The sequence below is a fragment of the Pinus tabuliformis genome, chromosome 3_2 (assembly GCF_031772625.1).
Source record: "Pinus tabuliformis cultivar Carrire ecotype Pingquan chromosome 3_2, CPIR1, whole genome shotgun sequence".
Taxonomy (NCBI): domain Eukaryota; kingdom Viridiplantae; phylum Streptophyta; class Pinopsida; order Pinales; family Pinaceae; genus Pinus; species Pinus tabuliformis.
In genome coordinates, this window is record NC_142302.1 from 924,394,978 (window position 1) to 924,539,156 (window position 144,179).

A 144,179-nucleotide genomic window follows, 5' to 3' on the forward strand; every position below is an offset into this window, starting at 1 on the left:
CCAATTGAGGCAGAGGAACAGGATGATGTTCCATTAACAGGGGGACCACAACAACCTTTCATTCGTGTTAAGAAAGAAAAGGAGAGTAAGGAGATCCAAACAGAGGCACCACCCTCAGGGGTAATTCGGGTTCTGAACTCCAAACAGTATAACAAAAAGGTTCAGGTAAAACTCCCGGCCTCTACGGCTCTATGGAAAAAGGATCCGAAAACAAGAACCTTGCACAAGATGATGAAGCAAGCTCAGCAAGAAGCTGAACAGCTGAGAGAACAAACAATCCCCCAGGAGAAATACGAAGAGTTACAACAACAACTTCGGGATATTAGTCAGTCCGAGAGCCAGGCCTTCGAAGGATGGCAAAAGGAACAAGAAAAGGTTGCCAAGGTAACTCATCGATTAGATATTGTTATTAGGCAGATGGACACTGTGTGTTCTTTTTATAATGATGTTCTGACCTGTAGGGCCCCTGATAAAAACTATGCTTTATTTTTTCTTGAACGATATTTACGATTAAAGATAAAAGCTGTTAGGGCGGGTGCCCCTATACAAATCAATATTGTTAATGATTTCATAGATTGTTGCAAGCATTATGGAATTAAGGTTCAAAGATTATTGTGTGAATTTTACTTGCACAACCTCGTGCTAGACCAGAAAACTGACTTAAATCCTGGCCCTTTTATTGGGGATATACAATTGCAAGCCTTCGTTTCATTCGGGGTTAATCAGCTGAAATGGCTCAGAGCTTATAACACTTTTCAGAGACAGGAAAATAGCCTAGACTTGTGGGTGAGAGCCGAGCCTAGAGACCCAGTGCTGTTATGGAGAGCACATAGGAACCTTATGAGAACCCCGGGTGTCATGGAGACATTAGGACCCATGCACGAGGACCTAATCCGACACAGTCTGGAATATTTTCTGACTATTAAAGACCTCGCCATCGATGCTGCAAAATTCTGATACCAGATTTCTAACCCAAACATCCAGCTCAGGGAACCATTCAAATACAAAAATTTTGAGCTGGCTGCTAGCCGATTGAACCTTTATGGCGAGCGTATTTTGCAAGCATGGCCATCCTGGTTAGGGTATCGATTTCGTAGTCCAATCATTTGGTACCGTGCACCTGGATATCAGGCCTTGTATGAGATGCCTGAAGGTCAAACAAATCAGTTCTTTGATGATCTTGTTTCTCATCACGGTTGTAGGCCTCCACATGAGGTTCCCTCTCCGGCCTATTCTCTTACCGCCTTGCATGTCAACTATAATGTTTTCATGAGGGCATGAAACAGGGTAAGCTGGGGGGTGTGTGGAGCACTTGAAAGGCATGTTTTTGACAAATAATTTAGTGACTTTTCAGTAACATATGTAACCTTTTATGCATCATGAACTCAAAGAAATAAAGAATTCTAATAGAACGAGTGAGAACTAACATGGAAAGCTTAATCGCTAATAATTGTCATTTTTCTATGCAGGGAAAGGTGGAAACGAAGAGCTACCATTCAAAAGGGAAAGACAAAGGAGGAATAACTGTTGTCCCTCTAGAAGGGAACCGAATGCAAACGAGATCGAGTAGATCGAAGCAGAACGACCCAGGAAAGTAAGAAGGGATACCAATTTGGCGGAAAAGGGAAAGAAAAGTAAAGGATTAATAGCTTGGCGAATCCCTCAGGATCTTTGATCCCGAGGGATCGCTGTTTTACTTATTTTGTTACCTAGATATCTCTGTCGTTACTTTTATAAAAAGGAACAACATCGTTAAGCAAAGGGACTTTTTGGATGTAATTTTTAGTTTCAGACTAAACTTTGATCATCGACTCTCACTGAGACTTGGTTTACTGTACATTTGTTGATGCATTAATATAAAAGACTTGGTGTTTATTTCATCTTTGCGTCTGGAGTAATCTAAGGCAGTGTACCATTGGAAGCTAAGGGCCCGGCTCCGAAGAACACTTGCTTTTGTATCATTATAACTTGATTTCTGCGTGGTTTGCTTATCTTTATTGCTCGGTAATATGATATTCTTTTCATGTGCTATTCCATGCTCTGCTACGATTAATTCATTAACAGTTCTTTCAGGAAATCCATGTAGAGACTCTGCATTGCATGATTGAATCTTTTCAGAGTTAATTGCATGTTATTAGTCTAAATCAACTATTTCTGTTACAGAGCGTTTGTACTGAATATTACTGTTATTGGATTCATTTGAAATCCCAATTATTGGAATCCGAAAGTAATGTTGTTCTATTTTGGAAACAGAGTCATATTCTCCTTAATCGTCAGATTACTATATTAGCGTGTTGCGTGTATGTATGATTTATTCCTGTTGTTCCATAATTCATCAATGAGTGTTGTTCCATTAAGTACATTCCATCCAATTTGCTTTAAGAGAGAAGATTGTTATTTTATCGCAGAGTTTGAGTTTGGTTCAATAGAGCAAGTTTGGTTCTGACTCCCGAGACTTAGTTCATTTGATTGCTGTTCCATTTACTGTTGTTCCATTTTACTTTATACCGTTCCATTTTCTTGCACTTGCTGCTTTGGTGTGATTGAAGGTCTAAGGCTGTAGTGAGCCTCAGCAGTCGCTGCCTAGCTCCCAGACCTATGGTCCATGCTCTAATTTCCTTTCCATCAGTTTCTAGAGGGATGGGTTATCGTTTCCGCACCCTTGACTGATAAGCTGTCTTGTGTGATTTTATCCTTTTGAAGTAATTTATTCATCGTTTAGCATCCGTTTACTCTTGTATTTTCTGAACGCTGTACTACTAAGCATTACTCTGACGAATAGCCTCGGATTGAGCTACTCTTTGCAATAACAAAATGTTCCCGGATTGACTTGTTAATGTGGGATAATTAGAGGTGAAAGAGACCCTTGTTACAACTCTACAGTCGAGCCTACAACTACCCTGGCTGTCGGCTAAGTTCGCGATCCACTCATACAGTTCAGAAGGAAAGGATGCAAAGAAATCTCGTGGATCTCCGCATACACGTAGTGCTTCAACCACTTCCTTAAATACTTGTATAGTTCTGTTTTCCTGTGTCACGAACTCGTGAATCTTCTTGTCTAACCACTGTTCATTTTCCTTCTTTGTTGGACATCAGACATCCCTTATGCAGATCTCGGTCCCCACAACATAACCATTTATTGGCTACGTGGGGCATGACCCAGGTTCAGAAGTGATTTAGCCAAGAAAATCCCGGTACTATTGGCCCTTTCGACAACAGTCTGTGGAGGGCAGACTGAGGTCTCACCTAAAGAAGTATGGGAGGGTGCTAGAACCAAGTTTCCACACCCTACGGATGTTTACTAGGCTACGTGTACCAGCTGGCACCCCATGCTTTGCAATACGGTCTTCACACAGCTCTAGCCATAGTGCGACCCATGTTAATTACTGAAGTATTCCTTTATTAGGCTCTATTAACCGATTACTTAGAATATTTTCATATATAAGCATTCATACAAGTATTTATCAATGGTGCACAGTAAATAGCATAGTAAAAGTAAAACATAACATCGAAATACATATCTAAGAATAGATGCATAGAGTAAACTTCTCTTTATTAACTTTCAAATACAATTACAGACCCGACTTCACCCTGCACATTCAGCTGCAGGGGTCCACATAATCAGTTGCAGACTCTACTAGGCCTCTGTGCACTCAGCTGCAGAGCCTCTTCCTACTACTATGGCCCAATACACTTCAGATCCAACTCTATCCTCTAACCATGCCTTCGCATCTCTATCTATTCTTTCTTACTTTACACTTAGAGCCTCACTCTATTTATACAATCCCATGGTTCGTTGACCATTGGTAGGTCGACACAACTTTACGTTATTTTACAATTCTTAGGGTAGACAACTCTATGACTCATCCTAGACTTTCACACTTCGCGCCTACACTTTTTGGAGTCTTACAATACAATTGACAAAAACTCGGGCTTTAAGCCTCAAAACTCGCTGCGGGGGATCCCATGCCCAACAACAATGCAAACTCCCATGGGGCAATAATATAGACCTTATCAAAATATTCCTCAGGTGCCTTTTCAAGGACAACAAATTCATGGTTACTGTGGAGTTGGTCAACAAGGTCATTTGTATTATGGTTATTAGAATCCTCCTTATTGTGGTACCAAGGTTCCTTATTACCATAACCCTCCTTATCCAAGAATGAAAAAGCCTATTTCTAAGGCTATTCCTTCATAACTAGGTCATCTCCCGCCATAATTTAATTGACATTTTCCTTTTGTGGTGTTGACGATGCTGGACTTGCCAACATGTCAGGGCATCTCCCTGGTAAGAAGTCTCAACTTGACCTTAGGCTGTTTGGAGTAGGAGTCCCAATAGTGGGTAGTACGGTATTGCCTTGACTGTGATTACGTGCAGAGGTAACCAAAATGTCCTTGTTGAAAGTAAGGGTGTGACCTTGCAACAAGTCAGGGAAGATGGATGGAAAGTCTCTAACACACGAAAGGGGAGAGGAGTGGGTTGATCAGTGGTTGTCATTGATGTCAACCCAAGTAGCACCAGGGACTACCCCAATCCTGCATGGAATTTTGAATTCATAACTTACTCTATTTTGAGTCAAGGATCTTCTATATGGATTCTACTTGTCTAGATGTTTCTGTTGATATATGGCACGCCAAGTTATTATTCACGGTTTGAGGGATATTCATGTTTGAAGTTAGTAACCCCAGTTAGTGAGCTAAAACCATATGGGGTTGTGGCATGGCACTCATAATTGGTTGTGGTCATTGAATAGTCAATAATTAATAAAAAAATCTCCTAAAATCCCTCCAACGCTCACTTATTGAGGACCCTCTCTATTGAGCTATGGAAAGGGTATGTATTTGCTATTTATTTCATCATCATCTTCTTTAGTTATATCCCCTTTATATTCTAAAATGTTAATATATCAAAGGATTATGGTAAAAATGAGGAAATTATCTATTATCACAATTTAGATGATTGATGTCCTTCTTCGTACAGGGAAAAAGATGAAATGGGACAACTACCATTAACTGAGAAAAGGAAAAAGACAAAATGGAATAACTGCTATTCCCTAACCAGGAAACAGCGTACAAGCAGCAAGACAAGGATGGAGTGCGCAGTTATGGAAAAGAACAAAGGAAATCACAGCATTAGCGCAAGGAAGGAAAGTTAACTGAAGATGGAAGATTGTGCGAATACCTCAGGATCTCTTGATCCTGATGGATTGCAGTTACTATTTTATCCTTCTTACCGCTTGGCCATTGTAAAAGGCAGCGATTGTAAAGAGAAAGGGGAGGAGAGATTATTCAAGAATTACCATTGTATTTATACTTTGATCATTGACACTCATTGTTGAAATAGAGTATGAACTAGCTATAACTATTCTAAAAATGATTAATATATAAAATAGTTGTTGTTCCTTCTCATATATTGAAGTAGTCTGGCGGTGTTCACTGGCGGCTGCGTGCCTAACCCTAATGGATTCAATTGCTGTTCCTGTACCATTATTTTATGATTTCTGCCATGTGATGATTTGGTTTGATTTCCACTTACTATAATCGCATAATGTTGTTGTTTCATATTTTCAGTTTTAACATAATTGTTCTGTTTTACATTTTGCAGTAATATTGATTCTGTTATTGGTAGTTCAGATTTATTCATTTAGCTTAGCATTTTATTATTTATAATACAGTTATTTAATTCCGCATGCTTGAGATTCTCTGCTGTAATGAGCATTGATTACTTCTATCTATTCTCTTAGATTGAGATACCTATTATTTAGATTAGAAATTACATTTGGAACATAAATCATTTTAAAGAGAAATGAGTTATTGCTACTGTATTCTTGACTGATACTTGAATGAATGTCTGATTTAGTTTCATTAGCAAGATAAGCTTTCCTTTAATTGTAATTCGAGTTCACTAGCTACATCCATTTATTCTTGTATCTGAAAGCACTGTATTGCAATTTAGAAACATTACTCTTGAGTAAATAGCCACCACATACTGTGTACACTCTTGAAATAGAAAGTCTTGCCTGAATTGATAACGAATGTGAAGATAATTAGGAGTTAAAAAGACACCTTTTATACCTCAACATTTTGGCACCTTTGTCGGGGAGAGTGTAGCCATTTCCGAGTAGTGTACATCTAATGATTGCATGTTAGGAGAGAATTGGGTATTAAAAATGAAAGGTAAGAACCTACATACGAAGCATGTAAAATACCTGCTCCCCCGCCTACTTTTGAGAAAAATTGTTAAGAACTTAGGGTAGAAGTAAATATTTAAGTTGTGTGTATGACTAATAAGAAAAAAACCTGAAAATAATCCAAATCCACTACCCAAACCTGACAAAGCTAACGGACCAGTGACCCTTGGTCGATCAACCTTCATAGACGACATCATTAAGAAAGTCAAATCTCAGCCGTCAGTAGGCCCTAGGAAAGTTGCTTCCAGACAACCTACTAGCTCCCTTCGGGCCACAAACTCACCATCTGTAGCCTTTGCTGAGGTGCACAACAAAACATAAGAGACTGAGCAAAATTTTCAAGAAATTGAAAATTCTCACCCAATTTCTTTACAAGAAGGGAATTCTAGTAATCTCCGTGAAGGAGGAGGAGAAACAGGGGAAACAGAGGAGCCAAGATCCCCTCATGAAATAATTCAAACACTCAGCAGCCCAGATAAGGGGAGTGTTGTTAAGTTTATCCAAGAAGAAGTAGGAGAAACTGAGGAGCCAAGATCCCCCCAGGTAGTAGTTCAGCAAGGAACACTCATTGTCCCAGACCAAGGGAGTGCTGTTAAGCTCATTCCCATCCCTTCTAGTCATCCTAGGAACAACTCTCTAGAAATCCCAGAAGGGTATTGGCATATATTTGATCAAATGGCCCAGAACCAACAAACACCTCAGACCTCCACACTGCAGTATCCCATTGTTGACACAACAGTCAACGCACCTATGAATGCCATTCCTCTCCAGAATATTCCTACCTTTCATGGGATGACATTAGAGGATCCAGATGCATTTATGTTTGAGTTTGATGTATTGTGTTGGGGGTATGTCTATACCACCAATCCCCAAAAACTAAAGTTATTTCCCTCCACATTGAAAGGAGTAGCTTTATGGGATTAGGTAGGGGCACTATAAATGACTGGGATCAGATGAAAACTGTCTTCCTAAAGAAATATCAGGACTATTACAGATCTAGGGAATTAAAGGATGAGATATTTCAAATGACACAAGACCTAGTGAAACACTGGAGGAATATGTAGAACGCTTTCAATACAATCTCCAAAGATCTCCCTATGCATCTTTTCTCTTGCCTGATAATGTGTTGAAAACTACACTAATTAAAGGGATGAAAGAACAATGGATTGAAACATTAAACATTATGGGTAAAGGTGATATATATGAGGAAAATTTTGCTGACATCATTAATTTGTGTATCAGGTGTTCAAGAGGCAGCACAAGATTGAAGCCAGCAGAACGCGACATGATCACAAGGGATAACAAAATCTCTGGTGGAGGTATAACTCGCGTAGAAATTGGCAATCTGCTAGAGGATTTCAAAACGGATATTCTAGGGACTCTGACAATGCAATTGGACATTATGTAAGCCAAACAAAAGCAAGCTGAAGCAGAACAAAACTTGGTGATATTCTGTCCTAGATGCAAAAAGAAGCATAGCCACAAAGAGTTCCTGTTGGATATGGTCCAAATCTGCACCATTTGTACCAAAGATCACGCCACAGAAAGCTGCCCATCACTCCCAGGGCTAAAAGCAGTCTACAAAGAAGCAGAAGAAGAAGAAACATAATCAGTCTACCTACTAAATTAGTGCCACCAATGGCAATCGCGACAAATAGGTATTCCCATTGATCCATCCTCTTCTTTTTAGCCTTCTCAGTATAATGCTCAGCAATATAGTGAAACATGGTAGAATCAACCACCTTTACCCAGTTGGTCATAACAACCATTCCCTATGCCACCATGGCCAAATCAAACCAATTGGCTGAACTTTCCTTATTGTCCACCATTTTGGCAAAATATCGCATATTCATCACAATGGTCACCCTCCGCCTTGCAGAGTCAAAACTGGCAGTCGAACTGGCAAAGACCCATAAATTATTCAGCAGGAATAATTATCCTACCTCAACCCACATTGCCAAAACCTTACACATTGCAACAAAACCCCCAGACCAACTTAAGATCGCAGCTCCCAACCCAACCCAACCCGAACCCCAACAACAGACCGGTTCAATCCATGAAAATTATTGAAGGACTTGGTTAGATAGAAAACTCATGAACAAGCAACCACCTCTTCTCCACCATTTCCAGAACGACTAATCATACCTTGCCCAATTGAACACCTTGATTTTGATCTTTTGGGAGAATTGAAAAATTTGTGTATAAAAATACCACTCCTCCAGGCTATTCACGATATCCCAACTTATGCAAAAACATTCAAGGAATTATGTATGAAAAATCCAAAGAGGAAAATAACAACAAATCCAATTGTCCATGTAGTCGGTACCTTATCTGATTTACTATTAGGAAGAGAGACACGTGTAAAATATGAGGACCCAGGAAACCCTATAGTCACGGTGAAAATAAATGGATGCTCCTTCCCCAATGCCTTAGTTGATTTAGGAGTAGCAATCAATATTCTTACAGCCACAACTTATCAAAAGCTTGGCATTACATCATTGGACCCAACCACAACCTTGTTGGAATTGGTTGACTCATCGGTAGTCAGACCAGAAGGCACATTACATGATGTAATGGTGTCTGTAGACTCTTGGGAATACCCTACAAACTTTTTGATTATCAATACTAGAGACTGACTTGATGGACATCCCTTAATTCTAGGTGGACCTTGGCTAGCAACTGTGGATGCTTATATTAGCTGTCGAACAGGCAACATGATGATAGCAAGAAGAAGCAATGTAAAGAATTTATCCTTATATCCTCCAGATCAGCCAAGTTTAACAATAATCAAGACTAGAAAACAACCTGTATCATACCTAACTGAAAACATTAGATCACCGGTAACCATAGAAGATGTTGTCGAATTTAAAGATCAAACAGAAGATGACATCATTAACACCTACATTTAACCAACCAGAAGCCGGATCCCATCTAAAATGTCACATAATCAAAGCAGCATTTGATAGTGAAGTAGAAGAATATCCCCTAAGAGATACTAACGATCAATCAATACTGACCACCTCTGTTTAAAACAACAAAACCATAGAAATTGAGCCAGGAAAAACTTTGAACATTAACAAAAACTTGACTACTGACTAAGAGCAAAAGCTGGTCCAACTCTTGAGAAAATATAAAGAGGCCTTTGCATGGGATTACCTGGACATGAAAGGAATTGTTCCCCAGTTGTGTATGCACCACATCTATACAAAAAAGGATGCTATACCCATTTGCCAACCCCAACAGAGATTAAATCCTCTTCTTAAGGATGTTGTGAAAGATGAATTGAAAAAACTTTTAGATGTAAACTTTATCTACCCAATATCTGACAGCAAGTGGGTCCCTCCATTAGTAGTGGTGCCGAAAAAGAATGGAAAGTGGCAGATATGTGTTGATTATAGAGAGCTTAATAAAGCAACCCAGAAAGACCACTTCCCCCTTCCATTCATTGACTAGGTCTTGGACACATTGGCAGGAAAGAAATTCTTTTCTTTCCTAGATGGCTTCAGTAGATACAATCAGATTCAAATTTCCCCTGAAGATCAGGATAAAACTACCTTTATTTGCCCTTGGGGAAAATTTTCTTATAGGGGCTTACCCTTTGGGCTGTTCAATGCACCTGCCACATTTCAGAGGGTTGTACTCAACATTGTTTTCAGATTTGATAAATGAAGGGATCGAAGCGTATATGGATGACTTCACACCTTATGGGGATGACTTCAAGCCAACATTACAAACATTAGAAAAAGTGTTGCAAAGATGCATTGCTACCAAGCTCCGTTTAAGCCATGAAAAGTTTCATATGATGATGACCGAGGGACTCATCTTAGGTCATTATATCTCAACAGCTGGAATACAGGTAGATTTGGCTAAAATTCAGATAATTATTTTAATACCCACCCCTTCCACACAAATAGAGGTACGCAGTTTTTTGGGATTTTCTGGTTATTATAGAAGATTTATAGAGAATTTTTCTCAGATTGTTGCACTATTATATGCACTAACAGGAAATATTGATTTCATTTGGAAATTTCATTTGGAAATTTCATTTGGACAGATAAATGTGACAGTGCTTTCGAGGATTTAAAAAGGCTTGTAGCAATAGCCCCAATGCTAAGGGGCCCAAACTGGGATTTGCCATTCCAGATTTCATCTGATGCTTAAGACACAGCAATTGGAGCAGTTCTTGGACAGGAAGAAGATAAAAAGCCATATGAAATATATTATATCAACAAAAATCTATCTCCTGTTGAATTAAACTATACTGTGACTGAAAAAGAATTTTTAGCTGTAATATATGCTGTAAATAAATTTAGACATTATATAACTGGATATCCTGTAGTTTTATATACAGATCACTCTACCATTAAATATCTAGCGATTAAACCTGTTACAAATGGAAGAGTGACAAGATCATTGATCCTCTTGTAGGAATTTGACATCATAATTAAGGATCGACCTGGAAAAGAAAACCATGTAGCTGATTTTCTCTCACAAATTCCAAAGCCAGCTGACGCAGTAGCAATTGAGGATCAATTTCCCGACGAAAATTATTTGTTGTTACTGTCAAAATGCCATGGTATGCGAACGTTGAAAATTATTTGGCAATAGGCAAATTACCCAAGCACCTGATGCCTAATGAAAGAAAACAAATAGTGTAGCGTAGTACCCGATTCTCTTGGATTGGAGGCTATTTATTCCATACAATAGCAGATATGCACATTAGAAGATGCGTCCGGGAATATGAAGTGTTTGACATTCTAAAAGCATGCCATGAGGGGCCATGCGGTGACATTTTGCAGACTACAGAACTGGTCACAAAGTCTTACAAACAGGTTATTACTGGCCCACTATCTTTAAAGATGCTAAAAATTTTGTTCAAGCCTGTGATAGCTGCCAGAGGATGGGACGCCCTAGACAATCTGATGAGATACCTCTGACAATTAGTAATCGAACCCTTTGAGCGGTGGGTGCTAGATTTTATTGGTCCTATCAACCCATCATCTAATGAAAAAACATACATACTAGTTGCAATAGAATATGTGACTAAATGGTTCGAAGCAGAGGCATTACCAAGGGCTACTGACGATTCAGCGATAAAGTTTCTTTTCCAATTATTTGTGTGATATGGCCTACCAAGAGACATAATTACAGATGGAGGACCACAATTCTTAGGCAACAAGATTGCTGCAACATTGAGAAATTACCATATTCTCCAAAAAATTACGACTCCATACCACCCATAGGAAAATGGCCAAGTAGAAAGTACTAATAAGGTAATTGAGGCAATACTTACAAAGACAGTTGCATCACACAGACGTGACTGGGCTTCCAAATTGCCAGAAGCCTTGTGGGCATACTGCACAACATGGAGAAATACCACGGGATATTCACCATATCAATTATTATTTGGTAAAGAACCCATCTTCCCAATCAAATTCGAGATTCAAACATTAAGAATAGCTTAGGAGGTGGATTTGAATTTAAATGAAGTTCAAACCAATAGATTATCGAAAATCAATGAGTTAGATGAAATCAAGCTATCAACTCTTCATCACACTACATTAATCCAAAAACAGAGAGCGAAATGGCATGATGCCCTTATTAAAAAGAAGATCTTCCATGAAGGAGATTGCACACTCCTATATGATTCTAGGTTCCAGGATTTCTCCGGAAAACTCCAAACTAGATGGTTAGGACCTTATGAGATACAAAAGGTGCATGACAATGGCACCATTACATTGGCAACCATTGATGGATTTGGCTATTCTTTTAAAGCGAATGGTCATCAAGTGCGATTTTATCGCAAAATGCTTACCATGGAGTCCTTTTTCCAACAGTTACGGGAAGATTCCACCGTGCAAATTCTCGTCGAGGAGGGTAACCCATCTTCAGTATCAATCCACTGAAAAATTCATTTGTTTTTGAATTTTGAATATAAACTTTTCTTTCTAAATTTGCTTGTATAAACTGTAAATTAACTCTTTTTTTTCTTTGGCTGTTCCATTTAAAGAAAAACTGTTGTTCCCTCCTAACGAACAGCTGTCGTTCCTCTAAAGGAACAACAATTTTGTATACAATTTTTTTTTGCTATTCCATTTAAGGAACAACTGCTATTCCCATTAAGGAATAGCAACCGTTCCATTTAAGGAACAATATTTTTCTCTTTATTTGATTTTCGTGCTGTTCCATTTAAGGAACAACTGTTGTTCCTTCTAAGGAACAAATGCTATTCCATTTACGGAACAACAGTCCCCTATATATATGATTTTTTTACTATTCCATTTAAGGAAAAACTACTGTTCCTCTTAAGGAACAACAACTGTTCCATTTAAGGAACAACAATTTTGCATGTGTTTTCTTTTTTTGATGTTCCATTTAAGGAACAACAACCATTCCATTTAAGGAACAACAGTTTTGTGTGTTTTCTTTTTGCTGTTCCATTTAAGGAACAACTGTTGTTCCTCTTAAGGAACATAAGTCGTTCCATTTAAGGAACAACAATTTCACGTGTTTCTTTCCGCTCTTCCATTTAAGGAACAATTGTTGTTCCCTTTAAGGAACATCAACCATTCCATTTAAGGAACAACATTTTCGTGTGTTTTCTTTTTGTTGTTCCATTGAAGGAACAACTGCTGTTCCTTAAGAGGAAAAACAACCATTCCATTTAAGGAACAATAGTTTCGCGTGTTTCTTTCCACTATTCCATTTAAGGAACAGACACTGTTCCCTTTAAGGAACAACAACCGTTCCATTTAAGGAACAACAGTTTCGTGTGTTTTCTTTTTGTTGTTCCATTGAAGGAACAATTGTTGTTCCTCTTAAGGAACAGCAACCGTTCCATTTAAGGAACAACAGTTTTGTGTGTTTCTTTCCACTGTTCCATTTAAGGAACAACTACTGTTCCCTTTAAGGAACAACAACCATTCCATTTAAGGAACAATAGTCTCGTGTGTTTTCTTTTTGCTGTTCCATTGAAGGAACAATTCCTGTTCCTCTTAAGGAACAACAACCGTTCCATTTAAGGAACAACAATTTCACATGTTTCTTTCTGCTATTCCATTTAAGGAACAACTGTTGTTCCCTCTAAGGAAAAACAGCCGTTCCATTTAAGGAATAGCATTTTCGTGCGTTTCTTTTTGCTGTTCCATTTAAGGAACAATTGTTGTTCCCTCTAAGGAACAATAGTTGTTCCGTCTAAGGAACAACAGTTCTGTTTACATTTGTTTTCACTGTTCCGTTTAAAGGAGAAACAACTGTTCCATTTAAGGAACAATTGTTGTTCCCTCTAAGGAACAATAGTTGTTCCGTCTAAGGAACAACAGTTCTGTTTACATTTGTTTTCACTGTTCCGTTTAAAGGAGAAACAACTGTTCCTATGAATCCCATAATAGCAAGTTTTTAACAGTATTGATGTTAAAAAAAGTATTATCTGATATTAATAGTTTGTTGTTCCATCGTTGGCTCTGTGTATTGCTGTGTTACCCGTGTTAAGCTAATAGTGTGCAAAATTCAAACAAAATGGGAGGATTTTTAGTACGCAGTGAGCTAGAGACACTAGTTGTTTCTGATGCCACTCGAGAAATTCTAGTACGAGCTGGATGGGTCGCATATTTTACACGACTGCAGTGACCCAATGAAACCGTGGCTATCGAATTTTTACAGAATTCGCAAGATCATCATTCTATAATAAGAGGAAGGTGAATGATAGTAATGGATGCAGTAACAACTGAGGTGTCCGGATTACCAGTAGTCGAACCCATATGGACGCATAAAAAATTGAGGCTGCAAGACGCCATTGTCACCTTTCGGGATGAGGGACAGAACCTAATTGTCAAAGGCAAAGGAGTTCAACATTCATTTCTGGGAGAACCATGGATAGAACTGGCTAGAGTTGTTCAGAGATATATCACATGTGACAAAAGAAAAGATGTGGTAAGACCACGCCACCTTAAATTATTAGCAGTTCTAAAACAAAAATGTTCTGTAAACTTTCCTGCTTATTTGAATTTCTTCTTGCATGACGCTGCTCAAAGCATAAAGAAATCCCGACATATAGAGACTGTTGTAAGTCATCATTGTCTAATTCGGCTGATAGTAAGCTACAACCTTGCTCAGTAGCAAAGCAGTTGGGAAGAATTAGTGTTTACTATAGAGGGGGGGTTAGCCTTACCTGCCCCAAAAAGGAAAAGGACTACCAGCACAACAAATAGACCACAAAAATGTAGACACTCTTCTAGATTAAAGACAAGCCTGGGAACATTTGAAAACATCCAGGGTAGCAGCAGCCAACCTTAGAATTATCTAGCCCTGAAAATGAGCAACCCTTACAGCTGGAAGGAAGAGACAACCAAGATTCAGAACTTGAGGAGGAAACAGAGCATACTAGTGAAGAGGAGAGGGATGAAACAAAACTTCCCTTAACTCGCAGCACAAGTCCACCACAAGATTTACTTCATGATGTTGAATTGGCCTAGATTTTGGCCAATATGAGTGAATATATACAACCCAAAAGTCCGTTCAACCTCAATGTTGAAGTAGCACAATCAGAAGAAAACTCTGCCCATAGTAGGAGTATATCAGAAGAAATAATTGAAGTAGAAACAGGGGCAGAAGTCACTCAGGAAAAGGTAGACCATACTAGGGATACCCCTCCAGAAGAACCTAGTCAGGTCAATTTAAACACAGAATATGTGGGCCAAATGAAAGAAATACAAACCAGTCAGGGTAAAGACACAACCCTTGAAGAGTAAAACCTAAATGAGCAATAGAGCTCGCTAAGAGTAGAAAAGGTTAGTGAATTAGTTGTTCCTCCCAAAAACAAGAAAAGAGAAATTTAGAGGCTGAGAAAGGAACAACAGATGCTGCAGAAGTTAGTGAAAATACTCAGGCAAAAGATAAGGACATTAAAAAGGGGAAAAGTTTCAAGCAGAACCCTGGAAACGGTGAATGCAGCCATTCAAACAGAATTTCATAATACAAGGGTTACTGGGACTCAGAATGAGTCCATTCTCATTCAAATGGATAAGGAACAACATGCTATTGTTGCAGAGGGGGCTGCCCAAATGGAGAGTGCACACTTTCACAACCAAGCTGTTCAAACGGAGGTAATAACCTCCAACAGCGTGGCCACCTAGACAAAAGGTCTGACTGTCCATAATAAAAAATGCATACTTTAAGCATTCCATCCCATGATAAGGGTATGCAGACTATAGGTACTCAATCTTATAATAAAAACACCCAGACAGATATCCAAGCCAAAGGTATTTTGATATGCAACGATCCTGGTATAATAGATCTTCAAGAGAATCTGGCACAGGGTCGGCTGACCATAAAAAGGCTTGAGGAAGAAATTGTTCCCCAACACAGGTACCAGGAATTACAGAGGCAATTGCGGGATATCAATGCATCGGAGAGCGAGGCCTTCGATATATCGGAGGGCGGAAGAAAGATCGGAGAAAACAAAGATTAGACTGGAGACAATAATGCATCAAATGGATACTCTCTGTTCACTATACACGGATGTTTTAGCATGCGGGTCCCGTGCCAATAACTACGCTTTATTTTTGTTAGAAAGGTATTTATAGTTAAAAATTAAGACTATCAGGGTAGGGAAACCCAAAGAATTGAAAACTTTTGAAGATTTCATAAACTGCTATAAATACCATGGAATGAAAGTTCAATGATTACTCTGTGAGTTTTATTTTCATAATTTTGTATTGGAAGAAGAAATGGAGCATATTCCCAACCCTTTTGTGGGGGATGTACAATTTCAAGCTTTCATTTCATTTGTTGTTAACCAGTTGAAATGGTTCAAAGCTCATAATACTTTCCAGAGGTAGGAAAATGGATTGGAACTTTGGGTCAGGGGTGAACTGAAAGACCCATTACAAATTTTGGCCAAACACAAAAGTTTGATGCAAAAGGAATGAGTAATCCAGATCTTGGGGCCCATCCACAAAGAAATTTTCCAGTGGGGGGTAGAGTATTTTCTCTCTATCAAAGACAAATCCTTGGCAATAGAGAAATTCAGAAGGAAAGTTTTCAATCATAATGCACAAGATAGAGAACCATTTAAATATAAAACTTTAAATTGGGTGCAGATTGCTTGGTTACTTATAGTAACCTCATCTTGAGGGAAGACCCATATTGGCTAGGCTGTCAATTTCGAAGCCCTATTGTTTGGTATCCTGCAGAAGGGTATACAACTATATATGAATTACCTAAAGGGAAGACAAGGCACATCTTTGAAATTTTGGCTAAAGATCATGGTTTTAGACCACTTCATGACATTCCTTCTCTAGCCTACTCCTTGACTGCTTTGCACACAAACTACATGGTTTTCATGAGGGCATGAAAAAAGGTAAGCAGGGGAGTGTGTTGAGCTATGGAAAAGGTATGTATTTGCTATTTATTTCATCACCCTTTTCTTTAGTTATATCCCCTTTATATTCTAAAATTTTAATATATCAAAGGATTATGTTAAAAACGAGGAAATGATCTATTATCACAATTTAGCTGATTAATGTCCTTCTTCATGCAGGGAAAAAGATGAAATGGGACAACTGTCGTTCCCTAACTGAGAAAAGGAAAAAGACAAAATGGAATAACTGTTGTTCCTTAACCAGGAAACAGTGTATAGGAAACAAGCCAAGGATGGAGCGTGCAGTTATGGATAAGAACAAAGGAAATCACAGCATCAGCGCAAGGAAGGAAAGCTAACTAAATATGGAATATTGGATCAATCCCTCAGGATCTCTTGATCTTGAGGGATTGCTGTTACTATTTTATGCTTCTTACCGCTTGGAAGGCAACGATTGTAAAGTGAAAGGGGAGGAGATATTATTCAAGAATTACCATTGTTTTTATACTTTGATCATCGACTCTTGTTGTTGAAATAGAGTACGAACTGGCTGTAACTATTATGCAAATGATTAATATGTAAAATAGTTGTTGTTCCTTCTCATATACTGAAGTAGTCCGGCAGTGTTCACTGGCGGCTAAGGGCCTGGCCCTAGTGGATTCACTTGCTGTTCCTGTACCATTCTTTTATTATTTCTGCCGTGTGATGACTTGGTTTTATTTCCACTTACTATAATCGCATAACGTTGCTGTTTCATATTTTCAGTTTTAATGGAACTGTTCTGTTTTACATTTTGCAGTAATATTGATTCTGTTATTGGTAGTTAAGATTTATTCATCTAACTCAACATTTTATTATTTCTAATACAGTTATTTAATTTTGCATGCTTGAGATTCTCTACTGTAATGAGCATTGATTACTTCTATCTACGCCCTCAGATTGAGATTCCTATTATTTAGATTAGAAATTACATTTGGAATATAAATCAGTTAAAAGAGAATTGAGTTATTGCTACTGTATTCTTGACTGATACTTGAATGAATGTCTGATTTGGTTTCATTAGCAAGATAAGCTTTCCTTTAATTGTAATTCGAGTTCACTACTTGCATCCATTTACTCTTGTATTTGAAAGCACTGTACTACAATTTAAAAACATTACTCTTGAGTAAATAGTCGCCACATACTATGTACACTCTTGAAATAGAAAGTCTTGCCCGGATTGATAACTAATGTGAAGATAATTAGGAGTTAAAAAGACACCTTTTATACCTCAACACTCTCAACTCAAGACATTCATATAAATAATGAACCTCATATCCTCCTCTAGTAGGGATTTTGTGGCTTCAAATAGGTCATCGTGGCATTTTCGCTATAACGTTTTTCTTGCTAAGCTTCAGAAGCTAAAATTAAAACCCATGTGATTAGAAATCTTGATGCACTTCTTGACTGAATTTAAGATGTTGGTTCTCTATAGTTTCGGAGATATGATCTAAGGAATTTAGGGTTTTTGGAGGCTCCCAAATTCCATGTCAAGCAGGTGATGTTGGGAAAATCGTCATAAATTTCTCTCTGAGAATTGAATTCAAATTTTGTAAATAGTCATAGGAAGAGGACGAAATTTAGTTTTTTGAGTAGTGTTTTCAGGGCTGACGGTTGCAACAGTGACACGTAGCTCTTCGTATACTGAACCAGCCTATAATCAGGTCATCGTGGGAGATTGGACATAACTCTTTCCTGTAGAATCCCATATTGATCATACCTATGGGGTTGGAAGGAGGACTCAAAGGGATACCATAGGATGAAATTTCAGATCCTTGAGATCTGAAATTACATAGATACAACAGATTCAATATCAAGATCCTATAAGGCAAGAAAAAGCATGCATTCAAGGATCACTGTAGTAAGGACCACACATCAACAGTCAAGGGTAAGTATCCTATAGCAAGGTATGTATGATTAGTGTTTAAATTTGAATTTTTAGTATCATCTCTGGCATATTTTTTTGTAGGAAAACGTAAGTATATACATTGCCTCAGTTATATCTCTATGTCTCTGTATGTCAGAATTAATTTTTCAGATGTCCTATTCTTGATACTACACATTTTATGATACACTAAGTTTGCTAAATCTATATGATGTTGTAAGTTCATGTTACTTGTCTTGTCATAGTTGATAGAATTGTCTTTGTTGTTGTACTTAGAACTTGGTCCATCACAATTCTAGGGTTTCTCATTAGTTTTTATTGTATATATATTTAGGTCAGTTTTGGATATAGTCTTGCATAGAGTCCAGGCCTATATCAAGAGTGGGAGTATTTGTCTACTGCTGCAACAAGTCAACAACAAAAGTGACAAGCACACTTTAGGTACACATTGTAACTTTAATTTTGTATTTATTCATTACTATGCACTTACATGTGTTTTGCAGGAAGAGGTAAGTTGAAGGGTATTTTGTTTTGTTTTGGGATTGGTTTCACTGGGAAGATTTTGCATGTAGGTAGAAGAAGATCCAAGTACAACTTCAAGCAATAATTCAAGAGCAGATGTATCATATCAAAGGAAGCATTGCAGTAGGACATCCTTTGAAGACATGACAACCATCCATATATCGTGAAGTATTGTTAAGGCCAAGAGTCATTATTGTAAAGTTGTAAAAGAGTCATTTATAAAAGAGTCATCATTGTAAAAGAGTCATTTTTAAAATATTCATCATTGTAAAATTGTAAAAGAGTCATCATTGTAAAGATTGTAAAAGAGTCATTTGTGAAAGAGTCATTCTGCCTAGAGTCGAAGAGGCAGTGTTGGGAGGTATAGGAGTCACTGTTGGGATGATGTCATGGTTGGGTTGCAAGTCATAGAGTGATTGGGTATTTGGTCAAGTACAGAAAAATAATTGTACATCTTATTATATCATGGATTATTGTCCCTAGTTTGGGAATCCATAGTCTTGTCTTATTTCAATTATTATAGGGTGGTAGGGAGGTGCTAGGTAGGGTATGAAGTTGCCTATAGGTTGGGGCCTATGAAAACTTCAAGGTGAGAGGGTGGTGCTAGGGTGAGTTGTGTCTCACTAGGGTGTTGGGGCATCCATTCAGTTGATTACTAAAGAAACCAGGGCATTGTGGCATCCTTCCAGTGGGAGCTGGAGAAGAATTCTTTTCTAGAATTCTAGGAAGTTGTTGCTTTCATTTCAGTTGGGGCTGAAGATTAAAGAACTTATTAGAAAAGTGTTCAGTGGTTTTTGACCTGGAGGGGGCTTTCCACCTAGAATGGTTGTGCCTACTGTGTTCTTTTATTTATTTCTATTACTGCATAAACATTAATAATAATTGAAGATTAACTAATGCTCTTAAAAGATTGAAAAGTGCTAATTGCTAAGGAATACTGATACACCCCTCCTCTCAGTATTTCCAATAGAGTGTGCCCCTTAGAATCCTATAATAGTACACAACTTGAAAGGGAACACACGATCTGAAAGACACCACAAGATGGAAAGTAGAATAGTTGACAATCCAAAGTAATGAGTTAAACCAACAACACACATCAATATGATTCATACAAACATATACGAAATAGTCCATACATACATATGTAAGTTTCAATTACATACATCGTTAAAGTAACCAGAATAGTTGAACTACAATAAAAATACATGCATGAAATGTTTTGGTTATGTTATATTAAAAGAGTGAAAGATCCAATCATACATATAATCATGACAGCCACTAGCCCCAATAGTGGAATGTTGCAGTCACTGGCACCTGCTCTTCCAAAGAGATGTACTTGCTCTGCACTATGGAGAAGCCAAGGTTCGTTACAATACACTCCAAGCTTTTTCTAAGTTATCCCTATTAGAAGATTAGCTCCCAAAATCCTGTACAATGATTTATGAGGTTCTATATATAGCAAAGGTTAGGGTGACCCTTGACATTCCCCTTTGTGACCCTTGAGCTACCCTCATGAATCTTCAACTTACACAAGAATTTTTACCTTGTACTATTGACACTAGGTCTTTCACTTTACAACATGTCACAATACATCCTACACATGTACCAATGTGAGACAAGAATGGGCTTGAGTAAGCTATACAAGACATCACTGAGACTCGGACAGCTATGGGAAGACTAATTTGTTGACATCCTCTTGGTGATTGTTTGTGGTGAACTGATGCCAAGCTTGGTAGTTTGTTATGGTTTCCACATACTCTGTGGTGAAATCCTTCTGAAATTGAACTCTTGCTTTTGTTGCATCTGGGTACACTCATTTGGCGCCTTTGTCATCATGGTGTTGAGCGTAGCCAGACCAGTGGCATACTAGTGCATAGTCTCTATTGTTAGATGAAAATCTGTTCTAGTGGCTATGCACATCAACTGCTCGAAGTACATGTCCAGCTCCAGTCGGACTTGGTTCTTTGCTTTCACCTCAGTGAATGTGCCAATGGATGGGATCACATGCGTGTGCACAATGACACCCATGCTCCTGAACACTCATGCATGTGGAGCCTATAAGATGGTGATGAGATGTGAGAGTTCCTCATAGTTCCATATCTAACTCTAGATGTGTGGCTTCAACTCCACTTCCTTTGGCGTCATCATATTTGGCAAGTACAATGGGGCTCCCTTGTACCTTAATGTCCATATCTGCATATGATCGACAATAGTATGTATGTCTATCAAGATGCATGCTCTCCTAGCACAGCACTGCTGCCAACCATTAAGATGGACCAATGACTTATCCATGATGAAGAAACTAAAGTATAACTTGCGCATGACTATCTCAAGAGATGACATTTCATCAAGTATCGCTTTCCTCCACTCTGCTCTGGAAGATGCTGTAGCTTTTTCTTCTCTCTACTTGGACGCTTGCAACTCCTTAGCCATGCAGTCGTTCTCACCTATTGAGAATCTCACACTTGAGCTGGTGGCTCTGACATATGTGTTATTAGCATCAACCAAATGAAACTAGATGTTTTTGCACATCAGAAATGATCACTCATTCTTGAAAATGCATAGGAGATGCATGGACATCCGGAGTGAGCATTGTTCCCAACTGCACAACTTTGTGTTGTGACTCGTCAAAGGATATGTTGTGCGCATATGCTTCTGGATTGTCCTCAAGGATATTAGTGTCTCCCTGAAAACTTGAGACTTGCTCTACTTCCAAATCTGGTGAAATTTGTGGAGTGACCTCTGGTTCCTTTAGAATGATGTTTGTATCCTGGTCTTGTTCTGGTCAAACCACATCTGTGTCCATCTGCTCCAACATTTGTTCAATCACCTAAGAAAAGTCCTGTTCTTGTGACTGCTCACCCTATTTTCTATTTTCGAACTGTGATGAGTCAATAAATTTTATTTGCACAATTTCATCAATGTGTGCACATTGTGATTCCTGCAGTTCCTGTTCCTATTGCACTTCCTGCTTCCTTCCGCGGAACTCTTGTTCTTCCCTTAGTTGTTGCTTCACCTCCTACAACTTCTTCTCTACCTCCTCCATTTTTTGCTTCTCCCTCTGTCTTTGTGCAATCCTTCTATTGCACTGTCACTTCTTTGCCTCAATCTCCAAATCTTCTCTCATTACAAGTGGATCTTCCTTGAACTTGCAGCTTTGCTCTGCCCCTGCACTGTTAGTAATATTCCTCTTGACTTTTCCATGCATAGGTCTACTGCCCTCTACTGCTTCTGATGTTTCTGCTCTGTCAAGTGCTGCTGCCTTGTGCAAACCATTCTACAACCACTCTGACTGGTTCACTGAGTCTTGAGTAGTTATAGAAATATCTCCATGGGTCTTCCTCAGGCCAATGACATGCCGCATGGATACAAGGATGATACACTCTCGCACAGTGGTCCTTCACTAAGAAATGTGGGTCACATGGATTGAAACTTCTGGTGCTGAAGGTGAATCTCTTTAATTCCTTTGTCTCGGCCTCAGCATGCTTGAGACTCTGTATCTGATACAACTTGATCTGCAAAGGAAGAGTGGGACAAGGTGCCTTCTTCTTCCTATGCAGTCTCACTGAAAACCTTATCAATATGTGGTATGCAACCTATTGCATGAGCATCTTGTCCATGGAAAAATTCGGTAACACATGCTGTGCATTCTCTACATTGTACATCTGGATGGAGGTGCAAAGGGGTGAGGCATACCAATCTTATATGTTAACCAATTCCTCCATTGTTGCTTGTGACATGCAAGGCAGATCTTGGTTAAAGATCATCCTGTACACCAGGGTGACGAAGTGGTATGATAGTTGTAGTATAACTCTACGAAAACTGCACTCAGAAACAACCTACAATAGATGTGCAGAGAGGTTTCTTAAGGTGTCCATGCCAAAATCAAGCCAAGAAACTGTTGACGGGCATAAATTGCATCAAGAATGTAGGTGGAAATGAAGTTCTTTTCTTGTTGACCCTTTGGAAAATGCCGAGAATTTGTTACTTTCCCCTTCAGTTGGAGAGCCAGCATGTCAGACCAATTGAAAGGTCTTCCTTCATTTGCGAGTTGATCGACCATAATCACCCAACTATGTGGGAAGGTTTCTATACTCTCTTGGCCATAAAAGTAGCATGAGAAGATGACCAATAACTGATAAGCCTTCCATAATGTCTTTTTCTTCTATACTTGGTTGGGTGTCTTCCTGAACTTAGATGGATCTCTCACCCATATCTTCAAGATATCACTTGAGTTCGCGCTGCTACTAGGATTGGTGAAGAGTGCATAAATTTTGTTCACTGGCTGTGGTAAGTGATACATATCTTGAAAGTTCTCTTCCCTGAAGGTAAAAAGTTATATTCCACTGGCACTTCTCAATACCATTGTGTCTGGATTAATATACGAGACAATCCAGTGGGTCATGTCCGCGCATGGAAATGTGGGATATCTGCATGCAACCTAGTACAAAATAGACTTGTGTATGTTGACATAGACTCTGCGGTCCTCCATATTCTCCTCAAAGGTGTCTGAAAATATATCATTGATGTCCAACCATGTAATCTTTATCTCCTTGGCTATGAAAAACTCAGTATCTTCATAGATGTGCAAGATCATAGAAACTTTCTCGACCACGTCTCCAGTTCTGTGCTCAATAGTGTCCTTTGACCCTACTCTCTTGGAAACCTTATACCTATACTGCTGAGAGGTTGATGAAAACTTGTGATACCTAGAGAAAGAGAAACACTCATGACAAGAAAAATGTGAGTTGAAAACAAAAGAAACTTTAGGAATGACATGCAACACACCTCGGTGGCTGCTTGGGAAGATTGCCTAGATTTCTCTAGGAGAGGCTAGGAGACTGACTGTAGAAATTGCATAGAGCACAACCCAGGTTGCGAGTGAGTTGATTGACTGATGAAACTACGAAGAGAACTATTAATCTAGGTTGTCATTGATGTCAATATGGCAGTGGCCAGGATGAAAAATATTCTTGAGATGCTACAATGTCATTACTAAAGATGGAAAGTCACTGATGAAGAAGTTCCAAGTGTACCTTGATGATCTAGGAGCTCTTGATGACAGATGTGATGAATGTCCTTACCTTTGATGGTATTGATGATCTTATGAAGCCATAACCTTAGATGTCCTTACCTCCAATGGTCTTGATAATGGAAGACTATAAGATGATGAAAAAAGGTTACATGCTACATATAATTGATGAAACATCACTATCTTGGGGAGAAGATGACATTTATGAGCTTAGGAACCTTGATGAAGAAACCAAAAAAAAGTAATCTCATCGATGGAAAAATGTTGTCGTCTTATATTTCTACACTGAATTACGACCAATCACATTAAAAGTTATTTTTGACCACCTTAGAGGCAGAATCTCACTATGAGACCTTCACCATCTTGAAGAGCATAATTTTTCCTTTCTAATGAGCTATTACACAGCTTGAAACTCCAAGCAGTTCGAAATTTATGAATTTTTGAAGTTAATTTACTAAATATGGACATGGAGACGACTTGAGCAACCTACACAAGTCGGCCTCCAAGCAGGGACGTGACTATTCATTTAGGCATGACAAAAGTGTTTATATAAGATGTTTTTCGACCTTTCTTTTGGCTCAAAATTTTCGTGGTGATCAACAAAAGATCAACGAAGAAAGCAAGGAGATCAAGGAGGATTTTTGGAATGGTTTCTTGGGTTTAAACTGTGAATTAAACAACTCACAACTCAAACTTGTGGCTATTGCGAACCTGTGAGAAGAAAGTTTGCTTTGTTGAAAAGTGTGCAACAAGAAATGCTAAAAATAACATTGCTATAAAAATCCGGGCTATAAATAGTAGTTCAGCCATTGGAAGTCTTAGCAACAATGGGTGAAAAGTGAAAGCGCTAAAAATAGCATTTCGGGATCCCTTCTTATTTTAGTCAGTCCCTGGACTAAACATAGGAAGTAAAATTCGAATTTGATATCAAAAGAAGTTTGAAAATTAATTAATTAATTCATCTTGAGTTAATTAGTTAAGGAAAATCAAACTTGAAGTCTATGTGAGGACATGCAACAATTTCTCCATTGATTGAGGAATTTAACCTTTATTTAAAGAGATAAGGATGAGTTGTAACATTGAGTTGTAATCAGTTGACTTAGTTTAACTTAGTCAAGTCTAGTTAGATTAATTTCATAGTTTGTTAAATTAATGAGAGTTCAGTTAGTTAATGCTTGCATGCATGTAACTACTGTAATTTAGATAACTGAGTATTCACTCATGGATATCTCATGCATGTCAGTTCAGTCAGAGACCCAGTTGAGATCAGATGGAGGGATAGTGTACTATCAGTTGCTAGGATATTCCTTGGTGAATATTCCTTGCATGTAGAATGAATATTATTCCTTATGGATTGCGTAGTTGGACCTGAGGTTATAGTGAGTGTGATGAGGCCATTTCACACATGTGATATCATTGGACCTCAATCAAAACTGCATAAGGAAATAGGAGGCTTGGAGGGCTTGAGGAAGATATATTCTATGTCTATTGAGTCTGTGAGCCATATTGTTTGAGTGCAGAGAGAACATGATAGCTTCAGAGCTGATTCTTTTTGTAAATTGAACAAGATTTCCACTTGTATGATAATATAGAGTTGGGTTTTAGGCTGGTGCTTTCCCCAGCGATATATCTTCTATGTTATGGTTAATTACTTCTCATTCTCAGTTATATATGTTCATGCTTGATGTTGCTAATGTTCGATTAAGCTTTCGCTAAATTGTTTGTAGAAGTAGATCAAGTGTTTTGCTTTAGTACATTGCATTACCAGGTGATCTACAGGTGGGAATTTCTACATGGTATCAGAGTAAAGGTGATCAAGGCAAAACAATATACAAGCAGGAGAAGTACAAAGTTTAGTTTTTGAATATTGAATTGATTTCTTATCACATCTATTTCACCAATGACGTTCAGTGGTTTAAGATTTGAATATGCCCTTGATGGAAATTTGAATTATATAGCCTGAAAGGATCCCATGGAGGCAGTATTGGAAGGTAACAGTCTCAAGGAATTCATTGATCAAGAATTCCAAAAGCCGACTAATGCTACTCAACTGGCGTAATGGAAAAAGTGTGTGGCTAGATCAAGGAGAATCCTCCTTGAGGGAGTTCGAGATCACATTGTCTCAAGCCTCCATGAGAAGGAGACTCCATTTTCAATGTGGAAAACATTGAAATATCTTTATAAGAATAGCAGCGATCAGAAGAAGCTGGCGCCGAAGGACAAACTTTAAAAGATCAAGTGCGAAAAGGGTGACACAATCTCTACATTCCTGAAAAAGCTCACCACCTGCAGGGATGAGCTTGCAAGTGTAGGGGTCGTGACTGCTGATGACGACATGGTGAGTCTAGCACTCCTTAGTCTTCCCAAGAGCTGGCATAGCTACCAATACTTAGTTAATGGAAGAGAGAAATTGCTAGATTGGGAATGACTTTGGTTGGATCTAATGCAGGAGGAGGTAAGGCATAGCAATAGGGATGTATCTTCATCAAAACAAGATGATGAAGAAAATCTAGCTTTAGCGAGTAAATCTAAGAAAGGGAAAGGGAAGGCATCCCAATCCAAATCTTCTCATGGTGGGAATAAGGTTGACAAGTCAAAGGTGCGATGCTGTCATTGTCATGAAGTGGGCCATTATGCTATTAATTGTGCACATTAGAAATACAAGAAGGGTTGCTCAAAGGGATCTGATGGTGATGCACTAGCTTCACAATTTGAGCTAGATTTCTCACTTATCACATGCATGGTTTCATCTATGGTGGGATGTGTTTAGTACCTGGACAGTGGAGCTTCTTTCCACTTGACGGGTGACAAGAATATTTTCAGTACATTGGAGGAGAAGGATCTCCAGATGCGGATCAAGATGGGCAATGATGGAAAATACTGTGTCTCGGGTGAAGGTACAGTTGTGTTTCAGAGGGAGCATGGTGCTCCTCTCACCCTATCTGCTGTTAAGTATGTACCAGGTCTGAAAAATAATCTTGTGTCTATTGCTATGCTAGAAGATAAAGGCTATGATGTAGTCTTTAGTAAAGGAAAAATGTTCCTGAGGCATATCGGTAGCGTATAGACTAAGCGAATAAGGATTCGAGTAAAGAATCTCTACAAGCTAGAGGTAGATGACTGTGCTGCACTGAGTTCCAAAGCAAAGGTGGTACAAAGCCAAGATGTTGGCGAGCTATGGCATAAGAGACTAGGCCATGTGCATGACAGGGTCTTGAAGATCTTGTAGCAAATTTCTACCGGCTTACCTAAGGGAAAACTGGAGCAAACATACACATGCAAAGGATGCACCCTGGGTAAGTATGCGAAAGATTCCTTTTAGGATCAGGATAGTAGAGCTGGAGCAATCCTAGAGCAAGTTCACTCAGATGTATGTGGACCATTCTCTGCAGCCTCCACCACTAAACAAAGGTACTATGTTATTTTCATTGATGATTTTTCTCGTAGATGTTGGATCTACTTTATGCAAAAGAAGGATCAGACCTTCTTGAGGTTTTGTGAGTTTAAATCCTCGACAGAGAAAGAATATGGGAAGAAAGTAAAAGCCTTGCATAGCGACAATGGTGGAGAGTATGTTTCCCAGCAGTTGAAATACTTCTGTGCTGTAGAAGGAATTAAACAGGAACTGACGGCACCTCATAACCCACACCAGAATGGGGTGGCCGAAAGGAAGAACAGATCTATTATGGGAGTAGCTTGTGTTGAGATTGCAACAAGATGATGGAGCTTAGTGAAAAGAGTCGCCTTCACTAAGTGGGCCCGCAGGCTATTTTTGGCGCAAGTCTATTTTTAGACTATGTCTATTTTTAGACATATGGATCATGTCTATGTTTATGGATGATTGATCAAGTTGGGAAAAATAGATGGACTTCTATTTTTGATGAAAGTGTGAGTGATCACAGTGTGAGTGATCAAGTCTATTTTTAGACTGGCTGTCAAAAATAGAAAAGTCAAATATTATTATCTCACAATAATATTTGGACTATAAACTTAATCTTATTCTCTTGGAGCACTTCAGTTTGAGCTACGGAAGTGGCACATGCAGCTGTCAGAAGGAAATTCGTTTTTCTTATGAGTCAGTTGAGTTGTTGCATGCATGACTTCAGTTAGAACTCAAGTGAGTTGAGTTTAGTGGACTGGAGGTACAGTTGATGGAGTTGTGTTCAGTTTAACTTAGTTAAACTGGTTGTAGTTAGTCTAACTGCAGATAGACTAATGATGAGTTGTTAAACTAATTATTAACTCATAATACAACTAAAGAATACATCAGTTAACTCAGTTGCATGTCAGTGCATGTTCAGTTCAACAGGGACATGTGGTAGAGAATCAGATTGCTATCAGTTGTGACTATAGTTGTGCACCAGATCTTGCACAATCAAGGGATTGAGTATGCCAATGAGTTTGCTCACGTATTTGGCCCGCATTTTAGCCTTTGCTCACGTCCACAAAGAGTGAGTGACTATTTTTTAGGTGAAAATCGAGTTTGGGAAGCCATTCTCATCAGTTCTTGAGCAGGTATTGAGCAGTGGAGGCAGGCAAGCAGTGGAAGAGATTTGGAGATCAGATCTGAGCTGTATTGTGTGTAACAGAGGTGGAGATACTTGTGAGAAGTATTATGCTGTGTAATGTTACATGACTCAATCATTAATATACAGATAGTTGGGGTTTTTAGCGCGATGCTTTCCCCGTGATACATACTATGTTAATGTGTGAATGCTCTTGATGTTTTATTGTTATTGATGCTGCTATATTCTTGATCAACGTAGAGGAGCTTATGTATTGTGTATGTTTTCCGCATTAGTACACGATCAAGATAATCTCCATTGAATATGTGTTAAATTATTCAAAATTTCTACATGGTATCAAAGCTAGATGATTTGTAGAAAAAAGTTTCTACATGGTATCAGAGCAGCTTGATTTGTAGAAGAGATTTTTACAGGATATCAAGCGAGGGTTGATCGGAAGCAGTTGAGTTTGGAGCTGGTGGAAAATCGAATTTGCAGCAGTGTTGTTGAAATGTCTTTCAACGGATTGCAAATGTTATTCCAAAGCAAGAGCGACCTGGTGCTCAAGGATAAACTCAGTAACAATAAAGGTGAGAATGGATCTTCATCAAAGGTATCTGATGAAGAGAATTGTGCTTTGGCTACCAAAGCAAAGAAAGGGAAGAACGAGAAAGCTTCTCATTCCGGTGCGAAAGGCAAGAAGCAGGATATGTCCAAAGTGAAGTGTTTTCACTGTCACCAGCACGGACACTATGCCACTAATTGTCCGCAGAAGAAGAAGAACAAGCAAGCTGCTGGATCTGCAGGGGGAGAGGCTTTAGCTTCTCAGTTTGAGCTTGATTTTTCATTGATCGCATGCTTGGTTTCAAGTGTGATGGGATCAGTGTGGTTCCTGGACAGTGGTGCGTCTTTTCACATGACGGGAGATAGAGATTTGTTCTCTGATCTGGAGGACAAAGATCTTGGAGTGCACATCGAGATGGGCGATGATGGTAGATACAGTGCGACCGGTATCGGTACCATTTCCTTTGAGAGGGAGTCTGGTAAACCCTTTGTATTGAAGGAATTCATGCATGTTCCAGGATTGAAGAAGAATCTCATCTCAGTGGCGATGTTAGAAGACAAGGGGTATGATGTTGTTTTCAGCGAGGGAAAGGCCTTCCTGCGCAGCAAGACAACTGGTGAGACCCGGAAGATAGGGGTTCGAGTGAGGAACCTTTATCAGTTACATGTAGATGGATGTGCAGCAATGGCAGGCAAGGCAGAAGGATTGGTGAACCGGGATGATGGCGAGTTGTGGCACAGGAGATTGGGTCACCTTCACCATGGAGCCTTGAAGATACTGCAGCAGATCTCTACAGGGCTTCCTAAAGGCACACTTGCGCAGTCAGATCAGTGCAAGGGGTGTACTTTGGGGAAGTTTGTGAAAGCCACCTTTCACGAGAAGGATAGTCGCGCCACGACGATCCTTGAGAGAATTCACACAGACGTGTGTGGACCTTTCTCAGTTGCTTCGACAGCAAAACACAGGTATTATGTGATTTTTGTTGATGATTTCTCTCGTAAGTGCTGGATCTTCTTCATGCAGAAGAAGAGCGAGACATATTCAAAGTTCTGTGAATTCAAAGCACTGGTCGAGAAGGAGTCGGGGAAGAAGGTGAAGGCTCTTAGGAGCGATAATGGTGGTGAATACATCTCGGACGAGTTCAAGGATTTCTGCAAGGCAGAAGGGATTCGTAGAGAGCTCATAGCTCCCCATAACCCACAGCAGAACGGGGTAGCTGAGCGGAAGAACAGAATGATTGTGGGTGCTGCACGGGCAATGTTGCATGATCAGGGCCTACCCCTTCACTTGTGGGCGGAAGCATGCAATACAACAGTTTATGTGCAGAACCGTTGTCCTCATAGGATACTTGGCATGAGTACACCCGAGGAGGCTTATTCTGGTAAGAAGCCTGATCTTTCTCATTTGAGGATTTTTGGTGCTAACATTTACATGTATGTGACGAAGGATGCCAGAAAGAAGTTGGAGCCGACTGCAGAGGTTGGGATATTTGTGGGGTACACTGATACGCCCCACAACTATCGTGTGTATTTGCCAGACAGTGGTAAAACTGTTGTGCGACGGGATATAAAATTTCAGGAGGAGAAAGCCATGAAGTGTTCGCTTGAGAGGGAGCTACACTTGCATGCAGATGAGGAGCTATTAGTTCCTAAGGATGAGCTTCAGGACGTGGATCAGCCACAGGATGAGGTTCATGGAGTGGAAGAGACCACTCATGCAGCGCCAACCATCATAGGGCGAAAGCGCTTGACAGAAGCTGAGCGACTGGCTCAAGATGCAGAGAAAGTTGTAGGACCACCTACAGCCCAACGCAGGCAGAGACAGTCACCTAATCAGTACACTGGATACATGGCTCTTATGAGCAAGTGTGTTGTGACTGAGCCATCCTCTTTCGAGGAAGCTGTGGAGGATCCCGCATGGGTAGACGCCATGGTGGAAGAGTATGATTCTATTGTCAGAAACAGTGCATGGGAGATTGTTCCTAGACCGGAAGGGAAATCAGTGGTGGGTTCAAGATGGATCTACAAAGTTAAGCAGGCAGCTGACGGGAGTGTGGAGAAGTACAAGGCAAGATTTGTTGCCCGAGGCTTTTCACAGATTGAGGGGATCGATTATGAGGAGACCTTTGCACCTGTCGCAAGGTATTCTTCCATACGGACGATTCTTGCTCTCTCAGCGCAGATGGGATGGCACATTCATTAGATGGATGTGAAGACTGCGTTCCTCAACGGAGTCATTGAGGAGGAGGTGTACATTGAGCAACCCGAAGGCTTTGAAGTCTTCAGCAGCGAGTCGCATGTGTGCAGGCTCAAGAGAGCGTTGTATGGGTTGAAGCAAGCACCACGTGCTTGGTACACACGGATAGACAGCTATTTCACAGGACTTGGATTCTCCAAGAGCGAGGCGGATCCGAACCTATACCAGATTGTGGTGGAGGGTAAGTTGCTTATCATTGTACTGTATGTTGATGATTTGATTCTAACGGGTGATGAGCTGTTGATACTGTCATGCAAGAAGGATCTTGCTACAGAGTTTGAGATGAAGGATTTGGGCCTCCTTCACTATATCCTAGGATTGGAAATATGGCAGCGCAGTGGTGGACTGTTTGTTTCTCAGGGCAAGTATGCTCGGGAGATACTGGAGAAGTTCAACATGCATGGCTGCAAGCCTGTTGATACTCCTCTTCCTGGAGGTTGGAGGAAGGAGGATGCCACTTCGGGAGAAGAAGTGGATGCCACTGTTTATCGACAGTTGGTGGGGTTGCTGATGTATTTGGTCAATACACGACCCGATATATGCTATGCAGTTAACCAGCTTTCACAAGCTATGGTTAAGCTGACCAAGCTCTTCTGGAAGGCGGGCAAGCATGTATTGCGCTACTTGAGAGGCACATCGGGATATGGTTTGTGGTACAGACAGGAGGATGAGGTGAAGCTATGTGGCTTCACAGATGCAGATTGGCCAGGGAGCCCAACAGACAGAAAGAGCACATCAGGAGGGGTCTTCAGTATCGGATCGACAGCAGTTTCTTAGTACAACAGGAAGCAGAGATCCATGGCACTCAATTCAGCGGAGGCCGAGTATATGGCAGCAAGTTTGGCTGCATGCGAGGCTATATGGATGAGGAAGATCCTGGTTGGGTTGTTCGGTTCTCATTTGGATCCTACTGTGATTTACTGTGATAAACAGAGTTGCATTAAACTCTCGGCTAATCCTGTATTTCATGATAGATCTAAACATATTGACATCAGGTACCATCATATCAGAGATTGTGTGCAGCGGAGGATCATGTTACTTTCGTACATTCCAACGGAGGATCAGGATGCTGATATTCTGACGAAGGCTCTCACCAGGAGCAAATTCGAGTACCACCGAGGCAGGATAGGGGTTGCTGATAATCCATATCTTGTCGAGAGGGAGTGTTGAGATTGCAACAAGATGATGGAGCTTAGTGAAAAGAGTCGCCTTCACTAAGTGTGCCCGCAGGCTATTTTTGGCGCAAGTCTATTTTTAGACTATGTCTATTTTTAGACATATGGATCATGTCTATGTTTATGGATGATTGATCAAGTTGGGAAAAATAGATGGACTTCTATTTTTGATGAAAGTGTGAGTGATCACAGTGTGAGTGATCAAGTCTATTTTTAGACTGGCTGTCAAAAATAGAAAAGTCAAATATTATTATCTCACAATAATATTTGGACTATAAACTTAATCTTATTCTCTTGGAGCACTTCAGTTTGAGCTACGGAAGTGGCACATGCAGCTGTCAGAAGGAAATTCGTTTTTCTTATGAGTCAGTTGAGTTGTTGCATGCATGACTTCAGTTAGAACTCAAGTGAGTTGAGTTTAGTGGACTGGAGGTACAGTTGATGGAGTTGTGTTCAGTTTAACTTAGTTAAACTGGTTGTAGTTAGTCTAACTGCAGATAGACTAATGATGAGTTGTTAAACTAATTATTAACTCATAATACAACTAAAGAATACATCAGTTAACTCAGTTGCATGTCAGTGCATGTTCAGTTCAACAGGGACAGGTGGTAGAGAATCAGATTGCTATCAGTTGTGACTATAGTTGTGCACCAGATCTTGCACAATCAAGGGATTGAGTATGCCAATGAGTTTGCTCACGTATTTGGCCCGCATTTTAGCCTTTGCTCACGTCCACAAAGAGTGAGTGACTATTTTGCAGGTGAAAATCGAGTTTGGGAAGCCATTCTCATCAGTTCTTGAGCAGGTATTGAGCAGTGGAGGCAGGCAAGCAGTGGAAGAGATTTGGAGATCAGATCTGAGCTGTATTGTGTGTAACAGAGGTGGAGATACTTGTGAGAAGTATTATGCTGTGTAATGTTACATGACTCAATCATTAATATACAGATAGTTGGGGTTTTTAGCGCGATGCTTTCCTCGTGATACATACTGTGTTAATGTGTGAATGCTCTTGATGTTTTATTGTTATTGATGCTGCTATATTCTTGATCAACGTAGAGGAGCTTATGTATTGTGTATGTTTTCCGCATTAGTACATGATCAGGATAATCTCCATTGAATAAGTGTTAAATTATTCAAAATTTCTACATGGTATCAGAGCTAGATGATTTGTAGAAAAAAGTTTCTACATGGTATCAGAGCAGCTTGATTTGTAGAAGAGATTTTTACAGGATATCAAGCGAGGGTTGATCGGAAGCAGTTGAGTTTGGAGCTGGTGGAAAATCGAATTTGCAGCAGTGTTGTTGAAATGTCTTTCAACGGATTGCAAATGTTATTCCAAAGCAAGAGCGACCTGGTGCTCAAGGATAAACTCAGTAACAATAAAGGTGAGAATGGATCTTCATCAAAGGTATCTGATGAAGAGAATTGTGCTTTGGCTGCCAAAGCAAAGAAAGGGAAGAACGAGAAAGCTTCTCATTCCGGTGCGAAAGGCAAGAAGCAGGATATGTCCAAAATGAAGTGTTTTCACTGTCACCAGCACGGACACTATGCCACTAATTGTCCGCAGAAGAAGAAGAACAAGCAAGCTGCTGGATCTGCAGGGGGAGAGGCTTTAGCTTCTCAGTTTGAGCTTGATTTTTCATTGATCGCATGCTTGGTTTCAAGTGTGATGGGATCAGTGTGGTTCCTGGACAGTGGTGCGTCTTTTCACATGACGGGAGATATAGATTTGTTCTCTGATCTGGAGGACAAAGATCTTGGAGTGCACATCGAGATGGGCGATGATGGTAGATACAGTGCGACCGGTATCGGTACCATTTCCTTTGAGAGGGAGTCTGGTAAACCCTTTGTATTGAAGGAAGTCATGCATGTTCCAAGATTGAAGAAGAATCTCATCTCAGTGGCGATGTTAGAAGACAAGGGGTATGATGTTGTTTTCAGCGAGGGAAAGGCCTTCCTGCGCAGCAAGACAACTGGTGAGACCCGGAAGATAGGGGTTCGAGTGAGGAACCTTTATCAGTTGCATGTAGATGGATGCGCAGCAATGGCAGGCAAGGCAGAAGGATTGGTGAGCCGGGATGATGGCGAGTTGTGGCACAGGAGATTGGGTCACCTTCACCATGGAGCCTTGAAGATACTGCAGCAGATCACTACAGGGCTTCCTAAAGGCACACTTGCGCAGTCAGATCAGTGCAAGGGGTGTACTTTGGGGAAGTTTGTGAAAGCCACCTTTCACGAGAAGGATAGTCGCGCCACGACGATCCTTGAGAGAATTCACACAGACGTGTGTGGACCTTTCTCAGTTGCTTCGACAGCAAAACACAGGTATTATGTGATTTTTGTTGATGATTTCTCTCGTAAGTGCTGGATCTTCTTCATGCAGAAGAAGAGCGAGACATATTCAAAGTTCTGTGAATTCAAAGCACTGGTCGAGAAGGAGTCGGGGAAGAAGGTGAAGGCTCTTAGGAGCGATAATGGTGGTGAATACATCTCGGACGAGTTCAAGGATTTCTGCAAGGCAGAAGGGATTCGTAGAGAGCTCATAGCTCCCCATAACCCACAGCAGAACGGGGTAGCTGAGCGGAAGAAAAGAACGATTGTGGGTGCTGCACGGGCAATGTTGCATGATCAGGGCCTACCCCTTCACTTGTGGGCGGAAGCATGCAATACAGCAGTTTATGTGCAGAACCGTTGTCCTCATAGGATACTTGGCATGAGTACACCCGAGGAGGCTTATTCTGGTAAGAAGCCTGATCTTTCTCATTTGAGGATTTTTGGTGCTAACGTTTACATGCATGTGACGAAGGATGCCAGAAAGAAGTTGGAGCCGACTGCAGAGGTTGGGATATTTGTGGGGTACACTGATACGCCCCACAACTATCGTGTGTATTTGCCAGACAGTGGTAAAACTGTTGTGCGACGGGATATAAAATTTCAGGAGGAGAAAGCCATGAAGTGTTCGCTTGAGAGGGAGCTACACTTGCATGCAGATGAGGAGCTATTAGTTCCTAAGGATGAGCTTCAGGACGTGGATCAGCCACAGGACGAGGTTCATGGAGTGGAAGAGACCACTCATGCAGCGCCAACCATCAGAGGGCGAAAGCGCTTGACAGAAGCTGAGCGACTGGCTCAAGATGCAGAGAAAGTTGTAGGACCACCTACAGCCCAACGCAGGCAGAGACAGTCACCTGATCGGTACACTGGATACATGGCTCTTATGAGCAAGTGTGTTGTGACTGAGCCATCCTCTTTCGAGGAAGCTGTGGAGGATCCCGCATGGGTAGACGCCATGGTGGAAGAGTATGATTCTATTGTCAGAAACAGTGCATGGGAGATTGTTCCTAGACCGGAAGGGAAATCAGTGGTGGGTTCGAGATGGATCTACAAAGTTAAGCAGGCAGCTGACGGGAGTGTGGAGAAGTACAAGGCAAGATTTGTTGCCCGAGGCTTTTCACAGATTGAGGGGATCGATTATGAGGAGACCTTTGCACCTGTCGCAAGGTATTCTTCCATACGGACGATTCTTGCTCTCTCAGCGCAGATGGGATGGCACATTCATCAGATGGATGTGAAGACTGCGTTCCTCAATGGAGTCATTGAGGAGGAGGTGTACATTGAGCAACCCGAAGGCTTTGAAGTCTTCAGCAGCGAGTCGCATGTGTGCAGGCTCAAGAGAGCGTTGTATGGGTTGAAGCAAGCACCACGTGCTTGGTACACACGGATAGACAGCTATTTCACAGGACTTGGATTCTCCAAGAGCGAGGCGGATCCGAACCTATACCAGATTGTGGTGGAGGGTAAGTTGCTTATCATTGTACTGTATGTTGATGATTTGATTCTAACGGGTGATGAGCTGTTGATACTGTCATGCAAGAAGGATCTTGCTACAGAGTTTGAGATGAAGGATTTGGGCCTCCTTCACTATTTCCTAGGATTGGAAATATGGCAGCGCAGTGGTGGACTGTTTGTTTCTCAGGGAAAGTATGCTCGGGAGATACTGGAGAAGTTCAACATGCATGGCTGCAAGCCTGTTGATACTCCTCTTCCTGGAGGTTGGAGGAAGGAGGATGCCACTTCGGGAGAAGAAGTGGATGCCACTGTTTATCGACAGTTGGTGGGGTCGCTGATGTATTTGGTCAATACACGACCTGATATATGCTATGCAGTTAACCAGCTTTCACAAGCTATGGTTAAGCCTACCAAGCTCTTCTGGAAGGCGGGCAAGCATGTATTGCGCTACTTGAGAGGCACATCGGGATATGGTTTGTGGTACAGACAGGAGGATGAGGTGAAGCTATGTGGCTTCACGGATGCAGATTGGGTAGGGAGCCCAACAGACAGAAAGAGCACATCAGGAGGGGTCTTCAGTATCGGATCGACAACAGTTTCTTAGTACAGCAGGAAGCAGAGATCCGTGGCACTGAATTCAGCGGAGGCCGAGTATATGGCAGCAAGTTTGGCTGCATGCGAGGCTATATGGATGAGGAAGATCCTGGTTGGTTTGTTCGGTTCTCATTTGGATCCTACTGTGATTTACTGTGATAACCAGAGTTGCATTAAACTCTCGGCTAATCCTGTATTTCATGATAGATCTAAACATATTGACATCAGGTACCATCATATCAGAGATTGTGTGCAGCGGAGGATCATGTTACTTTCGTACATTCCAACGGAGGATCAGGATGCTGATATTCTGACGAAGGCTCTCACCAGGAGCAAATTCGAGTACCACCGAGGCAGGATAGGGGTTGTTGATAATCCATATCTTGTCGAGAGGGAGTGTTGAGATTGCAACAAGATGATGGAGCTTAGTGAAAAGAGTTTCCTTCACTAAGTGGGCCCGCAGGCTATTTTTGGCGCAAGTCTATTTTTAGACTATGTCTATTTTTAGACATATGGATCATGTCTATGTTTATGGATGATTGATCAAGTTGGGAAAAATAGATGGACTTCTATTTTTGATGAAAGTGTGAGTGATCACAGTGTGAGTGATCAAGTCTATTTTTAGACTGGCTGTCAAAAATAGAAAAGTCAAATATTATTATCTCACAATAATATTTGGACTATAAACTTAATCTTATTCTCTTGGAGCACTTCAGTTTGAGCTACGGAAGTGGCACATGCAGCTGTCAGAAGGAAATTCGTTTTTCTTATGAGTCAGTTGAGTTGTTGCATGCATGACTTCAGTTAGAACTCAAGTGAGTTGAGTTTAGTGGACTGGAGGTACAGTTGATGGAGTTGTGTTCAGTTTAACTTAGTTAAACTGGTTGTAGTTAGTCTAACTGCAGATAGACTAATGATGAGTTGTTAAACTAATTATTAACTCATAATACAACTAAAGAATACATCAGTTAACTCAGTTGCATGTCAGTGCATGTTCAGTTCAACAGGGACAGGTGGTAGAGAATCAGATTGCTATCAGTTGTGACTATAGTTGTGCACCAGATCTTGCACAATCAAGGGATTGAGTATGCCAATGAGTTTGCTCACGTATTTGGCCCACATTTTAGCCTTTGCTCACGTCCACAAAGAGTGAGTGACTATTTTTTAGGTGAAAATCGAGTTTGGGAAGCCATTCTCATCAGTTCTTGAGCAGGTATTGAGCAGTGGAGGCAGGCAAGCAGTGGAAGAGATTTGGAGATCAGATCTGAGCTGTATTGTGTGTAACAGAGGTGGAGATACTTGTGAGAAGTATTATGCTGTGTAATGTTACATGACTCAATCATTAATATACAGATAGTTGGGGTTTTTAGCGCGATGCTTTCCCCGTGATACATACTGTGTTAATGTGTGAATGCTCTTGATGTTTTATTGTTATTGATGCTGCTATATTCTTGATCAACGTAGAGGAGCTTATGTATTGTGTATGTTTTCCACATTAGTACATGATCAGGATAATCTCCATTGAATATGTGTTAAATTATTCAAAATTTCTACAGCTTGAGCGATGTTGCATGATCAAAGCCTACCACTTCATCTGTGGGCTGAGGCATGTAATACAACAATGTATCTTCAGAACAGAAGTCCTCGTCATGTTTTGGGGATGAAGACACCTATGGAGGCTTTTTTGGGGAAGCGACCAGATGTGAGTCACCTTTGCATCTTTGAATCACCAGTTTTATGTCATGTGACTATAGATACTCGGAAGAAGCTAGACCCATTAGCTAAGTTGGGGATACTTGTGGGGTACATAGATACACCCCACAACTATCGTGTGTTTCTTCCTGCCAGTCAGAGGATCGTAGTGCATAGGGATCTAAAGCTCAATGAGCAGAGATACATGCAAGTGTCACTTGAGACGGAGCTCAAGTTGCATGGCGATGAGGAACTTTTAGCTCAAAAGTAGGAGGAGCCTCCTGATGATGTGGATCAGCCACATGTAGAGGATCCAGTAGTGGAGACCACCACTACTAGAGAGTCTTCCAGAGACGGGTGGAAATGCTCACGGGAAGCCGACAGATTGATGCAAGATGCAAGAGAGAATGTGGGGCAGCCATCCTCTCAGTGTAGACAAAGGAGATCTCCTGAGAGATACACTGGCTACATGGCCCTAGTTGGGGAGTGTGTAGTGACCGAACCTTCTTCTTTTCAGGATGCAGTGCAGCAACCAGTCTGGGTTGATGCAATGGTAGAAGATTATGATTCTATCACGCAGAATAGTGTGTGGGATGTTGTCCCTAGACCTACAGAAAAATCAGAGGTTAGTTCCTGATGACTTTACAAGGAAAAGCAGGTAGTTGATGGCAGTGTTGAGAAACACAAGGCAAGGTTTGTTTCCTGAGGTTTCTCACAGGTTGAGGGGATTGACTATGATGAGACCTTTTCTCCCGTAGCAAGGTACTCATCTATCAGATCCATGCTAGCTCTATCAGCTGAGATGGGTTGGAAGATCCATCAGATGGATGTGAAGACAATGTTCCTCAATGGGAAGATTGAGGAAGAGGTATACATTGAGTAGACTGAAGGATTTGAGAACTTCAATCATGAGTCCCATGTCTATAGACTTAAATGAGCACTGTATGGGCTGAAGCAAGCACCCTGTGCTTGGTATACCAGGATCGACAACTATTTCATTAGTTTGGGCTTCACCAAGAGTGAAGCAGATGCGAACCTATACCACATAATGGTAGATGGTAAACCATTGATTATTGTACTTTATGTCGATGATCTAATTTTGATAGGTGATGAGCAGTTGATACAGTATTGCAATGAGGACCTTGCAAGAGAGTTGAAGATGAAGGACATGGGCCTCATGCACTACTTTCTAGGCATGGAAGTGTAGCAGAAATATGGGGAAGTATTTGTGTCAAGGGAAGTATGCCAATGAGATAATTAGGCACTTTCACATGGAGAAGTGTAAGCCCATGCATACTCCTCTAGTTGGGAACTGGAGGAAGGATGATGTTACTTCAGGTGAGGTAGTAGCTACTATTGTTTATCGGCAGCTGGTGGGTTCACTCATGTATCTGGTGAACACATGACCTGACTTATACTTTGCAATGAGACAACTGAGTAAAGCTATGGTTCAACCTACCAAGATGTTTTGGAAGGAAGCGAAGCATGTGCTGAGATATCTAAGAGGCACTACAGATTCAGATTGGGTTGGTAGTCCATCAGACCGGAAGAGCACTTCTAGAGGAATCTTCAACCTTGGTTTAGCTACAGTTTCTTGGTATAGTAGAAAACAAATATCAGTTTCACTTAGCTCAGCAGAGGCTAAATACATGGCTGCGAGTCAGGCATCATGCGAGGCCATTTGGATGCGGAAGATTCTAGTGGGATTGTTTGGTCAGATGATGGATCCTACAATGATATACTGTGATAATAAAAGTTTCATAAAACTCTCTAAGAATCTAGTGTTTCATGACAGGTCCAAGCGTATAGATATCCATTACTATCATCTATGGGACTGTGTGGTCAAGAGGATCATGATGTTGTAGTATGTTTCGACTAAGGAGCAGGATGCAGATATTTTGACAAAGGCATTTTCAAAATGCAAGTTCAAGTTCCATAGAGACAGGATCAGGGTTGCTGATAATCCCTTTCTTGTTGAGATGGAGTGTTGAAAAGTGTGCAACAAGAAATGATAAAAATAGAAGATGCTAAAAATAGCACTGTTATAATATCAGGGCTATAAATAGCAGTTCAACAATTTGAGGTCTTAGCAACAATGGGTGAAAAGTGAAAGTGCTAAAAATAGCTTTTCTAAAAATAGCATTTCGCAATCCCTTCTTATTTTAGTTAGTCCCTGGACTAAACATAGGAAGTAAAGTTCAAATTTGATATCAACAGCAGTTTGAAAATTAATTAATTAATTCATCTTGAGTTAATTAGTTAAGGAAAATCAAACTTGAAGTCTATGTGAGGACATGCAACAGTTTCTCCATTAATTGAGGAATCTAACCTTCAGTGAAAGAGATAAGGATGAGTTGTAATATTGAGTTGTAATCGGTTGACTTAGTTTAACTTAGTCAAGTCCAGTTAGATTAATTTTATAGTTTGTTAAATTAATGAGAGTTCAGTTAGTTAATGCTTGCATGCATGTAACTACTGTAATTTAGATAACTGAGTATTCACTCATGGATAACTCATGCATGTCAGTTCAGTCAGAGACCCAGTTGAGGTTAGATGGAGGGACAATGTACTATCAGTTGCTAGGATATTCTTTGGTGAATATTCCTTGCATGCAGAAGGAATATTATTCCTTATGGATTGCATAGTTGGACCTGAGGTTACAGTGAGTGTGATGAGGCAAATTCACACATGTGATATCATTGGAACCCAATAAAAAATGCGCAAGAAAATAGGAGGCTTGGAGGGCTTGAGGAAGATATATTCTATGTCTATTTAGTCTGTGAGCTGTATTGTTTGAGTGCAGAGAGAACATGATAGCTTGAGAGCTGATTCTTTTTGTAACTTGAACAAGATTTCCACTTGTATGATAATACAAAATTGGGGTTTTAGGCTAGTGCTTTCCCCAGTGATATATATTCTGTGTTATGGTTGATTACTTCTCATTCTTAGTTATATCTATTCATGCTTGATGTTGCTCATGTTCGATTAAGCTTCCGCTAAATTGTTTTTAGAAGTAGATCAAGTTTTTTTCTTTAGTACATTGCATTACTAGGCGATCTACAGGTGGGAATTTCTACATGCTCAGTTCACTTAAGGACAGAATCTCAGACCAAGCTACATGAATTCAGACCTTGACCTTGAAGCTTGAATCCTTCTGTATCTCATATAGCATATCTTAGACTTGGACTATTGTAGGTTCTACTATTGAACAATGATAATATTTCTATAGCTCGAATACATCATGAAAGACTCGATCATGATATGTAGTAGCTTAGATCCCTGTGGCTTTGTCAACACCTTCTACAATGGCTGGATCTTGTGCATGAAAAGCTTGGACCTATGGCATAATTGTTGATATTATTCTTTGAGATCAAAATTGAAGGAAGATACCTTCCCCATCCTTGGAAGATTGACTTGACACAAGATATGAAATAGTTTTTTCTTTTGTGCCTATTCTGGAAAATCTTCAAGCAGATTTGCGGTCAAATTTGTGAACAATCTGTGAGCTTCTGCAAGTTGACCTAGAGAACCTGTTTAAAAATACTTATAGCTAACCATGGATAGAATATTGAAGTTGATCTTATAGAACTTATGATGCAACATTTTGTTTTAGTATTCATTGAAAATATTTTAGACATTGACAAGACCATCTTGTAGAAGATCTATTGTGAAGACTTAATTTGACCTTGGACTATATATTCGAGCAGCCTTTTGAAGCATATTGAATTAGATCTTGGACTATATATTGGAGCAGCCTTTTGAAGCATAGTGAATGAGATCATGAAGAATATTCCAGATTGGAGACATTGTGGAGACACCATTGAATACCATGATGAGGTGACCTTGGAGGATTTTCTTGGGTACAATTAAGTGAAGTGTCGATAGCTTATAATTGACAAGGTTTTCATTGATGATTTTGCGTGGAGATTACAGTGAAGTGGAATATTGACAGGGCTCAGTGAAGAAGGTGTTTGGGAGCCGTGAAGTACAACCTAACATATCTTGACAAAGCAAAGCTATAGGATTGGTGTCCTTGGAGTTGGTGCTCCTAAACTCAAGGTTAGTGCCTTGGATAAGATAGGGTCAAAGCCCTAGAGATTAGGGCCTCACTAAAGTCCAAGTAGGTTCTTGGTACATCCCAGGTTGGAACTTGGGTGTATTCATCAGGGGTTGGAGCCCTACCCGTATTGTACATGATTTATTGTAAAGATTATATTAATAAAAGAATTTACTTCTATTGTTCATAATTTTTGTGTTCTAAATGTAAATGATCTAACTGGTAAAAGTAAAAATTGAAAATAAATATTGATTCACCCCCTTCACAGTATTTCCAACAATTGGAATCAGAGTTAGTACCTTCACTCAAAGCCTAACAACTTGAAGGTTGATCATTAAAACACAAATGGCGAAGCTAAGGAAGAAAGGCTCCAATCCTCCTAAAGATGTGTCTCCCTCAACCATCGAAATTGAAGTAAATCAATTTGTGAAGGCTCCATCATTCAATGGAAGCTTTGATATATAGGATGCAAGAATGAGGAATTTATTAAAGACTCAAGGCATTGAAGTCTGGAAATCGGTGATTGCTGATAGCATGATGGATGGAGAATCCAAGGAACCTGATACAAGAGAAATGAAAGAAATATTGAATGGGCTCCCTGATTTTATGAAGAGAAATTTTGAAAAATGTTTGTCAGCGAAAGCCATATGGGATAAAATTCATTATCTTCACTCAAAAGGAGCGTTGACAATGATCTCTAGTCAAGAAAATGATGGAAAACAAGAAGGAAATACAGATCCCATAAAGGAAGGTGAAGATAAGAGTGATAACATCAAGGCTAAAGAAGACCTAGAAGATGAAGAAAATGAAAAATATTTTGAGGAAGATCTCCTAGCATGGAAGAGATTAACAATTTGAAAAAGGAAAATGAGGAACTTAAGAAGAAAGCACAAGTTGGCACCCAGGACAAGACAAGGAAGTAAGTTTACCTTGTCAAGCTTCAATTATGATAATGAGATGAGGAGCTCACCAATATTAAGGAATAATTTCATCAAAACAAGAGAACGCATCATGAATAAGTCATATCCATGAAAAATCAATTGGATAAGGCAAAGAAACAAGAAGATACCATGTAAAGCCACCTTGAACAAAGGCACAAAATCTTGAACAAATTTGAAACGGAGATTGGTCAATACAAGGAAGAGTTATCCTCCCTTAGATCTCAACTAGAAGAAGCAAGGAAACAAGCACAAGGAGCTGAGAAGGTGATGAAAGCTTTGAAATTCACAAAAGGATAGGTTGATGAAGTAGAAAAGGAGAGAAACACCATGATATGCCAACTAGAAGAAAAGGATGATGACATCACCAAGTTAAAATAAAAAATCACTTCGCTTAAGGCCTAATCATGTTAAGCAACCAAGATGAAGGAAGAAATGGAGATCATTCTATCAAAGAAGGATGAAGGATACAAGAAATTGAAGGAAGAAATTGTATTTCTTAAAAAGGAAGTTGAATTTTTGAATAATAACTTGAAAAGTTCTCAAACCCTAGATGACATCCTAAGTCATCAAAGGTATCCCCTCGTTAAATCAAGTCTTGACTATCTAGATGAATCCTCAATAAAGAATGATGCAAAACCTAATGCTTCAAACAACAAGGATGTGAGGAAGCCTGGAAGAAATTTTGATGCTCCCAGTTCCAACAAAGGCAAGGAGAAGAGTAAAGAAAACTATGGAAGAAACCTTCCTCCAAGAAGAAATGCAGATGGTGTCAAGTATGCAAGAAGAAATGGTTATCATCAAAGGATCCCAAGGAAAACATACTTCAGAAGTACATCAAGGAAACCTTCTTCTCCCAAGTACCAAAGTATATTTCTTTGTTATTTCTATTCTTGTACAAACTTTGGGCACATGGAAAAAGATTGTAGGGCATATGACAAAGATAAATATAATGGTCCACGTCAATCTCTGAGAAGAAATTTTGCAAGAAGTCATGATTTTTTCTTCATGAACAACATATAGTTCTTCAAGTGTCATAACATTGGACAGATGGCATGTGATTGTAACTTGACTTAGGCACTTACTCAAGCTAGAACTATGCCAAAGAAGAAATTTTCACAAATATGGAGAAGGAAGCAAATACAATCCAAAAATATCTTGAACTTTCCAGCCAACAACACATTTTGTTGACCTGATTTTTGATAATATAAGTATTTGATGGGGAGAATCAGTTAGAAGGAATACCATGCATATAGTTAGGGGGAGCTTATGATGATTAAGAATTCTTGTAGAAGCTATCCATGAATTGGCCCTATGAAATCCTTAATGAGCCACGTGGACAATCATTCTTTGATAGATCGTCTCTCGGGAAAATTTCCATTGAAGAACATGATCCCTTATTCATCCATGAACTAATTTTGAAGATCTCTTCCATTGGGTCACTAAGCAGGTAGTCTTTCATGAGCTAGAGGAGGTCGCACAGACAAGGGGAGTTGGTTCATCACATGAAGGAATTTAAGCACATCTATCATGGACCACATTGCCAGAAAGAACAACACCATGATAGGGGGAGTAACACACCTATCAAGAACTAATTTTTGTGAATAAAAGAAGTAGATTGATAGGGGGAATACTTGGGCACCCCATTTGCCATTGATATCAAAGGGGGAGAGAATGTTTGAAGAGAAAGAATATTTCCATCAGTGACAAAGGGGGAGATTGTTAATCTTGGTTGTCATTGATGTCAATATGGAAATGGGTGGGATGGAAAATATTCTTGAGATGATACAATGTCATTGATGAAGATGCCAAGTCACTAATGAAGAAGTGCCAAGTGTACCTGGATGATCTAGGAGCTCTTGATGAATGTCCTTACCTTTGATGGTCTTGATGATCTTATGAATCCATAACCTTAGATGTCCTTACCTCCAATGATCTTGATAGTGGAAGACTATACGATGATGATCAAATAGTACATGCTACATATAATTGATGACACATCACTATATTGGAGACATGATGAAATTTATGAGCCTAGGTTCCTTGATGAAGAAATAAAACAAATGTGTTGGCTTGAGGGGGCTTGACCCAGTTTCGAAGTTAATTAGCCAAATAAATCCCTGTACTGCTGGCCCTTTCGGAAACAGCCCGCAGAGTGCGGACTAAGGTCTCACCCAAGGCAGTATGGGGGGATGATGGAACCAAGTTTCTGCACCCTTGAGATGTTTGAGGGGTCGACTTAGTCCAACTGTGAATAGCTTTGCATAGGTCACTTCACGCACTATCCTGACCTGCGAGGCTTTCGCGATCTATTATAATTGCCTTGGCACAGTCCTAACCAAGGGTTGAGGTGCTTTTGCGCTACTAAAGCAGCGATCTTAGCTATTTCCAAAATTACACCACGTATCTTACTTATCTTCTTATAACAATTAGTTATGTTCGCATAAACAAAAACTTTATCTTATCTTCCATTTATCAACACATTTATATAAGTTTTTTCATCATATAGATAATAGAAATGCAATTTATATCTGATACATTCAATGCAAAAAACATGAAAAAGATACATAGAATTGACGTAAGACTTCTCTTTATTACATCTCCAAAGGTTACAAACTTGACTCGCCCTACACACTCAGCTATAGGAGTTTGCGCACTCAACTGCAGGAGTTTGCCCACTCAACTGCAGGAGTTTGCGCACTCAGCCGCAGGAGTTTGCGCACTCAGCTGGAGGAGTTCACGCACTCAGCTGCAGACTACTAGGCCTATGCACACTCAGCTACAAAGCCTTTTCCTACTATACGACCCAAAGACTGGACTCTTCACTTAGATAACATTCAATTCTTCATTACTATCCATTCATGATTCTACATATTCCGGTGACTTACAACTTAGAGCCTTGCTCTATTTATAAAATCCCATGGTTCGTAGATTTCTAAAGTTGACATTACATTACAAACATGAGGGCAGACAACCTTATGAATTATTTACAATCTTCACACTCTGCACCCACAAAATGCTAGGTATTTATACCAGAATTGGTCAAAATCTAGGCTTTAAGCCCCAAAAATTGCCTTGGGGGGATCCTGCACCCAACAGGCCCCCAACACAAACATCGTGACTCGCCCTCGAGTCACTCTGTTGGTGTGGAGCTCTTTGTGTGGAGACCTCCCAATTCTGTTCGAACTACTGCAAGATTGGCAGTGCACTGAGCAGCTGCCTATTGTACCTCCTGCACACGCTATTCAGAGACTACTGCCTTGCACCTGTTTATAGTCTCGCACCTCCTTTTAGCTATCTGGGGCGCTAAGACTGTGATTTTATTGGTTAGTCAGATAGATGGACCACTCGTTTATGGCTTCAACCGACTGCCGTTCACTTTTCCTGGGAAAGGTTCTCCATTTAACTTTACTATATGCATTGCACACTTCACCATCTACATCATGCCACCATCAGTGATCCCTCTAATAATATATGGCTCGATCCAAGGCATCAAATCGATTAACTCTCAGCGGTAGTCCCCAAATTCGTCAATGTAATCGTGCACATCCTGTTTTGTCACCACAGTTTTCTTATCAAGAAAGTCCTTATCTATTCCTTCCTCAAGCTTCTTGACTTCTTCTTCCACCATGGTGTTCTTCTCCCTTAACCGAACTCTTTCCTTCATGAGTTCTTAGAGCCTAATATCACCCTGCTGAATCTCTTCATCAGGTCCCAAGCATTCTTCTTCGATTTCTTCCAACTGTGTGATCACGTCTTCTGTGGGCACTACTATGCATGGACTAGGCATAATATACTCCATCGACATTACATCGTTCGCTCCATAGGCCAACGTAAAAGGCATCTATCTTGTCAGTTTCTTCCACATTGTCCTATAAGACCATAAAACTGCTGGTATGAGTAGGTCCCAATCACTTCGCTGCGCATTACACACCTTGTTCAGTGCTTTTCACACTTCGTTAAATGATTCCACGCGGATAACCTTCTGCGCACTCGTTCTCTTCACACTCTTTCATTCCAACTTGAGGGACCGTTTGTGCATTTTCCCCCACAATACATTCTTATTGACCATATCTCCCATCACGAATTTCATATATATTCGTGCACGTTATTTACCATATGCCTATACCCACCTGGATAAATGTGCACGCAGACCATCCCGTCCATTGTATTTATCTGCCATGTGCACTATAGGTTTCTCAAAATGCATGTGCATCATTATTCTGCATTCACGCCAGTCCTCAAAGCTTCGTTGGTGCGTACCCCACCACCTCGCAGGCGTAGCGTGCAGTACCCACTTCAAAGCCTGGAAGCGTTGCTTTTCCGGTACTTCTCTTTCAAACTTATCTAGGAAAGTATCTACCTCACTTAACCCATGATAAGTATGCAGACCCCTCACTTATGTCGATACGCAGCATAGTGATCTTGTCATCATATTATAGTTCAGTGTGGTTACCTCATGTAACCGGATCTACCATCACTCTATCTCCTCATCCAAATCCGAAGTACAGGAGCTTTCGTGCTCCCATGAGATCTTTCCGTCCATGGTGGGATTTACCCAATCTTTATCTCGTGCAGTTATTTTTTAGATGCAGTCCAAATCATCATCACTTTCATAATTATGCACTGGTTTTGTATAATGCGATCCTTCAGTGGGGTCCAAAGGTATAAATATGGGTAGTGACTTCGTTTCAAAAATAATCTTGCACTTCTTCAGATTAATCACCCCGTTCATGTCAGTGGCCCAAATAATTCCTAAGAGCACAGGGTAGGGATTTCTATCATCAACAATCTCTATCACTTCAAGGTCTACTAGCACACTCACTCCCTCAATATCCATGGCGATTCCCTGCAATATTCCCATAGGTATTATTTTCTGTTGGTTCGCCATTTGCAGCTGAATAGGAGACCATTGTAGTGTAGGCCTCCCCATGTGCTCCCATGTCTACTTCGGCATAACATTCGTATCCAATCCTAAATCTAGAATTAATTGGTCCATCTTGTATTCCCCAATCTACTCGGTTAGCCTCATTTCTCTCCCTGCCCTAGTCTTATGCTTTCCAATCTTCCGGACTACGCGCAATTCTCCTGGCGTGGTCCCAACGCATCTATTAATGAGTTCCTGCAATCCTTTTCCAACCTTACTATCGTGCAGTAGCTTCATGCATGTTTCTAGGAATGTCATAAACATATATGGGTCCATTTCTGGCTCCGGTGTATCTTTGCTTCTTGAAGTGGAGGCATCAACGAAGCTCTTCTTAGCTTCCATGAAGGTTTCCTTAGTGCATTCCAAATCAAACTCTGGCTATTTCGTTAGAGCCTTGCGAACCAAAGTACTATCTGCAGGTTGTTTTCCTTTATCATTTCCCATCGTAATTCCACTTTGAAGCATAATGTTCACATTTGGATCTTCCTCGCGTGGCTCAAACCTCATCATCTACAGGTTCTGAGTCAGGGGAGGTGGTAGCACTCCCTTGTCGCGTATCCTAACTATCATTCTAGGACAATCTTTCGTCTCATGATCAAACAAGGTACAATATAGATATGATGGGTTTGTTCGATTCATGAAATCATGGGCATAATGCCTTGGTCCTCTACAATTGTAGCATATCAGTTGTCTGCGACCCCTTCCAGGTCCTCCTCTATGTCAGCCTTATCTGTGCCCCTGAAATCCTGTTCGCGCCACTCCTACATTCTGGTCTAGGGGCCACATTTCAACCTGAACCCTATAGGTGGGATTTCTGTTCTTCATCAGCTCATAGCTCCTACAGGTGCACTCATCATGTCTATCCGATCTACAAAAATTACAGAACAACTGTTGTGAATTTTGCGTGTACTTCTGTAACAAATGGTAGTTGTCTGTGGCATGATTTCCTCCTATTTGAAAAATCGTGCACCACAAAGTAGGCGCTGCACTAGGTCCTGCTTTCCCTTCCAGCCTTAATGGCATTGGTCCCCCTCCTGTGTTACAGGGAAAAGTGTCTACACAGAACTGCTTATCCCACTAAGGTGTGGTAGCTACCTTAGAAACAAACAAAGTAAAGCTACTTTCGTTTTTCCTTTATGAAATATAGATGAGAGAAGAACAAAGGAGACCAACCTCTGTCTTGCACTTATCTCCTAGTTTGATTCCTCTCTCTCCTGATAGTCCTTCGCTACTTGCTTCCTTGTACGCCCAGCTTCACAGAGTACCTGTAGGATCAAAGTAGCATAACATTATACAAGAACATGGATCTATAATCATAAACAATCTAGGATCAGATGTAAATTGACCATACAAATGCATAAAACATAAATGACACAAGAGTATGGAGGAAAACTTGAATAGCTTTTATTGATAATCAAGAAAGAGCCAAGGTAGTTACAACCAATTGTTCTGACCCAGCATCATCCTCTCAGCAAGTAAGCCCTTCTTCACCTCATACAAAGCTTAGATCACCCAACACTATGATGTTGTCTCAAGAAACCAACAACAATTCCTTACAAGATGCAAAATTCTAGCCTCTGGATCTCTGGGATGAGGGATCCATATATAGATATCTGTAAGGGAGATGAGTCAACTTGTGATTTGATTAGTATCTTCCCTATGATAGTTCTTGCTTCCACTTGGAGATTGATGATCTCTTACTCATCCTTGGTCGAATTCAGACAGGCAAGTGTCACAGGAGAAGTTTTTGGAAGATTCCATGCCTCTCCACCTCGCGGATTGACACTGCCATTTGTCACTTCTCGCCCATCGCACCCCATAGAAGGGCTTTTTGAAATGCAACACACCCACAGAGTGTACTTAGGTGAGATGCAATGCACTTTGCCTATGGAGCAGCTGAAATGATCTTGTTTTGACCAGTTCTGAGCAGTTTTTCATGGAGAACTTCTGGGAGAAGCTGTAATCAGTTGACCTTGTTCCTTTAGGGGTTAGAACAACACTTTTAGGGACTTAGGAGCCCTTGGTTTATGGACATTTTATGCTTGGGGTTGCAGTGCCCAAAAATGTCTATAACAGTTGCCCCCTAAAGCATGAGGTCGTTAATCTTTTGATGTCGGGTGAAATGCTTTATTATGAGGATTCGAAGTTCTTTCAAGCTGGGAGGAGACCTATAATAAGATATAATACAATACATTATCTTCATAATATTTTCATGATCTAGCTGAGGCGGGCATTCCCATGCTCATCTTTATAAATTGATTTTCATGTACATAGGACAGACAATCGTCTGAGTGTAGACTGATGATTCTGGTAGAGCCATCATCCCTTTGATTGGATGATTATGTGTGCAGAAACGATGTACATTTGATGTCTTTATTTCCCTGGATATATATTGCAGCCCGGATGGATGAAACTAGATCTGGGGTCTTCAATCTCATTCGATCTTCACTCGAAGTACAAGTCTATCCATGTGAGAGATGTTCTGGAGTCGAACATGGAAAGACATTGCCTGATTACCAGCCAATGATGTAAGCTGTTAACAGGCGCGAGAGGAATCACTGATAATGATAATGACCCTCAAGGTACTGTAGTACAATTTACATGGTGTGAATAAAGGACTTGGCGTCGAACACCACCCAAAATCTTTCGGTCGAAGGTCATTGATGAAAACCTGTCGCCGGAAGTGAGAAACTTGCCATTGAGGCATGCAAGCTTCAAAGTACTAAACGGGGTGTTCCTAGATCGACTTCTTGGATAATGAGCTGATGTCGACAAGAAGCGATCCATCATAGGAGGGCCTTAATGAATCCCACATCAATGACACAGAATGGAGCAAATGATTTTAATGGAGGTGAAAACGATCTGGTGATATAAGGTTTAGCGTGGCGGTCATGAAAGAATGAAGTGTAAATGTATTGTAGTGGGTGAGACACAGGTGAATTCTCTGAATGACTTCTCTTGAACATATCAGCGACACTGACGTGATGGATTGGTAGCATTAACCCCAAATGTGGATGGTGTGATGGGACCATGGTGATGTGACCGGTGAATGAAACAACCCAACCTGACTTGGATGCGGAGTGAAAGTGTCATGTTCAAGAGCGACTTGCTACCAACAAAGTTTCTTCAAGTTTTCTTCCCAATTTTTCCCCAGTCATTGTTGACTAGTACCTCTTTATTTTTGTCAAGCTTGAGGAGGATAACATATGCTTGTTCTATAATTTTCCTTTCGGGAAAACCCATCACTATGTTTTAACGAGCCTAGCGATAGTGAAACTCGTTCTTGTCTGCTATGGACAAGTTTGTCGCTATTAAGTTTTAACGAGTTTAACGACAAAGATAACTCGGTCCTTTTCAATTTTAGAGAGTTTGAAAAGGGACGTAAAGGAAACTCCAAAATTCCTTTTTCATCATCTAATCCCTTAAGTCTGAAAAAGTATAAAACAATACAGAAGAGATGAATTTTCGATACTTTTAATGAGCCGAACAAAACAAGTGCTCGATCTTTTTGTGTAATAATCCCTCAGGTCCAAAAAGATTAAAATCTAAAGGAGGGATAGCACTTCCGGTCCCTTTAACGAGCTAGAGAGGCCAATGGCTCGGCAATCTTTTCATATTTTATGAGTCAATTGAAAAGAGCTTAAAGGAGACTCGTCTTTTGAGGAACGAGGGATAAAATTGGGTAGCAGCTGATTCCAGGTAAGGTTTGGAATTTTCCAATCACGACAGTGTTACAAGGATGGCTAGTGGGATCACTCTTCACAGATGTTCCTAAAAAGGGGTAAACAATCAAGTGGAGGTAAATGATTGGCCAATACAGAGTGGAGGTGATGATAAGAACACGACCAAGGCTTTAAAGGCAGAAGTACTACATTCACGATGGTTATTTACCAGGAAATAGTTCATTTTTTAATAAGCTTAAACGCGGGGAGAAACATTTTCTCATGACTTATGTTTATTTTTTAACGAGCTTGAACTATGTGCTAAAACTGCGCGATTAATCCAGTCGTATAATAAGAATGTCTCATATAAAAATGACAATTTTTAGAGTTTTTCCCCACATCCTTTCTTTATGCAAGTTAGGAAACGACCAATCCAAAAAAACAGATAAATGATCGCTCTTTGCTTGCACGCCAAAAGGTTTGCATGCCCCTAGGTATAAAATAAAACTTCAAGGTCACCTTTCATTCTACCGACGAAACATTTTTTTTATCAGGAAAGTTCTACCTCTTTCAGGTTACCAAAGATTGTTCTATTCACACCGCAAACAAAACACTTCTTCGGCGATGTCTACCGAAATAGACAAAGGTGAGACAATCTACTCACATAAATTTGATGAGGGAATCTTATTGCAGTCTAACCCCCTTTTCCAATCACGGACGGGAGTATAGACTAGTCATATATTTCTCGCGAAAACCTACCCTATACCGGAAGTTTTCCTGTCGAAGCAGACCAGGGTGCATGCCCCCTGGGTTTCAGTCATGTCCCCTGAATCACTCGCGCTCATCAGGTGGACGGACTGGAGATTGATGAGACATTCCTTGTGTGAAAATACCATTTAGGGATGGTATGTGACTATTTTCCATGTGTGAACTGGGAAATGAAAGCTGGTCTACGAGCTTGACCGCTCTTCCTTCGTGCGGAAAACACATTACTCTAAAGAGTGATGAGACAATTGCTCCCATGCAATAAATATAGTCTCGTCCAAGGAGTAGATTATAATCCAAGGGTCCTTGAACTACCATTATGTTCATTTGAATGGTTTTCCCTCTCAATGTTATGGGCACATTGGGAAGGATCCCTAATGGTCGACTGGTTCCTTTGTCAAAGCCTGTTAGATTTCTCATCTCAGGCAAAAGCGATGGCGAACCAAGCGCTTTCCAAGCAGTCGAGGAAAGGATACTCACAGAAGCCCCTTCATCTATGATGGTACCGGCCATAACCATTCTATATATTTGAGCAATGATTTGGAATGGTACACTAGCCGGTAAACGGGGTCTGCCTAGTTGATTCCAGTCAAAGGAGACAACTAGGTTGCTTGGAGGTGGGACCGAATAGACGGCTGGGTACGACTCTGACGAACTTCCTTCCTGCGGTAAAGGAATGGGTAAATTTCCCCCATGTTCATCGGAGTCTATGCTTACGATAAGAATTTGGACGGTGTCATCCTTATTCTATTCTGTGACTGTATCATCTGAAGATGGAACCTCTGAAGGCAAGACCGGGTCAACTACTGCCTCGACCTTTTGACTTTCGTTTGGTATGGGTTCAGATGGTTTGTCTTCAATGATAGATGCTTCGGCTGACCACCTGGGCGGGTCAGCCAGATTTTCAACTAGTGACGGACTCGGCAAGAGTTTTTTATGTCCAAGAGGAAGTCGTAACGGTGAAACTGGACGATCGTCCAAAACTCTTTTAGCCTCGTCTAAGAAGGGACAATGGTGGATGGCATGATCGCCTTTGCACAGTTTACAAGGAAATATATATTTTCCTTTTTGTCCTGGACCTTCACTTTCACTAGTCGACGGTGTGTTTTCAACATGATCATCAGAGGTTGACGACACTGGGTTGTGCAAACGAGGAGACCAGTCCCTTAAGATCTGAGGGATACAGGGACAATCTCTATGATAGTGGTCTCCTTTGCAAATGACACATGGCGATTTAGGCCTGGTCGGTGCAGTGTGTGGATTTTCGCTAGACGATGTTTGATTGCTCCCTTTCGCTTTTGGCTCCTTCTTCTTCTTCTCTTTCTTCTTCTTTTCCTTCTTCTTCTCAGATACTTGATTTTTGGCTTTACCAGCCCCATCAAGTGAAGAGGAAGGAGGAGAGGAAGAATTGGAGGAAGTAGAGGGTTGGGGGGTAACTCTGGATTCATCTAGTTGCTGACTTGATTATTCAGGAATTGTGGTGTTCTGAATGACAAAGGTTGAGAAGAGCCATACAGGCAAGCCGATTGTCAGTCCTGGAAGCGAAAATGTGGCCATATGGGGTGCACCAACATCTCCCCAAGAGGAGAAGGGACTAGGATTTCCTCCAAGGGGAATTCCTTGGTTGGTGGATTCCATTCTCTCAACCTAAGATCAATGTAGGAAAAGGTGATGATTATTCCGTTTAAAATAAATTTTAGAAGCTTTGACACAACTTGTTTTTTCAATTTTTAAGAGTCGAGAAAAAACAAAAGATGACTCTAGTCGCCTTCGATTTTTAATGAGCCTGAAGTGACAAGTGCTCAGATGGACCTTTTCCATTAAGGAGTCTGAAAAGGAATGAAAGGGACTACTCTGGAAATCTAGGTAGAGGGATTACCAAACCAATCGCAAAACTGCAGAATACTTTTTACGGTACGACAGTCAATCTTCCCGAATGTTGTGTTCAGTGCATTGCGATCGATAGGGCGGCAGACATGGCTGCCTATGGATAAAGGATTAAGCCTATTGTGGTCTCCCAAAATATACTCGACGGTACGTGGGAGCACAAGTCCGTACTGGCACTTATCATCTCAAAGTGGAGGAATCACCCAACCATTAGTGAGAACAACAGTTACCAGGCTTTACTTCGCCGGAATACGTCTCTAGCCTAGACTTCTAGATGTTGTGCGTTAGGTTCCAAAGTGTTGTTAGATTCATTAAATTTATTTTATAGTTGATCTTGCTTAAGAAATTTTCCTTTCAGTTTCACCGCATGATGTAGATGTACAATTCCTAAAATGAAATCTAAGATGATAAACAGTCTTTTATCTTCTTTGTGCAATGAAAATCCTAGCTACTAAGGAAAGAGAGACAATATTCTTTCACAAAGAGCAAAGAGCACACACTAAATGCACTGTCCTAAATCAAACCAATCAAACAGTCTAAATGCAAATGCACATGCATGTATTTTTTTTCGTCTTTCTTAGTATGTGAATGATAAAAAGAAAGCTAATGCGCAAATCTGAATTACTTTTCAAGTCATAGTTACTAACAAGTTTCTTTTCAAAATAAAAAATGAAGACAATCACAACACTTTACGATTCGGAAATGAATACTTGCTTTCGACACTAGAAAATCTACAAACTCAAACCAAATACAATAGTAATAGGGTAATGGACTATCAAGAGCAACAAAACTCTCTCCTATGACTGAAAACGACACTTGCGAAACTTTCAAATCAAGAAACGACAATACAATTACGTTACTTTTTGCAAAGGAGAACTGAAAATGACTCAACAAATACACAAAAACATTTACAGTTCTTTTGCACAAGGGAGGCGGAATATCAGCAAGGAAAGGTGTTTCAAACAGAGATATACTGATTACAAATAGCAAAACTCATGAACAGAACTGAAAAGAATGAACACAGAAACCAAAACTGAGGAACAATGCCTAGTCTGATCAGCGCACCTGTAACACAGTGAACTTGAAATGAAACGCACCTACTACACTCGGGAAGTGCGCTGAATTTCAGATTCACAGAACAAAGCTTGCGCTGGGCCAGAGATGAGACTTTGCTTGGGTTCCGTGTCACAGTTTACAGTTCAGTTCAGGGGTTTTGGAAGAGCAAATGGTAAATAGTAAGCCAACAATCAGGGGTAGATCTAAGGAGGTTACTGGAGCTACCACAGGGTCAATTAGAGAGTTTGTAAATCAGTTGTTTAATTCATAAACAAATCCCAGAGATTGACTAAAGCAGAATTTATCTACTTTGCATTTGCATAGCAAATGCAGTTCGAAAGCTACCTAGCTCAACTTTAGGCTTTGTCTGTAAGTTTATAAAATAAACAACAAGGAAGATAAACAAACAACCTAGTCGCTCCCCAGCGGAGTCGCCATTTTGTTACAGTGAAAAGTGTCTACACAGAACTGCTTATCCCACTAAGGTGTGGTAGCTACCTTAGAAACAAACAAAGTAAAGCTACTTTCATTTTTCCTTTATGAAATACAGATGAGAGAAGAACAAAGGAGACCAACCTCTGTCTTGCGCTTATCTCCTAGTTTGATTCCTCTCTCTCCTGATAGTCCTTCACTACTTGCTTCCTTGTATGCCCAGCTTCACAGAGTACCTGTAGGATCAAAGTAGCATAACACTATACAAGAACTTGGATCTATAATCATAAACAATCTAGGATCAGATGTAAATTGACCATACAAATGCATAAAACATAAATGACACAAGAGTATGGAGGAAAACTTGAATAGCTTTTATTGATAATCAAGAAAGAGCCAAGGGAGTTACAACCAGTTGTTCTGACCTAGCATCATCCTCCCAGAAAGTAAGCCCTTATTCACCTCATACAAAGCTTAGATCACCCAACACTATGATGTTTTCTCAAGAAACCAACAACAATTCCTTACAAGATGCAAAATTCCAGCCTCTGGATCTCTGGGATGAGGAATCCATATATAGATATCTGTAAGGGAGATGAGTCAGCTTGTGATTTGATTAGTGTCTTCCCTCTGATAGTTCTTGCTTCCACTTGGAGATTGATGATCTCTAACTCATCCTTGGTCGAATTCAGACAGGCAAGTGTCACAAGAGAAGTTTCTGGAAGATTCCATGCCTCTCCACCTCGCGGATTGACACTGCCATTTGTCACTTCTCGCCCATTGCACCCTATAGAAGGGCTTTTTGAAATTCAACGCACCCACTGAGTGTACTTAGGTGAGATGCAACGCACTTTGCCTATGGAGCAGCTAAAATGATCCTGTTTTGACCAGTTCTAAGCAGTTTTTCATGGAGAACTTTTGGGAGAAGCTGTAATCAGTTGACCTTGTTCCTTTAGGGGTTAGAACAACACTTTTAGGGACTTAGGAGCCCTTGGTTTATGGACATTGTATGCTTGGGATTGCAGTGCCCAAAAATGTCTATAACATCCTGCAAGGTAATTTGTGAACACTAGACAATGCTCCTTATCATGACCCTGACCCTTGCATTTAACACACCATACCTCTTCATGCACTTCCGGGTGAGCTGTCCTATTCTGTTTTAGACTCTGCTTCTTAAGGCATAATATTTTCAACTGCATGTGGATCTGCTGAACTCCCAAGTTAGGATCCTGCATCAGGGTCTCATGCAGCCTCATCACGATCTCCAAGGCCTTTGCCTAAGTTGTTAACCTCTGTTGTGACAGTGCTTTCCTCAAATGTGACATTAGCGATGCTACAAACCATTCACGGTGTTGTCCATCTGTTAAAGTCATATTAGCTTTTAGAATCGTACACTTCAGTCTATGATCTAGCTCCCAAGGAGTCTCGCTTGGTAGCATTGTTATATCTTTGAATCTAATGATCAACTGCGCTTGTGACTTCGGCCTGCTAAATTCTCTGTTTAGTGTTGCTTGGATGTCTGCGATTCCTGCATTCAGATTATCATTAGACTGCTTAATATACGGGGTCAGCACACGATCCTACAGAGTGTTGACTAGCGTCACTTTCTTTATATTATCATATGTGACTCCTTGTGCTTCCCATATGGTTCTTACCATGAACCAAAATTGGTTTGGATATTCATTTCCCAATCCCTTGAACATAGGAAAATTTATTGTGCTTGCCATATTGAGTCGCGGTGGTGGCGGAGGTGGGATGGGTGAAGATGGAGGTGATGGTGGTGAAGATGGTGGTGTGTGGATGGGGGTGGTATTTTCGAGATCCTTTGCCTTATCAAATGGATTGCACTTTGCAGAGAGACCATTGCGAGCTCTTCCACGTCCCCTCACGGAGGTGAAATCAAAGGGCTATTCTTTGGTCCCTTAATTCCTTCGTTTTTGTAGGGTTTTCCACTTCACGTAGCTCCAGACATCAAGGTAATTACATAACCCTCTTTTCACATAATATCATTTTAATCCAAGTATTCAGAGACTTTACATACTTACCTCACGGTCCTTTGAGAAAACATTGCTCTACCTCACTGTAGCTAACTGAAGTATCTACTATAAACTCAGTAATGAATCCTCCTATAATCCAATTGAGCTAGTGATTAACATCACACATGATCTTATCCTTTGATGCTTCCAATTTTCGCACCAACTCTGCGGTCCACACAATAGGACCGTCAAGCTTCCACCTTCCTTGGCTATTTTTTAGATTTGCAATCCGCTCATACAACTCAGTAGGGAAAGATGTGAAAATATCTCATGGATTCTTGTGTACAGGTAGCAGTCTAACCACTCTTCTTTTGTTAGTTGAGGATTCTTGTTCTCATGTGCTGTGAACTCGTGAATTCTCCTATCCAACCAACCTTCAATTTCCTTCTTAGTTGGATTCCAATGATACGACATCATACATCTATATGTAGATTATAGTCCCAACAACGGAACCATTTGTTGGATTGAGGGGGCCTAACCCAAGTTCAGAGTTAATTAGCTAAACAAATCCCTATACTATTGTTCCTTTCAGCAATAGCCCGCGGAGCACGGATTGAGGTATCACCTAAAGTAGTATGTGGGAATGTTGCAACCAAGTTTTCACACCCTTGGGATGTCTAAGGGGATGATTTAGTCCAACTGCAAATACCTTCGCACATTATCCTAACCTGCGAGGCCTTCGCGATCTGATAATCACCTTCGTGCAATCCTAACTAGGGGCTGAGGTTATTTCACAATGCTAAAGTAGCGATCTGCGCTATTTCCAAAGTTACACCATGTATCTTACTTATCTTTTTATAACAATTAGTTATCTCCACATAAACAGATACTTTATCTTATATTCCCTTTATTAACACATTCATATAAGTTTGCGCATCATATAGACAATAGAAATGCAATTTATATCTGATACATTCAATGCAAAAAATAGGAAAAATATACACATAATTGATGTAAAACTTCTCTTTATTACTTCTCCAAAGGTTACAAACTCGACTCACCCTGTGCACTCAGCTGCCGACTACTAGGCCTTTGCGCACTCAGCTGTAGAGCCTTTTCCTAATCTACGACCCAAAGACTCGACTCTACATTTAGATAAGATTCAATTCTGCATTACTATCCATTCATGATTCTACTTCTTCCAGTGACTTACAACTTATACCTCACTCTATTTATACAATCCCATGGTCCACGGACCATGGGTAGATTTCTAAAGCTGACATTACATTACAAACATTAGGGTGGACAACCCTATGACTCATTTAAATTCTTTGTGCTTCGTGCCCACAAAACACAGAGTCTTTACATCGGATTTGGTCAAAATCTAGGCTTTAAGCCTTAAAACTTGCCTTGGGGGATCCCATGCCCAACAAAAAGTAAGCTCACCCATCAGAAGCTCATCCATGGAAAAATGTTGTTGTCCTATATTTTTGCACTAAATAATGAGTAGTCACATTAAATATTAATTTTCACCTCCTTAGAGGTAGAATCTCACCATATGACCTTCACCATCTTGAAGGGCATAAATTTTAATTTCCAATGAGCTATTACAGAACCCAAAACTCCAAGAGGGTTGAAAGTTATGAATTTTTGACGTTAATTTATTAAATCTAGACATGGAGCTGACCAGAGGAGCCTACACAAGTCGACCTCGAAACATGGATGTGTCTTTTCATTTAAGGATGAAAAAGTGTATATATAAGAGGTTTTGTGACCTCTCTTTTGACTCAGAATTTCGATGGTGATCAACAGAATATCAAGAGATGAAGAAAGGAGAAGGTCCTGAGATTTGAGACATTTTTCCACCATAACTATAGAAAACATAAAAAATCAGATGTAGTAAATACTAAAGATGAGGATTCAAGGTTACTGGTCTACGATGTTCTTGACATTTCACCAAGAAGTGTCATCCCCAACTGGAGCCACTATTAGGGTCCTATAATTTATAGGATCAATTGATCATTGAGTATTTTCTTTTAGTGTTTCATATTGTAAATACTATAGCTTTCTGCAAATGTTTTCCAAAAAACGATAGAAATATGAAAATAAAAAATGAAAAGAGGGTATAAATTCAAAAAATAGAAGAGAAAAAAGAGAAAAAGAAAAGAAATGATAAATGAACCCCACAAAAAATGAATAAAACATGAAAGTGATGCTAGCTTAAGTGCCACTACTAGCCTTCTGTATTTGTAAGGAATAAATTGATGAAATTGTGTGCAGCTTGTTTGAAATGTCACAATCCCTTTCTGCTTGAGACATACAATTTAATCGTGCTCAATCTGTTTTCAATTTATGTTAATTAGGTTAGAGTGAATAACTTAGCCAAACATTTTAATCTTGGTTAAGATTAGGTAGGTAGAATAGGTGAATAATGTTAATCCAACTGTTTAACCTGGATTAATTTAGTTGATTAGGTTAGTTTAGCGAGATGAAATAAACATCCTTGATATCTTTAAAAGGGGAAATTGATAGGGTTTGCATGCTCAAATGCACCCCCATTTTCTTTAGAATATCATTAAGATAGGAAAATAAAGCTTTTAGATGTAATAAGTCTGAGTTGGTTCATTATCCAAAGTTTAGACTTTGGGTTATTATGTATGCACCTGAAATTATGTTGCGGGGCCCTCTAGTTTTAAACCTCTCCTTATTCGATACCCTTGATCTCCCATACCAGTGATCCGACCACCCACGATAAGTTTTAGACATCCCTAGAGTAATAACGTTTAACGATGGGGGGGAGGGGGGGGATCCGAAAAGAGGTTTATGCCCCCCCTACGTGTGTTACGGGTGAAACTACCCCAGGGATTTGGGTTGAGAACCCTAATAGAGTAGAGGGAAAACCACAAGAACAAATTCTTAAGCAATCAAGAAAAATGATTATTCTACTAAATTGTGTAGGAGTGTCCTTACCTGCATGTCCTTCGTTTGGGTAGATCTCACTGGGTGAAAACCCTCAGCTTCTCCCGATGTTCTTGAAACCTAAAACTTGTTCAAATGGAACATACATGCCAGTAGAAACATAAAGAATATTCATGATGTTAACTTTAAATCATATAAATGAATGACTAATTATATATCAATATAAGATTCATAAATGAATTACAACATAATTTGATGCATAAACACAATTCATATAAAAAATAGAACATCATTCCTTTTATTGAAGTCAATTGAGACCTTCTCAAACTAGCACAAGCAAAGGAACAATAAAACTGATGTGATAACGAACATGACGTTGATAACTAGGGATGGCCGAATGAAAAATAGGTCAAGAGACACTGCAGAGAGGCCGAATCAGGTTTACTTCCCTTGAACAAAAGCATGACTCAACTGTGACTACATGGAAGCACATGATAACTTTGTATAAGTTTTTCATGCAGGAGGAATAAGAAAACTCTCCATATGATTGGAAGAGGTAACCAATTGGAGGAGGAATGACTCGATAACAAGGTTAAGGCTCTCCTAAGTCAAACTAAAGCCCACCCTAATGGAGGAAAGATTTTCATTTGAGTGCTTTGTTCAAGGGTGACATGATTGACTCTAGCTACCATCAAAAGATTGAAATAATGTCCCGTTCCCACTCTTTTTTGGAATATATAATTTTTTTGTCTTTTTCTTTTATATGAAGCTTGAAAAAGAATAAAAAAATGCTATAGTATAGTGGAAAGAATAATTGTTGAAAAAGAAAATGCTCTAGTTCTTGGGAGGGGAACATTCTTATGCTCAATGTAAGGTGGCAAAACTGGTCAAGGACACTCAAAGGGATGTTCTTTCCACGGGTATAAAGATGCGTCAAGTCGTAGAGGTTAATTGATTGCAAGGTTGATTTTGCATATGACATGGTCGATAAGTGGCTTAAACACGAGTCCAAGTGAAGCCGGCTCAAGGCCAAAAGGTACAAGTAGTCAATATGAAATGCAACAGTACAACTCAACACAAAGGAGCCTCTAGGGTATAAGGCCAGAAAGTAGCGCATAAGAATGGGAATGAGTCTTCAATGTACAAGTCGTGGTGGGACTAAAGAGGACTCCCGAGCCTACTCAATATAGCAGCATGGGTAGCCAATGTCAGCGAGGATCTAACTAAGATGCCCATGTAAAGGTTGGCTCTACCATCACATCATGATTTTTAAAGTTGGTGAGTGAAAATGGTTTGCAAATCAAGATACAATGGGGTCAACCCTATGGCTAATGTATCGCAGTATGGAGGCTAGTATGCAAAATGCAGCGGAAAGTGGTATTCTCTAACCTATATGTCAGTATGAAAATGATACCTTCCATGACGAGTCTGTAGTCATGGGACCAAAATCATGTCTCGAAGAATTATCCAAAATTTCCAAAAAAGACAACCCATTCTTGACACTCCAAGCCACAAGGTCAAAAAGTCCATAAGGCAAAAATCAATTTTTGAAAAAATAATTTTATTTTTCAACTTATATAAGGACTTACGGACTCACAGTTTTGTCATTTGTGTTTTGACCAAGGAACTGTGGAGAAAAACCCAAACAATCTTCCTCCAACTAATTCAACCATTCAAATCGCTCTAAAACTTCTAGGTAACCCTTATATCCTGCTTGTAATTATTTGTGATACTTTTTAAATGTTTTTTTTTCAAGTTTTGACCATAGGAAAATATGTCAAGAATTTCAACTCTGCGTACACGCAGGTTGAATATAGGTAACCAGCGTATACAAGGGTCCTACATGCGACTATGTTAAAAGGCAACCCACATGTGTGCGAGTAAAAAATTTAAAACATAAATCTAACAGTTTGAAACATTTTTTTGGGTAGGATGACCATCACCTGGTGAGAAAGAGGGCATAGTGCTATAGATAATCAAGTGATGGAGGACCAAAATGCTTTGGATGCTTTAAGAGGCTGTGGCTTGCTAATTTTTTTAAGATGCCAAATATGATAGCCATCACATGATAGCTTGAGCTTTTGATTCATTACTAGAGTGCAGAGGATGACGCATTCATGTTCGATCAGATGCCCCTAAGGATCGAGATCGAAGATATATACTTTATTACCGGTCTTTCTTGAAGGGGAGAGGTGGTGCATTCGACTAGCAGGACGATGGGTAGTCTTACTGTAGAAGACTATGTCCACATATACCGTCCTGGTCATCCTGAAAAGATTGGAAGACAGATTTCAATCAAACACGTAGAGAGCTTTTCGTTGAATATTTTATTATTTACCATTGCCAGGGTAAATGGCTCTACCGCTTTACATTAGGCTTCATGAGTATCTATGAGCCTAACAGTGGAATGTCTCACCACAGTGTTTGATTGGTGCACACCTCTACTGACCAATATGAACCAACTAGACTCCATTCAGAAGGGTCAGACAAAGAATTTTAGATATGGCACAATCTTATGCTCATTCTTCTTTGAGAAAGAACCTGGGCTTCGACCCAAGGTATTATTGACTATCAACAGCCCTAAAGATCCACGAATGGGTAGATGGGTTGACTTGATGAAACACCTTGGGGGTGGTGATGTGCCTAGGACGACTTTTGACGATGGGTTTTTTGCATGGTGGGATCAATAAGTCATCACAATTGATGACTACCCCTATACTGGGATGGATTTTCGAGGAGATCCAGATTTAGTGTTACCATTGAATGCAGCATGGGGTGCCATAGGTAACAATTTTTTAATTTTTAAGATTTTTTAAGAATTTTTGGTTTTTTAATGAACTTAAAAATATTTCTGATGAGACAAGACACTTACAGAACATATTGATCATGTTTCAGATGTGGGACCAGTGAGACCTGACGATTTCCCAGAAATAGGCATCATGGGAGAGATGCTGAAGGGGTTGTAGTTGAGATAGAGCGAGTTCTCCATGCAGTTCAAAGGAACTTGGTGAGGCTGACTCACCAAGTACCCATGATAGCCATAGAGGATCTACTCGAGGAGATGCAACGTCGCATGGTAGGAGTACCACGGGACTGGGTGAGGCTATTCCAGTGTGTAGCCAATTCCGTTGTTTATTTTCTAGCAGCTCATCCTGAGCCAACTAGATATATGATTAGATATTTTTATGATTGGAGATGATGATGGGTATAAGCCCAAATTTTGTAGGGCATTTTGTCCCAAATTTTTGTATATTATTTTGGACACAAACACTCTATCTATATACAGGCGATTTTATATGATCAGATATGTGAGTGGTCGTTGTCTGTTTGAAATTGGTAAGAAGTTCTGTTCCCGTTTCGTACCTTATTGGTAACTGAAAATGGGTTAAAAAGGTTGTGGCTAAGGTACTGAAGTTGTCGAACGAAGCTCTAGGCAATTTGTTGTGCCATTTTGCTGCCGGACCCGTTAACGTCCTCTGAAAGAGGCGAAGTCTTATCGAATCATCATTCAGGGTGTTTGATGAACACCATAGATGAAAGGTCATCACGTGATTCGATGGATCTTCACCCAGATTTCCATTAAATTTAGGAATATCTGATGGAAGTTTATGTAGAATCGCTGGCCACCAAGGGGCATAAGCAATTGGATCATTCATCAGCCGGTTTATATCTGGTAATTCTAGAGTTGCTACAAAGGGAAATTGTTGATTCAGGTTAGGCGAAGCATACCCAGGATAAGATGGAATCGCCTGAGAAGTGGGTCTTTTCATACCAGCATAATGTATTTGATGCTGGCAGCTTCGACAAGGTTGATGGGCATAACCATTATAGTATGGTTGTTGATAACCGCTTTGGAAATGCAATTGCCCATTACTTACAAAGACTTGTTGCTCAGGTCCTTGATATGATTGCTGGAATTGCGATTGCTGAGATTGAATCAGCCCTGGTTGTTGGACCATTTGCTGTTGTTCAATACTGGATTATTGACCAAGATGAGGAGTCATAGTACTTGTTTGAGCCTGAGTCGCTCCAGATAAGGAGGCACTAACATGAGGTGGTGATTGAGTCGTTGAGACAAGAGCTTGTTGTATTGCAACCTGAGAAACTTGGTGTTGACATACAACAGGTAGCGTTTGTACTTGTGACGCAGTCACCATAGCAGGTATAGTGGGAATATTCGACACAGGGTGGACTGGTTGCATTGAATATACAACCCTTGGTTGCTGAGGCAGTATTGGTACCCAATCGCTGGATGTAATTCCAGTTTGACCTGAATTTTGTTGTAAACTCCCACATGGTTGTTCTTCGGGAGGGAACAATGAAAAGGCATATTGCCCTCCATATGGTGGTAATCCAGTACTTAAAGGGTATATTGGCCTTTGAAGACACATTGGATCGATTTGTTGATTTTCAACATAAGAAATACCAGATGATAATCCGGATGAAGAAATAGGAACTGACCATGTCGTCGAAACAGTCCCTGATTGGACTCCGGTTTGTTGTTGATAACTTGCCGGGACAGATGGTATACCGGCGAACATTGTTGGAGTGGCAGCAGGAGGTTCTACTACTGCTGTGTCAGAGGACACAGTCCTAGATGTCGACGGTTGTTCATACATATCTAGTCTATCCAAAAGATTTCCTAGTGATTCTACAAGAACTTGTGATGAAGGGAGACTAATTTCGAAGACCAACGAGGGAAAAGGGGTAATGAATATTCCGTTTAAAATAAATTTTAGACGCTTTGACGCAACTTGCTTTTTCAGTTTTTAAGAGTCGAGAAAAAACAAAAGATGCCTCTAGTCTCCTTCGATTTTTAATGAGCCTGAAGTGACAAGTGCTCAGACGGACCTTTTCTGTTAAGGAGTCTGAAAAGGAACGAAAGGGACTACTCTGGAAGTCTAGGTAGAGGGAGTACCAAACCAATCGCAAAACTACAGAATACTTTTTACGGTACGGCGGTTAATCTTCCCGAATGTTGTGTTCAGTGCATTGCGATCGATAGGGTGGCAGACACGGCTTCCTATGGATAAAGGATTAAGCCTATTGGGGTCTCCCAAAATATAATCAACGGTAAGTGGGAGCACAAGTCTGTACTGGCACTTATCGTCTCAAAGTGGAGGAATCACCCAACCATCAGTGAGAACAACAGTTACCAGGCTTTACGACGCCGGAATACGTCTCTAGCCTAAACCTCTAAATGTTGTACGTTAAGTTCCAAAGCGTTGTTAGATTCATTGAATTTATTTTAAGTTGATCTTGTTTATGAAGTTTGCCTTTAAGGTTCACCATGAGATGTAGATGTAATTCCTAAAATGTAATCTAAGATGATAAACAAACTTTTTATCTCTTTTATGCAATGAAAATCCTAGCTACTAGGGAAAAGAAAGACATAATCTTTTCACAAAGAGCAAAGAGCACACTCTAAATGCACTTTTCCTAAATCAAGCCAATCAGACTGTCTATATGCAAATGCACATGCATGTATTTGTTTTTCAACTTTCTTAATATATAGATGCTAAAAAGAAAGTTGATGCACAAATCTGAATTTCGTTTCAAGCGACAAATATAAGCAAGCTTCTTTTCGAAATAAAAAATGGAGACGATTACGACACCTTACGATTTTGAAATGAATACTTGTTTTTTACACTAGAAAATTACAAATTCAGACCAAAAGCAATAGTAACAGGATAATCGACCATCAACAGTAATCAAACTCTCTCCTACGATCGAAATCGACACTTGCGACAGATTCAAATCAAAGGACAACAGTACGACTATGCTACTTTTGCAAAGGAGAACTGTAAATGACTCAACAAACACACAAAAACATCTACAGTCCTTTTGTACAAAGGAGGCAGAATAATAGCAAGGAAAAGGGGTTTCAAACAGACATATACTGATCACAGGCAGCAAAATTCAGGAATAGAACTGGAAAGAATGAATCGCAGAAGCCACAGCTGCACAGAGCTAGTCTGATCAGCGCACCTGTAACACAGAGAATCTGAAATGCAGCGCAGGTTGTCCACTCGGGAAGTGCACTGAAATTCAGAATCTCTGAACAGTACCTGCTTTGGGCTAGAAACGAGACTCTGTTCGGGTTCCGGGTCACAGTTTGCAGTTCATTTCTTGGTTTTTGGCCAAGTAAAAAGCAATCAGTAATGCAACAATCAGGAGTAGATCTAAGGAGGATCTAAGATCTATCACAAGGGAAATCAGATAGTTTGTGAATCAGTTGTTTAAGTCATAAACAGATCCAGTAGATGGATTGAAGTAGCAGTTGTCTACTTTGCATTTTTTATGGAAAATGCAATTCGAATGCTACTTGTAAGTTTATGAAATAGACAACAAAGAATGATAAACAAACAAACTAATTAGTTCCCCAGCGGAGTCGCCATTTTGTTACAGGGAAAAGTGTCTATATAGAACTGCTCTATCCCACTAAGGTGTGACAGCTGCCTTAGAAACAAACAGAGAAAAGCTACTTATGTTTTTCCTTTATGAATTATAGATAGAGAGGAACAGAAAGACCAACCTCTGTCTTGCGCTAATCCCTTGATTCGATCCCTCTCTTCTTTGATAGTCCTCAGCTACCTGCTCCCTTGCACGCCCAGCTTCACAAAGTACCTGTAAGATCACAGAAGCATAGCACTATACAAAGACATGGATCTATAATCATAAACAATCTAGGATCAGATGTAAATTGACCATACAAATGTAACAAGCATCAATGATACAAAAGTATGGAGGAAAACTCAAATAGCTTTTATTGATAAACAAGAAAAGAGCCAGGAGGAGTTACAACCAGTTGTTCCGACTCAGCATAAACCTCCCAGAAAAGAAGCCCTCTTCACCTCAAACAAAGCTTAGATCACCCAAAAATCTGATGTTTGTCTCTAGAAACCAACAGCAATTCCTTACAATATGCAAAATTCCAGACTCCTAACCTCTAGATCTCTGGGATGAGAGATCTATATATAGATATTTGTAGAGGTGTGAGTCAGCTCTAGGTTTTTTATTAGTGTCTTCTCTCTGATAGTTCTTGATGCCACTTGGAGATCTCATTGATCTCTTACTCATCCTTGGGCGATTCTGAGAGGCAAGTGTCCCAGGAGAAGTTTCTGGAAGATTCCATGATCATCCACCTCGCAAACTGTCTCCGCCACTTGTCTTTTCTCATCCATCGCACCCCATAGAAGGGCTTTTTGAAATGCAACGCACTTCCCATGTGTACAAGGTGCAATGCATCGCACTCTGGCCATGGAGCAAGTGCAATGATCCAGTTTTGACCAGTTCTGAGTAGTTTTTCCTGGAGAACTTCTGGGAGAAGCTGTAATATTTTGACCTTGTTCCTTTAGGGGTTAGAACAACACTTTTAGGGACTTAGGAGCCCTTGGTTTATGGACATTTCATGCTTTTGGTTGTAGGGCACAAAAATGTCTATAACACAAGCAATGGAACATCACATCGAACATCAACAACAAGTCCTCCAATTCTTAAATGATAACCTCATGTTGGCACAGAATAGAATGAAACAATAGGCAGATCAACATCGCAGCGAAAGAAATTTTGATGTAGGTGATTGGGTATTCCTACGGCTACAACCATATAAACAAATGTCCCCGAAGCAAGCTAAGAAGGATAATAAATTATCACCAAAGTATTATGGTTCGTACAAGGTGTTGCAAAAGATTGGTACTATGGCATACAAATTGGAGTTTCCTGCAGCTTCTCGAGTGCACTCAGTTTTCCATGTTTCATGTTTAAAGAAGGTTATATGTGACAAGCTCCCAGTCCAAACAATATTTCCAGAACTTTATGAGGAAGGAAAAATTATATTGGAACCGGAAGCAGTCACAGAGACAAGAACTCGACAGCTACGAAATCAATCAATTTCGGAGTATCTTATCAAGTGGAAGAACTTATCTCCTAAAGATTCCACATGGGAGGATGAGAATTTTATACAGAAGCATCCAGAACTACTCAAGCATTGAGGACAACACTTTTTTGAAGGAGAGGAGCATGTTAGGTCCCTATAATACTAGTGATTACCCCATTACTATTGTATTTGTATCCTTTATTAATATTGTTGTGCCCCTATTGTCCCCATATTGTTATTACTATGCCCCATAGAATCCCTCTATTTTTATTTTTATGGCTTTATATTATTATTGTTAAGTCAGATGGGTTATATTGTGACTCCTTAGACTCCTATATATAGAAAGGAGGTTTTTTCATTTGTAGCATCGAAGAATTGTTCATTTATGTAATGTAAATGAGGTTTCCCCCTCGAAGAGGCTGAATTCTAAGGCGTTGATCTATCTTTTCTATCTTTTTGTGAGCTGGTTTCATAACATAGTAGGTAGAGACCATGAGGGAAAATTGATAATATGCCACTACCATCAGATGATCCATGACCTAATGGAATGAAGCTGATCGGATGAGACACCTAAAATGCAATGCAACAAGAGAATTTTGATCACTGATGAAGGGATGAAGATACCGACACTAAAACCAAGCATATTCTTATCTCACCCTTTTACTTATTTTCCTACACCACCATAGGGCTTACCCAATCTAATTCTTCCACCAGATCAATGATTCCTGTTGCGAGCATTTTGTCTAGTTCTACGCATACCTTCTCCTTGTATTTCGGATTCAAGCGATAAGGCCTCTGCTTAACTGGCTTCACTTAGGGCTTTAATGTGACCCCCATCATTCCTAAATCTTCGATGATTCCTTTTAATTCCATGATCTTTGTCAGGAATAAGTCTTGGTACTCATGAGTAACTCAGTGACCTTATCCACTGTTGCGTCATACTAGTAGTCACCGAGTGTTGCATACTTCGGTTTGGCCTCCATACCATTGTTCACCTACTTTGTCTTTATCGGTGTGGTTATGTCAGGGTCTTCAATCAGTGGTCCTTGAACCTCGCGATGGCCTTCTGTTTCTGGAATGTTAACTTTTTACGGATCCTCATCATCTTCTTTAGTATTTACATTATAACACTCCAACGCACAGCTCAGCTGAGTAGCCCATTTAGGCTTAATCTATTCTATTGGCTCCTATGGTATCTTAAAGATAGTTTCTTTTACTACTTGTAGTGCATCATCAACAATGTCCCACCAATGATCCTCAAAATTGAAGGTTAGCGAGAACCCTTCGCACAGGATATCCCATTCACTCGTCCCATGGTGAAGTTCTGTCTCTATATACCAGTTCATGGGTATAACATCTAGGGTATGATAGAACAGGTGCGCCCAATCAGGTAGTGGCTCTTCTCCATAGACCTTTGTCCACTTGGCCAGGTGTGTGTGTGGATCATCCTATCCATCATATTTGTCTTTTAGTCACATCTGAGGCTTCGCAAAATGCATGCACATGATTCTCCTTCATTCGCTCCAGTCCTCAAAGCTTCCTTGGTGCATACCCCACCACCTCGCGGGTGTAGCACGTAGTACCCATTTCAAAGCCCTGAAACATTGGTATTCGAGCACCTCCCTTTCAAATATGTTCAAGAAAAATTCTACCTCACTTAGCCCATCATAAATAGGCAGGTCCCTCACTTTTGTCGATACACAGTGCAATGATCTTGTCATCATATTATAGTTCAATGTGGTCGTGCAACCGTTTCTACCATTGCTCTATCTCCTCATCAGAATTTGATATACAGGAGCTTTCATGCTCCCATGAGATTCATCCATCCACAGTGGGATTTACCCAGTCTTGTTCTTGCACGGTTATCTTGTAGATGCAGTCTAAATCATCGTCGCTTTCATAGTCGCGCACCGGCTCCGTGTAGCGCGATCCTTCTGCAGGGTCCAAAGGTACGACTACGCGCAGAGACTTTTTCTCAAAAATCATCTTGTCCTTCTTTAGATTCATCACACCATTCATGATAGTGGCCCGATCGATTCCTAAGAGCGTGTGATAGAGATTGCTATCATAAAAATCTCTATCACTTCAATGTCTGCTAGCATGCTTGCTCCTTCAATATCCATGGTGATTCCTTGCAATATCCACATGGGTGTTATCCTTTGTTGGTTCGCCATTCGCAACTGGATAGGAGACCATTACAGTGTAGGCCTTCCCATGTGCTCCCATGCCTGCATCAGTAGAAAATTCACATCTGATCCTAGGTCCAAAATTACTTGGTCCATCTCATATTATCCAATCTATGTGATCAACCTTATTTCTCTTCCCGTCCTCATCACATACTTTCCAATCTTCTGGACTACGTGCTGTTATCCTGGCACGAACCCTGCACATCTATTAATGAGTTCCTGCTATCCCTTTACAGCCTTACTATCACACAGTGGCTTCATGCATTTTTCTAGGAATTTCGTGAGCATCGAAGTGGAGGCATCAGCGAAGCTCTTCCTAGCTTCCATGAAGGTTTCCTTAGCGTGCTCCAAATCAAAATCTGGCTCTTTCGTCGGAGCCCTGTGAACCCAAGTACTATCTTCAAGTTGTTTGCCTTTGTCATCTCCTGTCGTAATTTCACTTCGGAGCACAATTTTCACATTGGGATCTTCCTTGCATGACTCGACCTCATCATCTGCAGGTTCTAAGTTGGGGGAGGTTGGAGCACTCCCTTGTCATGCAGCCTAGCTATCAGTGTTGGACAATCCTTCGTCTCATGACCAAACAAGGTGAAATATAGACATGATGGATGCATTGGATTCATACAATCATGGGCATAATGTCCTAGCCCCTCGCAATTGTAACATATCAGCTGTCCGCGACCTCTTCCAGTTCCTCCTCCACATCAGCCTCATCTACGCCCCTAAAGCTCGGTTCACGCCACTCTTGTGTTCTGGTCAAGGGGTCATGCTTCGGCCTGAACTCTGTAGGTGGGAGTCCTATCCATCATCAGCTCATAGCTTTATAGGTATGCTAATCATGTCCCACTGATCTACAAAAATTACAGAACAAGTGTTGTGAATTCTACGTGTACTTCTGCAACAAATGGCAGTTGTTTGTAGCATGCTTCCCTCCTATTTGAAAAATCATGCACCACAAAGCAGGTGTTGCGCTAGGTCCTTCTTGTGCCTTTAGTCTTAATGGCATCGGTCCTCCTCCCGTGAGGTAATTTGCAAACATTGGGCAGTGGTCCTTTTCATGACCCTGACCCTTACATTTAACACACCATACCACTTCGCACACTTCCAGGCGAGTTTCCCTATCCTATTTCCGACTCTGCATCTCAAGGCATAAGTTTTTCAACTGCGCATGGATATACTGAAATCCCAGGTTAGGATCTTGTATCAAGGTCTCATGCAACCTCATCATGATCTCCAAGGCCTTTGTTTGTTGTTAACCTTTGTTATGATAGTGCATTCCTCAAGTGCAGCATTAGCAATGCTATAAACCATTCGCAGTGATCTCCATCCATAAAAGTCATATTAGCTTTGTGAATTGTGCACATCAGTTTCTGATCCAACTCCCAAGGAGTCTCGCCTAGTACCATTGTGATCTCCTTGAATCCAATGATCGACTGTGCCTCTAAGTTCGGCCTGCTAAATTCTTTGTTCAACGCAATATGGATATCTGTTATCCCCGCATTCGAATTGTCATTAGAATGCTTAATATACCAGGTCAGCGTGCGATCCTGTAGAGCGCTGACCAATGTTGCTTTCTTTATGTTATCATCTACAACTCCTTGTGCTTCCTATTGGCTTATTGGGGCTTGGACCAGGTTTAGAAGTGTTTCAGCCAAACAAATCCCAAAACTACCGACCCTTTCGGCAACAGCCCACAGAGCGCGGACTAAGGTCTCACCCGAGGTAGTAAGGGAGGGAGCTGGAACTAGGATTCTGCACCCTGGGGATGTCTTGATGAAGTCTGGAAAGGTCATGAACCGATCCTACACACTCGCGCTACCTGCAACTGTTTGGCCTTCGTGTAGGGCGAAGAGGCACTATCCATATCCTTTACCCTTACTGTGTTATTATTATAGATCTGAATTAATTTTGTGGGCCCAGTATTCTTACTTACTTAACCTTTATAATCAGTGCATGCAATAATAAATTATAACAAGATGCATAGACATATAACATAAACATAAACATGTATATTTGTGGATAAATGCGTAATATTTCAGGATCAACTTATCTTTTATTAACTCCTGTTCCAGTACAATACAATTCCACCCTGCGCACTCAGCTGCAGGGGTCTGAGCACACAACTATGAACTCTACCAGGCCTCTATGCACACAGCTATAGAGCCTCTACCTATTCCATCCACCCAAGGCTCGAACTTACAAACTTAGATCGAATATCGTATTCAAAAACCCATAATAATCTAGACAAAACTCCAAAACTCTCCAAAAAAATGCCTTCTACCCTTAGAGCCTCACTCTATTTATACATTCCCATGGTCCATGGACCATGGGTAGGCCGACACATTCTATATTAAATTACAATATTTTTTGGCAGACTACCCTTTGACTTGACTTATTACAATTCATGCTCCACGCACTTCGCAAAGCTTTTACAATGTCATTACAAACTTGTGGGCTTTGGGCTTGAAAACTGTTACGTGGGGGATTCGTTGCCCCACAGGCCCCCAACACAATCAGCGTGACTCGTCCCAAGTCACTCTGCTGATGTGGCAATCTTTGCACGAAGTTCATTTAGCAATCCTTGCACTTCGCTTACATCCACAACACATTCTTCCATTGTCTGTTGTACCCATTGTGCGCGTATCTCCAACGCGTCATTGTTAGGTGCAATTTCTTACCGGAGTGCATATACACCCTGCATCTGTGCCAGGTTCCCCTCTATCATGGCGGTGACCGTGAATGCTTCCTCGAGCTAAGGTGGGATGCATTCCTTCAGCACTGCTTCTTTTTGACGTGTAGCGTCCACCTGTGCCTTTAGAGCTTGGGCTCCCTCATCTTTGCCAGCCGTTGGGTAAGGGCGACTGTCTGCGCAGTCCCCCAGACATTGTCATAAGCCTGCTGCAACTCCATCGCTTATGTCTCTAACCATTGTAGCATTGCGTCTTCCTGTAGTGAAGTGAGGGTGACGAGTGACTGATCTAGCAAGCCAGTGCACTCTTATATGGCACACTCTATTGCTTCCAATCCTGCTTGAATGGCGTGTTGTCATTGCTCTCTGACCTCCGGTGGTGTAGAGGCCTGCGCCTTTAGCCTTAGCTTTGTGATCTACTATTGGAGGTCCAACTTGATCCTTGTTGCTTCCTCCTTCGCCTCACAGAATCCACTGGCCAATTTGTGGATCTGTATGCCTACTGGTAAGTCTACTACATTCGCAAGCTCAGGGACGTGGTGACATGCTTCTTCGATGATTTGCTCCAACTACTGAATCTGTGCTACTGCTTCATGGTGTTGGAGGCTCAACTACTCGATGTTGATTCGTTGTTCACTGAGCATCTGTACTGTGCATCCTTCCCTAGAACAGAGCTCTGTTGTCGCTCCATCCTGTAGCTAGTATAATATTTCTCGTGGAAGGACAACCAAGTTTATTCCAAGTTCCTTGAGCTAGCCTATCATGGCTCTATCCTCCACGTTGTATACTATTAATACTCCTTCCAGTAATGCACAATATTAGCCATTTTGGCCCGTAGCAACTACTCCATTGCCAATGTGCCTGTAGCCCCCTAGGCGGCTACCATTCCTTGTTGTAGGGCCCACTCTTGAAGTTCCTGGAGTTGCGTCCTGTGTGCCTATTATAGAAATATTTGGGCACTTCAACCCCAATCACATATTTCGATAAACCAAGGGCTCTTTAACCCCTAAAATTGTTGTTTCATACCCTAAAGGATCATGGTCAACTGATTACATCATTTCCCAGAAATTCCACTTGAGAACCCACTCAGAACTGGACAAAACTAGACCATATTGACTGCTCCATGGTCAAGGTGCGATGCATACTGGCTACTGCACTAGCCAGGTGTGATGCATACTGAAATAGCCTTCTGTGGGGTGCGATGAGCGAGAATAGACAAATGGCAGAGATAGTTTGCTAAGTGGATGCTCATGGAATCTTCAAGAAACTTCTCATATGACACTTGCCTCTCTGAATTTGCCCAGGGATGAGTAAGAGATCAAAGAAATCTCCAAGTGGAACCAAGTGGAATGACACTAATCAGAAACCCAGAGCTGACTCACACCCTTGCAAGACATCTATAAATGGATCCCTCATCTAAGAGATCTGGAGGCTGGAATTTTGTAATTTGTAAGGAAGTGTTGTTGGTTTCTCTTTGATAAAGAACATTGTATTGTTGGGTGGTCTTGCTTTTCATGAGGTGAAGAGGGCTTTGATGCTGGGAGGATGATACTGGATCAGGCAGCTAGGTTGTAATCCTCTCTTCTACTATTAATAAAGCTATTTGAGTTTTCCTCCATATAATCGTGTATTTGTGGGTTTTTTTATTCATGAATGCAATTGTATGGTCAATGTATTTTTTATTCTGCATTGTTTATGGTATTATAGATCGAGATGCTTTGATGGTGTTTTGTTGCTTTGCCTCTACAGGTATTCTCTAAAGCGGGACAAGTAGGAGAGGAGTGGCAAGCTCTATCAAGGGAGAGAGGAAACAAGCAAGGAGCCAAGTGGAAGATCCAGGTTGGTCCTCTTTGCTTCTCTCTTATCTATCATACATAAAGGAAATCACAATTTTCTTTGATTATTTGTTTCTAAGATAGCTACCCATCTTAGTGGGACTAGCAGATTGAAAATACACTAGTTTTCCTGGAAAAAAATGGCAACTCCACTAGGGAGACATTAGTTTGTTTGTTTGTTATTGTTGTTTTCTTTATAAACTACAGACGGAGCATGAATTTAGCCAGCTAGCCTTCGAACTGCTCTTGCTATGCAATTGCAAAGTAGATGAATGTTGCTTCAGTCAATCTCTAGGTTGGTTTATGAACTAAACATCTGACTTACAAGCATTATAAGTGCCCTTTTGGTGGCTCAATAACCTCCTAATATCATACCCCTGTACTTTGTTTTTACTATCCATCATAGCTCAGCTGAAATAACTGAAGTTAGCTAAAACTTTTGAGCAAAAACCAAACTCAGTTTCGCTCCCTGGCCCATCACACTATCTGTAACTCATAGCCTATATGCATTTCACCTCCCGTGTGTTGCAGGTGAGATGCATCCCTGTTTCCCTGAAGGACAGGTGCGATGACTGAGTGATACTGTTTCTCTCTTTGGAATTTGGCTTTTTCCTCCTTGTTTTTAGCTCTATTCAGTAATTTTGATGCATATGATCAATATCTCATTGCTGAAGCCTTCTTCCTTTACATTATTCAGCCTCCATTGATTACGATTTGTAAATTTTTTTATGTAATTGTCCATCATTTACAATCCTTCTTTGTCAAAAGTAGTTTAATCAAATTGTCGTTTTTGAAGCAAAAAGTGTCGTAACTGTCATTTTGAGTCAAAAAGAAGAGTGTTGTAAAGTCTTCCTCATCTAGATAGTTGATTGTACTTTTGTCATTTTATTTGATTTGAATTGTCAATATTTGAAGTGTCAAAAGCAGTTTTCCGTTCGAAATCGAAAGTGTCATTTTAGTCTTCCTTTCATTTTGAAAAGAAATTGTTGAAATGTTGCTTTGAAGAAAACAATTCAGATCTGTACTTAGTTTTCCTTTTTGGCATTCTCACATTAAGGAAATGAAAAACAAATACATGCATTTGCATTTTGCATTTAGACTATGTGCGAAATATGATTTAGGAAAAGTGCATATAGTGTGTGCTCTTTTCTCTCTGTTGAAAGAATCGTACTCTTCTTTCCTTAGTAACTAGGATTTTCATTGCTAAAAGAAATAAACGCTTGTTTATCATTTTAGATTGCTTACATCTACATCACACGGTGAACCTTGAAAGACAAAATTCTAAGAAAGATAAACTCTAAAATAAATCTCAATGAACATAAAAATTCTTTGGAACCTAACACAACACATCTAGAAGTCTAGGCTAGAGATGTGTTCTGGCGTCGTAAAACCTGGTAACTATCATTTTCATCGAAGGTTCAGTGATTACTGCTCTTTGATATGACAAGTGCCACTATGGACTTGTGCTCCCTGTACCGTCGAGTATATATTGGGAGACCACAATAGGCTAATATCCTTTATCCTTAGGAAGCCATGACTGCCGCCCTATGAGTCGCAATGCACTGAACACAACATTTGAGAAGCTTGACTACCGTATGTTGTTGGGAAAAGTATCCAATATGGAATGACCCTATCCCACTCTAAGGGTGATAGTACCTCAACAACAATCAAAGCAAAGCTATTCGAGATTACTTCTTTATGAGATGTAAGAGAGGGGAGAAAGAGATCCACTAACCGTTGTCTTCTGCTAATGATTGATCCAATCTTCTCTCTTTGCTGCTTGCTCCCAACTCCTTGCTCTTTCACTGGCCCAGCTACACCAAGATCCTGAAAAATGGCAAGAGAGGGAAACTACAAGAAGCATACATTCATAATTGATTCAAGGATTAGAATAAATCAAATACACAAGTATAGCAATACACCATTGAGACACATGCATATAGAAGAACCTCAAATGCTTTATTAATGGAAGAAGTAAAGTTCAGGAAGTAATACAACCATAAAAGGCCCAATCCAGCATCACCTCCCAGCAGAAATAAATCTCCTCTTCACCTCCTTCAAGCAAATCACCCAATAGTTCTATACTCAAACCAACAGCACTTCCTTACATTCACAAGATTCCAGCCTCCTTAGACCTCATGAGAGAGCTCTATATATAGGAGTTTTGGAGAAAGGATGAGTCAGCTTGTAGCTGGCATGAAGCTGACTAGTGTCCTCTCCCACTTCAGTTATTCTTCAGTTCTTGAGTCCACTTGGAGGTTCTTGCTTCCACTTGGAGATCCAGACCCTCTTACTCATCACCAGTCAAATTCCTTGATGCAAGTGTCACTTTGGAAGCTTCCTGGGCTCTGACACCTTGAGGAATGAGTCTGCCACATGTCCAAACTCGTTCAGCGCAGGTATCTAGTATTGGAGTTGACATTCAACATAGGTAGCCAGTGTAGCAGTTGACATTCAGTGCAGGTAGCCAGTGTAGCAGTTGACATGATCCAGAATTAGCTTGTTTTTGAGTGTTTTCAGGTGGAGAACTGATATTCAGTGCTGTGGTTTGCTGACCTTGTTCCTCTAGGGGTAGGAACAACATGTTTAGGGACTTTGGATCCCTTAGATTATGGACATTTCATGCTTCATGCTGTAAGGCACAAAAATGTCTATAACAGTTGCCCCCTAAAGTATGAGGTCGTTTATCGGGTGAAATGCTTTATCAGGAGGATCCGAAGTTCATTCAATCGTTGAGAGGTGACCTGTAATAAAATACAATACAATACATTATTTTTCATTCTACTTTCATGATCTAGCTAAGGCGGGCATTCCCATGCTCAGCTTTATAAATTCATTTTGGTACATAGAACAGACGATCGTCTGATGGTAGACTGATAATTCTCTGCTGAAATTATCATCCTTTGAGTAGGATGATCATCTGCTACAATGATGTACATGTCAAATGTCTTTATATTTCCTGAATATATATCGCAGCCCGGATGGATGAAACTATATCCGAGGTCTTCAAACTCGTTCGATCTTCACTCTAAGTACAAGTCGATCCATGTGAGAATTGTGCTGAAGTCGAACATGGAAAGACATCGCTTGATTACCGGTCAATGATGTAAACCGTTAACAAGCGCGAGAGGAATCACCGATAATGATAATGACCCTCAAGGTACTGCAGTAAAATTCACGTGGTGTGAATATAGGACTTGGTTTCGAACACCACGCAAAATCTTCTGGTCGAAGGTCATTGATGTATACCTACCGCCGGAAGTGAGAAAATTGCCATTGAGGCATGCAAGCTTCAAAGTACTGAGGGGGTTGCTCCTAGATCAACTTCTTGGAAAATGAGCTGAAGTCGACAAGAAGCGATCCGTCAAAGGAGGGCCTTAATGAATCCCACATCAGTGACACGGAACGGAGCTAATGATTTTAGTCGAGGTGAAAACAATCTGTGAGATATGATTCAGGGTGGCGATCATGGGTGGATGAAGGATAATGTATGGCAGTGCATGGGACACGGTTGACTCTTTCTGAACAACATCTCTTGAACATATAACGACACTGATGCGATGGATCGGTAGCATTACCCCAAATGTGGATGGTTTGGCGAGACCATGGTGATGAGACCGGTGAATGAAACAACCCAACCCGATGTGATACGGAGAAAAAGTGTCATGTTCAAGAGCGACTTGCTACCATTAAAGCTTTGAGGTTCTCCCAATTTTTCCCCCGTCATTTCTGACCAGTACCTCTTTATTTTTGTCAAGCTTGAGGAGGATAACATATGCTTGTTCTATAACCTGCCCTTCGGGCAAGCCCATCGCTATGTTTTAACGAGCCTAGCGATAGGGAAACTCGTTCTCGTCTAAAGACAAGTTTGTCGCTATTTAATCATTTTAGCGAGTCTAACGACAAGGAAAACTCGGTCCTTTTCATTTTTAGAGAGTCTGAAAGGGTACATAAAGTTAACTCCAAAATTCCTTTTTCGTCATCTAATCCCTTAAGTCCGAAAAAGTATAAAACAATGCAGAAGGGATGAGTTTTCGATAGTTTTAACGAGCCGAACAAAACAAGCGCTCGATCTTTTTGTGAAATAATCCCTCAGGTCCAAAAAGATTAAAATCTAGAGGAGGGATAGCTCTTCCAGTCGTTTAACGAGCTGGAAGGCCAAAACTCGGCAATCTTTTCATATTTTACGAGTCAGTTGAAAAGAGCTTAAAGAAGACTCGTCTTTTGAGGAACGAGTGATGAACAGGGATAGCAGCTGATTCCAGGTACAGGTTGGAATTTTCCAATCACAGCAGTGTCACAAGGATGGCTAGGTGAAATCACTCTTCGCAGTTGTTCCTCAAAATAGGTAAACAATCATATGGAGGTGAACGATCGGCCAAATGAAAGTGGAGGTGGCAGGTGCAAAACACGACCAAGGCTTTTATGGTTGATCAGGTTACATACTTAATGGTTATTTACCGGGATGGGTTCATTTTTTAACGAGCTTGAATGCGCCAAAACACTGCTCAATCTTATGTTTATTTTTTAACGAGCATGAACTATGTGCTAAAACTGCTCGGTGATAAGTTCGCATGCCCCCAGCATAATAACGCAAATCGAGGTGCATGCCCCCCAAGCTTCATTGCATTCAACTCGGTGGTTGGAATGAAGGTTTACCTTTGAGAAAGGGGATTTGTTTCATTTTTTAATGAGGTTGACACAAGATAAGAACCGTCCTCTGACTCCTTGTTTCATTTTTTAACGAGGTTGACACGAGATAAGAACCGTCCTCGGAGCCCACTGTATTTACAGTATTTCCATTAGGGCGATGATCCATGCTGACAAAATGTTTAGGAATATTTTGAATCCATTAGATATAGAAGATTTCATATTGTAGGTTTCCACTGTGGCCACTTCCGCCAGATTTCTTGCAGGCGGTAGGGCAAAAGTACCCATTAAGGCAGGGTCTTTTAGGAGACCTACTCCAATATTTTGAAGCGAATTATCGCTTCCATGGATCATTGGAAATCTTCCCGTAACTTGTGAACTGTCGGGGAGGAAATTTTGTTGGTCGACGACTGTAATCCCTCCTTGAAAGGGAAATGCAATCTTCCTGAAGTAGGTCGACACGACCGCGGCCATGGCATATATCCAGGGCCTTCCTAGTAGGATGTTGTAATCGAGGTTTCCATCGATTACTTCAACATCGACTTCTACTGTTTTGCCCCCCAGTTCAACTTGCAAGTTACTTAAAATCCCGTATGGAGTGTATGACCGTCCATCAAATGCTTTTAAGGTCGTTGACGATTTCGACAAGGGTGGTGAGCCTAAATTTTTCCAGCAACTCATCGACATAAGACATGTAGATGCCCCCTCATCAATAATTGTTCGATGAACAGTTTTGTTGAGGGCTTTCACTTGAATAAGGAAAGCTAGTTGAGCTGGTAACTTAGGGTCATATCCTTTATGATCAAAGGCCACAAGATTGGAATCCATTGGGCCAATCCCACCTATTGCTGATAATAAAGTTTGCTCTTGGGAGGGGCAATTTTGCGGTACCTCAAGTGTCGACATAGCAGATGGCGATTGGGCCAGGTCCTCTATTATATTATAATTTTGTGCTCCTTTGGCACACGGATTAAATGTCGATTTGTGTACTACTCCCTTTGGCGACTTTATCATCGGCTCAGGAATGATGGGTGGCACAACTTCGGTCAAAGTTGTTGTTGAACTACTAGGTCGTTCATTAACCTTGTTGTTCGACAGCTTTGGATTCCCGTAATCTTTATTCCTTGTAAAATCATCATTCTGTTGCTTTGAGGTGGACAACATAAGCACTTGGGATCGGGAAGTATTTTGATTAGCAACCAGATTTTGACCTGGATTAGGAAACGGATCAGTCAATACTGGTGGGGTTTTTGAACCCTTAAAGAGTTTCTTAACTTCAGCTATATGTGGACAATCTTTCATCCAATGATTCTCATCGCATATATGACACCCTGCTGGGGGTTTCCTTTTTCTCCCTTTCTTTTTCTTCTTGCCCCCTGGTTGCTTCAGTTGTTTGCTCTTGTCGGTCGACATGGCATTTACTTCCGAGGCAAGAAGTTCCTCATTTGCATTTTTACTAGAAATTTGGTGTTTGCCAAACACGCCATCGTTGGCGCGAGAGTCATTGTTTGATTTAGGAGGAGGAGGAATTGAGAATTCCGGTCTAGGGGCGTCAAGTATTTTATCATAGAGCGTGCCAGACTGAGTATATACTAAGTCTAGATATTGTGCACGAGCAATAACTTGCTCCTCCGTTACGACTCCCCACTTTGCCACATCTTCCGTGATGGTAGGAAGTAATGACTTGATAAACCATTCAGCTAATAGCTGATCGGGAACGTACATTTTTACCATCCTACGACGACGTCGCCACTCATGTATATGATCAGATATGTGGGTGGCAGTCGTTTGTTTGAAGTTGGTAAGGAGTTCTGTTCCCGTTTCATACCTTATCGGTAATTGAAAATGGGTTAAAAAGGTTGTGGCTAAGGTACTGAAGTTGTCGAACGAAGCTCTAGGAAATTCAATGTACCATTTTGCCGCTGGACCCGTTAACGTCCTCTGAAAGAGGCGAAGTCTTATCGAATCATCGTTCAGGGTGTTCGACGAGCACCACAGATGAAAAGTCGTCACGTGATTCGACGGGTCTTCACCTGGATTTCCATTGAATTTAGGAATGTCCGATGGAAGTTTATGCGGAATCGTTGGCCACCAAGGGGCATAAGCAATTGGATCATTCGTCAGCCGGTTTAGATCTGGTAATTCTAGAGTTGCTACAAAGGGCAACTGTTGACTCAGGTTAGGCGGAGCATACCCAGGATAAGATGGAATCGCCTGAGCATTAGGTCTTTGCATACCAGCATAATGTATTTGATGCTGGCAACTTTGACAAGTTTGATGGGCACAACCGTTATTATGCGGTTGCCCATTACTTACAAAGACTTGTTGCTCGGGTCCTTGATATGATTGTTGGAATTGCGGTTGTTGGGTTTGAACCAGCTCTGGTTGTTGGACCATTTTATGTTGACCAATACTGGATGATTGACCAAGATGAGGAGTCACAGTACTTGTTTGAGCCTGAGTCGCTCCAGATAAGGAGGCACTACCCTGAGATTGTGATTGAGTCGTTGAGACAAGAGGTTGTTGTATTGCAACCTGAGAAACTTGGGGTTGACATACAACAGGTAGCGCTTGTACTTGCGACGCAATTAACATACCAGGTATAGTGGCGACATTCGACACAGGGTGGACTGGTTGCATTGAATATGCAACCCTTGGTTGCTGAGGCAGTATTGGTACCCATCCGCTGGATGTAATTCCAGTTTGACCTGAACTTTGTTGTAAACTCCCATATGGTTGTTCTCCGGGGGGGAAAAATGAAAAGGCATACTGCCCTCCATATGGTGGAAATCCAGTGCTTAAAGGATAGATTGGCCTTTGAAGACACATTGGATCAAGTTGTTGAGTTTCAACATAAGAAATACCAGATGATAATCCGGATGAAGAAATAGGAACTAACCATGTCGTCGAAACAGTCTCTGATTGGACTCCAGCTTGTTGTCGACAATTTTCCGGGACAGATGGTATACCAGCGAACATCGTTGGAGTAGCAGCAGGAGGCTCTGCCGCTGCTGTGTCGGATGACACAGTCCTGGATGTCGACGATTGTTCAGACATATTTTGTCTATCCAAAAGATTTCCTAGCGATTCTACAAGAACTTTGTGATGAAGGTAGACTAACTTCGAAGATCAACGCAGGAATAAAGGGTGATTGTTCCGTTTAAAATAAATTGTTAACGACGCTTTAGACACAACTTGCTTTTTCAGTTTTAAAGAGTCGAGAAAAAGCTAAAGATGACTCTAGTCTCCTTCGATGTTTTAACGAGCCCGAAGTGACAAATGCTCGGATGGAATTTTTCAGTTATAGAGTTTGAAAAAGGCCAAAAGAAACTACTCTGGAGTTCTAGGCAGAGGGTGTGCCAAACTTTTCGCAAAACCACAGAATACGTTTTACGGTACGAGTGGTCGATCTTCGTGAATGCTATGTTCACTGCATTGCGATCAGTAGGGCGGCCGACACGGCTTCCTATGGATAAAGGCTTTGTTCCTATAGGGGTCTCCCAATATATACGCGACGGTACGTGGGAGCACAAGTCCGTATTGATACTTATCGCTTCACCGTGGAGGAATCACCCAACCACTCAACACTAAGATATCACGTTTAACGACGCCGGAACACGTCTCTAGATTAGACCTCTATGTGTTTGCATTATGTTTCAAAGCGTTGTTATGTAAATTCAATTTATTTTAAGGTTGATCTTGTTTAGCAGTTTGCCTTTATGGATCACCACGAGATGTATAGTAACACTCCTAAATGCAGTCTAAGATGATAAGAAAGCTTTTCAATCTTTCAACTTTGAAAATCTTAACTACTGAGGGAAAAGAAAGACATCATCTTTTCACACAGATCATAGAGCACACACTAATGTACTTTTCCCTAAATCAACATACAAACTGTCATAATGCACATGCACAATGCAGGTATTTCTTTTCTCTTTCTTAATGTTGATGTACTACAAAGAGAAAGCTGTTGTATAACTTTGAATTCAATTTCAAGTGAAAGCAAACAAGCTTTGTCCAAAATCAAAATACAACTTAAGATTTACTTGTTTCGACACTAGAAATACATAAATTCAAACCATATGACGAAAGAAAAAGTTCAATCAGCTATGAACAGCAAACAAACTAACTCTTAAGATCAAAACGACACTTATCACAGGTCTAGATCTAAGAGGCCATAGCAAGACTAGTTCACTTTCGTTATGGGAAACTGCAAATGATGTAAGAAATATGCAAAGAAAAAATACAGTTTCTTTATACAACCGAGGCAGAATAGTGGCAAGGAAAGTTGGTTTCAGATAGGTACATTGACTGGTAACAGGCTGCAAAAACAAGGGTGAAAATAGGGCAATAAACAGCAGGGAACCCCAGTAGCACAATGCAAAACTAGTTCAGCGCAGGTAGTACACTGTCAGTTTGACATTCAACGCAGGTAGCCCCTTCGGGATCTGCGCTGAAATGCAGACTTCCTTCACAGTGCCTGCACTGAAGAGATAAACTTTCGTTTTTCTCAGTTTCCGGGTCACAGATTGCTCAAAAATTCACAGTTTTTGGCCAAATCAGAAGCTATCAGTCAAGTACACACTAAGGGATGAAAAGGAGGATGAAAAGCTATCACTAAGAGTTGTTCAGAGTCCTTGTGGATCAGCTCTTCAAATCATAAACTTGCCCAGAAACTGAGCCAGAGTAGCTGCCCTCTACTTTGCATTTGAAAGATCCAAATGCAGTTCGATTCGGTACTCCCTGTGTTTATGAAATGAATAGAAAAAACACAAACAACCAACAAGATACGATCCCCAGTGGAGTCGCCAATTTGTTGTTGGGAAAAGTATCCAATACGGAATGACCCTATCCCACTCTAAGGGTGATAGTACCTCAACAACAATCAAAGCAAAGCTATTCGAGATTACTTCTTTATGAGATGTAAGAGAGGGGAGAAAGAGATCCACTAACCATTGTCTTCCGCTAATGATTGATCCAATCTTCTCTCTTTGCTGCTTGCTCCCAGCTCCTTGCTCTTTCACTGGCCCAGCTACACCAAGATCCTGCAAAATGGCAAGAGAGGGAAACTACAAGAAGCATACATTCATAATTGATTCAAGGATTAGAATAAATCAAATACACAAGTATAGCAATACACCATTGAGACACATGCATATAGAAGAACCTCAAATGCTTTATTAATGGAAGAAGTAAAGTTTAGGAAGTAATACAACCATAAAAGGCCCAATCCAGCATCACCTCCCAGCAGAAAGAAATCTCCTCTTCACCTCCTTCAAGCAAATCACCCAATAGTTCTATACTCAAACCAACAGCACTTCCTTACATTCACAAGATTCCAGCCTCCTTAGACCTCATGAGAGAGCTCTATATATAGGAGTTTTGGAGAAAGGATGAGTCAGCTTGTAGCTGGCATGAAGCTGACTAGTGTCCTCTCCCACTTCAGTTATTCTTCAGTTCTTGAGTCCACTTGGAGGTTCTTGCTTCCACTTGGAGATCCAGACCCTCTTACTCATCACCAGTCGAATTCCTTGATGCAAGTGTCACTTTGGAAGCTTCCTAAGCTCTGACACCTTGAGGAATGAGTCTGCCACATGTCCAAACTCGTTCAGCGCAGGTAGCTAGTGTTGGAGTTGACATTCAGCGCAGGTAGCCAGTGTAGCAGTTGACATTCAGTGCAGGTAGCCAGTGTAGCAGTTGACATGATCCAGAATTAGCTTGTTTTTTAGTGTTTTTAGGTGGAGAAATGATATTCAGTGATGTGGTTTGCTGACCTTGTTCCTCTAGGGGTAGGAAAAACATGTTTAGGGACTTTGGATCCCTTAGATTATGGACATTTCATGCTTCATGTTGTAAGGCACAAAAATGTCTATAACACCGTATGTAAAGTTATTGGTAATTTCTCTTTAATTTACCACCAAGGTGTATATTGCAGTTTTGTGATTGGTTTGGTAATCGCTCTGTCTAGATTTCCAGAGTAGTCACTTTCGTTCCTTTCTGACTCCTTAAAAGAAAAGTTCCATTTGGGCACTTTTCACTTCAGGCTCATTAAAAATCTAAGGCAACTAGAGTCATCTTTAGCTTTTTCTCGACTCTTAAAAATTGAAAAAGCAAAGTTGTGTCAAATCGTCATGAAATTTATTTATTTTGGAATAACATCCCTATTCCTTCATTGATATTAGGTTGAGATAATGGAGTCCACAAATCAAGGGATCCCTCTTGGAGGGAATCCTAGTCCTTTCTCTTCTTGGGGAGATATTGGCGCTCCATATATGGCTACATTGTCCCTTCCGGGAATCACAATTGGCCTGCCAGTATGGCTATTCTCAACCTCTGCCGTTGAAAACACTGCGATTCCTCAGCAATCGAATCAGCAACTAGTTGACACTAAAGTTGACCCTTCACCCTCTACTTCGTTTGTTTCTCCCTCCCCTTCTTCCTCTTCGCTTGGTGAAAGTAGCGATGCTAGTAACCAGGTGCTGAGAAGAAGGAGAAGAAGAATAAGTTAGTTAAGCAAGGGGGTAACCATGTAGCATCTGGTGAAAATCCACACACCAAGATTTCCAAGCCCAGATATCCATGAATAATTTGCAAAGGAAACCATTTTCATCAAGATTTTCCTTGCATTCCGTGGATCTTTAGAGAATGGTCTCCTCGTTTGCACAATCATGTGTCATCAACCTCTGGTGATCATGTTGACAGCACACCATCAACTAGTAAAAGTCAAGTAGATGGACAAGAAGGGAAGGTTAGATTTCCATGTAGGTTATGTGAAGGCAATCATGCCCTTTACCATTTTCATTTTTTAGACGAAGCCAAAAGTGTCTAGGATAACCGTCCTAATTCATCACAGCGACTTCCACCTGGATACAAGAAACTCTCACTAAGTCCGTCGCTAGTTGAAAATCCGATCGATCTAACTCAATAGTTGGTCGAAACGCTTGTCGTTGAGAGTGAACCTTCTGAGCCCATACCAGACCAAAGACAGCAGGTCAAGATGGCAGTCGACCAAGTCTTACCGTCACAAGGTCCACCTTCAAATGATACAATTTCCAAGGAGAATGAGAACGATACTGTTCAAATTCTTTTTATCGACATAGAGTCTGATGAACTTGGGAGCAATCCACCCATTCCTTTACAACAAGAGGAAATTCCCCCAGTTCAAGCGGTTCATTCAACCATTTATTCGGTACCCCCTCCAAGCAGTCTAGTCATTTCCCTCGATTGGAATCAACTAGAAAGACCCCGCCTTCAATCTAATGTACCATTCCAAATCATAGTACAAGTTTACAAAATGATCGTGTCTGGCACTATCATAGATGAAGGGGCTTCAATGAGTATCCTCTCCTCAACTACTTGGAAATTGCTTGGTTCGCCATTGCTTGAGCCTGTAACGCAAAATTTGTCAAATTTTAACAAAGGAACCAGTCGACCATTAGGTATCCTTCCAAAGTTGCCTGTAACTTTGAAAAGGAAAATCGTTCACTTGAACGTGATGGTAGTCCAAGGGCCACTAGATTACAATCTACTTCTTGGACACGACTACATATATAGCATGGAAGCTATTGTTTCCACACTATTTCGAGTGATGTGGTTCCCACATGAAGGCAAAATGGTACAACTTATCGACCAACTTTCATTTCCTGGTTCAAACACAGCTACAAGTCAAACATCATCCCTAAATGGTCTCTTTGCATCAAGAATGTCTCTTCAACCTTCATTTCATCCACCTAATTACCACGAGTAGTCCGGTGAATGTAACGAAGCTTAGGGGGCATGCACCCTGGTCTGCTTCAGCAAGCGAACCCAACTGAAAAGATAGGTTTCCCGACAGGTTATGTGATTGGAAGCTCACACCATTCACCCTTGTCTATTTCGATGGACAAAGCCAAGGAAGTTTTTTTGTCTAACCACTGACAGAAACAATCTTGCCTAACCGTAAGGACTTCCATATGGTGACCTGGAGACTCTCCTTTTCTCAATACCTGGGGGCATGCAAACCTTTTTATGCAAGCAAAAAGAAACCAATTTCATTTTTTAGCTTTTTAGTTCAACTTCTTAGGTTAGGTGATTGGTCTAATCCACCATTCACCTTTGTCTGCAATGCACAGACAAACCAAAGGAAGTGTTTTATCTAGACGAAAGACAAAACTATCCTACCTAACCTCAGTAGTTCCTTAGCGTTTAGTGTAGTTAGCTTTGTAGTTTGGTCATTTCTAGCTTGTATAAAAAGGCAATGAGCACATGTTATCGTAAATTTCAAGCTCACTAAAAAATAAACCTACTAATGAGAGACATCTTTAAACGACTGGTACGAGAAATGTTTCCACAAGGTCCAAGCTCACTAAAAAATAAACCTGCCACTGAGCATAGTTTCTCCTAATTTAAGCTCATTAAAAAATGAATCCACCTTCAGTAAATGACCTCTGTGATTGCCATGCTATCAGCCTTTTGAACCTTGGTTGTGTTCTACTGTCACCTCCATTCTTTTGGCCAATCATATGCTTCCACTTGATTGTTTACCCTTTTGAGGAACAGCTACGACGAGTGGTTCTGTTAGCCACCCTCTTCACACTGCCATGTTTTGAGAAGTTCCAAACTTACCTGGAACCATTTGCTACCCGAAAACACCACTCGTTCCTCAAAAATGAGTCTCTTTTAAACTCTTTTTAGACTCATTAAAAATAAAAATATTATCGAGCTATTGACTTTTCCAGCTCGTTAAAGTAAGGGGAAGCACCATCCCTCCTGTACATTTTAATATTTTTGGACCTGAGGGATTATCAAACAAAAGATCAATCATTTGTCTTTTTCGGCTCACTAAAGCGATCAAAAATTCATCCCTTTCATATTATTTTATACTTTTTCAGACTTAAGGGATTATGCTACGAAAAAGGACTACTAGAGTTTCCTTTTCATCCCTTTTCGAACTCTCTCAAAATGAAAAGGACTGAGTTATATTTGTCATTAAACTCGTTAAAACAATAGCGACAAACTTGTCCACCCAAACAAGAATGAGTTTCACTATCACTAGGCTTGCTAAAACATAGTGACAGGTTTTCCTGAAGGGAAAATTATAGAACAAGCATATGTTATCCTACTCAAGCTTGACAAAAATAAATAGGTACTGGTCAGCAATTACAGGGAAAAAAGGGAAGAAAACTTGAAGAGCTTTATTGGTAGCAAGTCACTCTTGAACATGACACTTTCACTCCATCACCATGATTGAGTCAGGTTGGGTTATTCCGTTCACCGGTCATATCACCATTGGTCCTCCGTACCATCCATATTTTGGGGTTAACGATACCAATCCATCTCAGTGCCATCAACATGTTCAAGAGAAGTCATTCAGAGAATTCGCCATCCAGCTAATGCCTCATCCACTGCAATACCTTCACCCTCCTTTTTTCATGACCATCATTCCTGAACCTTGTATCATCAAATCTTTTTCACCTCCAGAAAATCATTTGCTTTGTTTCATGTCGTAGATGTGGGATACGTCAAGGCCCTCCTACGACGGGTCACTTCTTGTCGACATCAGCTCATTATCCAAGAAGTTGACTTAGAAACAACCCTTTCAATACTTTGAAGCTTGCATGCCTCAATGGCAAGTTTCTCACTTCTGGCGACAAGTATACATCAATGGCCTTCGACCAAAAAAATTTGCATGGTGTTCGACATCGAATCATATATTCACACCACGTGAATTGTACTATAGTACCTTGAGGGTCATTATCATTATCGGTGACTCCTCTCGCGCTTGTTAACAACTTACATTATTGGCTGGTAATCAGGTGATGTCTTTCCATGTTCGACTTCAGAACATCTTTTCACATGGATTGACTTGTACATCGGGCGAAGATTGAACGAGTTTTGAAGACCCCGAATCTAGTTCCATCCATCTAGGCTACGATATATTCAGGAAAATAAAGACATCAAATGTACACAGAAGCTACACAGATGATCATCCAAGCTAAGCAATGATGACTCTACACATAAAGAATCACCAGTCTATAACAGTAGACGATTATCTGTCCTATGTACATGAAAATGAATTTATAAAGCTAAGCATGGGAATGCCCACCTCAGCTAGATCATGAAAATAATATGATGATGATGTATTGTATTGTATCTTATACAGGTCACCTTCCAGCTCGAATACCTTGGATCCTCATGATAAAGCATTTCACCCGACATCAAAAGATTTACGACTTCATGCTTTAGGGGGCAACTGTTATAGACATATTTGGTCACTTCAACCCCAATCACATATGTCGATAAACCAAGGGCTCTTTAACCCCTAAAAGTGTTGTTTCATACCCTAAAGGATGATGGTCAACTGATTACATCATTTCCCAGAAGTTCCACTTGAGAAACCACTCAGAACTGGCCAAAACTAGACCATACTGACTACTCCATGGTCAAGGTGTGATGCATATTGGTTGCTGCACTAACTAGGTGCAATGCATATTGAAAGAGCCTTCTATGGGGTGCGATGAGCGAGAATAGACAAATGGCAAAGACAATTTTCTAAGTGGATGCTCATGGAATCTTCTAGAAACTTCTCATATGACACTTGCGTCTCTGACTTCGCCCAGGGATGAGTAAGAGATCAAAGAAATCTCCAATTGGAACCAAGAACTATCAGTGGAATGACACTAATTAGAAACCTAGAGCTAACTCATGCCATTGCAAGACATCTATAAATGGATCCCTCATCTGAGAGATCTAGAGGCTGGAATTTTGTAATTTGTAAGGAAGTGTTGTTGGTTTCTCTTTGAGAAAGAACATTGTATTGTTGGGTGGTCTTGCTTTTCATGAGGTGAAGAGGGCTTTGATGCTGGGAGGATGATACTAGATCAGACAGTTGGGTTGTAATCCTCTCTTCTACTATTAATAAATCTATTTGAGTTTTACTCCATATAATCGTGTATTCGTGAGTTTTGTTATTCGTGAATGCAATTATATGGTCAATGTATTTTTGATTCTGCATTTTTCATGGTATTATAGATCGAGATGATTTGATGGTGTTTTGTTGCTTTGCCTCTACAGGGATTCTCTAAAGTGGAACAAGTAGTAGAGGAGTGGCAAGCTCTATCAAGGGAGAGATGAAACAAGTAAGGAGCCAAGCGAAAGATCCAAGTTGGTCCTCTTTGCTTCTCTCTTATCTATCATACATAAAGGAAATCACAATTTTCTTTGATTGTTTGTTTTTAAGATAGCTACCCATTTTAATGGGACTAGCAGATCGAAAAGACACTAGTTTTCCCGGAAATAGTGCCCCCAACACATTCTGTTGTTTCGTCATTGCCTCCTCGATCGCCTTACTGGTGACTTCGCGAACTGTATCGCCGATGTCACACAAGTCACCTTCGGTCAGTGTAATAAGCTCCCCCTCCAACTTGGTAGCCTTAGCCTTCTTCCGTGGCCCAGTTCATTCCATTGAGCGCAGCCATTTTAATTGTGAAGAGGTGGTGCTTGGGTCTGCACCTTCTGTCTTAACATTTATCGCATGCCCTGTGGTCAAGTTTGAGCTTCCCTGTGTCATAGTGGTTCCTTCTACTATCGGTTTTTCGCGGCCTCCTAGGATGCTTGTACTTCCTCAGCTAGCCATTTGTTATGCTTCTATTGTGCTAGAAATTTGGTAGCAGCCTTCTATCTTCGAATCTCTATCTCATCGCGTACCACCAGATCGGGTGCACGCCATTCCTATGCCCATGTGTCTAGCACCTCAAACATAGTTTCATCTATTGTGATGAAGGGAAGTATGGTCCACCTCTATTCTGGATCCTTCTGCGCCCTCATATACACATTGTGCATGTCTGCTTTAAATTATACAAAGTTATTCAAACTTTCGTACATCGAGGTGGATAGGCGCGGCCAATTGTTGATCCACATGCGTACGCTTGCATCTATCAGAATCTAGAAAATATTGGTTTCACGGATTTGTGTCACGTCCTTTTTTTCCCATAGCGGCACATATCTGGTTGCCTCCAACCAGTCATAGTCAAGGGGAGGAAAATGACTATCTTGCGGCAATTCCCCGACAACTAAAAGGATGGATAATATCAGCCACACATGGTTGAATGAGTTACCCTACTCCTGGGCCTCCCTGCATTTTGTCCGGAACTCCTCGCAGAGGAACAATTCCCAGTTGAATTTTACGCCTTCTATGCATTTCTCGACCATTGCGATGACCGTTGCTAGTACCTTGTCACCACGGCATTTCCGCATTACTTTTCCTACCAGCAACTAGGTAGCGACCCGGACTGCTTTGTCCAGAATACTAGTGATGATGTAACCCCTCTCCTTTTCTCCAACTCATACTTCTTTTTCATGGCTTCTGCCAAGTCTCCACTTGTACCAATGATCTATGGAGGGTCCCACCCTGTGCAGGGAAGCTGTGAAATTCAATGAATAAGTTCCTTCGTTATGGGAATTGGCTCGTCTAAACATAAGTACCATCTTGCACTAGGCAAATCAGTTGCTTGATGAGAAATATGGTGATTAGGGTGCGATGAAAGTGTGGAATCGATAGGAGTGGGAGTAGCTCGACCGCCTCCACCCTACGCAACCATTTCTGCAGTTACAATGTTGTAACGGACCCTTCCTTGCTTTGTTTCATGAGCTGGCTTGTTTCCAGATGTGTGAATTTTTCGTTATCCATGAGGTCTCAGTCTTCAAACTTCATTGTAGGTATGTGGCCAAAGGCTAACCCTTCAATCGTAATTCCCTCTAGAAGGAATGGGGTCTGAAGCGAGCATTTAATGACATCCAAATCTTTAGTTACCTTTACCCTCCCTTTTCATGGAGGTACATACTTAGGCAAATTTTCTGTGGCGCATACTCGTTGGACATCTTCTTCCATTTCTTCCTCTAGCTCCATTTCTTTCACAAAGGTCTAAAGATCATATTCCTCATCATCACTCTCAATAGTAACCATTTTTCCCTTTTCTTCCACCGAAAATTTGATAAATCACGGATTTCGTGGAGACATGCAGACCAGGCTAGCTGCCTGTGGGTCCTTCTTAGTCCTCACCGTCTAAGGAAATTTAAGGATTTCTAGTGCATCCTCTACTAGTGGTGGAAAACTCTACGCAGCTTCCTCGGTTGTTGACATTATTCTAATCAGGGACTCCTGGGTATCTTTTGGCAACGCTTCAAACCACGGACTTGTTCTTACAATCTCCAAATTCATCATGTTCATACTTTCTTGATAACGCAACAACTTAATTCGCAAACTGCCAAGGGTCGTTCGGTGGAGAGCCATCTATGGCTTATATGCCCCTCGGGATTCAACTTCGACCATTCCTTGTGGGTTTGGCTCATTAATGCGAGACTGCCAAAAGATAATCCCAATGTGAATTCTAACTTTGAGCCTTAATTGCTCGTCGTCTACTCCTCATTGTCTTAAATTTTCCATCTTGTCATGAATACTGATACCAACGGTCAGTTTCCAGCCTGTCCATGCAACAGCGTAGCTCTTACTATGCGACTGTGATCCGTGCAACATATTGACACTGCACACACCCATATTGTCGCAGTTCCCTGACAAACTATTTTATAGTCCCGCACTCTCTTTCAACTATCTAGAGCAATGAGACTGTCTCCTCTCCGGCTAGTCAGGTGGTCACACCCCCTTGGTGCACTACTATCACGTCCTCGCAACCAATCCTCGAACTAGTCTCTATTGTCGCCTCTAGGCACGCTGTTGGATGTGGCATGATTTCTTGATCTCTCGTGAGAGTGAGGTGCAACCTTAACCCAGGTATCCAACCTATTCACTCGCGGGCATACTCCTTCAACCCATCCTTAGGTTTTCGTGCATCCATCTGCAACTTTCCAGGCCATTCATTCAGAAAGTTCTATTTAATCTCCACGTCTAGCTTCAGATTCTTTGTTCTCAATAGTACGATGTTTCTTTTTAGTTCACGAAGTTGCACATTCCCTCGCCGAATGACTTCCAGACGCCCTTCATACTCCTCTTTGCACAGTGTTGTGAGTTGTTCAGTCCAGACTTCACGCGTTGTTTTGTTTACTGACATTGCTATTTCCTCGGCCTTCTACGCAGGATCCTCAGTTCTTATACCATTATGTAGCCTCAAACTCACCATATACGTCAATCTGACCACTGGGGCGCATAGGTCCCCTAGTCTACATTGTAACCATTGTCCCCTATTCATGACTTCGTGTACCTTGGCGAACGCATCGCCCATAACACTTGTTAGTGCGAGCCTTTTCTTCCACCGCTATGCCTTGTTTGGGCCTATCCTTGGAATCTTGTGGTGCATGGGAACATTCTGTTCGGTATACGTCTGTACCCAATGACTCAAGGGGGAATGTCGACTGCTTCACCCTAGCTGCCTGGCTCATGTTCAGTGCTGGGGACTTTGAAATTATAAGCGCATCGGTCTTCTATATTCATGCTAATTTCCCATATTCTCCCGATGTGTATTCCACCATTGTGCCGGGTTTGCGCTCAATGCTCCTACCATCGTACTATACCTCTACTATTCCAGTACTGCCACTTCACATTTGTCTAAGAATTCATCCACTCCTATTACCCCCTCATATGTTGGTAGTTCCCTGGCTTCGGTCGTCACGCACCGTAGTGATTTAATAGTCATGTTGCAACTTAGCGTTGTTACCTTGTGCAATTGATTTTTCCAGCGTTCTATCTCCTCATCTGAATCCGAAGTACAGGAACTTTCACGTTCCCACAAGATTCTACCATCTGCTGTCGAGTTCACTCGATCCTGGTCTCATTCTGTTATCCAATAAATGCAATCTAGTTCATCATCGTTATCGTCATCGCGAACAGGTTTGGTGTAGTGCACACCTTTGGCTGGATCTAGCAGCACTATGATGCGAAGGGATTTTTTCTCGAATATCATCTTCCTCTTCTTTAGATTGATGACACCATTCATATCCATTGCCCAGTCGATTCCTAACAACGCAGGATAAGGATTGTTGTCATCGAAAATTTCTATGACTTCAAAATTCGTTTATGTGCTCACGCCTTCAATATCAACTATCACTCCTTGAAATCTTCCAATGGGAACAACCTTTTGTTGGTTCACCATATGTAATTGAATAGGAGACCATTGTGACACGGGCCTACCCATGCATTCCCAGGTTTGCTTAGGTAGCACATTCGCGTCCGACCCTAGGTCTAGGATAACCTGAACCATTTTGTATTCACCAATCTGTTTCGTCAATCTCATCTCTCTCCCTGTGCGCAATGCATGCTTTCCCAACTTCCGAGCTACACGCGGTTCTCACCATGCTGCACACTTGGTGATTAGTTCTTGTAAACCTTTAACTACCTTATTATCACACAATAACTTCATGCAAGTCTCCAGAAAGGTAGTAAGCCTGGAGGGATCCATCCCCAACTCTAGTTGGTCCTTACTACCTAAATTGGAGGCTTTCGTGAAGCTCTTCTTAGTTTCCACAAACGTCTCCTTTGCGCGTTCCAAGTCAAACTCAAGTTCCCTTATCGGGGTCTTGTAAACCCATGTATCTTCCTCGGACTGCTTCCCCCTCCCTTCCTATGTAGTTGTGCCACTTCTGAGCACCATGTTCACATTGGGGTCTTCTTCGCGTTGTTCAGACCTCATAATTTCAATATTCTACATCGGATTAGGTTGAAGTACACCTTTCTCGCGCATTTGTGCGATCAACGTAGGGAAATTTACCATTTCGTGGTCAAATTGAGAACAGTATGAATAAGATATTCTCGTTGGGTTGGTACAATTGGGTGTATAGTGTCCTGGTCCACCACAATTGTAGCAAATTAGCTGCCCTCGGCCCATTCCTGGTCCCATTCCTCCTCGTCCCCGTCCTCGCCCTTGAAATCCACCGCGCGCCATTCCTGCAGCTGGATCAAGGCCTCGTGTTTTGGTTTGCATCCTATATGCCAGAGTCCTATCCATCATTAGTTCATAGCTCTGACAAGTGCGCTCATCATGTCCCACTGAACTGCATAACTTACAAAATAATTGTTGTGGGCCCTGTGTATACTTCTACAACAAATGACAGTTGTTCGTTGTGTGCTTTTCTCCCACCTGACAAATCATGCACCATAGCGCAGGTGCCACACTCAGCCCTGCCTAGGCCTCTGGTCTCAACGGCATTGGTCCCCTTCCCGCCAAATAGTTTGTGAATATGGGACAATGATCCTTATCGTGGCCCTAGCCTTTGCATTTTATACACCATATTTCTTCGTGTGCCTCTGGTCATGGCGCCCTATATTTTTTTAGACTCTGGATCTCTAAGCATAGGTTATGTATTTTCACGTGGATTTGTTGAACTCCCAACCCAGGATCTTGTATTGGAGTCTCATGCAACCTCATCGCCATTTCCAACACTTCTGCCTGGTTTGAAAGATTTTGTTGTGACAATGTTGTCCTCAGGTGCGGTGTCAGAGATGCCACAAACCATGCGCAGTGTTTCGCATATGAGAGTGTCATATTAGCCTAGAAAATCGTACTCTTCAGTCACTGATCCAGATCATATGGGGGTCTTGCCTAGAAGCATTGCAATTTCCTTAAATCTGATGATTGACTGCGTCTCTGATTTCGGTCACCTAAATTCTTTGTTCAACGCATCCTAGATCTCTGCTATTCATGCATATGGGTGAACATTAGAGTGCTTGGTATACCACGTCAATGCACATTCCTGCAGTGCACTCACCAACGTAGCCTTCTTGATGTTATCATCCGTAACCCCTTGTGCTTCCCAAACTGCCCTTACCACGAACCAAAATTTATCTAGGTCCTCATTTCCTACTCCTCTAAATACAGGAAACTTGGTATCGCTCGCCATGCTAAACCTTGGGGGTGGTAGAGATGGGGTGGGTGAAGATGGGTTTGATGTAGGTGAAGTGGGAGAACCCAGCAAGCTCCTCCTTGCTTTTTCGTGAAAGTAAAATCAGGAGACTGTTCTCTACTCCCTCGATCCTTTGTAGATCTTTCTGCTCCGCGTTATCCTAGACATCAATGGATTCGCATAACCCTTTTTTCACATAACAACATCTTAATCTAGGTATTCAAGGATTTAATGTACTTACATCGTGGTCCTTTGAGAAACCATCATTCTGCTTCGCTTTAGCTTACAGTTGTGTTTATTGCAAATTCAGAGATAAACACTCCTATTATCTGGTCAAGCCAATGGTCTACGGCTCGTGCGATCTTATCTTCCGATATCTCTAGCCTGCGCACTAACTTTGGAGTCCACACTATCGGTTGATCGAGCTTATACCTTCCCTGGCTGTCGGCTAGCCACACAATCCATTCATACAGTTCAGAAGAGAAGGATGTGAAGAAGATCTTGTGGATTTCCGTATATACATAGCGATCCAGCCACTTCTTCTCTGATATCTGCAGAATTTTGTTTTCTTGAACCACGAATTCATGGAGCTTCTGATCTAACCACTCTAAAATTTCCCTCTTCATAGGGTTCCAGTGTTCTGACATCAGACATCCCTTAGATAGATCCCGGTCCCAACAATGGAACCATTTGTTGGCTTATTGGGGTTAGACCTAGGTTCATAAGTGTTTTAGCCAAACAAATCCCGAAGCTACCGGCCCTTTAGGCAACAGCCCACAGAGCGCGGATTGAGGTCTCACCTGAGGTAGTAAGGGAGGGTGCTCGAACCAGGTTTCCGCACCCTGGGGATGTCTTGATGAAGTCTAGAAAGGTCGTGAACAGATCCTGCACACTCGTGCTGACTGCAACTGTCTGGCCTTTGCGTAGCGTAAAGATGCACTATCCGGATCCTTTACCCTTACTGTGTTATTATTATAGATCTAACTTAATTTTGTGGGCCCAGTATTCTTACTTACTTAACCTTTATAATCAATGCATGCAATCATAAATTATAACAGGATGCATATACATATAATAGAAACATAAACATATAGATATGTGGATAAATGTGAAATATTTTAGGAACTACTTATCTTTTATTCACTCCCATTCCAATACAATACAATTCCACCCTGCACACTCAGCTATAGGGGTCCATGCACATAGCTGTGGACTCTGCCGGGCCTCTGCGCACACAGCGGTAGAGCCTCTACCTATTTCCTTCACCCAAGACTTGAACTTACAAATTCAGAGCGAATATAATATTCAAAAACCCATAAAAATCCAGAAAAAACTCCAAAACTCTAAAAAAAACTACCTTCTACCCTTAGATCCTCACTCTATTTATACATTCCCATGTTCCGCGGACCGTGGGTAGGCCGACACATTCTATATTAAATTACAATATTTTCATGTAGAATACCCTTTGACTTGACTTATTACAATTCATGCTCCATGCACTTCGCGGAGCTTTTACAACAGCATTACAAACTTGTGGGCTTTGAGCCCCAAAACCGTTATGCAGGGGATCCGTTGCCCAACGCTTCCCACACAACCCTTATGTGAAGGCAGTGAAGCTGGTGGTGGTGTGGATTGGGGTCGTATGCGCGGAATCCTCTGCCTTATCAAATTGATTGCACTTCTCAGTGAGACCTTCGCGAGATCTTCCTCGTCCCCTCATGGAGGTGAAATCAAGGGGCTAGTTTCTAGTTCTGCACTACCTTTGTTTCTGTAAATTCTACCACTTCCTATGGCCCCGAACATTAGCGTCTCTGCATAATCTGCTTTTCACACAGTAGCATTTTAATCCAAGTGGTCAGATACTTAATGTACTTACCTCACGGTCCTTTGAGAAAACATCGCTCGGCCGCGTTGTAGCTTACCATAGTGTCTACTGCAAACTCAGTAATGAATCCTCCTATAATCCGATCGAGCCAGTGATCAACAGTGCACGCGATCTTATCCTCTAATGCATCCAATATGCGCACCAACTCTGGGGTCCACACAATAGGAACTCGCACCTTCCATGGCTAGCTGCTAGCTTTTCAATCCACTCGTACAACTCAGTAGGGAAAGATGCGAAGAAAATTTTGTGGATCTCTATGTATAGGTATCAGTCTAACCACTCTTCTTTTGATAGTCATGGATTCTTGTTCTCCTGCACCGCGAACTCGTGAATTCTCCTATCCAACCAACATCAAATTTCTTTCTTAGTTGGATTCCAATGATATGACATCAAACATCTCTATGCAGATATCAGTCCTGGCAATGGAGCCATTTGTTGGCTTAATGGAGCCTAACCCAGGTTTAGAGTTAATTAGCCAAACAAATCCCTATACGACTGGCCCTTTCGGCAACAGTCCGCGGAGCGCGGACTGAGGCCTCACCCGAAGCAGTATGGGCGGATGTTGGAACCAAGTTTCTACACTCTTGAGATGTCTAAGGGGTCAATTTAGTCCAACTGTGAATACCTTCACGCAGGTCACTTCGCACACTTTCCTGACCTGCAAGATCTTCGTACCCTGTTATACTCGACTTCACACAGCCCTAACTAGGGGCTAAGGAGCTTCGTGCTACTAACGCAGCAATCTATGCTATTTCCCTAAGTCACACCATGAATCTTACTTATCTTCTTATAACAGTTAGTTATCTTAACGTAAACAGATACCTTATATTAGATTCACTTATTCAGCACATTCATATAATTTTGCGCAGCAAATAAAAAGTAAAATTTCAATTCATACCCAATATACTTCAATGCATAAAACAGGGAAAGATACACTGAAATATTGTAAAACTTCTCTTTATTAATGCTTCAATCGGTTACAGACTCAACCTGCCCTACACACTCAGCTGCAGGGGTCCATGCACTTAACTGCAGACTACTAGGCCTCTACACACTCAGCTGTAGAGACTTCACCTACTCTACGATCCAAAGACAAGACTCTACACTTCGACTCAATGCTTCCTTATTCGATCTTTCATTGATTAATTCCTTTATTATCATCTCTTTACACTTAGAGCCTCGCTCTATTTATACAATCCCATGGTCTGCAGACCATGGGCAAATCTCTCAAACTAACATTATTTTTACAAAAATGAGGGGAGAAAACCCTCTAACTCATTTACCATCTTCGTGCTCAATTCCCACAAATCGCAAAGTCTTTACCTCAGGCTTAGTCAAAACTTGGGCTTTAAGCCCCAAAACTTGTCTTGGGGGGATCCCGCACCCAACAACGAATGTTAACCTCTTCACACATCACTTTCCCCGATCACAATCCCACTCTGATCTAATGACCATTAAGTCCTTTTAGACCCCCTTGCAGTGATTCTCTTTAACAGCAGGGTGGGTTCATAAAGCAGTTTCCCCACTGCTACGTGTCTTCCCCTCATGATTTTGGATTCCTCCCCCCACACTCCAATACCACAAACAAACATGACCCCCCTCTGAAAGCGGTTTCCTCCATCTCACCACATCCTTCCTTCCTAGCTACATCACTCCCCACTTCCACTCAACCGCCATTCCCCTACAACCACGTATCCCTCCCGCCTATCACCTCCCGCCAACATTTAACCTCCCTGTCACTCCCCCACCACTCACTACCTTCCACTTGGACTGTTTTCCCCACTCACCTCCACACGATTTCTCCACATCACCCTTGTGAAACCCACTTCCTTTCCACCAACCATGTGCCTCCACATCATCCCCTACCTCCCTGTCACCTCCCGCCTCCATGTCATATGTTTGTTTCATGGTGAGTTAAAACATGTTTTTTCCTATACAACACATTAATTTAAAACATGGTTTACAAACACCTGAGAACTAATTTGAAAAAACTGGATAGAGGTTTTTGATGATAACATACTCATGTACAAAAACCTCTCTTAGGTTTCTAACATATATTATGTTTTGGGAGAATTGAATGAATCTTTGCAGCCATAGTTTCCCGAATTTTCCTATTTTTAGTTAGTTTTTTAAAAATGTGGTTTCCAAGCACATGGAAATATATTTTCAAAACATGAAAGAGGTTTTTTTTTTCCATCATCATTTACAAAAACCTATCTTTGTTTTCTAATAGCTATTACGATTTTGGATATAGAAAATGATTAAAGGACCCTATGTTTCAGAATTTTGGGAGGAAAAAGCTCAAAGACAATTAGTGACTTGGATGTCATCTCATCAAATAAGAGTTGATATCCAATTAGAATTGCTTTTCTTTATCACCAGAAATCCATAAATATAGTGCCAAGTAGATTCATTAGTTTTGAATGTCCTATATTTCAGTTCTATTTGTGTAATACAATTTGAGATATTTGTAACAAATCTTGATATTTTTTCAAGATATTTTAGTTTATAATTTGTATATATACTTGATCATTTGAAGTAAGAGATGTTGGTTTTTTATGAAGAACTCTACTATATATTTCTCTGAAGCATCAACAGATTTTCCAAGTAATACAGAAGCTCTTTCATAGGATTCATGTGTCAAGTTGTTGGTGAAGTACATCTATTTGTCTTATGTATTTATACTTCTCTGTTTATAGAACATATTGGTTTTTCAAATATGAATTATTCAATAGATAAATAAAGGGTAGAATTTGTTTAAATCTACACATTGCACCTGGCTATGACTAATTTCTATCTTTTCTTCTAATCTTTGAATATATAATTCAGGTAACAATGCTCTATATTTAAAAGTGAACCTTAATTTTTACTTCTTCTCCATTTCATAGACTTTAAAGAATCCATTTAGTTTGGCTACCTTGCCTTGTGAGATCTATCTATAGATACTATAGTTAATCTGTATTTTATGTAACAAACTCCATACCGCAATGGAAATCTATTTATCAACCAACCATTCAAATACAAATCAAACCCCAAACTTCATAACTATCCTAATATTCAATCAAACAAATTTAAATCTTACATAGAGAGCCCTCTATGAAGCTGGCAGGGCTAGATCCCAACTTCCAAAGTTTGTTTGTGGTTACCTTGGCTATTTTCTTCTGCAACCTCAGAAAATTATTGAGTGTTAACATTTTGGCGACAATATAGGGGACCAGCCTAGAAAAGCGTATCAAGTTCCAAATCTAATTAATGATGGTGGACAGTGATCAGACACAAGAAGGTTGTATCATTACCTGGAGACTCCACATTCAAAGTATCCAAAGCTCAAAGCCTTCATGGCGACTCCATTGTCAAAAAATCCAGATTGTAGAACACTCACAGTGACTCCACTATGTGAAGGTCTATAATTTCTTCGATTATTGTTGATTGTTTCCAATATGAGTTCAAGAATAGAGTGCATGTATGATCCTATGGACAGATCTATTATCCCTGGATTTCCACATTGCATGCCTTGCATACAATAGAAATCATATTTGTGAGAGTTCAAAGATGAGAAAGGTAATAATGTTGCTTTACATCCTATAAAATTCCATATGCATTTATAGAGGCTACAGGTTTAATGACATGAAGATTGTCTTATGAAGATGTTCATGCTTACTTTGGAAGGAAATGTGAGGTCTTGGTATGAAAATTTACCAGCTACTAGTATATGTTCTTTAAAGCATTTTCATACTATATTTTTTGAGAAATACAAAGAAGATTATCCATCTTTGTTGCTGGTTCAAAATTGTTGTGATCATTTTGAAAGTTTTATAGAATACCTAGCAGGTTACTATGAATAAGACCAGTTTATGGATGATGATATTATAGAGGCTATTCATGAGATCCCTTTCAACCATGAAGGACTTGAAGAAGCTAGTTGCTACGACACTCAAGAAAATTTTCAGCAAGTAGTTATTTCTCCCATGATTGAAAATGAAGCAAATCTACATTTCAATGATTTAATTTCACATGAACTTGTTGATGACATTTCACAGCCTCTATACATCTCATAAGAACAAGAGAACAAGAAGCTCAGTTGTAATGAAGGAACAAAGGTTACTGATGATAGTTTGGAACAATCTTCTCAGATTTTCACAAATATAAATGATCATTCTAGTTGCCTTGCATTCCCTTCTTCTCCTGAGATTTTAATCCATGAAAATTTTTCTGAAAATCAGAATTCTGAGTTTGCTAGGATAAAAACTCAAGAAAGCCATGACCCATCCATTATTTTCAGCAATAATATGTAGCATGTTTGTTCCTTTAAACTTAATGCAGAAATTTTTGAAGAGAAAATTGTTTTTTCCCCATGGGTGTAGTCCTTTTTGTTATTCAAGATCTGGCTACCTTAATTGAGAATCTACCTCGGGTTTCAGAGAATGAATATTTTTCTGAAGAAGAATAGGTTCTCCCAAAACCTGTGGATGTTATTATTGTGGATGAATTGGTTGTTTCAAATTAATATAGTAAGATTGATGAAAAAATTACTCCCTCTCCCTTAGAAGGCAACCATTTTGCAGATCATTAGAATGTAACTTTTCATGTTTTTCAAGATCCTCTAGCCAATATATTGTGGTCATCAAGGAAAATGGTTTTTCTTATGTTTGTAAATTATGGTCAATAGCCTCAATGGTAGTTTTGGTTTCTAGTATCATATGTTTTCTACCTTCTCATGAGAAGTATGAGAAGAATTCAATTAAGTATCCATTTGCTTGACTGGCTTCATTGGCATTTTTGTATTATTTGATTCAACATGATTTTCAACAGTTAGACTGAGTAGGTGTGTGTCAATAAGCTTAGTACTCTGAGAATCTTTGAAGTATTTTCAGTTTCAGTTTCAAATAGCAGTACAACTTTTAGTTCAGTGTGTATTTCATATTTCAGTTTCTAGAATGGTTTTGATTTTAGTTTAATAGTATTAGCGCAAATATTTTTATGACAGAGCAGGTTGCAGATTTGGGATCAGCCCAATGGATCAAGCTACAATTCTACAGTGTTCTTGACACCTCACAAGGAGAGTGCCATCCCCAACTAGAGCCTATGTTAGGGTCCTATAATTTTTATAGGATTGTTTGATTATTACTAATCATTATTATGTTTGAATTGTTGTAAATAATATTCCATGTTGTAAATTATTTCCAAAAAAGGTCAAACCCTTAAGAAAAATAAAAAAAATATGTTTAGATTAAATTAATCACATCATTTAAATGTGATTAGATAAATTTTAATAAGGCCTTGGCACTATGATTTTGGACTTTATTGTAAAAATAAATATGCCCGAGAAATGTTGTGGGACCGCCAGCATTAAATTCCACACACATCACCTTCCCCGATCACAATCCCTCTATGATCTGATGACCCTTAAGTATTTTCAGACCCCATATAGTGATTTTCTTTAACAGCAAGGGGAGTGTTGTTGGGAAAAGTATCCAATATGGAATGACCCTATCCCACTCTAAGGGTGATAGTACCTCAGCAACAACTGAATGCAAAGCTATTCAAGATTACTTCTTTATGAGATGAGAGAGAGAAGAGAAAGGGGATCCACTAACCGTTATCTTCCACTAATGGTTGATCCAATCTTCCCTCTTTGCTACTTGCTCCTAGCTCCTTGCTCTTTCACCGGCCCAGCTACACAAAGATCCTGTAAAAGCACAAGAAAAGGAAACTACAAGAAGCATACATCCATAATCTATTCAGGGATTAGAATAAATCAAATATACAAGCATCAATTCACCATTGAGACACATGCATATAGAAGAACCTCAAATACTTTATTAATGGAAGAAGTAAAGTTCTGAGAGTGTTACAACCATAATAGGCCCAATCCAGCAACACCTCCCAGCAGAAAGAAATCTCCTCTTCACCTCCTTCAAGCAAATCACCCAATAGTTCTATACTCAAACCAACAGCACTTCCTTACTTGCACAAAATTCCAGCCTCCCTAGACCTCATGAGAGAACTCTATATATAGGAGTTTTGGAGAAAGGATGAGTTAGCTTGAGGTTGGCATGAAGCTTACTAGTGTCCTCTCCACTTCAGTTATTCTTTAGTTCTTGAGTCCACTTGGAGTTTCTTGCTTCCACTTGGAGATCTAGATCCTCTTACTCATCACAAGGCGAATTCCTTGATCCAAGTGTCATTTTGGAAGCTTCCTGGGCATTTGACACCTTGAGGAATGACTGTGCCACTTGGCCAATCTCGCCCAGCGCAGGTAGCCTTCATTTCTTTTGACATTCAGCGCAGGTACAGAGTGGAGCAGTTGACATTTAGCGCAGATGCTCAGTGGAGCAGTTGACATGATCTAGAATTAGCTTGTTTTTGAGTGTTTTCAGGTGGAGAACTGATATTTAGTGCTGTGGTTTGCTGACCTTGTTCCTCTAGGGGTAGGAACAACATGTTTAGGGACTTTGGATCCCTTAGATTATTGACATTTCATGCTTCATGATGTAAGGCACAAAAATGTCTATAACAGTTGCCCCCTAAAGTATGAGGTCATTTATCGGGTGAAATGCTTTATCAGGAGGATCCGAAGTTCATTCAATCGCTGAGAGGTGCCCTGTAATAAAATACAATACAATACATCATTTTTCATTCTGCTTTCATGATCTAGCTGAGGCGAGCATTCCCATGCTCAGCTTTATAAATTAATTTTGGTACATAGAACAGACGATCGTCTGATGGTAGACAGATAATTCTCTGCTGAAATTATCATCCTTTGAGTAGGATGATCATCTGCTGTAATAATGTACATATCAAATGTCTTTATATTTCCTGAATATATATCGCAGCCCGGATGGATGAAACTAGATCTGGGGTCTTCAAACTCGTTCGATCTTCACTCTAAGTACAAGTCGATCCATGTGAGAATTGCGCTGAAGTTGAACATGGAAAGACATCGCTTGATTACCAGTCAATAATGTAAACCGTTAACAAGCGCGAGAGGAATCATCGATAATGATAATGACCCTCAAGGTACTGCAGTACGATTCACGTGGTGTGAATATAGGACTTGGCGTCGAACACCACGCAAAATCTTCTGGTTGAAGGTCATTGATGTATACCTGTCACTGGAAGTGAGAAACTTGCCATTGAGGCATGCAAGCTTCAAAGTACTGAGGGGGTTGTTCCTAGATCAACTTCTTGGATAATGAGCTGAAGTCGACAAGAAGCGATCTGTCAAAGGAGGGCCTTAATGAATCCCACATCAGTGACACGGAACGGATTTAATGATTTTAGTGGAGGTGAAAACAATTTGTGACATATGATTCAGGGTGGCGATCATGGGTGGATGAAGGATAATGTATGGCAGTGGATGGGACACGGTTGACTCTTTCTGAACAAAATCTCTTGAACATATAACGACACTGATGTGATGGATCGGTAGCATTACCCCAAATGCGGATGGTTTGGCGAAGACCATGGTGATGAGACCGGTGAATGAAACAACCCAACCTGATGTGATACGGAAGAAAAGTGTCATGTTCAAGAGCGACTTGCTACCATTAAAGCTTTGAGGTTCTCCCAATTTTTCCCCTGTCATTTCTGACCAGTACCTCTTTATTTTTGTCAAGCTTGAGGAGGATAACATATGCTTGTTCTATAACCTGCCCTTCGGGCAAGCCCATCGCTATGTTTTAACGAGCCTAGCGATAGGGAAACTCGTTCTCGTCTAAAGACAAGTTTGTCGCTATTTAATCATTTTAACGAGTCTAACGACAAGGAAAACTCAGTCCTTTTCATTTTTAGAGAGTCTCAAAAGGTACATAAAGTTAACTCCAAAATTCCTTTTTCGTCATCTAATCCCTTAAGTTCGAAAAAGTATAAAACAACATAGAAGGGATGAGTTTTCGATAGTTTTAACGAGTCGAACAAAACAAGCGCTCGATCTTTTTGTGTAATAATCCCTTAGGTCCAAAAAGATTAAAATCTAGAGGAGGGATAGCTCTTCTGGTCGTTTAACGAGCTGGAAGGCCATAACTCGGCAATCTTTTCATATTTTACGAGTCATTTGGAAAGAGCTTAAAGAAGACTCGTCTTTTGAGGAACGAGTGATGAACAGGGATAGCAGCTGATTCCAGGTACAGGTTGGAATTTTCCAATCACGGCAGTGTCACAAGGATGGCTAGGTGAAATCACTCTTCGCAACTGTTCCTCAAAATGGGTAAACAATCATATGGAGGGGAACGATCGGCCAAATGAAAGTGGAGGTGGTGGGTGCAAAACACGACCAAGGCTTTTATGGTTGATCAGGTTACATACTTAATGGTTATTTACCGGGATGGGTTCATTTTTTAACGAGCTTGAATGCGCCAAAACACTGCTCAATATTATGTTTATTTTTTAACAAGCATGAACTATGTGCTAAAACTGCTCGGTGATAAGTTCGCATGCCCCCAGCATAATAACGCAAATCGAGGTGCATGCCCCCCAAGCTTCATTGCATTCAACTTGGTGGTTGGAATGAAGGTTTACCTTTTAGATTTGGAAAGGGGATTGTTTTCATTTTTTAATGAGGTTGACATAGTAAATGAACTATCCTCATGACTCCTTGTTTCATTTTTTAATGAGGTTGACATGAGATAAGAACCGTCCTCGGAGCCCACTGTATTTACAGTATTTCCATTAGGGCGATGATCCATGCTGACAAAATGTTTAGGAATCTTCTGAATCCATTAGATATAGAAGATTTCATATTGTAGGTTTCCACTGTGGCCACTTCCACCAGATTTCTTGCAGGTGGTAGGGAAAAAGTACCCATTAAGGCAAGGTCTTTTAGGAAACCTACTCCAATATTTTGAAGCGAATTATCGCTTCCATGGATCATTGGAATGCTTCCCGTAACTTGTGAACTATCTGGGAGGAAAGTTTGTTGGTCGACGACTGTAACCCCTCCTTGAAAGGGAAATGCAATCTTCCTAAAGTAGGTCGACACGACCACGGCCATGGCATATATCCAGGGCCTTCCTAGTAGGATGTTGTAATTGAGGTTTCCATCGATTACTTCAACATCGACTTCTACTGTTTTGCCCCCCAGTTCAACTTGCAAGTTACTTAAAATCCCGTATGGAGTGTATGACCGTCCATCAAATGCTTTTAAGGTCGTTGACGATTTCGACAAGGGTGGTGAGCCTAAATTTTTCCAGCAACTCATCGACATGAGACATGTAGATGCCCCCTCATCAATAATTGTTCGATGAACAGTTTTGTTGAGGGCTTTCACTTGAATAAGGACAGCTAGTTGAGCTGGTAACTTAGGGTCATATCCTTTATGATCAAAGGCCACAAGATTGGAATCCATTGGGCCAATCCCACCTATTGCTGATAATAAAGTTTGCTCTTGGGAGGGGCAATTTTGCGGTACCTCAAGTGTCGATATAGCGGATGGCGATTGGGCCAGGTCCTCTATTATATTATAATTTTGTGCTCCTTTGGCACGCGGATTAAATGTCGATTTGTGTACTACTCCCTTTGGCGACTTTATCATCGGCTCAGGAACGATGGGTGGCACAACTTCGGTCAAAGTTGTTGTTGAACTACTAGGTTGTTCATTAACCTTGTTGTTCGACAGCTTTGGATTCCCGTAATCTTTATTCCTTGTCAAAGCATCATTCTGTTGCTTTGAGGTAGACAACATAAGCACTTGGGATCGGGAAGCATTTTGATTAGCAACCAGATTTTGACCCGGATTAGGAAACGGATCAGTCAATACTGCTGGGGTTTTTGAACTACTAAAGAGTTTCTTAACTTCAGCTATATGTGGACAATCTTTCGTCCAATGATCCTCATCACATATATGACACCCTGCTGGGGGTTTCCTTTTTCTCCCTTTCTTTTTCTTCTTGCCCCCTGGTTGCTTCAGTTGTTTGCCCTTGTCGGTCGACATGGCATTTACTTCTGAGGCAAGAAGTTCTTCATTTGCATTTTGACTAGAAATTTTGTGTTTTCTAATCACGCCATCACCGGCGTGAGAGTTATTGTTTGATTTAGGAGGAGGAGGAATTGAGAATTCCGGTCTAGGGGCGTCAGGTATTTTGTCATAGAGCGTGCCAGACTGAGTATAGACCAAGTCCAGATATTGCGCACGAGCGATAACCTACTCTTCCGTTACGACTCCCCCCTTTGCCACATCTTCCGTGATAGCAGGAAGTAACGACTTTATAAACCATTCAGCTAATAGCTGATCGGGGACGTATGTTTTCACCATGCTACGACGATGACGCCACTCATGTATATGATCAGATATGTGGTTGGCAGTCGTCTGTTTGAAGTTGGTAAGGAGTTCTGTTCCCGTTTCATACCTTATCGGTAATTGAAAATGGGTTAAAAAGGTTGTGGCTAAGGTACTGAACTTGTCGAACGAAGCTCTAGGCAATTCAATGTACCATTTTGCCGCTGGACCCGTTAACGTCCTCTGAAAGAGGCGAAGTCTTATCGAATCATCATTCAGGGTGTTCGATGAACACCATAGATGGAATGTCATCACATGATTCGACGGATCTTCACACGGATTTCCATTAAATTTAGGAATATCTGACGGAAGTTTATGCGGAATCGCTGGCCACCAAGGGGCATAAGCAATTGGATCATTCGTCAGCCGGTTTAGATCTGGTAATTCTAGAGTGGCTACAAAGGGCAACTGTTGGTTCAGGTTAGGCGAAGCATATCCAGGATAAGATGGTATCGCCTGAGCAATGGGTCTTTGCAGACCAGCATAATGCTGGCAACTTTGACAAGGTTGATGGGCATAACCATTATAGCATGGTTGCCCATTACTTACAAAGACTTGTTGCTCAGGTCCTTGATATGATTCTTGGAATGGCGGTTGTTGAGATTGAACCAACTCTGGTTGTTGGACCATTTGTTGTTGACCAATACTGGATGATTGACCAAGATGAGGAGTCACAGTACTTGTTTGAGCCTGAGTCGCTCCAGATAAGGAGGCACTACCCTGAGATTGTGATTGAGTCGTTGAGACAAGAGGTTGTTGTATTGTAACCTGAGAAACTTGGGGTTGACATACAACAGGTAGCGCTTGTACTAGCGACGCATTCACCATAGCAGGTGTGGTGGGAATATCCGACACAGGGTGTACTGGTTGCATTGAATATACAACCCCTGGTTGTCGAGACAGTATTGGTACCCAACCGCTGGATGTAATTCCAGTTTGACCTGAATTTTGTTGTAAACTCCCATATGGTTGTTCTCTAGGAGGGAACAATGAAAGAGCATACTGCCCTCCATATGGTGGAAATCCAGTACTTAAAGGGTAAATTGCCCTTTGAAGACACATTGGATCAATTTGTTGAGTTTCAACATAAGAAATACCAGATGATAACCCGGATGAAGAAATAGGAACTAACCATGTCGTCGTCTCTGATGGGACTCCGGCTTGTTGTTGAGGACAATTTGCCGGGACAGATGGTATACCAGCAAACATCGTTGGAGTAGCGGCAGGAGGCTCTGCCGCTGTTGTGTCGGACGACACAGTCCTAGATGTCGACGGTTGTTCAGACATATTGAGTCTATCCAATAGATTGCTTAGTGATTCTACAGGAACTTCACTGGTGATAGACTAACTTTGAAGATCAACGAGGGAAAGGTGATGATTATTCCGCTTAAAATAAATTTTATAACGACGCTTTTGACACAACTTGCTTTTTCACTTTTTAAGAGTCGAGAAAAAGCTAAAGATGACTCTAGTCTCCTTCGATGTTTTAACGACCCCGAAGTGACAAATGCTCGGATGGACTTTTTCAGTTATAGAGTTTGAAAAAGGCCAAAAGAAACTGCTCTGGAGATCTAGGCAGAGGGTGTGCCAAACCTTTCGCAAAAGCACAGAATACGTTTTACGGTACGGGTGGTCGATCTTCGTGAATGTTGTGTTCACTGCATTGCGATCAGTAGGGCGGCTGACACGGCTTCCTATGGATAAAAGATATATGCCTATAGGGGTCTCCCAATATATACGCGACGGTACGTGGGAGCACAAGTCCGTATTAGTGCCACCGACTCTCAGGAGGAATCACCCACCTTCGTCGAGATCGACAGCCACTACGTTTAACGACGCCGGAACACGTCTCTAGCTTAGACCTCTATGTGTTTGCGTTATGTTTCAAAGCGTTGTTAGGTTCATTCAATATATTTTAAGTTGATCTTTTTAAAGTTTGCCTTTCAAGGTTCACCACGAGATGTTTGATACAAATTCCTAAATGCAGTCTAAGATGAGAAGCAAGCTTTTTCAATCTTTTCGACTTATGAAAATCTTAACTACTGAGGGAAAAGAAAGACAACATCTTTTCACACAGATCAAAGAGAATACACTAATGCACTTTTTTCCTAAATCAACATACAAACTTATATGCAAAATGCAAAATGCAGGTATTTCTTTTCTCTTTCTTAATGTTGATGTAACACAAAAAGAAAGCTGTTGTATAATTTCGAATTCAATTTCAAGTGAAAGCAAACAAGCTTGTCCAAAATCAAAAGACACCTTAAGATTTACTTGTTTCAACACTAGAAATATATAAATTCAAACCATATGACGAAAGCAAAAGCTCAATCAGCTATGAACAACAAATAAACTAACTCTTAAGATCAAAACGACACTTAATCACAGGTCTAGATCTAAGAGGCCACAGCAAGACTAGTTCACTTTCGTTATGGGAAACTGCAAATGATACAAGAAATACACAAAGAACAAACACAGTTTCTTTATACAATCGAGGCGGAATAGCGGCAAGGAAAGTTGGTTTCAGATAGGTACATTGACTGGTAACAGGCTGCAAAAACAAGGGTGAAAACAGGGCAAGAAACAGCAGGGAACCCCAGTAGCACAAGGCAAGACTGGTTCAACGCAGGTGGTACACTGTCAGTTTGACATTCAGCGCAGGTAGCCCCTTCGGGAACTGCGCTGAAATGCAGACTGCCTTCACAGCACCTGCACTGAAGATTCAAACTTTCGTTTTTCTCAGTTTCCGGGTCACAGATTTCTCAAAAATTCATAGTTTTTGGCCAAATCAGAAGCTATCAGTCAAGTACACACTAAGGGATGGAAAGGAGGATGAAAAGATATCACTAAGAATTATTTAGAGTCCTTGTGGATCAGCTCTTCAAATCATAAACATGCCCAGAAACTGAGCTAGAGTAGCTGCCCTCTACTTTGCATTTGAAAGATCCAAATGCAGTTTGATTCGGTACTCCCTGTGTTTATGAAATGAATAGAAAAAACACAAACAACCAACAAGATACGATCCCCAGCGGAGTCACCAATTTGTTGTTGGGAAAAGTATCCAATATGGAATGACCCTATCCCACTCTAAGGGTGATAGTACCTCAGCAACAACTGAATGCAAATCTATTCAAGATTACGTCTTTATGAGATGAGAGAGAGAAGAGAAAGGGGATCCACTAACCGTTATCTTCCGCTAATGGTTGATCCAATCTTCCCTCTTTGCTACTTGCTCCTAGCTCCTTGCTCTTTCACCAGCCCAGCTACACAAAGATCCTGTAAAAGCACAAGAAAAGGAAACTACAAGAAGCAGACATCCATAATCGATTCAGGGATTAGAATAAATCAAATATACAAGCATCAATTCACCATTGAGACACATGCATATAGAAGAACCTCAAATACTTTATTAATGGAAGAAGTAAAGTTCTGAGAGTGTTACAACCATAATAGGCCCAATCCAGCAACACCTCCCAACAGAAAGAAATCTCCTCTTCACCTCCTTCAAGCAAATCACCCAATAGTTCTATACTCAAACCAAAAGCACTTCCTTACTTGCACAAAATTCCAGCCTCCCTAGACCTCATGAGAGAGCTCTATATATAGGAGTTTTGGAGAAAGGATGAGTCAGCTTGAGGTTGGCATGAAGCTGACTAGTGTCCTCTCCCACTTCAGTTATTCTTTAGTTCTTGAGTCCACTTGGAGTTTCTTGCTTCCACTTGGAGATCTAGATCCTCTTACTCATCACAAGGCGAATTCCTTGATCCAAGTGTCATTTTGGAAGCTTCCTGGGCATTTGACACCTTGAGGAATGACTGTGCCACTTGGCCAATCTCGCCCAGCACAGGTAGCCTTCATTGCTTTTGACATTCAGCGCAGGTACAGAGTGGAGCAGTTGACATTCAGCGTAGATGCTCAGTGGAGCAGTTGACATGATCCAGAATTAGCTTGTTTTTGAGTGTTTTCAGGTGGAGAACTGATATTTAGTGTTGTGGTTTGCTGACCTTGTTCCTCTAGGGGTAGGAACAACATGTTTAGGGACTTTGGATCCCTTAGATTATTGACATTTCATGCTTCATGTTGTAAGGCACAAAAATGTCTATAACAGGGAGGGGTCCAAAAAGAAGTTTCCCCATATTTGCATGCTTTCCCCTCATGATTTCGGACCCCCCCCCCTCCAATACCAAAAAAAACCATGGCCCCCCTTCAAAGCAGTTTCCTCTATCCTGCTGCAACCTTCCTTCCCAATTACATCACCCCCCACTTCCACTCAACCTCCATTTTCCTATTGCCATGTATCCCTTCCACCTATCACCTCCTACCAACGTTTAACCTCCCTGTCAGTCCCGCACCACTCAATTCCTGCCACTTGGACTGTTTTCCCCACTCACCTCCATGTCATTTATCCACATCACCCTTGTGGACCCCACTTCCTTTCATCCAACCATGTTCCTCCACATCATCCCCCTGCTCCATGTCACCACCTGCCTCCACGTCATATGTCTATTTCATGGTTAGTTAAACTATGTTTTTCCTATACAACATAGTAATTTAAAACATGGTTTACAAACAACTGATAATGAGTTTGCAAAAATAGAATGAATTTTTTTATAACAATCGCATGTACAAAAACCTCTCTTAGTTTTCTAACCAATGTTATGGTTTGGGATATTCAGATGAATATTTGCAGGCATATTTTCCTTAATTTTCTTGTTTTTATTCAGTTTTTTAAATACGGGTTCCAAGCAGGTGGAAACGAATTTTCAAAACATGAAAGAGGTTTTTGTTTCCAACATCATAAGTTACAAAAACCTCTCTCATTCTTCTAACCTCTATTACAGTTTGGGATATACAAATGTATTACACCTATGTTTCAAAATTTCTAGAGGAAAAAGCTCAAAGACAGTTAGTGACATGGATGCCACCTCATCAAATAACAATTGCTATCAAATTCGAATTGCTCCTCTTTTTCACTAGCAATCCATAAAGATAATTCCAAGTAGATTCATTAGTTTTGAATGTCTTTTATTTCAATTCTATTTGAGTAATACAATTTGAGATATTTGTAACAAATCTTGATATTTTTTCAAGATATTTTAGTTTAGAATTTGTATAAATACTTCATCATTTAAATTAAGAGATGTTGGTTTTTGTACAAAGATATCTATTGTATATTTCTCTGGAGCATCAATAGAGTTTCCAATTAAGACAGAAGCTCTTTCATATGATTCATGTGTCAAGTTGTTGGTGAAGTACATCAATCTATCTTATGTGTTTATACCTCTATGTTTATAGCACATATTTGTTTTTCAAATCTGAATTATTCAATAGATAAATAAAAGGAAGAATTTGTTTAAATCACATACACCTCACTACAAATAATTTCTATGTTTTCTTCTGATATTTGAATATAAAATATAGGTAACAATGCTCTATATTTAAAAGTGAACCTTATTTGTTCTTCTTCTCCATTTCACAGACTTTAAAGAATCCATTCAATTTGGCTACCTTGACCTGTGAGATCTATCTGTATATATTATATTTAATCTATATTTTATGTAACAGAATCCATACCCCAATGGAAATCTAGTTATCAACCAACCATTCAAATACAAATCAAACCCCAAACATCATAACTAGCCTAATATTCAATCAAGCAAACTTAATTATTATAGATAGAGCCCTCTTTGAATCTAGAAGGTATAGATCCCAGCTTCCAAAGTTGGTTTGCGGTTACCTTGGTGAGTTTCTTCTGCAACCTCAAAAAATTATTGAGTTCTAACATTCTGGCGACCATACCGGGGATGAGCCTAGAAAAGTGTATCAAGTTCTCGATCTGATTACTGATGGTGGACAGTGATGAGACATAAGAAGGTTGTATCATTCACTTGGTGACTCCACATTCAAAGTATCCAGAGCTCAAAGATTTCATGGCAACTCCATTGTCAAAAAATCCAAATTGTAGAACACTCACAGTGACTCCATTATGTGAAGGTCTGTAATTTCATCAATTATTGTTGATTATTTTCAAGATGAGGTCAAGAATATACATAGGTATGCTCCTATGGATAGATCTAGTATCCCTGACATTCCGCATCGGATGCCTTGCATAAATTGTAAATCATATTTGCCAGAGTTCAAAGATGAGAAAGTTAATAATGCTTCTTTACATCTTATCAAATTCCATATGCATTTATGGAAGATACAGGTTGGATGGAATGAAGATTGTCTTATGAATATGTTCATGCTTACTTTGGAAGGAAATACCAAGTCTTTTTATGAAAATTTACCAGCTGCTAGTATCTGTTCTTTAAATAATTTTCATACTATGTTTTTTGAGAAATACAAAGAAGATTATCCATCTTTGTTGCTGGTTCAAAACTGTTGTGATGATTTTGAAAGTTTTATACAATATCTGGTAGGTTACTATGAAGATGATTAGTTTATGGATGATGAGATTATAGAGGCTATTCATGAGATACATTTCAACCATGAAGAACTTGAAGAAGTTGGCTGCTACGACACTCAAGAAAATATGCAACAAGTAGTTATTTCTCCCATGATTGAAAATGAAGCAAATATGCATTTCAACGATTTAATTTCACATGAACTTGTTGATGAAATTTCACAACCTCTATACATCTCAGAATAACAAGAGAACAAAAATCTCAATTGTAATGAAGGAACAAAGGTTATCGATGATAGTTTGGAATAATCTTCTCTAATTTTCACAAATACAAATGATCATTCTAGTTGCCTTGCATTCCATTCTTCTCCTGAGTTTTTAATCCATGAAAATTTTTCTAAAAATCAGAATTCTAAGTTTTCTAGCATAAAAACTCAAGAAAGCCATGACCCATCCATTATTTTCAACAATAATATGCAATAATTTTGTTCCTTTAACCTTAATGCATAAATTTTTGAAGAGCATATTGTTTTAGACCCCATGGGTGTACACCTTTTTTTTATTCAAGATCTGGCTACCTTAATTGAGAATCTGCCTCGAGTTTCAGATAATGAAGATTTTGTTGAAGAAGAACAGGTTGTCCCAAAACCTGTGGATGTTATTATTATGGATGAATTGGTTGTTTCAAATGGAGATAGTAAGTTTGATGAAAAAAATACTCCCTCTCCCTTAGAAGGCAATCCTTTTGCAGATCATCAGAATGTAATTTTTCATGTTTTTCAAGATCCTCTAGCCAATCTATTGCGGTCATCAAGGAAAATGGTTGTTCTTATGTAATTTATGGTAAACAGCTTCAGTGGTCGTTTGGGTTGATAGTATAATATCCTTTCTACATTCTCATGAGAAATATGAGAAGAATTCAGTTAAGTATCCATTTGCTTGACTGGCTTCATTGGCATTTTTGTATTATTTGATTCAACATGATTTTCAATAGATTACAGTGAGTAGGTGTGTGCCAATAAGCTCAGTACTCTTAGCATATTTGCAGTATTTCCAGTTTTAGTTTCAGATAGAAGTACAAGTTTTAGTTCAGTGTGTATTTCAGATTCCAGTTTAAGAGTATCAGTCACATAGATTTTTATGACAGAGCAGGTTGCATATTTTGGATCGGTCTAATGGATCAGGCTACTAGTCTAGGTGTTCTTGACACCTCATAAGGAGAGAGCCATGCCCAGCTAGAGCTTATTTTAGGGTCCTATAATTTATATAGGATCGTTTTATTATTACTCATCATTATTATGTTTGAATTGTTGTAAATAATATTCCATGTTGTCAATTATTTCAAAAAAAGGTCAAAACCTTAAGAAAAATTTAAAAAAATATGCTTGCATGTCAAAATGTAGCATAAGAGGATAATGAAGTATGTTTAGATTAAATTAATCACATCATTTAAATGTGATTAAATAAATTGTAATAAGGCCTTGGTACTATAAGTTTGGACTTTATTGTAAAAATATATATGCTCGAGAAATGGTATCGGACCGCTGGTGTTAAACTCCGCACACATCACTATCCCTGATCACAATCCCGCTCTGATCTGATGACCCTTAAGTCTTTTCAGACCCACCTGCAGTGATTCTCTCTAATGAGGTGGGGGCACAGTCTGAAAAGTGGTTTCCTCGCCACTACGTTTCTTCCCCTCATGATTTCAACCCCCCGCCCCTTCCAATTCCACAAACAACCATGACCCCCCTCTGAAATCATTTTTCTCCATCCTGTCGCAACCCACCTTCCTAGTTACATCACCCCCTACTTCCACTCAACCTCCATTACACTACTGCCATGTATCCCTTCCGCCTATCACCTTTCACCAACATTTAACCTCCCTGTCACCCCTGCACCACTTGCATAGTGGATATCATCAGGTCAGAGTTGCAGAGCAAGATGCATGGAAGACTTCTTTCAAAACAAAGCAATGATTGTATGAGTGGATGGTTATGCCTTTTTGCTTAACTAATGCTCCCTCTACTTTCATGAGAATAATGAATGATGTACTCAGACCTTTTCTTGATGATTTTGTTATTGTGTATCTGGACGACATTCTAATCTTTAGCAAAACATGGGAAGAACATTTAAAGCATGTTAAGTAGACACTAGATGTTTTTAAAAGAGAAAAACTTTATGTTAAACTCTCAAAATGTGAATTTGGCAAAACATCTTTGAATTATTTGGGACATATAGTAGGGGGTGGTGAATTGAAGATAGATCCCTCTAAGGTGGCAGTCATTGTAAACTGGCCTAAACCCAAATCTGCTACAGAAGTTAGGAGCTTCTTAAAAGCAGCATAGTATTGGAGAAAGTTCATTTCTAACTTTTCCTTAATTGCAACTCCCTTACATGCTTTAACAGGATTGAACAAGGTGTTTCAGTGGGGAGGCAAACAACAGAAAGCCTTTGACACCTTGAAAGAAAAGATTAGTACAGCACCAGTACTAGCATTGCCAGATCTTTAAAGTCCGTTTGAGATCCAAATGGATGCCAGTGACTATGCCATGGGAGCAGTGTCGACACAGCGCAGTAAACCCATAGGTTATCATTCTGAGACATTTACTTCTGCAATAGTTAACTATCCCACATATGATAAAGAATTGTATGCATTAGTACAGAGTGTGAAAAAGTGGAAACATTACTTAATGGGCAAAGATAGAGTAATACATGTTGATCATCAACCACTTCAATATCTACACTCCCAAACTAAGTTGCAGTAATCAAGACACTATAGATGGATGGTTTTTCTACAACAGTTTCATTTAGCCATCAGATATAAAAAGGGAATACACAATAAAGTTGCATATATGTTATTTAGACCCATTATAAATGCATCTACTATACTTAAGCATAATTTTGTGTTACATGAGAGCTACATTGAACAATATGCTCAAGATATAGACTTTAAAGATGTATATGCAACTTTAAGTCAAGGCAAACGAGTAGAAGAATTGGATTATCATATTAAGGACTGACTCTTATATCATTGTGGGAAGCTATGCATTCCACAAACTGAAAGAGTAAAGATAATTTGAGAAGCACACACTTCTCTAATATCAGGTCATTTTGGGGTAAGTAGAACAGTTGCACAGCTACAAAGATTTTGTTATTGGCCAAAAATGAATGAGACAATTTCTAGATATGTAAGAGGGTGTACTATGTGTGTTAAAAGCAAGCCTAGCAATAGAAAACTAGGCTTGTACACTCCATTACCAGTTCCTTCTTCTCCACCACTATCTGCTGGGTGGGCACTTTAAGATGTAAACTGATCATTCCGTGTTGAAATACTTGGTGAACAAGCCTGTGTTGGGGGGGCGCATATGCAGATGGATGCTCCTGTTTCAAGAGTATGACTTCGAGGTCATCGTAAAGCCGAGATGCTTAAATGTAGGACCAGATCACCTATCACGAATTGAGAATGACGAGGAGCTAACAAATTTGGAGGAAGGACTACCTGATGCAGAGCTCTATGTAGTGCAGGTTGTAGATGGCCACTTCAAAGATATAATCCATTTCTTAACCACAGGGACCATGCCACAGGGATATTCAATCTAGCAGAAGAAAGAATTGGTGATACGAGGGGAGCTTTTTCTCTCATCGTAGGGCACCTATACAAAATGGGAAATGATGAGATATCACAAAGATATGTAAATGAATTTGAATGAGGACACTTCCTCGCAGAAGAACATGGGGGGGCTATAGGAGGACACTATGTGGGATGGGCGACCACCTAAAAGATTCTTCGCACCAGAATATGGTGGCCAACCCTACATCAAGATTCGAAAGCATATTTTCAAGCCTGCGATGTATGTCAACAGACTAGGAAACCATCATGAAGGGATGAGATGCCACTCAATCCACAACTAACACTGCAGCCATTCGAAAAATGGGTAATAGACTTTGTGGGGCCGATCAAGCCTCAGGGGAAGACGGGTGAGTGCTACATCATCACCACAATAGAGTACCTGACTTGATGGGCAGAAGCACAGTCAGTTAAGGACTACACAGCTGTGAAATTTTTTTTCGACAACATGCTGACACAGTTTGGATGCCCGAAAATTCTAATGAGTGACCACGGAACGCACTTCCTAAATGAAATTATCAGCGCATTCACCGAGGAGTTCTAGGTGTATCATCAGCAGAGCATGCCATACCATCCGCAAGCTAATGGGATAGTAGAAGCATTTAACAAAATTATGGAGAATGTGTTGACCAAAGTATGTAACGCACAGTGAAACGACTAGGACTTGCGCCTACCTGCCATATTATGGGCCTACCGAACTACATGCAATAAATTGACGGGTCAGACACCGTTCAGGTTAGTCTATGGCACGGAAGCAGTCATGCCAATGGAATACATTGTACCTAGTCTGCAGATAGCAACGATGACAAGCATGGTGGTTCACGAAGCTTTCGAAGAAAGTCTTGCACAACTAGAAGAACTTGAGGGAGAACGGTTTCTGGTGGGATTCCATCAACAGGTACAGAAACAGTGAAAGAAATATTGGCACGATCGTCATATCAAGTTGCGCACGTTCAAGATAAATGATTTAGTCTTGCTGTATAACAGTAAGTTCAAACAAATTCCTAGAAAATTCAGAATTCATTGGTTAGGACCATATGTGATAAAAGAGGTCACAGACGGAGGCGCGGTCTAGCTTGTCAAACTAAATGGGGAGCCCTTCCTAGGACAAGTAAATGGCAGTTGCCTAAAGCCCTACATGGGGGGGCTGACTACCTGACTAACTGACTGAAGCTTTTCTATTTTCAGATCCTATATCTTTTGCCAGGAATTAGCTAGGGGATTTATCTGGGGAATATCTGAATGCCAAATTCGTTCTCTCTGCAAACGGGCCGCCGCTTTTGATGAAAAAGGCAGAGAATCAAATTCTCGTTCTTTTGAAAATGATTTTTTAAAGATTTCTGGACCTAATTCCTTCCGAACTACACGTATCGTACTTTTATGTTTACAGGCACAGTCTCACCACTCCAGATAGTTGAAAGAGAGTGCGGGATGATAAAACAGTCTGTTAAGGAGCTGTGCAACAACAGGGGTGCGTGGAGGGTCAGTTTGTCACAAGGGTCGCGATTGTGCAAAAGGGGCTGCGCTGCTACGTGGATAAAAAAGGAAGTGATTGTTGATATCACTATTCATGACAAGATGTCTGAGTTAAGGCGAAAATGAGCGGGCAACGGGCAATTAAGATATGAAGTACAAGCCAGATTCGGAATGATCTACTGTAAATCTAACATTAATGAGCCAAAAAATGAGGGAACATTCAAATTTGAATTTCAACAGGCCTATAAATCATAGCGGGGCATCCACCGAAAAAACTGTGGCATCTGGAGAATTAAGCTATTGTGCCCTCAATAGGTATGGAACCGTCGAACTTCGACGTTGGGGGAGTAAACCCGATGTTTTCAACATTTCCAAAAGAGACGCAAGACCTTTTGAACAGTGTAATTTTGATGGTCAAGGATGTCGCGCCAAGCTCAACGCCGATGATGGGAGATGTACCAGAAATTCTCAGACAAGTAGTAGGACTGATCCAGATGTCGCTGCCTAAACCACAGTTTGTCAAGCAATTTATGAAAGATAAGAGAAAAACAGTGAATCTTGAGAAAAATGATGGAATTTCGTTTAACAATTTGTCTCTGATGAGCCTTGAAGATTGGGACCTCACTAACAGCAACAAGTCTCTTGCAAAAATGCAACACAAGCTTCAGCAAACATTGAGTATACTAAACCAGTGATCGCAAGCTTGCCGCTCTTGCACAAAAAGTTCACACGTTTGACATCTCAGCTAGATCTAAAATCCTATGAGAGGTCACTTTTCGTTAACATAGCAGAGTAGAATGAGCATCATCAGTTAAGCGAATTAGTAAGGGCAATGGAGCAGGAGCTTGAAGTAGTGTTTCAGGCGGTGATGATGGAGCAACCGATTGTAGTGCGTCACTCTCAAGGATGGTGGACCGCGAAGCCTTGGTAGTGTGACTTGCCACACCGACGAGGTGACTCGGGACAAATCACGATGATTGTCTTGGGGGATTGTTAGGCAGCGGATCCCTCACGTAACGGTTTTGGGGCTTAAAGCCCACAATTTTTATTAATGGTATTGTAAAGGTTTTGGGAAGTGCGCGGAGCACGAATTGTAATGAGTCAAGTCAAATGGTTGTCCACCTAAATTATTGTAAATTAATATAGAATGTGTCCACCTACCCATGGTCCGTGGACCATGGGAATGTATAAATAGAGCAAGGCTCTAAGTGTATAAGGAATTTTTTTATTCTGATCTTAAGTATTAGGGGTTTATGAAAGCGAAAGTTCCTCTGAGTCTAAGTCGTGGTTGGTAGTAGTTAGAGTAGGCTCTGCAGCTGTGTGCACAGAGGCCTGGTAGAGTCTGCAGCTGTGTGCATGGACCCGTGCAGCTAAGTGTGCAGGGCAGAGTTGGATTGTACTGGAACATAATATTAATAAAAGATAAGTGTTTCTAAGTTATTGTGCATCTAGTTGTAGATCTGTGTGTTCGTTATTATGTTATGGTTTTATGCATGTCTTTAAGGTTTATGTTTGCGCGCATTGGTTATAAATATTGAATGTTTGATTAAGACCATTGAATTAAGTCAGATCTATAATAATAACATATTAAGGGTAAGGAATCTAGAAAGTGCTTCCTCATATAGCTACGTGAAGGCCAGACAGTCGCACAGAGCAGTGCGAGCTAGCAGCATTGATTCATGACCTTTCCAGACCTCATCAAGACATCCCTAAGATGCGGAAACCTGGTTCCGGTACCCTCCCATACTACCTCGGGTGAGACTTCAGGCCGCGCTTCGCGGACTGTTGTTGAAAGGGCCGGTAGTATGGGATTTGTTTGGCTAAAACACTTCTAAAACTCGGTGAGGCCCCAACAAGCCAACATCCACCTATTTGGAAAATTGTGCACCACAAGGCAGGTGTCGTGCGAGGTCCTTCTTGTGCTTCCAGCCTTAATGGAATCGGTCCTACTCCCGCGAGGTAATTTTCAAACACCAGGTAGTGGTCCTTACCATGACCCTGACCCTTGAATTTACACACCACACCTCTTCGCGCACTTATGGTCGAGTTGTTCTGTCATGTTTCAGACTCTACATATCCAAGCATAAATTTTTCAACTACGCATGGATTTGCTGAACTCCCAAGTTAGAATCTTGCATTGGGGTCTCATGAAGCCTCATCGCGATCTCTAAGGCCTCTTCCTGAGTCGTTAACTTGTACTGTGATAGCGTGCTCCTTAAAGGTGGCATTAGCGATGCTAAAAACCATTCACAATGTTGTCCATCTGTCATATTCTTAATAGCTTTGTGAATTGTACACTTCAACCTTTTATCCAACTCCCAAGAGTCTCACCCGGTAGCGGCGTGATTTCTTTGAATCCAATGATTGATTGTGCTTCAAACTTCGGCCTGCTAAATTCTATGTTTAGGGCTGCTTGGATATCTGTGATTCTTGCATTTGTATTATCATTGGAGTTCTTAATATACCAGGTCAACGTGCGGTCCTACAGGGTGCTAACTAGTGTCGCTTTCTTCATAATTCTCTCATGTTCTCCAAAATTTGAGAACATTTACAAAATACTCTCAATATTTAATTAATTCCTATTCCAAATCACTCAAAAAATTAATAATCACATTAATTTGATACATAGGAATCCAACTTCCTTGAAAACACAAGATACCCTAAGTTTACTAGAATATAATGAAATTGTTGAGTTGGATGCTCCTGCATAAGACTCCCAAGGTTAAAATAATCATGATCTTTAGATCATGTGCTTCCGACCTTTTTCCTCCTGGATCCCATACTTTGTTTTGTAATTTGTCTTTGGTTGTTGCTGTTGTTTATTGTTGTTCTCTAGGTCTCCACATTTTATGTTGCTCAACCCCACTAGATATGCTTTCACGGTCTATTGATGTCTTCCTCTTGCTACTGCTTGGCCTTCTTACTGTTGTTTTCTTCTAAGGCACCTTCATCATCAATATTATTATTCTTTAAATCTCTATGTCCAATTTATCTTTTAACTAATAATTACTTTGCCATTTGTTGTTGTACTCTATCCACTCATCTTCAAACTATTGTTTACTGTCTTCTCTTTGAATTTATCAGATTCTTACTACCGCCCTTTCATCCTTACCCTCTTGTGACTTTCCAAACAACCTATGTTCAATATCTATATATTTACTTTCAAGAAATAAATTATCCTCCAATTCCCTTTGTACTTGATTCCTCTCAAATACATCACTTTGTTGTTCAACAATTCCAACATATTTTCCTTCCCCTTCCTTGACAACCCTCAGTAATTCTCCTTCACTTCCTTGACTGATTTTGACAGTCAATTTAGCTTTTTCAAGCACGGTATCTTCATGCTTTTCATCTTCCTCATCAGTATGTTTTTCCTAGAAACTTCCAATCTTCTTCAGTTCTAAAACTGATTCTTCAACTTGAAACATGTCTGTCTCATCTTCATCAAATCCTGTAATCATAAAACATTATCAGAATTAAAAATATAAGTCCTCATTACCTTTTCCTTCTCTGGCATCATCTCAATATGTTGCTCTGAGTTTTCCTTCAATTCCTTTGTCAACATGTCAGTATGTTGATTTAAACTCTCCTCCATATCATCTATTTCAAATTGATATCTCTCTATTCTGGTTCACAGTAGTGAACTCATTCTTCTCTAATGTCAATTCTCTGAACTTTTATTACCATTTCATTTTCCTTATGATTGTTATTCATGACAATTTCTTTGTCTTCCTTTTCCAGCAATTTATCCTGAGTATACATCCTCTACTTTTCCAACTTTCTTCTTTGAAAGTCTAACTTTCTATATAACTCAATAATTTCAATTGGAGTAGAATTTGGAAATTTTACACAATCATCAGAGATCCTTTCTCCCTTTGCTAAATCTTTTGCATATACTTCTTCTTTCTTAACATCTTTTAGTAGATGTCCTTCTTCTTCAATACATTTTGTCTTGTTGTCTCTCTATAAACCTTCTTCAAGAGCTATCCTTGCCCCATCATCTACATTAATATTTTCCTACATTTGTTCTTCATCAATAACATTAATCAAATTCATTAGATTACCTCTCTAAGACAATATTCCTTCGTTCTTCAGCAGAATAAGATCTTGATCTTCCATCTGTATGACAACTTTAAATGACAGTCTTCTCTCATTAAGTAACTCATCCATAAACTCTTTCTCTTGTAACCAGTCAAATTCTTCCTCTTCTGAGAAATTTTCTTTGTCACATTTTACTTCAAGATCTTCATCCATCCTGAAGAAATCTTCACAAAGTTGTTTTTCTCTTGTAATACCTACAATCATACACAAATTATCAGTTTTAAAAACATAAGACCTTGTGGTCTCATTTGATGCTTCGGTCATCATATCTCCTTGCTATTCTGAATCCTTCATATGATTCAACCCTTATGTAGATTCCTTCTCTATCTCTTCATTACTTTTAGAAAGTAATGGACCATATTTGGGTTCACATACATAATCATTTAAACTGATTAACTCTTCCTCTATTTGAGCATTCACTCTTTGCTCCCATTTTACTTGCAATCTATGCCATTTGACTCTCCTTTTCATGATCCATCCATGCCTCTGGTCTTCCTTATTCATCTGCAACATCTCCATCAACAACTCAAGATGGAAATTTATCTCAGCTTTCTCTCTTTTGTAATGACCTTCAGTAGTCATCCTTTCTTGTTCTGTGAACTTTATCTATTCACTTGTGAACTGCACCTAAACTTCCCTTTTTAGCAAGTCTATGTACCTACCCTTCATCAAGATTTTCCCCTTAACTTTATCTATGGTTATATACCTCTAGAACCATCTCCTTGTAAATCTCCTCTTGACTCATTTGTTCCTGCGGATCACTTTAGCACCCTTTTCCTTCATCTTGTAGCCTTCTTTTGAACCTTCCATATGACTTTCCATAGCCACCTTCTCTTCTATGTGAGCTTCTACACCTACAACCAATCAACTTCCTTCTAAGTTGATATTCTCACCAAGCTTCTCCTCTGTCCGTTTTCCACATCCTCTTTTCCTTAGAGATTGCATTGAGCACTCTTTCTTTCTCTCCAATTGCTACACTCACTTCTCTTAGGGACCCTTCTGGCCCTATCTCTTCCAAGCCTCAGTTGGAATAAGGTTCTTCTACAATATTTAATAACTTCCAAAAGTTCTTCCTACATTTTTACTACTATAGTATTTTTCCAAGTGTTTCCATTCATTCAACCGCTGCAAACTTTCATACCATTGTAATTAATTTATGTCTCTATTGGTTGTCTCCTGCAAACATGCAACTTTTTCACCCCCTTGATCTGTAAAATATCATTAATTAATCAAAACTTATGGATTCCCTCTTCTTAGCATCGCCTGTCTTTAGGATCTCCTTATCTGTTGGTCTTTACCATTCCTGTGAATTTGTTTCTGTGGTTCTGTCTCTAATATCCATGCTTCCATTGTGCATTCTTTCAACATGCAACTACTACCACAACAATCAATCTTGAACAAGACTTACATTCACATCAATTTGGATCTCATTCCTAGAATGATCAAAATGTGTCCTTACCTTTGAATAATGCTCTGAATTTGAACCTCAACAAATTAGAATTTACATAGAACTTTATTTGCTTTATAAGCATCTATTTCACCGGCAATATCCAATCATAACACAGTTCATAATTCTACATTAATGCTTTGAATTTCAACAATACAATACCCTGCAAACATAACAAGTCATCTCTTCCTCATGCAATCTACGTAAATACAGTATAAAGGTCACTTTAAACTTCCTCAAAAGTTCCCTTCCAAGTAGAAAACAATATTCCTTTGTTATCACAGCTTACCACCTGTGATCAATCTTAATCATGCTTGTTCTTCCTTCTACTTGATAAAACCTGCTTTACGATGATCATCCTTTCTGCAACTCACTTAATTCACTATTGGAACTATCAATCTCTATCTAAATGAGGAAAATCATTTATGTGTTGGTTACTCAATTTTAAAAGAACGCTCTTCTCTGATACAAAATGATGCAGTCTAAGTTGCACATACCCACAGTATGCATATAAAATGCATGTCATATACATGTCCCAGGAATTTTAATATTCATGTTTAGTAAAACCTTCCATAACCCAAGGTTTAAGTCTCTTTAATTAAATTCTTAAGAAGAATCTAATAAATTACATCTTAATCAGATTATACCCGCGGATTTTTCTTATCGTCTAATCCACAAAAAACCTGACCAATCACCATCAACCATGTGTTGCATAGCTGACATATTTATCTCAACGTTGGACTTTTGTGCACCCCAAATCTCCATCATCTGTCTGTCTCGTCCGATCCAACGGCTATCGCGTAATCTCGCATGAAATATTGCACGAGCGATATCAGGTCGAGAACGTGCGAGAAAAGTGGTTTTCCCGTGCTATGTGTAAACCCCTCAGGTTAATCTCGTGAAATCATAAAACACCATTTACAACTTTTAGGGTGCATGAGATACTACTTACCCCTTGTGAAGACCACTCCATACTTCTACTAACACGTGGTTTTAATCTGATCCATTCACTATTGACTTCATTTTGCATGACTTAATCTTAGTCTTCTATCTCCCTCACTCTCGTTCGTTGATCTGATTGATCCAACGATTGTGCTTTGCTACTACATTCTTCTTCATCTCACCGTGTAATAGTCTTCTCGCTTCTTTATCTGTGTATTTATTCTTGCCTTACAATCTTCAATTGTTCTGATCTCGATCTTCAGCTCTGTTACTTCACTCCTTCGCACCTTTATGCTTCCTTTGTAAATCCTTAGGTTTTTAGGAAACCTTGCAGTTATACCTTCGCTGTAACATTAAAGGTTTTCTCCAATACTATCTGTGTGCAAGCCCATAACACTCCTCTCTATATTTCGTCTCTGGTTCTGCACACCTGCAAACCTATGTTACGCAGATTTATTCTAATCCACACACAATTTATAATTCAATTACTCAATCCACACTTGCACAATTTAGAATTAAAATCTTTGTGTATATATAAACAAATAATTACATAATGAGTCTCTCTCTCTCTCTCTCTCTCTCTCTCTCTCTGGCCTAATTTTCTAATCAGTGGCCTTTTCCTTTCCTGCTTGTAGGCTTACAGTCAAACCCTATCTAATCTCTGAACTCTAATTCCCTAACTCGCTAACTCTCTAACTAACTAACTCTCTCTATGCCTTTTAGGCTTACATTTATACAAAAGGTTCTATAACCCATTTCTTGGTTTAGATCCATAACCTTCTCAACAAAATCCTAAAATCTCTTCTTTATCTCTAAGGATCCTCTCTAATCCACAATCATCAACTAATTCCTAATCTAAGATTTATCAATCCCTATGAACTTTCAACTGTCCTAATCCTCTCATGTTCTCCAACATTCGAGAACATTTACAAAGCCCTCTCTATATTTAATTAATTCCTATTCCAAATCACTCAAAAAATTAATAATCACATTAATTTGATACATAGGAATCCAACTTCCTTGAAAACAAGAGACCCCCTAAGTTAACAAGAATATAAGGAAATTGCTGAGCTGGATGCTTCTGCATCATATTGTCATATGTAACTCCCTGCACTTCCCATATGGCTCTTACCATGAACCAAAACTGGTCTGGATCCTCATTTCCCAATCCCTTGAACACAAACAACTTTATCGTGCTTTCCATATTGACTCACGATGGTGGCAGAGGTGGTACGGGTGAAGATGGAGGTGAAGGCGGTGAAGCTAGTGGTCAAGGTAATTTCATAATCCTCTTTTCACATAATAACATTTTAATCCAAGTATTCAGGGACTTTACATACTTACCTTGCAGTCCCTTGGGAAAGTGTCACTCTACCTTGTTGTAGCTAACTGAGGTTTCAACTGCGAACTCAGTAATGAATCCTCCTATAATCCGATCGAGCCAATGATCAATGACGTGCGATCTTATCCTTTGATTCTTCCAACCTTCACACTAACTCTGGGGTCCACACAATAGGATTGTCGAGTTTCCACCTTCCTTGGCTATCTGCTAGCTTCATGATCCACTCGTATAGCTCAGTAGGAAAAGATGTGAAGAAGATTTCGTCGATCTCTATGTATAGGTAGTGGTCTAACCACTCTCCTTCTTTCAATTGTGGATTCTTGTTCTCCTGCATCGCGAACTCGTAAATCCTCCTATCCAACCAACGTTCAATTTCCTTCTTAGTTGGATTCCAATGATACAACATCAGACATCTCTATGCAGATTCTAGTCTCGGCAACAGAACCATTTTTTGGCTTGAGGGGGCTTGAACCAAGTTCAAATTTAATTAGCCAAACAAATCCCTACACTACTGGCCCTTTCGGCATTAGCCCATGGTGCACAGTTTGAAGTCTCAGCGGAAGCAGTATGGGGGGATGTTGGAACTAAGTTTTCGTACCCTGGAGATGTCTGAGGGGTCAATTTAATCCAACTGTGCCTACCTTCACGCAGGTCGCTTCGTGCACTGTGCTAACCTACGAGACCTTCACGATCTCTTAGAATCGCCTTTCACGTAGCCCTAACTAGGGGTTGAGATGCTTTCACGCTGCTAGGGCAACAATCTGCGCTATTTCCCCAAGTTACACCACGTATCTTACTTATCTTCTTACAATTGTTAGTTAACTTTGCGTAAACAGATACCTTATCTCACATTTACTTAATCAACACAATCAGATATGTTTACGCACCATATAGACAACATAAATGAAATTTATACCTAATATATTCGATACAAAAAACAGGAAATAAATACACAGAATTGATGTAAAAATTCTCTTTATTAGTGCTTCAACAATTACAGACTCGACTCACCCTGCGCACTCAGCTACAGACTACTGGGCCTCTATGCACTCAGCTACAGATCCTTCTCCTACTCTACGACCCAAAGACTCGACTCTACTCTTAGATCTTCCACTATCCTTCTATTCCATCATCATTCCTTATAATTCTTTTATGTCTCAACTACTTAGAACCTCACTCTATTTATATAATCCCATGGTCTGTGGACCATGGGTAGATCTATAAAGCTGACATTACATTACAAAATTGAGGGTGAACAACCCTATGACTCATTTACAACTTCACACTCTATGCTAACAAAATCCAAAGTCTTTACATCAGATTTATAACTTTTAACCAAAAACTGGGATTTGAGCCCCAAAACTTTCCTTGGGGGATCCTGCTCCCAACAACCACCATTTGAAATTTCATCAATGTCGAAACTTTGTTGCAACTATCAGAATGTCAAACTTTTCTTGGAACACGATGTGCTTGCAATCATGCAATGGTTAAGAAAATTGTAATATACAAGTCAAGAAAATTCCGCATCATCCACCCTTGAATATGTCCAAGACATTAGCAAAGAGATTTGTGAGGGATTGCATAGGGGGGAACAAAGATTGATTCCCTTAAATATTATCCCCATATTGGTTATTGGGCCATTCATCATGTAGATGATGCCCCTAAGCATGATCACAACCTTGACACTTTAATGTGTATGTTTAGAACCTGATTTGGTATGGAATGAGATTGTTGGTATAGAACATCATTGTCTATGAATAATTATTACATGATGAATTTGACAACACACTTGCTTTGTGGGTTAGTGGAAATGCCTGTAGTCAGTTGGAACATATTGCCTTATTCACTCAAGATTGATATTTTCTTATTTGTGAAAACACTGAAGAATGTGGTCCCTTATTTATTTTGTACAAACACTGAAGAATGTGGTCCCTTATTGATTTTTTTCAAATACTGGAGTGTACTTGTTCATTTTCATTTTTCATAAAATTCCTTCCCATTGCTATCAAACGCTGAGGATTAGGAAAGGAAAATTGATTCCCAGGGAAGTGAATAGAAATTTTATCATTTTTTTCCACAAAGAAAAATGAGTTATAATTTGGTAAGAATAATGAGTTGGTAATTTATAAGATTCATTCAATTGTAGACATAAGGTAAAAATGGTTCCAAGTGCTTTGTTAATTTCTCAATCCCTTTACATTGATGTCAAATGGGGAGGTAAGAAGAGGTAATAGGAGATGATTCTTAGGACAAAAGGAGTAGGATCATAGTGTTTCTATCAATGCCAAAGGGATAGATTGTTGGCATAGTTGTCATTGATGGAAAATGAGCAACAAAGGGTGATGGTAAAGGGTTAGTTAATGTATGCAAAATTGAAGTTGAATTTGATGGCATGCTTGTGTTGATACAAGCGTTGTTATGCTTATTATGTTTACGTTGTGATGTCATGTTATGATGTTGTGATGTTATGTTGCAAAGGATGTTTAAGTACTAGAAAAGAGCTATTAAGGGTGGTGAAGTAATTGAATGGAGTTGTTTTCATATGTTATGTAATTGGTTGTATATGTTTGTTATGCTTATTTGGCAAATGTGTGTTCACAATTTTTTTGTGAGGATGTGTTGTGATGCTAAGGTGTGTTGTGCATACATATGGTATGATGTTGTGATGTTATTGTCATTATGCTTGCTAGATGCTAAGGTGTTGTGATGCTAAGGAATGTTTTTTATTATGAGGTATGAATTCTCAGTTGCTTGTGAGTCTTAGAGATGCTTGGTGGTTGGAGGTATGAATGCTCAATTACATGGTCTTATGTTATCCTTATAAAGTTACATGGTATTGGAATTATGTTGATGTGTTAATCATTACAAGTGGCTGAAAATAATATTTGGTGGAGCATTTATTTTTTTTAATATTGAAAATCAGAAAATCTTTGGAATGAATTGGTGGAATGAAAAAATGAAATATTGTTCACTTCATATCCTTGTGCAGAATACTAAAAATGCCTGTATAGTTTTTTTGTAAAATATGTGATTTTGGAAGGCTAAAATGTTAGAGAGACTATGTGGTAGAGTTGAGTTGTTGCAAGTCCTTGTTCATGAGTAAATTGGCATTAAGAGACTGAGGTAGAAGAGACGATGTGAAGCGAGGAGAAGAGATAGAGATAGAGATGGAGCCTTATGCTACACTAAAGAATAGGTAAACCAACACATTGTTTCTTATATTTATCGGGGTATTGTAGTCTCCTTTTAGGTTGTAGCCTAAAAAATAATAGGTTGAAGCTTGTTGAAGTGGAATTTGGAGCTTTCAAGAAAGTTGTAGCTTGTAGAAAAAACTGAGGTAGGATACTCCTGTAGGTTTTAGCTTGCAGAAAATTAATGTAAGAGGGAGTAGGAGCTTCCCAACAAGTTGTATCTTGCAAAAAAAAGGAAGGAGGTTGCAACCTTCAAAAGTTGATGCAATAGAGGAAGTAGGAGATTTCCTTCATAAAAATAACAAATTTGTGGTTTTCTACCTTTATGGGTTTCCACATATATTAGGTGTCCATATGTGTTTCTTTTGTGTTTATTTTATGTTTTCATGGAATTTTGTTTGTATGTTAAAACTTATCTTTATATGAAGTATTGTGGCCCATTGAATATTTTATATAAATGTTTAAAATAAAAGTAGACTAAAAATGATTTCCATGAATGCACTAAACTAATTCAACCCCCCTCTCAGTTTACTCAAGTTTCCAATGAATATTTCTCAATGCATTTTTAGAATACATTTTGGGAGAATATGGATACAAAGTTAAATAGGTATACAAAATTTTATCCACATATAGATAAGAAAATTGTTAGGCCCCTATACTACTAGTGTAACCCCTTATTGTTATTAGTACAACCCCCTTATTATATTGTTGTACCTATGTAGTCCCCATATTGTTATTAGTGTGCCCCATAGAAGCCCATTATTGTTATTATTGTGCCCTTACATTATTATTTTTATATCAGCTCTGATTATATTATGACCCCTTAGACTCCTATATATAGAAAGGAGGTCTTTTCATTTGTATCGTCCAAGAATTGTTCATTTGTGTAATGTAAAGGAGGTTTCCCCCTCGAAGAGGCTAATTTATAAGGTGTTCATCTATCTTTTCTATCTTTCTGTGAGCTAGTTTCATAACATTTGGTATCAGAGCTTTGGATTCTAGGGTTTCACTGTTCCAAATAGGTCATCATGGCACTTTCGCTATAACTTTTTTCTGCGACGTTTCAAAAGCGAAAAAAAAAAACATTTGAGATGAACTCATGCTGAACCTCAGGTCCGAATTTCAGAGCTTGTCTCACTATATTTTTGGAGATATGATTTGAGAAAGTTAGAGTTTCGGCAAGCTCCAAATTTCAGCTAAAACAGGTCATCGTGGGATTTTCACTATAACTCTTTCGCTATGAATTTTCGGAACATAAAACAAAAAACCATTTGAGAATAAATTGGTCTGAAACTCAACTCTGAATTTTAGATCCTATCTCGCTATAGTTTCAAAGATATAGTCTGAGGAAGTTAGGGTTTTTACAGACCCTCGAATTACATTCCAAACAGGTCACCTTGGGAAAATCATCATAACTATCTCTCTGAGCATCAGATTGAAATTTTGTAAGACGTTACAGAAAGAGGATGGACTGTAGTTTCTTATGTATATTTTTCATATCCAAAGGAAAAAATAGTGACACGTGGCACTTCATACAAGTTTGATCTTCTAAAAAGGTATATATAATTAGGTCATCTTGTGAGATTGTGCATAACTCTTTCTTTGTTAGGATATTCCGACACATAGGAAATAGTTAAATATAACTTGGTCTAGTATAGAGTTAGGTAAAGTGTGTTTCTTTACTATGTACATTTTGTAACTTACAATCCGACGGTCACGATATGTAGTGATCTGACGGTTCATTCTCTCCTCGGTATTACCGACACTTGATCTATGGCTTGACACCCGATTGGTCCATGATCTCTATTTAAAGAGCATGGAGGGTCATTTGTAGGTTAACCATTCATGAGAGAAGATTATGTAAATTTTCATTCTTTTATTAATAAATTGTCTGAAGTGGTCGCATTGGCTCAGGCCGTGGACCGTTTCCCTCTTTGAGGGTTTTAACCACATCAAAAGTACTGGTGTATTGATCTGTGATCTGTTTGTGAGTGGTGTCCTTTGGTATTCTGTCTGAGGAACTTACCCTGTAAATTCCTACATGGTATCAAAGCTATTTGAGGGCTGCGTCCGTTGGTGATCCAAATCTAAAGCTGGTAGAACTGCATCCGACTACCGTTTCCTAGATCTACTGTTTATGATTGCTTTCAGGCCGAGAGGACTGCTCTGTTGTGTTGGGTGCATCTATTCCAGTGAGGAACCCCTTCTGTTTCACGCGAAAAGGTTTCTGGTAGCCCTAGCTGCGTCATTTTTAAGATTTGGAGGTATGCAGTGTTTATTTGCAGTTTACAGTTATATTCTCTCTATTTATTTCGGTTTCGGTTTCTTTAGCCTTTTTTATTACCGGATCTATACCTTTAATTTTTGTGTATGCTCTTTGCCCCGCGACTCTGTGCGATCTAGGCAAATCAGAAATAGAAAGGAAGGATTTTTCTCATGCATATGCTCTTTTCAGTTGCACCTTAGTGTGATCTCGGAAAATCAGAAACATTGAGGAAAATATTTATTTTCCGACTAAAGCTAACTTCAAGTCGCAAGGTTCATTTTTTTCGTATGTCCGTGTTGGGTTTTGTGTTTTTTTTTTGTAGGGAAAAAGAGCTTTCTCAAAGCAAGCACGCAACCCAAAGCTTCAACCCCCCCCCTCTCTCTCTCTCACACACACACAACCCAAAGCTTCAAACCCCCCCCCCTCTCTCTCTCTAACACGCAACCCAAAGCTTCAAACCCCCCCCCGCTCTCTCTCTCTCTCTCTCTCTCTCTAGCTGACTTGGTCCAAAGCTAATTTATGAGAGTAGAGGTCTTGAGTTCAAGTCTCCTTTTTGTCTCTCTCTCTCTCTCTCTCTCTCTCTCTCTCTCTCGCTCACTTGGTCCAAAGCTAATTTATGAGAGTAGAGGTCTTGAGTTCAAATCTCCTTTTTGTGGGGGCGGATTTTTCATTTCCGCACATTCCCGCACTTCGTCGGCGACTTCATCAATTTTTCTTCAAAAAGCCATAACTTCTTCATCCGGAAGCCGTTTTCAGAACCATTTTTTTAAACAGCCTAATTTTTCGAGATCTTTCCATTGGAACACTTAGTTTCAGCATAAATAGCTTCATTTTCTGTTAAAATGGAAAGTCCATGCCAAGTTATTCTTGACAGCACCAACTACTTCCAATGGTGGTCCTACATTGTGGATTTACTTAGAAGTAAAGGTCTCTACAAAATAGCCTCAGGCCAAGAAACCAAACCGAAAGATGAAGATAAGGCAGCTAAATGGGAAAATAGGCAAGATCAAGCACGTGGGTTGATAGGGATGTCTATTTCTCTAGATCTTAGATTCCATATTGCAGAACTTGATACTCCTGAAGAAGCAATGAAACAGATCACTAAAGTTTTTGGAATAAAAAATGAACTTAAAGCCCATCAACTTGAAAATGAGTTGCTTACATTGGACCCCAATAATTTTTCTTGCATTGAAGATTTTTTGTCCAAGTTCAAGACCCTTAGACTTCTCTTGGAAGGTGTTAAGGTTAAGAAAGAAGATAGTAGCCTTATCTACTCCATTCTTACTAAGTTGGGACCAGCCTATTCTGTGTTTGTTTCCACCTTCCATTCTACAAGAGAAGCCTTCATTTCTCAAGGACAAGACTACAAGTCCCCTTCCTTTGATTCTTTTTGTGATTCTTTAATAAGAGAACAAGAAAAACTCTTAAACCTTGGTCTTCTTAATCTTGGAAACTCTTCCAAGAAAGCGTTAGCTGCCCAGCAGCAACCAAATTCAAAGAATCCTAAGAAGTTGTATCCTAAAAGGAATGGTCCTAAACCAAACAAGGGTCCTAAGCAATTTCAGCCTCAAAATGAAAAATCATTTCAACAAAATCATAAGACAAATAAAAACAAAGCGAAGAAAACTGATAGACATTGCAACTTTTGTTATCGAGATGGCCACTTAGAATCCAAATGCTTTAAGAAGATGGAAGCCTTGGAAGCAGCAATGAATAAGCATAACATCCATTTGGAACACTCTTCAACTACAACTTCATCTTCAGGAATGGCACTTTCTGCATGTGGTTGTCAAGCATCTCAGTCTGGCTATGCACTAAATATATCTTCTTCTTCTCATTCTCATGAGTGGCTCATTGATTCTAGAGCTTCTTATCAAATGGCCAAAAACAAAGCCATGTTTTCTTCTTTAAATTATTGTAACACCAAAAATATATATGTTGGTGATGATAGATCTCTTAGTGTTGTAGGGACTGGAACTGTTCATATAGACAATGGTCAGTTTAATGATGTATTATGTGTTCCAACCTTATCCTGCAACCTTCTATCTGTATATCAGATAACTCATTCAGGTGAAGGTAAAATCGTTGAATTTTCACCTCACGATGTTGTAATTAAGGACCTAAGAGATCCTAGACAGATTTTAGCTACTGGCATTGCTGATGATTCTACAAGGTTGTATAAGTTTCACAACTTTGGGTCATCAAATCTTCCCTCGGTATTTGTTGCTCAATGATGAAGTGAGCAAACTTTGGCATGAGTGATTTGGTCACTTAAACTATCGCTCTCTTCAGAATCTATGTAAAGAAAATATGGTGACAGGTCTTCCAATGGTATCTTGCAGAGATGGTGTTTGTTTCGAATGTGTACTCGGAAAACATCATCAGGACAGCTTTGAAAAACGTGCCTCTTGGCACGCCTCAGCCCCTTTACAGCTCGTGCATAGTGATTTATGTGGTCCACTTCCAGTTGTTTCATTCTCTGGCTACAAGTATTTCTTAACTTTCATTGATGATTTCTCCAGACGCACTTGGGTATACTTCTTAAAACTCAAGAGTGAAGTATTTAACATGTTCTTGGCCTTTAAGGCCTTTGTTGAAAAACAATCTGGACATCAAATTCTTAAGCTAAGATCTGATAATGGGGGAGAATATGTTAACAACAAATTCATCAACTTTTGCACTGAGAATGGAATTCAAATGCAACATATTGTTCCATATACTCCACAACAAAATGGTGTAGCTGAAAGGAAGAATCGCACCTTAAAAGAAATGGCTAATTGTATGCTTCAATTTAAAGGACTTAGTCTTAATTATTGGGCAGAAGCAATTAACTGTGCAAATTACATAATAAATCGCACTCCTACTAAGGTTTTAAAGAATATCACTCCAAAAGAAGCATGGAGCTCAATCAAACCAGATGTAAGTCACTTTCGGAAGTGAAGCATGGGCCCATATTCTAGATGACAAACATAAAGCTTTAGAACCTAAGAGTGAAAAATGTATTTTTGTTGGATATTCTGAAGATGTCAAAGGATATATACTTATTCCACTTAAGTCCAAAAATGTTATCATCAGAAGATATGTAAAGTTTGCTGAAAATATATCGGCCTGTGAGCCTAGTTCGGCGGATGTGCCACCTCTCCCTATCTCTTCTACTTTTGAAAATATTTCTTCTTCAGATGATGAAAGCGAGGATGAAAATCCTCCCCCACCTTCTCAGGATCCTCCTTCAGCTCCTCAGCTTCCAAAATGGGTCCGTGCTACTTGGGATGCAGTAGGTGATCTTGCCAGTGATCCTACATATCAGCAACGTACACATTCTCAGTTTGATAGAGCCTCTTCTTTACTGGCTCAAGCTTTAGTGAATTATGATCCTGACACCTTTGTAGAAGCTTCAGGCCATCCAGATTGGGAAGCATCTATGAATGAAGAATATCATTCATTATTGGCAAATACATGGGATCTTGTTCCTCTACCAAAGGGACGAAAACTTGTTAGATGCAAATGGGTTTATAGAACCAAGGATGGACCATATGGGAAAGTTGATAAACATAAAGCTTGTCTTGCTGCTAAGGATTTTTCACAAGTTGAAGGCATTGACTACACTGAAACCTTCTCCCCTGTTGCCAAAATGAACTCTATCCACCTTGTTCTTTGCCTTGCTGCCTCTTTCAAATGGGAAGTCCATCAGATGGATGTTAAATCTGCCTTCTTGCATGGGGACTTGCATGAAGAAATCTATATGGAACAACCTATTGGCTTTATACAAACAGACTCCAGCCTTGTATGTCGGCTTAAGAAATCCCTTTATGGTATCAAGCAAGCTCCTCAAGCTTGGTATGCCAAAATGGATAACTTTCTTTTAGAAAATGGCTTTTCTAGGTGTCATTCTGACAATACTGTCTACACTAAGAAAGTGGGCAAGTCTCTTATCATTCTTGTTCTTTATGTTGATGATCTTATCCTGACTAGTAGTGATCCCAACCTTATAAACCATGTGAAGTCTAGCCTTAAAAGGAAGTTTGAAATCACAGACTTAGGACAATTACATTATTTTCTTGGTCTTCAAGTCTCGCAATCCAAGGAAGGTATTTCCCTTTCCCAGTCCAAGTATGCATCTGATATTCTACGCCATTTTCACATGGAAGACTGTAAGCCAGCCCCTTCTCCCTTTCAATCTGGAGTCAAACTTTCAGTCACTTGTACTTCTCCTGAAGTTGATGCTACCTTATACCGTCAACTTGTAGGAAAACTTTTGTATCTAACCCATACTCGTCCTGACCTTTCCTTTGTCATTGGCCTTGTTTCTCGGTTTATGCAAAACCCACGTGAAAGTCATTGGAAAGTAGCTAAAAGAATACTTCGTTATGTTTGAGATATAGTTCAGTTTGGGATTCATTACAGTGCCGAAGCATCTCCTCTATTGGTTGGTTTCACTGATTCCGATTGGGCTGGTGACCCTAATGATCGAAAGTCTACTGCAGGTTATGTGTTCACTCTTGGTTTAGGACCTATTACATGGGATTGTAAGAAACAAGGTGCCATTTATCTTTCTTTAGCAGAAGCAGAGTATCATGGTGCCGTAGAAGCTAGTAAGGAAGCCTTGTGGCTTCGTCAAATCCTGTCAGAGTTTGGCTTTCAACAGCAACATCCGACTACACTTTGGTGTGATAACCAAAGTGCCATTCAACTATGCAAAGATCCAGTCCAACATCAACGCAACAAACACATTGAACTGCACATGCACTTCATCAAAAAGCTCATTCAAGATCATGTTATTGAAGTGCAATATTGTTCAACAGATGATCAAGTTGCAGACATCTTTACAAAGGCTCTCACATAGGCGAAGTTCACTAAACTTCGATTTATGGTTGGAGTTCAGGAAGTTGTCACTAAGGGGGGATAGGCTCTAGTGCCTCCTTCTCCTATTGTGTCATATTTGTAAATCCTTCAATCCTATCCCAAGTTGTTCTTAAGGGGGGATGTTAGGATATTCCGACACATAGGAAATAGTTAAGTATAACTTGGTCTAGTATAGAGTTAGGTAAAGTGTGTTTCTTTACTATGTACATTTTGTAACTTACAATCCAACAATCACGATATGTAGTGATCCGACGGTTCATTCTCTCCTCGGTATTACCGACACTTGATCTATGGCTTAACACCCGATTGGTCCATGATCTCTATTTAAAGAGCATGGAGGGTCATTTGTAGGTTAACCGTTCATGAGAGAAGCTTATGTAAATTTTCATTCTTTTATTAATAAATTGCCTGAAGTGGCCGCGTTGGCTCAGGCTGTGGATTGTTTCCCTCTTTGAGGATTTTAACCACGTCAAAAGTATTGGTGTATTGATCTGTGATCTGTTTGTGAGCGGTGTCCTTTGGTATTCTGTTTGAGGAACTTACCCTGTAAATTCCTACATTCTTGGAGAATCCAATTTTGATCAGACTGGTGGCATTGGAAAGAGGACACATAGGACTACTACAGGTCGCAATTTAAGAATTGGAAGAGCCGTAATTACATATTTATAGGTGTTTCAAGATCGAGCTCCTAAAATCAAGAAAAGGAGATATGAGGAAGTTTGATGGCAAGGATCCGGTAAATTGGATACGACAGATGGAACAATATTTTGATCTACATGAGGTGAAGCTGTTACAAAAGGTACGTACTACATCTTCATATTTAGAACCAAATTAATTTTTATGGTATAAAGGGATTTGTTCTCATAAACCACTTGTTACATGGTCAATTTTCACAAAGGAAATGATAGCACATTATGAGGATACGAAGAGAAACACCTTCTTTAGCCAATTGATAAATCTCAAACAAAAGTGTTCAATGGCAGAGCACATTGAGGACTTTCAAAAATTTAATATAAGAGTAAATGATATTCCAGAGAAGCAAAGGATTGATGTCTTCATAGGTACTTTAAAGGATAAAATTCAACATGAGGTTCGTCTTTGGGAACCTAATTCATTGGAGAAGGCATTCAGGTGGGCAAGAAAAATTGAAAGCAAAATTATGGAAACAAGGAATCCCACCACTCATGACTATAATTATGGAAGTGTTTCTTCTCCTAGCCTTCCACAACCTACAAGGTTTACACCACAACAATTGGAAGAAAAAGGAGAAAAAGGACTTTGTTACAATTGTGATAACAAATGCACTAAAGGTCATAAGTGTGCTGAGAAGAAATTATTTTACATAGAGTATGAAGAGGAGGAAGAAAAGGATCAAGAAACATCAAAATAAGAGGATATACGCTAGGACCCAACCCTAGATAAAGAAGAAATGAATCTGACCATACCTTGTAAAGCATTGGCAAGAATTACCGCTCCTCAAACTCTCAAGATAGAAGGACATATCAAGAAGAAAAATGTTCAAGAAGTGAAAGATCACATCGATAAAGAAGAAATGAATCCAGCCATATCTTGTAATGCATTGGCCGAAATTACCACTCCTCAAACTATCAATATAGAAGGACATACTAAGAAGAAAACTGTTCAAGAAGTGAAAGATCACATCGAGCATCACGAAATGAATCCGACCATATCTTGTAAAGCATTGGAAGAAATTACCACTCCTCAAACTCTCAAGATAGGACATATCAAGAAGAAAAATGTTCAAGCAGTGAAAGATCACATCGAGCATCAACAACAAGTTCTCCAACATTTAAAGGATAATTCCACTTTGGTGCAGAATTGAATGAAACAACAAGTAGATCAACATCGCAGTGGGAAAAAAATTGATGTAGGTGATTGGCTATTTTTACCGCTACATCTCAAGCAAGCTATTTATGAGAAGGAAATGTTGGCAATACTACATGCACTTAAGAAATGGAGACCTTATCCAATGGGAAGACACTTCAAGGTAAAAATGGATCATGATAGTCTTAAATACTTTTTAGAACAAATATTATCTTTAGAAGAACAAAAGACACAAGAAAAATATAAGGCCAAGCATGATCAACACAGAACTAAGAACTAATTCAAGGTGGGGGACAAAGTATAATTATAGTTGAACAAGGAGAGGCTATAATTTCCTGGTAAGAAAATAAAGTCTTTGCAATATGGTCCCTTTAAAATACTGGAGAAGGTGGGGATAATGCCTATAAATTTAAACTGCCACCATACATAGACATTTACTTAGTGGTGAATGTAGAAAATCTAAAGCTTTATGAGCATTGCATGCCAAATCATAAAGAGGAATATGTCCTACATTCTATAAAGGATTTGGCACCAGATGCTTAGGCAAAGTTGATAGATGGGAAATATTACCCTTTCTAAATTGGGTTGAAAGGATAGTTTCCAAGCAAAGGTAAATGGTACACTCAAAAGAAGGTGAAGGAAATTTTTCCTCACCTTGTTCAATAGAAGCTTTTGGGGACCAAAAGCCTCCAAAAATGGGGATGTATGATATAGATTGGATCATTATATTATTTTTCATACATATTGATTCCTTTACAATGCCATACTAATGACCTCAATCAAAGTCCATATGAAAATTTATGCCACTTGGAAGTCAACCTTCCTATTTTGACCACGATGTTTCAAGAGGATGCCACATTATCCCCCGTTATTCGTGGAAAAGGTTTTATCCATGTGATCATGATCAAGAATGCTCCATAGAATTCCATATTGTAACTCTAGTTAAGAGTTGAAGGAATCAAACTTAACCACTAGTAGGATATTTGGCTTTGTTACAATCGATCCATTAGGAGGAAAATGGGTTCCATTATATTCAATAGAGTTTTGTTCCATATATGAGCATAGTAGTTGAGAGTGGATAGGGAGAGAGAAAACACATATTGTTTTTATATTGTAGCACCCTATGGGCCATAAATCTCACTCCTTTTACTTGCATCAATTTCCATTCAAAGAAAGAAAGAGCGGAGAAGCCTCGCCTCCATCTAGTTTTCTCCTGAAAGGGTTTCCTAGGTCACATCTTGTTATAAGTGTTTGGGCACACTTATTTTATGATTTTGATGGTTATTCTTCTTTTCAAACAAGAGTCTTAACCACATTGTCACCAATGCAACATCATATTCATCTTGAGTTCTCATATAATGAAAAGTCACATCTCTAGCATTATTAGATTAATAATTTTTATTCCTTCTTCCCTAATAGTGTGTATCTACTATTTTCATTTAAATTTTTGTTACTCATCATTTCTTTCTCCATTCTTCTTTTGCTTTATCAACATGAAAAGTTTTGATCACTTCCATGACATTTTTCTCTATAAGATAAATTTCCTCCAACATTATTGAAAGTGACATAGAAAAATCTTGTTAAAATATAGATAAGTTTTAAAAATATATAATGACACCTACAATAATACATAATACATGAATATGAATAAGAAAACTTACATCTGTTTTTTGAATGTCTTCCACAACAAATGCACAAATCTCTGTAAAATCTTCTTCCATGTTAGAATTGCTCTTCTTAAAACAATATCTAGTATTTTCTGTATTCAAGCTTTTGATTCATAATGAATTAAGCAAAGTCTTTCAGTAGAAATAACATAAGAGAATTTTTTGGCCGATGCCTTTCAAACCAACAAGTGTGGTTCATCATCAGGACAAAATAAATATATTTGTTCCACATTGTTGCTTTATTTGTATATAGAAGCCATGAAATTCCTCCGGTGTTGTTTTCCATTCTCTAAAATTCTTCATACATTTGTGAGGTTAGTTAACATACTTAGACCAAAATTTTTAGCAACCTTTTTTTTAGTACTCACAGATGAGGAGTTTCATATTGCAATTGATGTCGATGATTTATTCTTCCAACTTCACAATCTCTCTACTATTGGATCTTAAACATTATTATAAATAGACTTGTCAATCATGGCTAGGGTATTTTGGGTTTTTCCTTAAACTGATTTGTGGATCCCCTACAACTTCCCACTAATACCCCAAATAAGCCTACTATGATACCAACATGATCTTTAATCTTCCATGGATATTCCAACTGAATAGTTCATCACAATAGATTTGATAAAATTATTGATTTTATATTATGTAGGTTAAATTTTTGTTTATATTTCTGATTCTTTATTTACTATTTTTATGCTTCAATGAGTAAATTAAATGAAATGAAATAAATATAGAATAGAAAGAAATAAAAAATTCCACAATAGACACGATTTTTTTCTCTAGGAAACCCTTATGAGGCTACCATGTTCTCTTTTCTCTAGAATGGAAATATTCAAGTACAAAGGAAGAGGTGTTCTCTATGGAGTTACCATAGAATTGTGGCCAACTATAAGGTTGCTATAGAACCTTAACCACCTATATTCTTCTTTCCAACTTCTCACTCACGATTTCTTTGTTCAACCATGGAACAAAACACAATAACATATAATGAAACCCCTTCTCCTCCTAGTGTCCAAGTATTTAACATAACTTGAAAACCAATTGGGGGTAATATTTGACTCCCTCAATGATCAAATAAAGTTACGATTTAGACCTACTAGACTATTCTTTAAATCACATATCTAGTTAGCCACATATGCATGAGTAATGGGGACTAAAATCACATCCACTCATACTATAGTGGTCCAAATAGTAGGTCAACTAGCTTGATAACCAAGTAAAGGTAAAGTGACTCTCTCAATGCTCAACTAAAGTTATGATTTAGACTTTCTAAAGTATCCTTAAAATTCCATATGTGGTTAGCCACATATGGATGAATAATGGGAAAAAAACCACATCCACTCATACTATAGTGGTCAAAACAGTAGGTCAACTTGCAGGAATCATAACTTCTGCATATGAACTCTGATTTGTTAGAAAATTATATATATTACAAAGCAATGGATTGCATAAAATTTTGCAAAAACACTAATACAAAAACACATAAAACAAGAGAGACACATATATATGTGGTTCACCCAATTTGGGCTACGTCCATGGAGAAAC